The sequence below is a fragment of the Mastigoproctus giganteus genome, chromosome 2 (genome assembly GCF_048544385.1).
Source record: "Mastigoproctus giganteus isolate SK-2022 chromosome 2, ASM4854438v1, whole genome shotgun sequence".
NCBI lineage: Eukaryota > Metazoa > Arthropoda > Arachnida > Uropygi > Thelyphonidae > Mastigoproctus > Mastigoproctus giganteus.
The window spans coordinates 220,032,450-220,172,898 of NC_143576.1; the positions used below are offsets into that span (position 1 = coordinate 220,032,450).

The 140,449-nt window shown below is 34.9% G+C and overlaps 1 protein-coding gene across 2 annotated transcripts; it reads left to right on the plus strand.

Annotated features, from left to right (window-relative positions):
- The first annotated feature begins 15,547 nt into the window (after positions 1 to 15,547).
- Positions 15,548 to 120,735, plus strand: LOC150090147 (uncharacterized). 2 transcript variants are annotated; one of them, XM_090368970.1, is made up of 10 exons: positions 15,548 to 15,754; positions 27,038 to 27,167; positions 42,393 to 42,471; positions 45,068 to 45,238; positions 56,570 to 56,663; positions 63,017 to 63,057; positions 73,009 to 73,532; positions 93,287 to 93,445; positions 106,079 to 106,320; positions 120,289 to 120,735. In XM_090368970.1, exons 2-10 carry the CDS (start codon positions 27,164 to 27,166, stop codon positions 120,427 to 120,429), a joined length of 1,455 nt encoding a protein of 484 aa, XP_090225096.1. In that variant the 5' UTR covers positions 15,548 to 15,754; positions 27,038 to 27,163; the 3' UTR covers positions 120,430 to 120,735. The 2 variants fall into 2 exon arrangements, with proteins under 2 accessions (XP_090225096.1, XP_090225095.1); XM_090368969.1 differs by lacking the exon at positions 27,038 to 27,167.
- The last annotated feature ends 19,714 nt before the right edge of the window (positions 120,736 to 140,449 follow it).

Here is a 140,449-nt window from a genome sequence, read left to right on the forward strand (position 1 = left end):
ACAGTATCAATTTATTTCTCACCCCCCCCCCCGAGGCGATGCGGAGATATATATATTTGAAGGGGAAAAAGAAAGGGGGAAACAGAGAGGCACACACACACACGGAGAGTTAACTTTGCGCGAGACGGACTGAAGGAAAGAGTAGCGATAGTTTTGGCCGATTTTTGTCATTATGTGAAGAAGAGGTAAATTAATAATTACTAGGAAAAGATGAGAAAAGAACCAAGTTGATGTCTGATACAGATTTATCCCCCCCCTCGAGGCGGTGCAGAATATTTTCGGGTAAGTCACCCCTATTGTTTAATAACAAACGGTATTAAATTGCACAAAAGCAGAACCTACAAGTTGCATACGTTTTAATGCATTTATATTTATAAGACATCTGTCCTCATATATATAAATATACCCCGACAATTGTATTATTTTCTTAGTATTCAGTTTTAATGGAAAATGCGACTTATTAATTTAATGGTCGAATATTAATTACACTATTAAGTTAATATAATTACCTGTTCTAGTTTTTTCCTGTTAATATAATTCCCTGTTCTAGAATTTTGTACTTGATAGAGAATTAGTGTAAAAGTCACATGAAGAACATTACAAAATTATAATATTGCTAAAGCAAGATACTGCTTGTATCCAGTTAGTTTACTTAACAATTACATACCAGTTAATCTAACTTATGTACCAATTATATTGTACTTATTTGTATACATATATGTTAAATAAACCTTTTTTGTTTGTTATAATTATGTCGTGATCATTCTTTGTCAATACATGCAAATCACTAACAATCATTTTTTTTAAAGAATCAATAATGGCGGCATTTCGAGTAGCCCTTGGTTAAGAGGTGTCTCGGGATGAAAAACACAATGCAATTCTGTCGCTGCGAGTACGCTCACTGTGACATGTTGAGTGAGACTTGAGGGCGCAGGATTTTGTCCTAATTTGAACCACTAGATTGATCATTCGAAACCCAGGCTTTTCTGGAATTCACATTTCAGCAATACAAATAACATAGTCCTCAAGTACATACATAGTAGTAACATTAGCAACTAGAAGCATTTAGTAGTAGTTAATTGATTTGTCAAAACAAATAATAATAATAAATTACAAAAAAAAAATTCTAGTTGCTATATGTTAGAAACTCATTTTGTTTTTAGCATTGCTCAGTACTAACTGTTTAGTTCTGTTTCAGCTACGTAAAGGTAAGTACACTATTTTGGAGGGACCTTTCCACCCCGAATTTTACTCAAATATTAATAGAGTCACCTAATTTAACATAGACACTTATAAATCCAACATGGAAGAACAAATCCCACAAACTTCAACCGACCTTTCTGCTGCATTGTTTGATACGCAACAAACGCAAGCCCATGCCGAATCAGGCAGACCGCATGTGGCTAATATCGCAGGTTACCTAAGTTTGGTGCCTACTTTTTTTGGTACGGATGAAGGCCCATCGGTCCAATATTTTTTTGAAACTTTAGAAAGCGTAGGGAAATTAGCGGCTTGGCAGAGCTCAGAAATGATCGCCATTTCAAGATCTAAATTTCGTTCTTTGGCATCAGAATTTCTAGCACAATCCACTGAATTGCGTAAGGAAGAAAATTATAACATGTTCAAAAATGCTTTCTTAGCTCACTTTGAAAAAACGGAACCCATGGTCACTTGTTTAAGCGAATTCGCTAATACTGTGCAAAAGCCTGATGAAAATGTCGCCAACTTTGGAGCCCGAATTCAAAACCTGGCAAGAAAGGCATTTAAGATACAGAATGAAACCCCTGAAGCAAAGTCGATTTTAGATCAGGCAATGTTAGCCCAATTTCTTAGGGGTGTTTCAAATAAAATTAAAAGGATAGTCTTGTCACAAAACCCCCTCACTTTCCATCAAGCAATTGTTATTTCGAAACGAGAGGAAACAAATGAACTTATTACAGAAACAAAACATAAACCAGTTAATGCCATATATTGTCAATCTAATAATGAAGTCGATAGCCAGCAGGAAAATTATTTCGAAAAATTTATTAAACCTTTACAAGATCAAATACTAGATTTACAACAATCGTTTAAAGCCTTAGCTGTAAGTAACGCGACTTGTAATAATTTACAAACGCCAATTTACGAAACGGAACGATGTCAAAATTTTGATACTGCAGCTTATCCATTTTTTCCTTCCTACAATAACAGAGCGCCCAGTTTTACGTATTCGCAGTCTGAAGAGCGAAGAGACGCTATGCCCTTAGGCGTCAGTAGCAATGAACTCGCCCGGAGAGAGAGACGCGATTTTACGACGTGCTATGCTGGGAAGCATATATACTGTAACCCTACGTACGAAGCAAGACAGGCAGTAAGACGCTATGCCGCTTGCCGTCGTCCGAGCAGCTCCCGACCGACGCCAACTTATTCTAACCGTCCGTGCCCGAGTCGCGGAGCGCGTGAATACACTGCGTTACCAAAATATCGGCCGCCTTATGTTAATACACAAAGTTGCAATTTTAATGGAAATGGGGTGAAAAATGCAAACCAAATGTATTATAATAATCGAAATAGGACAGATATGAACTCTTACACAGGGGCAACAAAAGAAATACCTAGAAATAAGTTTAATCAGGTACAAACTCACCCTAAAGCGATTTTTGGTAGGCAAATTAACCAGGTAGATAATGTAAGTTACAGACAAGGTAGAGATAGGTATTTCTGACATAAACGGATGTCTGAAGGAAATAGAAGGGACTATCAGCGTCATAGAAATGTGTTACCAGGTCAAAATTATTATAGAGGAGCTAAATCGTATGCCAACCACAAAAATGTGCAACATGGAGTTTATATTTTAGATAACGATTCTCAATTGCCGTTGATCATGGGATCAGTTCAAAATGTTCCAGCTAAATTTTTAGTTGATACAGGAGCAAGTGTCTCCCTTTTAAGTACTGATTTATTTAATAAAATCAAACATGATAAATCTCTAAATCCAAGAACTCCAAACTTGAAGGTAACGGGTGTTTCAGGTTATGTAGTACCGATCCATACTGAAATTACAGTAAACATTAAGCTGGATAATGCATGTTTTCAAGATAATGTTTTGGTAGCTAATGGAAATTTCACCGGACAATATAATGTTATATTAGGATTGAATGTTTTGAGACGTTTTTCGTTCATAATTGACTTAGGTAAAAAAATGGTTCGCTCAATCCCATTGAACATTTGTTTAAGAGAAGTAGGTGTTAGGGAACAAATTATGAGTTCTAAACCCGTGGTAGCTAAACTCACATGTAAACATGTACTACCAGGATCGTCCGAAAGGGTTTTGACAGCCTATTGTAACCAGCTTGCTGTTTCCACAGAACAACTGGTGTTAACAGAGCCTAATTATAACCTTGGTCGTGAGGACTTAGCTGTCCGTTGTTCAGTGGACAAAGTACAGGCCGATGGATTAGTATCAGTCCTGGTGGCAAATTTGTCAACTGAGCCTTTATATCTTCCAAAGGGGATGGGTATTGCTAGTTTGGAAAGGGTTGAAATTAATCCAGTTACTTTTGCAGGTAAGGAAGTAGAAGACAATAAGACATCTCCTGTGACTTTAAGTGATTTTAATCTTGATCATTTGACTGGTGATCAGAAACATGAACTATCAGACTTGTTGTATGAATATAGAGACATTTTTGCCAAGTGTCCAGCTCAGCTAGGAAATTCAAAGGTATATAAACATAGAATTAAATTGACGGACAGTATACCGGTTAAGCAGTCAGCTTATAGAGTTCCTTTCTTGTTGAAAGATGAAGTTCGAAGGCAGGTGAATGAACTTTTGGAGGCAAACATCATTCAACCCAGCAACTCCCCATATTCAGCGCCAATTGTTTTGGTGCGCAAAAAGGACCAATCATATAGGCTTTGTATTGATTTTCGGAGATTGAATGCGAAAACGGTTTCAGATGCATATCCTGTCCCAGATTTAAATGAAATTCTCCAACTTTTAGGGAAAGCGCGCTACTTCTCTTCACTTGATTTGCGAAGTGGATTCCATCAAATTGAGGTGCACCCAGCTGATCGACACAAAACCGCCTTCACTACTGGAGAAGCCTTATTTGAGTTTTCTCGAATGCCACATGGATTAAAGAATGGATTTTCGTCATTCTTGAAAGCCTTATCATTAGTGCTTCATGGTCTCGGGGAAGAATCGATTTTCGCTTACCTTGAATATATAATTATTGCATCGCCCAACCTTGATTTACATCTCTTGAGGTTGCGTAAGGTTTTCCAGCGTCTGAGAGAATACGACCTTAAGCTAAAACCTAAGAAATGTGAGTTCCTGAGAGAACAGTTAAAATACCTTGGGCATTTAGTCAGTTCTGAAGGCATTCGTCCTGATCCTGAAAACTTAGTCGCCGTTCGAGACTGTAAACCGCCCAGAACGATCAAACAAGTCCGATCATTTCTTGGTATGGCAGGATTCTACAGGAAATTCATTCCCAATTATGCAGAGATAGCGAGACCCCTTACTTCGCTAACAAAGAAAGAAACACCTTTTGTTTGGGACTGTTCCACGCAGCGAGCTTTTGATCAACTGAAAACTGCCTTGACAACTGAACCTCTGTTAGTTTTTCCTGACTTTACAAAACCATTTCTCTTATCAACTGATGCCTCAGCATACTGCGTAGGGGCCTGTCTGGAGCCTCAGGTAGATGAAGATACAAGACAGCCAGTTGCCTATGCTTCTAGGCTATTAAAGAAGTCAGAATTGAATTATAGTACAACGGAGAAAGAAGCTTTGGCTATTGTTTTTGCAGTAACAAAGTTCAGACCTTTTTTAGTGTCCAATCATTTCACCCTGATAACAGATCACCAACCCTTGAGTTATTTGCTCAATCTGAAGAATCCTTCCCCCCGCTTAGCGAGATGGAGTATGCTTTTACAAGAATACGACTTCCAAATTCAGTACCGTCCTGGTAAAGTACATTCAAACGCAGACTTTCTTTCAAGGCCAGTGTTAGAAGAGGATGAAAAGAAAAAAAGGCTAAGAAAGGCTAAAACAACTGAGTTAGTAGCTCCCATATCAGCTGATTTAACCATGGAGTCATTGGTGATGCCCCAGCAACAAACCAGAACTTTAATTAAAACCCTGCAAAGAGAAGATCCAATTTTGCAAAACTTAATTGAACAATTGGAAGGAATACCCCAGGCATCAGCAAAAATCCCAGATACCTTTTATTTATCTGAAGAGGGAATACTATATCATTACACTTTATCTGACCCTGGAGCGACAAGAGAAGAGCCAACAGAACAATTAGTGGTCCCCGTTGGCCTAAAGACAGAAGTATTGAAAGCATCCCACGAGAACGCTCTTTCTGGCGGCCATCTTGGGCTACAGAAGACATTGGAGAAACTCAGAAAGAATTTTTTCTGGATTGGGATTTACAGCGACATTAAGAATTATATTGAGTCATGTCCATCGTGTTTGGAACGAAAAGGATACAATCCAAAAGCTAAAGCAGCTCTGATGAGAGTTCCCAGTGAAAATTCACCTTGGGTGCGAGTATCATTAGATATCCTAGGACCACTTCCGATGTCCTTGAGAGGACACAAATATTTATTGTTAGCAGTGGATAATTTCACGCGTTATGTTGAAGCAATTCCACTCAAAACTCAGAAGGCAGATGAAGTAGCCACAGCATTTATAAACAATGTGATAGCGAGACATGGGATTCCTAAATACATACTCACAGATCAAGGTACTAATTTCATGTCCTCATTATTGCGACAAGTATGTGAAAAATTGAACATTCACCAAATTCATACCTCTCCGTTTCATGCGCAGTGCAATGCCAAGGTGGAACGGTTAAATCGTACCTTAGCGAACATATTATCTCATGTCATAAATCAGACCCAGTCAGATTGGGATGAGATGGTACCATTGGCTGTAGCTGTATATCATGCTGCAACTCACAGTTCTACTCAAGAAACACCCAACTTTTTAATCTATGGCAGAGATTTAGTGTTACCTTCAGATTTATGGCATGCAAAAGTAAGGCCAAGTTACGCATCCTTAGAGAACTATTCAGAAGAAATGTGTGCACGACTCCGTAGAGCTTATGAAATAGTCTCTGAACATTTGGAGGAAGCAGTGCAGAAACAAGAACAACGTAGAGCAGCAGTGGCTGTGGATAAGAATATTCGAGTAGGAAGTCTTGTTTACCTTTTCACTCCTAAGGTGAAAGCCGGTACCACGAAGAAACTGGCTCGATTGAGTACAGGACCTTACCGTGTGATCAATCAGACCTCTCCAGTCAATTTTGAAATACAGAATATAAATAAACCTAAGGACAAGCAGTTAGTGCATGTTGACAGATTGACAAAGGTGGTAAATAGAAAAGTGCTTCCTGAACTTAGAGTAGAAGAGTCAGAAGAATCAGAAGATGGTGAAATACAAGATCAACCTGGTACAGAGACAGTGCCAAAAGAAACATGGATCTTTGATGACCCCATAATAGAAGAATGTGATTTAATCCCACCCATAGACCCCCAACCTGTGTATTTGCAGCCAACCAGAACTGCACCTATTTCAGAACCTTTGACGACATCTTCAAATGAGAACCAAAATAGGCCGTCAGTGATAAAACAGTCTGAAGAGACAGTTGAATCTACCCATAGGCCAGCACAGACACATGACTATAATTTGCGCAGTCGTAGTCGTGTAACTCACACACCATATGTGGTAACCCTCAATCCACCGTCACAAAATGAAGTGAGAATTCCCGAATCAGCTTCTGACAGTAGAGTAGGAACAGAACATGGAAGCTCCTCTCATGAAACAGAGATGCAGAGAGGCGAACCTTCAGATCAAAATACTGAAGAACATGGAAGTGCTGATCACGCTGATCAACCCAGTGGATTAGATAGGACTATTCAGTGGATGCTAGGTCCACTTGCTTCGAGACTGGATTCACAAAATAGTGATAAGGGTTTTGATTTTGCAGGTCTTATCAGAGATGCGTGGAGAGATTAAAAGTAAAAAGAAGCAAAATTGAAATTAGTGAGAAAGAGAAAACAGTATGAGGAAAACTTGTTATTATGTTTCCTCCGTCTTTAAAGTAAAGAAGTCAGTTCTTGGAAAGGGAAAGTTATACAAGAATGATGATTCCAGTATTATGCTAAAGTGATGCATAGTGTCATGAGATGAATATTGCCTTCGGTTGAAGATGATTTGATTATAAGCTAAGAGATACATTAAATGAAGTTTCTGATTAATTAGAGTATCAGACCCATGAAGTTTTTACTTATAAAGGGAACAGAAAGGTTAGTTCTCATCAAACTCTATCATTGTGTTATCAGCAGTTTTGTTATGGATGATACAGTGAGCAAAGAGAATTAAAGGATACAGGTAGAGAACATGGAAAGAGAATCTGGAATTCAAATAAAAACAAGAGTTATTTTCAGGAGTTGTTTCACGCCAAAAAAAAAAAGAGAAGGTAAAAGAAGATAAATACTAGAACTCTTATTCAAATTTGACCATTGAGGAAAATATTTTCTTATGGAACCTATATTATCACCCTCTTCCCACAAAACATATTGCAATTATAGGCCAATAGAGAGGAAGGTTGCAGTTGGGACTAGGGCCTTATGTGTGCACACCCTGGTTTCTTTTGTTTTCTCTCTCTCTCATTGCATGAAAAAAAAATTGCAGTCCAAGTGAAATGATCCTGAGAAAAATATATATATATATTTTTTTTTGTTTGTTGGTGTTTTCTTTTGAAGATCTGATGAAATGAGTGGCCTGTGGACGGCTGGTTCCGCCCAGTCACTGCTTGTTTTGTCGTTCCTCCGAAGAGAAGAGTAGAGTGTATTAAATAGTAACACCTGTATTTCTAGATGAAGATAAGAGGATCTTTCCTGGTACCATTCTTAAAAGAATACTCAGCCTCATTCTGAGTTAAAGTTTTGAAACAATATAAATCAGAGTTCTAGTTCCACCAATATTTTTTTTTGTGGAAAGAAATTTATCCACCAATTGGAACTTTATCACGTATGACATTAGAAAGGTTAATGATATTGTAATAATGTAAAGAGAGTTTGGATGGTATGCATATTTAGACAATATCAACTGCAATAATGAAAAGAAAACAGAAATCAAACTGTTGAAGTATCGATCTTGTGCTCTTGCCTTTGATAATCCAAACAGCTGATAATTAAAACAGTGTGCTGAAAATTTTCATTTAGAGGATGGTTTCCAATTCCTTTTTATGGGAATTTTGTTTATCTGTCATGAGTGACTTGTGTGTTTCTGTTTTGGAAAATAAAGAGAAAAATCCATTTTTTGAAAAGAAGTGAAAGGAAATAAGGAGGTGACAGTTTTGGAATGTGATCAAATACAAGAAAAGTGAGTGGAAAGTGTATAGATGAAGGGTAAAGGGCATGAGACCTCACCCCTCTCCTACAAGTCAAAACAAAATGTAAAAAGATGAATTAAGGTTGTGAACCTAACAGTTAAACGAATTGAACAGAAAGAAGAAAGAAAGTATAAATGAGATCCACTTAACATTTTACCCTCTTCTTGCTCAGTTGCTTAGAGGATATTTTTTTAGGATGTCTCGGTTTTATGTGCAGGATGGTTGTCCTTCCTCTGAAGGCATGCCAAAAGTTCTCCCATTCAGAACTGTAGTGAACATTTAGTCTTTCTCATGCTCTGACATGGTGTTCCAGTTAATAGTGAAGGACTATCTCCATGAAATCACTCAAGGAACATTATGTTGTCCTCACAGCCAACAAGTGTACTCAGGCTTGAACTCTAAGGATTTGTGAAGCCAAGAACTCTCTCTGTCTGGAGAGTTAGTGAGTTATCCACCATCAGAAGGTGCTGAACAGTTAAACTGTGCAATTGGTCAGTTAATATAACTGCCTAAATTTTACAATTGAATCTGTAGTCTTATAACATTGCAAGTATAAGTTGGAACTTGCAGCCATATTTATTCAGTGTATTCTATGATTTTTTGTTCTTATTGCAAATTCTGTATATTAATTGCAAGAATTTAATTATGCAAGAATTTAATTATATATGAGGATTTATATTATATAATCATTTAGTGTTTGATGTTTGCTATGTTTTTCTTTAAAAAAAAAAAAAAGGTAAATAAATAAATAAATAAGATAGAATAAGTAAAATAAATGTTCACCTGTTAGAAAACTTTTTTTTTCTTTGCTGTTTGCTTGATATATTTTTAAATACATTTATTATAAAAGGATGTCATATGTATTGAACATTTGTGTTGTCTCAGTTGCTAACTGTCATAATGAATAGTATATCTAGTGTCATATTATACTAATTATGTTAAAAGGAATAGATACTGATTCTTTGATTTTTTTTGTTGCATGTAATACTATTGTGTGGAGTCAATGCTGATATAAAGGAAATGTGACCAAAGAATTCTTTGAGAAGAAGTTCCAGTATTTTTCCCTGACCAACAATGAACAATCCTATCAGTATTCCAGTGCTTCAAATGTCCAGTTCAGACGTTTGTGTAGAGAACATTCAGTGCAACATACTACAACAATTTGTGTTAATACAAAAATAAACATTGCTACAATATAGACATTGCATATATGATAAACACCTCTTGTGAAAATTTACTTGCTAATATGGGATTTTGTTTAAGGTCTGTGGAGACCAAGTTGCGGATCAACCAAGGTAGGGTTGTTGAATGTGAAAATTTACATAAAATTATCGTTGTTGTTATTAGAGGACTCAGAAGATTTTGAAAATTGTATGTAGACACATTATTTCTTTTTGTTTGGGGTACCATTTATCATAGTGGAGAACAATCCGAATTCTGTAAGAGGAAAGATGTCTGCCACTTCATTTTTTTTTTTTTTACACCGGTAGAATTCATGTTACACGTTTTTTTTTTAAAAAAAAAAAAAAAAGAAACTTGAGAAATTTTGAGCTTGTGAAATTCTCGGCGCTCAGAATTTCTTATCCGTAGGGGGAAGGTGTGTGAAAAATATTTTCATTTTCAGCCCTTTCACTTACTTTCAAGAGGTATTTGGCCTAATAATGCCTGATATATTTTTCACGGCCTATACAACTAAATTATATAACGATAGCGTCACTTGAGCTAAGCTTTTACTTTCGCTTTCAAATCACCCCAGGGATGCGGTCGCCGTAAGGGGACACCACAGTGACGTCACCCGTTCTCCTGAGCGGACAAGAGCGTTGATCGAACGCAAAGGTCCGAAGAACGAAGAACGGTGTAAATTGTTATATGAGTAGAAATTACCAGAACAAGACACAGCAGGTCTTGCATAACAAGACCTTTATAAAGATATTAATTGTCACTACGACGCGGTGCATGGTACAGTATCAATTTATTTCTCACCCCCCCCCCGAGGCGATGCGGAGATATATATATTTGAAGGGGAAAAAGAAAGGGGGAAACAGAGAGGCACACACACACGGAGAGTTAACTTTGCGCGAGACAGACTGAAGGAAAGAGTAGCGATAGTTTTGGCCGATTTTTGTCATTATGTGAAGAAGAGGTAAATTAATAATTACTAGGAAAAGATGAGAAAAGAACCAAGTTGATGTCTGATACAGATTTATCCCCCCCCCCTCGAGGCGGTGCAGAATATTTTCGGGTAAGTCACCCCTATTGTTTAATAACAAACGGTATTAAATTGCACAAAAGCAGAACCTACAAGTTGCATACGTTTTAATGCATTTATATTTATAAGACATCTGTCCTCATATATATAAATATACCCCGACAATTGTATTATTTTCTTAGTATTCAGTTTTAATGGAAAATGCGACTTATTAATTTAATGGTCGAATATTAATTACACTATTAAGTTAATATAATTACCTGTTCTAGTTTTTTCCTGTTAATATAATTCCCTGTTCTAGAATTTTGTACTTGATAGAGAATTAGTGTAAAAGTCACATGAAGAACATTACAAAATTATAATATTGCTAAAGCAAGATACTGCTTGTATCCAGTTAGTTTACTTAACAATTACATACCAGTTAATCTAACTTATGTACCAATTATATTGTACTTATTTGTATACATATATGTTAAATAAACCTTTTTTGTTTGTTATAATTATGTCGTGATCATTCTTTGTCAATACATGCAAATCACTAACAATCATTTTTTTTAAAGAATCAATAATGGCGGCATTTCGAGTAGCCCTTGGTTAAGAGGTGTCTCGGGATGAAAAACACAACGCAATTCTGTCGCTGCGAGTACGCTCACTGTGACATGTTGAGTGAGACTTGAGGGCGCAGGATTTTGTCCTAATTTGAACCACTAGATTGATCATTCGAAACCCAGGCTTTTCTGGAATTCACATGATATTGTGCTGACTTGCTATAGCGAGGATTCATGAGTATATTGATAGGCAAGAGCATAATATGACGGAAAAGCCTGTGGAACATAACCTTTAAAATTTATTTAAAAACAAAAATATAAATTTCGCAATAAAACTTTAATGTTTCTTACTAAAGTACAATGTGTTAGATAAAGAGATTCAAAGAATTGGATATACTGTGATGCGTACGTACGCTGCATTTTGATTCGCCATGAGCTGAACGCTAGAACTAGTTATTCTATGAACCGTGAGTCTGAAGTCTGATTCAGTTACTGTACAGTCGATGTGGCGTTATCATATAATCTTCTGGAGAATGAGCGTTTCGGTACTATTTTTTTAGCAATACACCTCTGCCTCTCAAAGACTCAGCATTAGCATTAGCGTTAGTAGAGGCATTTGATGCAAGAAAGCAAGCTTATGCAGCATCAGCCAAAAAAAAAAAAAAAAAAAAAAAAACCACTTCCACTTCACCCCTCTGTTCGTTCAAAATACCTGTCCAGCTGAGCCTTAAACTTATTTAGGCTATCAACTTCCACGACAAGGGATTGAAGTCTGTTCCACAAACCAACTGCCCGCTGGCTAAAGACAAATTTCCGCACATCTATCCGACATCCGTCCTTCCTCAATTTGAATTTATGCCCTCTCAGGTGATTATTCTGAGCGAGAGCAAGAATCCCATCAGCATTGAGCATGCTCAAACCATTCAATGCTTTATACACCTCTATCAGATCACCTCGCTGGTGCCTTGTCTCCAGACACTGTAATTTGCCAAACTTTAGCCTTTCTTCGTAAGAGCACCCCTTTGTTCCATTCACTAATTTTGTTGCCCTTCTCTGTACTCGTTCCAGCAGCTCTACATCCTTCTTGAAATGAGGCCTCCAGACCTGTATACAGTACTCTAGGTGTGGCCTGACCATTGCCTTATACAAGGGAATAATCACCTCCTTATCCCTGCTAGAAAAATTCCTATATATCATTGACAATACACCATGAGCTACTCTTGCAGCCCGTCTGCACTGCTCAGAGAACTTCATATCTGCCTGCACAACCACCGCCAGGTCCCTTTCATTCTCTACCACTGTCAGTGTAGTACCACAGAGTTGATACGTTGCTCTGGGGTTGCTGTTTCCTATGTGTAGTACTTTACATTTGTCAACATTAAACTTCATTTGCCACCTCTCAGCCCATCTGCTCAACCTTTCCAGATCCTGTTGCAGCAGCATAGTGTCAGTAGTGTCCTTGACAACCCTGCATACCTTTGTATCCTCTGCAAACTTCGACATTAAGCTTGATATACCATCATCAATATCATTTATGAATTCAGAAAACAATAATGGACCCAACACTGAACCCTGAGGGACTCCACTAATAACATTAGTCCACGACGAGCAGTGTCCATTGATTACCACTCTCTGTCTTCTACCCCTCAGCCACCCCTTTATCCACAGCAGCAATTTGCCTCCAATGTCACACTGCTCCAATTTGTGCAGCAGTCTTCCATGTGCAACAGTATCAAAAAGCCTTTCTAAGATCCAAGTATATAATATCAAAGTTATTCCCTGCATCCAGTTCCTTTGTGACTGCATCATAGTATCCAATCAAATCGGTCAGGCAAGACTTCCCCTTAACAAAACCATGCTGTGTCCGAGCTATAACTGAAGTCTTGTCTAAATAATCCTGTAGTGCTTCTTTAACTAGTGCCTCCATTAATTTTCCTGGAACAGAAGTTAAACTCACAGGTCTATAATTGCTTGTGTCAGCCTTTGATCCTCCTTTGTGAATTGGGGTCACATTTGCACATCTCCAGTCTATGGGTACCTCCTCTGAGTCCAAGGAAGCTCTCATAATTATGGCTAAGGGTTTGCTTACTTCCTCTGCTGCCTCCTTTAATATAACTGGATAGATCCCATCGGTTTTACTTCTCTACTGTCATTCTTTTTTCCCTACTTTCTTAATCTACTTGTCTGGAGTTTTGGAGCCTAGCAGGACTTTAAATATATAACAATGTTCTTTATTGGAACAGTGCTTTTTATTTATTGCGTATTGCAGTACTAAGGCAGCTCGCGGTGAAGTACCTCTATAGTGAGATCGATGCACTAAGTAGTTTGCTCATTGCTACGTAGTACATACAGAATGAAGTTATGCTCTTCTTGTTCAGTAAATTATTTTTTTAATTTTTAAAATACATGACACAAAACTATACTTGACAAATGTAAAGTACTACATATGGGAAACAGCAACCCCAGAGCAACGTATCAACTCTGTGGTACTACACTGACAGTGGTAGAGAATGAAAGGGACCTTGGGGGTAATTGTGCAGGCAGATATGAAGTTCTCTGAGCAGTGCAGACGGGCTGCAAGAGTAGCTCATGGTGTATTGTCAATGATATATAGGAATTTTTCTAGCAGGGATAAGTAGGTGATTATTCCCTTGTATAAGCAACGGTCAGGCCACACCTAGAGTACTGTATACAGGCCTGGAGGCCTCATTTCAAGAAGGATGTAGAGCTGCTGGAACGAGTACAGAGAAGGGCAACAAGATTAGTGAATGGAACAAAGGGGTGCTCTTACGAAGAAAGGCTTAAGTTTTGCAAATTACAGTGTCTGGAGACTAGGCACCAGCGAGGTGATCTGACAGAGGTGTATAAAGCTTTGAATGGTTTGAGCATGCTCAATGCTGATGGGATTCTTCCTCTTGCTCAGAATAATCACCTGAGAGGGCATAAATTCAAATTGAGGAAAGACAGATGTAGGATAGACGTGCGGAAATTTGCCTTTAGCCAGCGGGTAGTTGGTTGGTGGAACAGTCTTCCATCCCTTGTCGTGGAAGTTGAGAGCCTAAATAAGGTTAAGGCTCCGCTGGACAGTTATTTCGAACGAACAGAGGGGTGAAGTGGAAGTGGTTATTTTTTATTTATTTATTTATTATATATATATTTTTTTGGCTGATGCTGCATAAGCTTGCTTTCTTGCATCAAATGCCTCTACTAATGCTAATGCTATATACTGATTGTATCTATAGGTGTGATCGCAGAGTCGGATCCCGGTTTTGTGAGACTTAAAGTTTAGACAATTTTTGAGGAAAAAGAAAACTAAATTATGTACAAAAATGAATATTTATTTAGAATGAGAAAAGAAATCACAACAAATTATAAATTTTAAAAACTGACAAATGCCGTAAGCGGCAAGCATCTCAACATCCAATAAAATAATATAATATTTTTTATTAATTAACTACCTGCATAATACTTTTTTTACTACATTTTTTGACTGCATACTCTTCGATCGTCTCTTCATATGATAAAGATTTTTTTATATAATTTTCTATAGAGAGAGAGAGAGAAAGAGAGAGAGAGAGAGAGAGAGAGAGAGAGAACGATAATTCAGTCTTTATTTTAGCATGGTTGATCGAAATTTGTTATTTATTATTGATAGTTTAGAAAAGTTTCTTTTAGCTTCACAACTTGTTATTGGTAATGTCATGTAAATTTTTAGGATTTAGGATTGTTGTCAAATTTGGGAAAACGTTTATCAATTTTCTTTCGTACGAGCAGTAAGGTTTCAGGGCATTTCAAGTTTTCCTGTGCAGTGACTAATCTTAAATTCACTTTGAATTGACGACACTCATTAAATGATTTGTTGTCGATGTCCTCGTTGTAGTGGCATATGAATTTTATTTTATCTTCGTCGATATTAGTATTTCGTGTCAAATGAGTAATCGGAGTGGAAAGAGACAGCGGTCTTAACCGATTGTGGTTTAAATTTCTTACTTTTACAAATTTTACAAAAACATATGACCATGTGAACACATTGCTTTGGCCCCTCGCAGGGCGTGGAAAGGGCCCATGCAAGTGAGGGGGTCCTGAAGCTTAAGCTTCATTTGCTTCACGGTAAATAGGTCTCTGTGTGATCGTTTGTGGAAATGTTTTCTCAGATAAATTTCCGAGAAAATTAGTCAAACTTAAATTTTATTAGTAGTCAAAAATGATGATGAGGGAACATAAAACGCAATTGGATAACCGAGTTAGGTTTCACAATACATGTAGATGCAAAACACTTGTTAATTTTTTAAGCTTCAGAATATCATAATTCCTCAGATGGCGTTAGAGTAGATAAATGACGTATTTCCTCTTTCACCGGTTTCGCCTTCCTGTATCTCAACGCTATTACGAAAGAAGTTGCCATTTGTGGTTGAGGGTAGTTTGGCAGTTATGGAGGAATAGTTTTGTTTTCTCGTTGGTATATGATTGTACCGCCTCATGGTATAAATTGATACAAAAGCAAAACGATAATTAATATATTTGAATTGCACACAAATTGAGTGTGTGCGTGTGTTTTGTATCCACAAGTATGGATATGAACAGAGAAACAATTCTCGATGAATTGAACGGTGAGTTTGTTGTTTATGATATGAAATGTGGAAACTTTGGGATTTTGCGATTGGCGTATTTTAACACGAGGGATAACAGTTGGACGGAAATAATAAAAACAATGTGGCTGATAAAAATCTAAATGCTTTGTTTTTCATATGATGTTGTGTAGTACTGTTGATATTTATTATTTGGTTCATTAAAATATGGTTTATGTGTCAGAAGCTTCATATCGAATATGTATTTTTTTTTCACTGTAAAAGATACAATAATAATACCACATCGTTTGATATCTGGTTGTTTAGATTTTCTGTAACTGTTGGTTTTTTTTCTTTAATATTCATATGGTTAAAATGTTAAGAAATGATAGCCATTATCCCAAGTCTTGTGTGGTTACTTAGTTCTTGTTACCAAACGAAGAACATTAGTTACTGTTGTACCAGTTGATGTGCAGTATGCTTCTGAGAAGATTCAATACAGTATTTGCTGGTGAATTGTATGTAGTATTATTAAAAAAGCCGCTTCTGTGATGAAATTGTTAGCGTCAATAGGTACTGGTGAGAGTACTGTAACAGTAGTACCGAAATAAAAATGTCACCCCAAAACTTAGATTAATTCATTTAATTTCACATAATTCTCTTTTAGTCAAGACTCGTAGTACATCTCTCCCAAGTAACAAACAAGGAGAGCCAAAAGAGGTAGCATAAACATTGCAGAGCAAGAAAACAGTTACATTTGTTATATTTACAGAATATAATCATTTTAAATGCAGAACTGCCCACTGATTGCTCTATTTAAGAAAAATTTGTATTGATCTATGGAGATGTGCGATTGTTACAATAAGTAAGGAATAAATTACGTATACTAGCATATATATATAGTATATATACACACACAGAGCTGAGAGATGTTATACTTAGGAGCCGTGATTTAATTCTTTAAAATGTTTGCAAGTTCTTGAAGTAGTTCATTAAAACTCATTTCTAGAATTCAGCAATGATGAATACAGACCGACTTTAAAGTGCATTATTGCATTAGGCTAATCATGGGAAATATTCTGTTCCACCAGAGTTCAATTAACCTTGTCTTAATCCAGCTTATATCCCCTAGCATCCATTTTTTCATTCAAATAAATATAACAAATAAGTTCAACATAGAAAGCCAAATTCAGTGACGTCAGTGTAGTTAGAATTATTAGAGGCCCATATGGCTTATCACAGTGAGTTACATTCAGTGCCTGTCTACATCATAAAATGCCCAGATGCGAGTCTACTCTAGAAAGAAAACTTTTGTGGACTGTTTGCACACAAAAGTCCATGCCAAGTTACCTTAACCAGGCTCATGGTTTTTCCTTCCAGAAATTGAGACCACAAAACAAAATTATTTTAATAGTTCCAGAGCCTGTCATTTATATTGATGTGGTATATTTTTCTGTAGAATTGTGTGTCCACAGTCTGATTTGCATCTCATAAAACAGACCAGTTAATGCCTTTCTGTTGTGGCTGATGTTCTGTATTAATGTTGTCCTCCGTGACAGTATAGTGATTTTGCCAATTGTCACATATGGAGAGGGCTGATTTAGGATCCTGTCGGAGATGAGAAACTCTTAATGGCTACTTCAGCTAGAGCTGATTTCAGGTGTTAGGAGTAGTATTTTCCATGCTGATTTGTCCATGCAAATCAGCCTGTAAACACACTTGTACAAACATAATATACACCTTAGATGATAATTCACAATAAATAAAACTATAATATTAACCTAGAACAAAAAAGTGCCTAAACACAAGTTGTTGACATAGACTTGTAGGTCTTTTATAAAAGGTTAATATTCTTTTGGCAGAGAATAAATACTGGAGCTTGCATCTGTATTGCATAGAATTTATTGGATTCTTGATGTAATCATTGCCTGGATTTTGGTACCAAACACAATTAATGGTTTCTTGCTGTGTTATTTTACTTTACTGCTTCTTTGCATTAATTTTCTGTCCCATGCTATGCCTGGAGTTTTTATGGCGAGTTTAAATCTAAGCTGATTCCTAGCCACAATAAGAATTAGATATGGGAGCCTACCCCCCTATATCTGATTGAAATTATTTACCTAAAGATAAACCAGCAGCATTTGGTACAAGTTAATCATTAATTCCTTTGAATTTTCTGTCTCCAAACCATCTAGCCCAGTGGAAACTTCACTGTTGATTCAATGTAGTCAGAGTGATATGCTCTACAAGGAACATAGTGGAACATATCCAATCCATCAAATTAAATATAGACTCGCAAGAGAAAATTAGATTCTCACTGCTTATTTGTCCAATTAGCATGTTCTCTAGCCAGTTTAGGTAGTTGTTAATATGGTTTCAGACCATTAATTAGAAATATTTGTTGAACAGTTCTTTCATTTAGCTTTCCATCAATATGTACCGTCCACATCACTTTTAGATCTCTAGAGCTTGTATGACAATCATAGAAGCTTGGATATTTTAAAAGTCTCTGCTGTGCTCATTACTATCTATTTCAGCTTATACCAAATTTTATTATTTTTATATTTACAGTCTCATGTTTCTTGGTAAGATTTCTTGACACAGAGGACTGAATACAGCCTGACTTTTTTGTAAATGTGTTGAACAGAAATTACTTCCTTATCAAGAGCAATAATTGCACTTTCTCCTTCAGAATTAACTATTTGTATGCCATGTTGCTGCTGAATGGAAACTGTTAATTCTAAAAGATGGATTCCTTTAGTTGTAATATTAGTATGTATGTAGAACATCTGCCATAAATAATAATAAAAAACAAACAAACTTACCCATTTTGTTTGTCTATTCCATCTGAACCATTGAATTTGTTCAGTTCTTTAAATTTATTAAAACTATTCATGTCCTCAATACCAGATGGAAGTTTATTCCAACAAACAATTATAAAATATTTGTATTGCAACTATTCACATGAAATGATAGTGCACAGCCTTTCATTAAATTGATGATAGCTAGAGTTTTAGAAATAGAAAAATACCTTTGGTACAGATATCAATAGATTTATTACACATATTTGCAGGTCAATTGATTATTTTGTGTATTGTGTATAATTTTATGTTGTCTATATATTAAGACTACCTATAATTATTATTGAATTTTGATATATTTTTCTGCCATTTAGGAGTGGGCAATTATAAATCCTCCTTTCTATGTATTTTATAATGCTGATTCAGCTATCATTTACAATAGCTGAATACATATATTTGGTCATGTAAGCAATAATAGCAGATTTAATTGCAAATAAACTTCAGTCAGTAAGTGCATACCATATGCACTACTATACTGAAGCCCCAATTACTTTCTGGCTGAGGGAAAATTTCTGCACAATTTTCCCTCAGCCAGGGAAAATCCTATGACCTTTCTTTTCCAATTTAAAATTATATTCCCTTGTGTATATTATCCAAGACATAGGTGAGATGCCATCAGCATTTAGTTACTGAATCCATTTAAAGTTTTAAATGTTTCAACAAGGTTTCTTTGCAGATGCTCAGTTTCCAAACATTGTGGTTTATAGAGCTCAAATCTTTTTTTTTTTTTAGGTAAGACTTTTGCATCCTTATGCAAAAGATAAATGTAAAAAATGCACCCGTCATAGGCTGTAAGTGAGAAGCATTCATTTTGATGCAGTTGCAGGAAAATGAAATCACTTTCAAGTGACATAATTTCATTACAGGAAGATATCAATGAAATAGCAAACTTCAAGGGGATAATACAGTTCTTATAGCCACTCCAGTGTGTTTTAAATGTATAATTGTGCATGTAGGGCATAGTCTCATTATGAGGCTATGTACCTCTTTCTTAGCATGCAAAGTCTTTGCCTTAAATTTGCCAAATTGTTTTAAAGAATTATTCTGTCATTAAATATGTACTGCAAGAAACCTTTATACACACTGAGTGCTGCTTATGCCTTAAACAATCACTTATAAGGTATGGCAACATACACCAAGTGGCCAGTTTATTAAGTACGAGGGATAATAATTTAATTTGCAGACTGGTGCAGATTTTACTTTTACCATGCAAACTTTCCATAACTGCAGTTAGAGGTGCTCTCCCTGATCACTACTAAGCAGACTTGTGTGTGCATGCCAGTACTTGTCGAGTTAGTGTTGCGTGAAGAGGGTTTTTTTTTTTTTTTAGCTACATGTCACTGACAATTGTTTTGAAAAAGTATCATATCAGACACACAGATTGACTAGCAATATATGATTTATTATTGTGTCAGACGGGGTTTAAATGCATCAGAAACAGTTAAAGAAATGAATGAGGGGTATCGTAATGAGTGTCTTGGTAGGATGGCCATATTCCAGTGTGAAGTGGTTTCTCTGTCAAGACAATGCCAGGCCCCATATGGCTAATATTGTGCAGGCAGTGATCGCTGCCATAGGTGCCAAGGCCATGCCACATCCCCCTTTTTATCAGACTTAGCCCCGTGTGATTTCTCCTGTTTCCATGTCTGAAGAAAGTTCTGAAAGGCAAACATTTTGCATCAGACACAACGATACTCACAGAGCCACAATGGAAGCACTTTGCAGTCCTTTTAAAAATGGCTTCGCAAGAACCATTTAATGCATGGGTTACAATAATGGCGAAAGTGTGTGAAGTTCAAGAGAGAGTATTTCGAGATGGAGAAATCCACAGAAGATTAAGATGATGACAATTAAAATAAGACTTTATACCAGCCCGTGAATTAAATGATCACTCCTCGTACATTGACCGAATAGTGAGTAGCATCTCCTTTAGCCTTTGGAATGGCATTAGGTTGTCATGATACTGTGGAGTGCTTCTACTGGCCTATTTTTCCTTTATTTCCTACATGCTTGAAACACGTTCTGTATATGTTCTATATTTCCTGTAACTTTAAAATTTTTATCATAACTGGTGCAGTATAATATTAAATTAGAATAGCAACATAAAGCATCTGCCTGTTGGGCAACTCTTTTTTTTATGTTCATTTGGCCTATGTACATTATGTCCTGTATTTCCTGTAACTTTCTGTATTTTGTATTCTGGCATTTTCTGTATTTGTGGATATAGGAAATTTAAAAACAGTTTGTTCTGCTTTGAATCTAAAGCTGGTTTTAAAAACAGTTTAACCTGTTTTTAATCTAAGGCTGGTAGAAACAAATGGAAACCATTAGGCGCTGAAAGTGTTCCATAAAAATGCTGAAATAGCAAACTTTATAAGGATGTGCCATAGTGCCACATCCTTCCTGTGAATTGGTTGTTCCACCTTATACCACAGATGCACAGTCAGGTTTAGAGCCAGTGACTGAGCAGGCCAATGAATTATGGTAAATCCACCCTCATGTTTCTGAAACCATTTGAATCAGTCTGTGCCTGGATGGATGGTACATTATTCTACAGGAAGTAACTGTTACTTGGTGAATGAACTGTGAGCATGAAGGGATATACCTGGTCAGTAGTAATGTTAAAGTAGGCTGTAGCATTCAGGTATTTACTGGTATCTAGAGGGACCTAACTTTCCACAAAAACACTTGCACATCCACTACCAACCTGCATTGTTGACATCTGGCATAATGGTTCCATTGATTCATGCATCTATCTCCATACTTGATACTTTAGTCAGCACAACACAACTGGAACCAGAATTCATCAAACCAGGTGCCTTTTTTCTCTCCGGTGACCAGTGTCAATGTTTTCTGTTTGTCAATGTTTTTACTCATAGTGGCATGTTTTTTGCTGACAAAACAAACCTGCTGATTTGTTTACTACTGTACTCCATTCAACACATTATCATGATCTGGGCTCTAAATGGAAAGTTTTATGAAAGAGAATGTCCAGCCAGGACTCAAAATTGTAAATTAAAGGTAATAGGATTGAAGGTAGTTAATGTATCTACATTACAATACTAATGCATATGACAAAGAGGAATGCAATTCCCATCCATTTCAAGCCCTGTATGGGCTTGAAATGGATCAAGAATATAAAAATAGATTCAGAGTATAAAAATAAATATGTACATCTCAAAACACGTTTCAAATGCAGCAATATTTTCATAATATTAACAAAAATTGTAGTTATATACTACAATTATAGCACAGAAACATGATATAATTCTATTCATTTTTATTTCATTTAACTTTGACAGTTAAAAACTGTTTATTTTTTTGTCAGAAAATCTTTTATATGTTATCATAAACTATCCTTGATCGTATATTTGTTTATGATGTTGGCCTCAAGTTTTACATCTACAAAGATATATTAATTTGAAAAATCTCAACCAGGAATTGAGTTTTATGGTATTAACCAGAATTTAACAAGGTAATTTTTAAATATGAAATTAAGTAATTGATACATTTGCACAAATGGCTAACTGACATTGTAAATTAAGATATTATAAACACATCAGTAATGTTTGAACAAAAGAGTCTTGTTTTTATTACTTTGGGTATATGTATTCAAATACACAGTACTAACTTGTACACAGGCATTTTTTTTTTTTTTTTCCTATTAATTAATTCTTTTGAGAGAAAAACTGAATAAAGTAAAGGATGGAAATTTAGTAATTAAATAAACTGACCACTAGAATCTTATTTTTGACCATTATAACCAATCTCCTTGGCATTCTGCAATCTGGCATACCTCAGGGTAAAGTAAAATTACTGCTTTGTATGTGTGTTATAAAACTATACTAACTGTATAATCACAGTGCCAACTTGTACACTAACAGGCATTCTGAAATATCTTTGAATACAGTCAACTTTTCAAAACATTTATTACCAAATTAAATTGTCGCATAGTAATACTTTAAATCTTATTTGCAATATGCCAGGTAAACTTGTATTAATACGTTATTATTGTCATCACCATAGAAATCTTCCACTATCTGATAACTGTAGCACAATCAAATATCAAGTAATTTTTTTTTTTTTTTTGCAAGTAATTAGCTATGATTTCCACTTCAGACTTTAATGTTAGGTTAAGTTTACTGCAAAAGTTTTTTTTTCTTCAACAGAATCTAAAAAAGTGACTTTATTTCAATATATTTTTCTTCCTCTTGAACATATTAACATGAATTTGTAACCACAGTACAAACCTTGGCAGAAAGCATATGAAAGTTATTGTGTAGTGACATGAACAATTGCAATTAAAGAAAAATTAAAATTGAAAGTGACATGAAAATTGAAATCCATTCAAAGTGTATGATTAATTTCTGTCTTTGTGGGAATTGGGAGGTATTAATTGCATTAATGTAATATGCAGAGTGGTATGAAATTAATGCCTCCTATATATATATATATATATTTTTTTTTTTTTTTTTTTTCTCAGAAAATTTAATTCCTTTTACATCAATTAATCCTCTATCATTAATAAATACACTTATTTTTCCACAAAGTCAGCATCACTTTCTATGCACTTCTGCCATCTCTGAGTCAGATGCTGTATTCCAATCCTGTAAAAGTCCTTACTCTTGCTCCTGAGGGCTTTGCGAACGCTGTTCTTGAACTGATCGTTGTCCGCAAAATGGGTTCCATGGAGTGAATCCTTCAGGCCAAAGAGGTGATAATCGGAAGGTGCAAAATCCAGGCTATGAGAGGAGTGAGGAAGAACAGTGCACCCCAGTTTTGCAGTGGCCTCCATTGTGCACAGACTGGTGTGGTGTTGTGTGTTGTCATGGAGAAGAACCACCTCGTTAAGGTTTTTGTCTGGTCCAACTCTACGGATGCAGGCTTTCAACTTTTTCATTTCCACATATTGATCTGAGTTGATTGTGGTGCCATGCTCCAAGAAGTCCACAAGCAAGACCCCACTTTGTCCCAAAACACTGTTACCATGACTTTACTGACAGAAGGCTGTCTTTTGAAGTTTTTCTTGTGCAGTGAATTTTGATGGTCCATCAACTCTCTCTTCGTTACTGACCAACCGCTTTGGGGCTTGTCAACAATGTCACTTTCCGCACTCTTAAAGTGTCATACCCAATGTCTAACTGTACTAACATCTACAGTATTGTCACCATAAACATTTTTGGATTTCAATAGGCGTCACTTCTTCCTTGGTAAGAAATTCAGTTGCCACTCTTTGCTTGATACGTATATCTGTAACGTCCACCATTTTGAACAATCTGTGTGCTGCATTCACGAGACTGACCACAACGCCACTCAGTATGGTGAAACTAAGAGACCTTTAGTGACACACAAAATGATCTGTGGTGCCACATTTGAAAGCAGAAAATCAGGAAGCATTACTTTTGTATTGGTCCTTGAAATTAACAGAATGGTTTACTATATTTTTGCCAAGTCAGAGCAATATTACTGATGCATTTGACAAAATTAGAATTTCTGGTGCACTCCATTCCATCAAGCCCAGTTCTGATTACTCCTTTGCACACCATTATTCTGTTGTGCTGTCATTTGACTGATTGTGACCTGTTTGTTACATTGCTTGATTCGTTTCACCCTACATCAGCCTCTAATATCAATAAGCTGTCTCTGGTCAGAAGACTTTTTATGTGAACACTCCAGCGTGGTGACAGGTTATACCGTGCTCACAATCACTTAGCTTGTGCTGTTGGCCCATTCTGTTGCAGAACTGCATTTGCACACACACACACATTAGCCCCCTAAACTCACTATGTGCTTTATATAGTCTAATATGGATATGTGACACTGTCTCTGATGGAAAAGATTGCTTCCTTGGATGAAGTGGATCTATGAGGTGAATTTGCCACTCAGAGTATTTTAATATACAGGAACTCTCGGTTTACAAACATTCGCTATAACGAACATCACAATTCATTCAAAATTTCTAAAGTCGCCAATAGATAGTTCCTTATAAAACAAAATGCAAAGTGTATAGTGAACATAATTGCAAGATTTAAATAAATAAACTTTTAGAAAATGTATTTATTACAATAATTATCAGAAAATTATTATATGATAATTTTCTGATAAAAATTTATAATGCATTGCAAAACATTATTGGCACCTGGGGGATATGAAGGAAACAAACTTAAGTAGTGTGTGGAAAAACTTGTGTCTCAGTTTGTGAATAATTTAAGTGATTTTGAGGACCCCATGACTGAAGAAATTTTTGAACTGGGCAATAAAATGGACCTCGACTTTGATGTGACTGATGTTAGAGAGTTTTTGGAGTCGCATTTTAAGGAATTAACAACCGATTAAATAATTGAAATAGAGACACATCTAAATTCTGAAATAACAGAAGAACCTGATATTCCACAGCCTCTCAGAACATTCACAAGGCAGAAAATGGCTGCAGCTTTTAAATCGATTTCTGAGGGGTTGGCAGTCTTTGAAGAAGTCGATGCAAATATGGAAAGAATTGCAAAAGTGAAAAGAGGCGTTTATGATGGTCTAGCATGCTACAATAAGATTTTTGAAGGGGGAAAACTAACTAACTGTGCAATCTTCTATAAAAACATTTTTAAAAAAGTGGAAAACCCAGCTGTTTCTTCATTATCAGATGCCCTTTCATCTACTTCATCTGCACCTAGTGTCACTTATATGGAAAATATTGAACTCTGAAGATATTGACCAGTAAAAGTTGAATACATATGTATGTACAGTACATATATTATGTTAGTACTAATTTTTTTTATTTCTATTTTGTAACTGTTTTTAATTAAAATTAACAAGTACGATATATATTTTTTCTTATTTTATTTTATGTTACATATCGTGTACGAAAAACCATAACGCATATATTATAATAAAATGTATTGTATAGACCATTCAATGTTTAGTACATGGCTTTACTGCTTTAAAATGGCTGCTAACGTACACAATACGCATTGTAAAAGCTCAGGAGTGCAAGATATACATAACGAACGTCTTGGAATGGAATTCGTTGGTAAATCGAGAGTTGCCTGTATTATATATTTCAATGAAAATGCAGGTTTATACTATATAGACTAGTGAGTGACAAACACAAAGTTTATGAAAGAAAATAAACAAAGAAAGACACAGTTAATCTCTTTATATTGTTGAGTTATTATAACAAATCACCTGAGAGTGCATTGAGCACCCTCTAAAAGAAATTTAATGCCATTTTTGTGAGTAATAAGTACACTACTCTGCATTAAATGAACATAATTTAGGCATATAGTTGTATTAATATGTATATGGTTAGTGATTAAAATAAATACACTACTATATTTGTTAAATGCATAGCAGTGTATTTCTCATATTAATAGTTTCTGAATCCACAGCCATGTCCTTCAGGTCACATGTAAATTAATGTAATGCTTCCACTTCCCCTTTCAGTGATTGTTAACCTTAACATTGGGTGGGTGGGGGGTTATTCAACGTGAGCTATGTATTGTTATTTATTTTATTAAATCAAAAGTTATATATATATATAATACGATACTATGTCTTGGATGCATAGTTTTACATCCAATTAGCGTTGTAGTGTTGTCGTTTGTACTTGGTTCATTCATGAAAAAAAAAATTTTTTATATATTATCTCATCTACTCAAGTGCTACCTGCTTGATCATCTCCAGAATTTAAATAAATCCTACTTCCTTTCCTTATGCTGCTTAGCCTTTACGTTTGAAGATATGCTGGTCATGCAGACTAGTATGTGTGGAATGTTTAAGCTATGTTGCACAGTGTTTTCATTTATTTTATTTATAAAGCATGCATCCCAGAGAAAGCCATCTCCCTAATAAATGCATAGGTCAAGTAATTAATGAAACTTTAAATCATTAGTTATTGACATTATTGTAAATAAACATATTAAACGGTGACGTAAGATGAATACAAGAACTGACAGATATCATTTAATAATAATATGTAAAGTGTAATGCTGATTAAAAAATTTATGAAAAAAGGTGATAATTTTCACCTTTTTTTAGTATTTAAACTTTGTAATCAGATGACCTTTATCTGCTGTAGGCAGATAAAGGTTGGGAAAGTGATGGTACTCAGTGTGTATAAAACACGAATTTATTAATACCAAAATAAAAAATTCTCTGAGCTTCGAATTAGTGGTTGGCCTTGCCATTTGCAGTTGTCTTCATGAATGTAACCTCACACAAACAGTGAGATTCTGGTGTATGTTGTACTTAGCTGTGTACAAGGCCTTTAGTGCCACACGCGCACACAGCCATTTAGTACCATAGCACAGTTTAAGTTAAAGATTGGATTACTTTAGAAACCCAGTCGGACTAATGCTACTCCATGGCAGTTAGATATTGTCAGCCGATTTACATATACCCAACAGTTTTGAGTATTTAGGCAGGCAGGTACATAGTGGAATTTAAGTAAATTATTATTTTTTATTATTAGCCAAATGGTGCAAGAAAGCCTGAGGCTTATGCTGCACCAGCCAAAAAAAAATTCCCGAGTTACCCTGAGAGAGACAGCAAGAGTCAGAATTAAAAAGGAATCGCCAAGAAAGAGAAGAATGATGTGATGTGTAAGTAAAACATTATTTCTATGATGCTCGATTTTGTGAAATTTGATTCGATCATGGCCTCCATGCTTCCCCGTGAAGTAAATCGCATGACAGTGAATAAAAATATTTCCCTTATTCATATATCATTTCAGATTTTTGGTCCACATTTAAGCATAAGTGTGTAAAATTGAATTATTTTATACATAATAAAAGCCCAGTTGTCTGGCATGAATTATGAGAGAACTGGGTAGCAATTACATGACATTGGCCTTTTATACAAGCCCAAATTTTGCAGTACACTATATTAAACTTTTGAAATTTTTGGCAGAATGACTGTGAACTGATGGTCAAACAATTGACCATCAGTTCATGTAGTAGTTCCTCAGTTGTTTAGACCAGCAGCATGCAAACTACATCTGCATCCCCCCCCTCCTGTCTACAGACAAGTCCATGGAGATATGTAAGAAGGTAGACTGCTAATTATGCACACCACAAATGCCAAAAAAAAAGAAGCAAAACAGCAATTAAATAGATATAAAAAAAGGATGTAGGCTGACTTTTCACACTGATACATAGACTGCATATGGCTGGACAGCCAGATAGATTTTAAATCTTCATACTTTGAAACATATCAGATTTTGACAGACACCAGAATGCTTGACTACCATTTGGACAAAAAGCAAGTTTTCTACTATTAATTTGTTCAAAATTAAGTTTTAATTGAGTAATAACTGTTTTACAATTGTTGCAAACTTTAGTGTAGCCAGAAAATGAAGCTGATGATTTGGATGTAAGCCAATAGTGATATGCAACATTCTTGTCCTAAACAGCCTTATCATGTTTATTGAAAAAACAAAGATTTAAATATAGCAGCATTTCCCAAACTTTTTTAGTCATGGAGCACTTTTCATCTCGCAACATATTCACGGAACACTTACGAAATACAAGTTTAGCAAGAGTCAAAGAAGTGTTGCTAATATTTTATTACATATGGCATGCTGTGCATAAGGAGCATCTTTATTTCCATCACATGTAAAGCTGAAATTCAAATAACTATCATATACTTTCGTTTTGGTCTTTTATTAGTTGGTTCCTGGTTTTTCACTTTGGATTTATGGGGAACAAAAGGCTTCAATTGTTCATTCTCACTTTCAAGTGTAACAGTATTGTGTTCGTTTTCATCGACCACAGTTGCACTATCAGAAGTACTTTGCTTCTCGTTTTAAAGTCCCTTTTTTCAACCACCAATCCACAATCATATATTTTAATAATAATATTTCGAAATACTAATAATTATAAAAAAAAAAATTATACAAGGAACACAGTTTGAGAAATGCTGAAATATAGGATGATATTTTAAGGTGGAATAAAGGATAAGGTGGAAGATTGAGACCTGAAGATTATAAATAGTAATCTAACTAAGAAAAAAAATTAATCTCTCATCTCATTCAATTTTTCATTCTTGTAATGCTAAATGACAAGGCTGAGAATGGCCATTGGAGAAGACACCATCACCAAGTTTTTATTTGACCATATCATTGACCATATACTTTGAAGGGTTGTTGGTTAAGAAAATATTGGAGTGTAGGTGTGTTATTGGTATTATCTGCTATTCTGGTATGTAAATGAACAAGCTGAGTGATGTCATAAGTAATTGTAAAAGCCTCACATCTCAATCATATGAGGCTGTGTAACTTGAAAATTGAAGCTAACTGTAGTTGTGAATGTTAAATTACTAAGGAAAACCTCTAAATTTCAAAGAAAGAAGTGAGAGTTCTGTGTGATTAGTGGAGTTTGAGAACGATAGAAGCAGATGGATATGACAGAACGGGCAGAGGATTTTAAGCCGAAGGAGATTCGAAATTAGGAAGTCTCTGACAAGGGATATCAGAGCATCGCATGCACAAATATCACCTTGGAAGCAAAAGGAATCATATAGAGAATAATTATGGAAACTCAGATGACTACTGATCTAAACAATCAATAATTAGTAAATCGATAAGTGTCAGTTAGACTGTAGTCATTGGTCAATTGTAAGTCATCAAATTGTTGGTGGAATTGGACATCATTGAGATTGGAACTGATACTGTGTATATTTGTGAAATGAATGAGGAAGTTTTTGGGAGGTTTAGATCTTTTTACAGATAAGTTTGTTCTGTTGATCCAAGTATTCATGATACATTAAGTAAATAAAATAAAAGTGGAGGAGATGTAGCAGCTAACTTGCAAATACTGTTTAGTTGTTCTCTCAAAAATGTAAGGAATAATGGATTTTTCCATGATGCCCATCATAACCTTAACCCCTTCATGGATTATCCCGAGATATCTTGTTTTTAGTTTTAAAAGTTTTATATGGAACTACATGAGATATTTTGAGATAAAAGCAAACAATAATACTTCCAAATTTAGGACTGAAACTTATTTTCTCAGGCATTTATCTGGCTAATTTTGCATTAGCCAGATAAATCCCGAGATTTCTCCGGATTTTCTTACACCTGGCAGTAGACGACTGGCTTTCATTTTACTTATATTGTACAGCAATGTCAGATTGTAGTTAGTTCACGAGTATTGCTTGTGGCAGGAGGTTACTGCTTGTGTGTTCCACTTAACTTTTTCAATTTATTTATATTATGATTAGCGAAGAAGAGATTTGTGATGATTCATATTGTGAATTGGAAACGTCTGATGAATCTGTTTCAGGTTTTGATTCAGATGAAGAAAATGGCGATGTCAGCGTTTTAGATGCTGGACAGTGGTTCAAAATTGACTGCACTAAAGACTTCCTCTCTGCCACCTCCAAGATTTCTGTTTGCTGCACAGCCAGATTTGCGCATTGAAAGCAATACAGATGCTATGACTCTCATAGACTTTTTTGCTTTATTTTTTAAAGAATTAATCTATCTAGTGTGCTCTGAGACTAATAAATTTGCAGAACAAAGTGGTGGTCATGATTCTAGTTGGACTCCAGTGATGCATGCTGAATTGAGAGTATTTTTTGCTCTGAAAATGCTGCAAGGTATTGTGAAAAAGACTGAAGAATATATGTAGTGGTCAAAAAAAGCCGTTACTTGAGGCACCAGTGTGTGGAACTACGATGGCTCTTAGGCATTTCTCAGATAATGAGTCATATGATGCAAATACGCACACAAATCCAAAACTAAACAAGATTTATGATGTCTATTGCATCTTATAAAATAAATTTAGAAGTCTCTATGTTCCTAAAAGAGACATAACAATAGATGAAAGCTTGATGCTGTACAAAGGAAGACTTGGTTGGGTGTAGTACATGCCATTGAAGCGCTCAAGGTTTGGCATAAAGTATTATATGCTGTGTGAATCTGAAAGTGGCTATGTTTGGATCTTCATAATATATGTAGGAAAAGGTACAGAAATGGATCCAGATTTTATTGGTCTTCCAATGTCTGTGCAATTGGTTTTGACTCTCATAAAGCCTCTGTTTGGAAAAGGATATTGCCTCACAGTTAACAATTATTATACCAGTACCCAATTAACTGATATTCCCATCATAAAGAAAACTGATGTTTTATGGTACAGTGAGACTAAACAGAAAGGAAATGCCCAAAATGCTGAAGAAGGAAAAGCTGAAAAGGCAAGTTGCTGCTTTTCAAAGAGGGAAAGTCATGGCCTTGTGTTGGAAAGATAAAAAAGATGTAGTGTTGTTATCTACGGCCCATAATCCTTCTCAGGAAGAAATAGAAACTCGAACAGGAGTAGTGAAGAGACCCAAAGTAGTTTGTGACTGTAACTTTTCCATGGAAGGTGTAGTTAAGTTGACCAGCATTTGGTGAACTATCCCCTGTCCAGGAAACGGATTAAAAAATACTACAGGAAGGTTTTCTTTCACCTAATGAACCTAGCTGTGTGGAATTCATTTTCACTGTATAAAGCCACGATTTTAGATTGCCAAAAAGCTCTTTCACCCTTGAATTTCAAATTGGACCTAATTGATAAACTTATCAAGAAATATCATGTGCAAATTCCACCAGTTAGAAAGGGAAGACCGTCCTCAACATCCCACCCAATTCACTATTCACCAGGCCATTACACCATTGATATTCCACCGAGAAGAAGAACTTTCCAACTAGAACTTGTCGGGCATGCTGCAAAAAGCGGAACAGAAATGACAAGAAAATTCAAAAGGAGACACGCTACATGTGTGAAACATGTGAAATTGGCCTTTGCATCACTCCTTGCTTCAAGACCTACGACACCAAGTAAAATTACTGTTTGTTTTTCATGAAATGTCATTTTTTTTTATGGAATTAAATTTGTCTTTCAAGGAATAAAGTAAGTTTGCATTTTTTTTTGTGTTTTTCTGTTCCTTTCTTTTAGCTCAAACGCTAATTTATTAAAAAAAATCTGTATAATCTCACACTTTTTGGCATACACGAGATAACTCGGGATAGCACAAATGAGGTAATTACTCCCCATGTATTTTCTACTGAAAAATTTATAAAAAACACAAAAACTATCAATGAGTATTCACATGATGCATACTTTTAATCTGTAAAATAAAAAGTCTGGCACATTTTCAGGAAAAAAATGTACCAGGAAGGGGTTAAAAGACATCACTCATACTGTGCAGTATGTGCACGATGGCAGAGATGGGTGTTGTTTACAGTGTATTCTCTTCCTAGGTAGGGGAAAATAAATTGGGGGCAGTTTGGGGATTATGAATTTGGAAAGCAAAGGTTTATGACTTTGTTAATAATTCTCTTTGGGTATTTGCTGTTGATGATATTTTTGTTTACATGTGTGTTTGAGAGAATGGGGGTATATGCTCAGGTCCCTCAGGGTTATGCTATTTATGATTCCCTTTTTACAGGCAGGAGGATAATTAAAGTTTAAGTTGTTGGTATCTTCTTTAACATTGAGAAAGTGATGGGTTGGTTGTTGTCAGTTTCATTAGAGAATTTTATGCTCTAATGAATACTATTTATGTGGTCACAGAAGGAAGAAATCTCCCATACCACAAAAAAGTCATCCAGACATCTGAGCCATAATTTGGGGGGGGGGAAGGAAGAAGTTACTGCTATCTGTTTTAATTTGCATGTACATTGCCAGAATTAGGGAGAGTGGTTCCCCCTTGCTGAGGCCTCTTTTGTCTGAAGAATTCACTAAATTTTTGAAATAGGCTTGGCATGTGGAAAGTTCCAAGAATTCTCTAAGGTCATTATTGTTTAGGTTAAGGAGCATTTCTTAAGATAGAAGTATTAATTTTATTGAGGAAGGTTTTAGTCACTTTGAAAAGAGGGATGTTGTTAGCATTAGTAGAGGCATATGATGCAAGAAAGCAAGCTTATGCAGCATCAGCCAAAAAAAAAAAAAAAAAAAAAAAAACCACTTCCACTTCACCCCTCTGTTCGTTCAAAATACCTGTCCAGCTGAGCCTTAAATTTATTTAGGCTATCAACTTCCACGACAAGGGATGGAAGTCTGTTCCACCAACAAACTACCCGCTGGCTAAAGGAAAATTTCCACACGTCTATCCTACGTCTGTCTTTCCTCAATTTGAATTTATTCCCTCTCAGATAATTATTCTGAGCAAGAGGAAGAATCCCATCAGCATTGAGCATGCTCAAACCATTCAAGGCTTTATACATCTCTATCAGATCACCCCGCTGGTGCCTAGTCTCCAGACACTGTAATTTGCAAAACTTAATCCTTTCTTCGTAAGAGTACCCCTTTGTTCCATTCACTAATCTTGTTGCCCTTCTCTGTACTCGTTCCAGCAGCTCTACATCCTTCTTGAAATGAGGCCTCCAGACCTGTATACAGTACACAAGGTGTGGCCTGACCATTGCCTTATACAAGAGAATAATCACCTCCTTATCCCTGCTAGAAAAATTCCTATATATCATTGACAAGACACCATGAGCTACTCTTGCAGCCCGTCTGCACTGCTCAGAGAACTTCATATCTGCCTGCACAATTACCCCCAGGTCCTTTTCGTTCTCTACCACTGTCAGTGTAGTACCACAGAGTTGATACGTTGCTCTGGGGTTGCTGTTTCCCATATGTAGTACTTTACATTTGTCAATGTTAAACTTCATTTGCCACCTCTCAGCCCATCTGCTCAACCTTTCCAGATCCTGTTGCAGCAGCATAGTGTCAATAGTGTCCTTGACAACCCTGCATACCTTTGTATCCTCTGCAAACTTGGACATTAAGCTTGATACACCATCATCAATATCATTTATAAATACAGAAAACAATAATGGACCCAACACTGAACCCTGAGGGACTCCACTAATAACATTAGTCCACGATGAGCAGTGTCCATTGATTACCACTCTCTGTCTTCTCCCCCTCAGCCACCCCTTTATCCACAGCAGCAATTTTCCTCCAATGTCACACTGCTCCAATTTGTGCAGCAGTCTTCCATGTGCAACAGTATCAAAGCCTTTCTAAGATCCAAGTATATAATATCAAAGTTATTCCCTGCATCCAGTTCCTTTGTGACTGCATCATAGTATCCAATCAAATTGGTCAGGCAAGACTTCCCCTTAACAAAACCATGCTGTGTCCGAGCTATAACTGAAGTCTTGTCTAAATGATCCTGCAGTACTTCTTTAACTAGTGCCTCCATTAATTTTCCTGGAACAGAAGTTAAACTCACAGGTCTATAATTACTTGTTTTGGCCTTTGATCCTCCTTTGTGAATTGGGGTCACATTTGCACATCTCCAGTCTGTGGGTACCTCCCCTGAGTCCTAGGAAGCTCTCATAATTATGGCTCAGGGTTTGTTTACTTCCTTTGCTACCTCCTTTAATATAACTGGATAGATCTCATCCAACCCAGGTGCCTTTCTTGTGTTTATCTTCAACAATTTCTCCTCCAATTTACTCTCAGTTATTACAAGATGCTGTAGCTTCCTGCCAGAGTTGAATACACTTCTGGCATTCCCCTCAATGAATAACTCCTCATGTGTGAATGTCGATGCAAAATATTCATTTAGTTTGTTAGCTACCTGAGCAGGATCATCAACAGTTGATCCATCGATATCAAGTGGACCAATCTGATTCATCCCCTTCCTTCTAGAGTTTACATAAGTAAAGAACTCTTTGCTGTTTTTCTTTGCATCCCTTGCCAAAGATTTCTCGTAATCTGCCTTCACCTGCCTAACCTCCTTTGTAACTTGGTTACAGATCAACTTGTATCTATCATTGGCTTCTGTGTCACGTGTTAATTTATATGTATCCCATGCATTTTTCTTCTCTGTCATATGTCTCATTAATTCATCTGACATCCATTTAGGCCTAATTCTTGAACAATATCTTAGTTGGTATATAAAGCCTAGTAGCTTCCAAGATAAGTTCTTTGAATGCTTCCCATTTTGAATTTGCTGTTGGTAACATCTTCAGTTAGTCCCACTGTATAGAATTTAAATACTGTCTCACACCATCGTAGTCGCCTTTACGAAGCAATAACCCTTCCCTTTACCCCTGATGGTAGTTACCTCTTTGAGTAAATACCACTTCAGCACACTGTGATCACTGCCACCTAGTGGTTCCTTTATCCGCAGATTCTTAATGCATGAAGAATCACTACTGATAATCAAATCAAGAGTGTTACTCCCTCTAGTTGCCTCCCGAACATGCTGGTGTAGAAAACGATCATCCAATAAATCCACAAAAGCCTTGCTAGTGTGTGAGTGACCAACCCACAAATTCTGGTCAGTATCTGGGAAATTAAAATCCCCCATTATAAGACTCTCTGATGTACTGGCCCACTCTATTTCCCTGTACAGTTTCTTATTATACTCATCAGAGTCATTAGGCCTATAGCACACTCCTACTCTCAATTTTGATCTCCCAATGCTTATGCACCAAATTGACTCGACACTGCACTCTCCAGCGATGTCTACTGACTTCACTTCATCATTGAAGTCCACATATCTGTCTTCTTGAAAGAGAGTTGCCAGATTTTATTGGTGATATCCTGTGTGTTTATGGTGGCAGGGTTGGTTGTGCTGGGGGGGAGGGGTATCTGGAGTTAGGAGACTGACTAACCACTTAGTTATACTTGTCTCAGGTGCCTTTTACTGTATAATAGGCCTGATAATAGAGGTCAGCTTTGTAGGCCTTGATGTTTACAGATCAGGGAGGAGGTTATGAATTATTGGGATTTAGTCTTTTGAAGGGAGACTGGTCAGTCTTCTTCACAAATAGTCTCTTTATAGGAAGTGTTTTACAAAGGTTTGGTGGAATCTTTTTTAAGTAGTAAATATGTGTTGGTATTAGGTTTACTAAATGTATATTATTATCATTAATAAGGTTATTAAGTGCTTTCCTTTCTGGGGTTGTTTATCTACTGATACAGTGGCTTTATCATAATGTCTCTGTATTTTGAGTGCTTGGACTAAGTCAGTGGTGACTTCTAGTCCTAAAGCCTTCTATGTTTTTATATATGATAGCATCTCTAAGATTGGATTTTTTTTTAATTGATTAGTGCATATTGTGCTCTTTTACAAAGAACCTTAGTTTTATCATCTCTTAGCACTCTGTTACTATAGCTGCAAATCAGGAATTTTATTAGTGATGTTAGTTGAAACCATGAGGGTTTGAGGTGGAATTACATTGCGGTTCTACTAAATCGATATTACATTTAAACTAGTCATGTTTTTTAATGTTAGCTGTTGATAAAGAGAGTGAATTGATACAGCAAGAGCAAATTATAAAAAAAGTGTATAAATAGTGTAGGTGTGTTAATACATATAATAATATGTGGTGGCTATCTTTCTATAATAATGAATATGTATATTTATATAGAAATGCTATATACAGGGTGTATCATTTAATGTTCGACCCACTTCGGGGATGGATTTAAGACTTAATAAAACAATTTCATGTAAACATAGGTCTGATTTCACCTTCTTTCCAAGTTACAACCATTTTTGTGTTCTAGAAACTGTCTGCTTACATTTATAGGAAATGCCCAAATCATTTTGGGCATTTCCACCTTGTTCCTGAATAAAGCCCACAAATGCTTCATCATAGACTCCTACCCTCACCTACCCAAAAGTTCTGGTGCTCATGGGTCCACCACCGCCTGAAACTCATTTCCTAAATGAACCAGTTTTTGCAAGGTGTTCATATTCTCTGAAAAGTCTTATTTGGTACATGACGATTAGGGAAGCTTTCTGCATATGTCTTGCCACGTGTGCATAGCATCTAGCAAGTCCGTACATGAGATGCATGTCTACCTTTTCTTGATTTGAATACGCCCCCATTATTACAGCAATTGCACAGTATCAAACTGTTAATAACAAGCTCCAAATGTAGGTAGAACTAACCAAAATCACTCAAAGAACACTATAGGATCTTGTTTACATAACTATCAGCAAGGCCCTCTTTGAGTTAAATGGAGTCAGCTATGCTGTTTGTGGAAAGAATTGCTGGAACATAATGGCTGTAACTTGGAAACAAGGTGAAATCAGACCTATGTTCACATGAACTTTTTTTTTTTTTTTTTTTTATTGTTTTTTGGTCCTAAATCCATCCCTGAAGTGGGTCCCACATGTTATGATATACCCCAGAAAATTTATATATATTAATGTAACATGTGTGAGAAAACTTTAAAGTGTATAGTGGCTGCCTGATAGCAAGAAAAAAGAAACAGTATGTTCATCTTGTTTTATCACATTTCTTTGGTGAACAGCAAGTGTCTATTTTGAATCTTACAGTGATGTATTATGCAAATTGTGAAGTAAAAATGTCTCTTAAGAACAGTAGTTATTAATATTTTGCTGCCAAACAGAGCAATATATGTATACTCCAATATTGGAATAAATATAGGTCTGTGTTCATTTGGTAGTTGTAGGAAAAAAAAAATAGAATATCTTGCTGGAAACAACCCTACAATATGTATTTCACTCTACTTTCTCCATTCTACTTAAAATATTTTATTATTTTAACATGTTTGCTTTATTGACATGAATACACATTCAGCACTAATCCAAGTGCTGTGCTGTAACGCAAATGAGTGTTACAGCACAGCATCTAATGTATCATAAAGTGTATAGGTGATCGTTCTTAAGCAGTCAGTATATGAGTGTTGTAAAAGTAAAGGCACATGAAATGAACTGGTTTTACTATTGGCTATTAGCATTAGTTGTGTTTTTTCGTTTATAGCTTGGTACACATTTTTATTTGTCTTTTGCTCGTCTTGAGGTTAGTTGATGTACTTAGAATAAACTTTCAATAAAATTTTTGAGTTTTATTTTGATTTATACTGCTTAGCCCAAAAATAAGTGTTCACTTTTAGCTATAAATTTTTACTTTTACTTTGCAACCATTATTTACAAATTTTCAGAATGTTATTTTTCAATGTTCCCAAAATATTGACACACTGAATGGGCTCTCTCAATTATAGGTGTCAGCAAATGTATTAATAAAAATTCAGTCATGACCTTTTCCAGTGGATTTGGGTGTCGCATTCATTATTCTTTTTTATTCAGGAGAAAATTCCAGTGACACTGCAAGAAAAATCAGTAATTTGAATTTGATTTTAGTGGAACTAAAATCAGACTCTAGTTCCATTAACATGTAATGAGTGCTGTAACACTTCCAGTTACAGCACTCATTACGTGCATCTCCACCCATTTTCCCACATTATTAAATATTTCAGCAGAAAAATTGCATGAACTCTGTGGCAAGGATCACTAATTAGAAATGAAGTTCAGCCAAATGAGGACTCATTTGAAAGTTTATTCACAGCACAACTTTTGGCATAGTGTAGGGACTGGCTTTAAATGTATACAGAAACTGTATAGGGAATTTATAGGTAATTTAATGTATTTCACTCAATAGTTAATTAATAGTTAATTCAATAGGAGCAGCACAGAACTTTACAGGCCTACCTTAAAATTATCTGATGCACATTTATTGTCAGTTTGATATTAGCATCCCTTCCTCTGCCTAGCTTCCTAAATATAGGTAACTCCCATATAACATGGTACTTCTGCAACACGGTTTTGCTCTAACACAATTGATAAAGTGCGGCAATCCTTGCACAACACAGTACTTATATAACATGGTTAGAGAATTGTGGCAACCTTGCATAACACAGTATTTTTTAGCTTTTGTGTTATTATGTTAGATATTATCTAACATAATAACACAAAAACTGCTATTATGTTAGATATAATTTTTCAACATTTCCATTCTTTTTTTGTGAATCCCCACTTTTGGATCACTAATTGTTATAAAAAAAAATTATTGGGAAATCCCCATGTTAGATTCTTTGCTATTGAACTAATGCTTGTTGAACTTGTGGAAAAATCTAGATTTTAAAGTTTTATTACTATTGGATAACGTGCCAGTCCATCCAAAAGATTTAAGTCATCCAAACGTTGAAATAATGTTCCTACCATCTAGTACAACTTCTTTAATTGGATCAAGGCATTATATCTACCTTTTGAAACTCATTACATCAGAAAATCGTTACAATGGATTTTGGAAAAAATTTATTCCGAATTGAATTGATTGAAAATTGAAGTGATGGAAGCATGGAAACATTTTTCAATTGTGGACTCTGTGGACAATTGTGGAATCGTAGCTTTATTGCACAAAGAAGTAACACTGTCAACATTAAATGCGTATTGGAAAAATGTATGGCCAGAGTCAGTTCATTCAGGAAATATGGCCAAACTGACAGAAAACGGAATCCGAGCGATAGTAGAACTTGCTAAATCAGTAGGAGGGGGACGGTTTTGATGATATGACTACTGAGGCTCTCATGGGTAGCACTGTTGAGAGGATTGGAATCATCTCCACACTGCATGGAAAAGACCTAAGTTTGAATCCTGCTGATGACTGGAGGAATTTTTATGGGTCTTTTTCACAACATGTCTGAGTTAGTCTCAGATGAGGGTAGCATGGTTTTTTCTCCTGGAAGCTCTGGTTTTTTTATCCAGAAAAATGGAAAATCGGCCTCAGAACACATGCAATTTGAATACACAGAGCAACATAGTCGTTGCCGATGCTCCTAAAAAAAAAAAAAAAGAGATATGATTACTGAAGACGTTCAAGAATTACTGGTAGAAAAAGAGGCTGGCAAAGCCAATTTGGTGGAAATGGAGGCAAATCAAATAAATTCAGAGGATGATAGTGCAGATAAATTCTGAAATTCCAAATTTTACACTAAAAAGTATACGGAAAAGCATAAAGTTAGCCGAGCAATTAGAATTTTATTTTTTGAATTCAGATTCTTCAACTGAAGGGAGCCCAAAGTTCAAAAGGTAGCTTCAAAAATGTTTAGTTCCATACGATGAAATTACAAAGATCTATCAAGCAAAAGCAAACAAACTCAGATTAATGATTTTTAAAAGAGAGCAGAAGATGCACAAAATCTAACCCCCCCCCTTTTTGTGCTGGTTCTTAGTCCCATATAACACTGTTTCGCACTGCAAGAGATTTTATAGGAACCTAACTACCGTGTTATAAGAGGGTTACCTGTATATACAAAGTTTTACTTTTGTACTCATATATATACAAAAGTTTTTTAGTTTTTTGAAGTGATGTTGCTTATGCAGTTATTGGCAAAAATAGCAATAGATTGCACGCATAATTGGAATTTTCAATTTTAACAGTTTTATGAACTTGAACATGGAGATGATTTATAGTTTTGTATTTATATTTTATTTTTGTGTTTTCTTTACCAACAAAAAATTTACAACAAACAATAGATATTTTTGATTTATTTTGAAAATAAGCCTTAAGAACACAATTTTTAAATTTTAATTTTTTCATTAAAAATAAATAATTACATTCAATAAGAGTTTCAATTCATTGGAAAAAGTCAAGCATTGGTATACTGCAAAAAGGATTTTTTAAAAAAAGTAGGTATGTCGGTCTTGCCCTGTACCGCTACATGCATTGCAATTTGGAGATGCCGATGCATGGTTAGCCAGAAGCCCTAGTTGCATGCCATTTCAGATCACTGACTGTCATCCAGTAGAATGTACCTAAATTCTCAATTTTATTGCCAAACTGGAGCACTTCAGAAGCTGATTTTATTATACTATACATTCTGCAGAATAGTTCAAGATTTTAGGGTGCCTCTGTAGCCAGGTGGGCAGGAGCAGCAGTGTGTAGCACACGCTTCTTGATTAGAAAGGTCAGGGACTGGCCACCGCATATCCCAAGAGCAATATGGCCTTAGTTGCTAATGCTCCTAAAAACAAAAAAAAAAAAAAAAAAAAATCAAGATTTTAGGTTACACTGCAGTTTTATTTTAAATGTGGTTTTGAAATCAACATTGATGTTATATCTTTTTTTGTAATAAATTAGACAGCTGTACATCCATAAAATCACATCCAGTCTAGATTTATGAATTTTGGAATTCCCAAATCTATGGTTTCTTTTTCTGATATTATGGGGCGAGTTGTTCCCTAATTTATCATCAATGTAAGTGGGAAAATTCATTATGTGAGACTATGTAAAGAAATTAAGATATGTATACTAGAAGTCCAAATCACAAAAGGGTGTTTCAGATGTTTGTTCATTTATTGGTTGAACAGGGTGAAGATTTCAGCTCCAAGTACACAGTAAAGTACAATAAAGTTGTGATTTAAACTTTATAAATCTGTTTTGGACAGTTGTAATTGATTTATAGCATGGAGAAGAGGTTTTCAGATCATGGAATTGTTGTTAATAACCAAGACCACTGATTCTTTGATAATTAGCTTTCCCAGCCTGGTGCTCCTTACACAAAGCGATAAGCTGACCCAATGCATATATAGCATAGTGACAAGTATCAACATATCTACTCTCTGCCAGATGATGCACCTCAGATCAGGCTCAAAAACAGAATAGTCAAGTACATACTGCTCTGTGTGCACATGCTTATTAAAATAGCCAATAAAAACTGATTAGTTTTATTGGGAGATTCCATCACCAGTGAAGTGGGGGGTTACATTTTTTGTAACCCCCCACAAGTTTGATGATGACCAAACCAAAGAGGAAATGTCATTAAAGCAATTTCATTTCTGTGTTATTACACCTTGATAGTTCCATATTGGATCCTGCATTTTGAAAGTGATTTTTTTAGAATGTGTTTTGAATTTTATCATTAGACATGGTTTTATTTTTTTCTTATAAATGTGGCATAATTTGGATTTCAGATTTCCATATTATTTCTCATTATCAGCTTATAACATTACAGTATCGTACTACATACTATAGCTGTGCAGGCTTGATTCATAGAATTAATTTATAAAGCTACTTTAATTAATATTCTAGTATTGGGCTGTATTGATGTAAATAATTCTGATTTATTTTCTTTGTAATAATTAATGTTATTAATTATTACAAAGCATCTTTCAAATTATATATTTTATGTAATTGAACTTTAATTCCTATGTGACTAGCCGGCATTTATAAGAAGGCCCTTGTGCTAGCAAACAAGTTGATTTGTATTAATTATATTTACATTTTGTATTACTCATATTTTTGTTTCTTTGCACTTTAAGAAGGATATGGATATGTTGAAATGGGTGTGGAGAAGGGCAATGAGATTGGTGAGGCAAGCAAAGGGTGTTCTTACTAAGAAAGGCTTCAGTTCTGCTAATTGTGGGATCTGGAGACTAGGCACCCGTAAGGTGATCTGTTTGGGGGTGTTTAAGGCTTTGAATGGATTGAGCAAGCTGAAGTTTATGGCATTCTTCCCTTTGCTCAAACTGCACATATGAGGGGAGCATAAATTGAGAATAGCTGCAGGATAGATGTGTGGAGGTTTACCTTCAGCCAGCGAGTGGTTGCTTGTTAGAACAAACTTCCATCTGTTTTTGTTGGAAGTAGGTAGTTTAAATAAATTCAAGAAAGGGGAAGAACATTGTGATCTGGGATTTTTTTTTTTTTTTTTTTCCCCTGACGCCGCTGCATAAGCTTATTTCCTTGTATTATTTGCTACTTACTAATACTTTTACAGAACTGGATATTGTGTTTTTGCCTCAGTTGTTGGTTCATGTTCATATCTGTTTTTAGGTAGCTATTACATATCTATCAAATTATATATTTTATGTAATTGAACTTTAATTCCTATATGACTAGCTGGCATTTATAAGAAGGCCCTTGTGCTAGCAAACAAGTTGATTTGTATTAATTATATTTACATTTTGTATTACCCATATTTTGTATTACCCATATGCTGCAATTAATAACTATATTTTTATTATTAATATTAGTTAACAGATGCACACTTTAAATATTTTCCTTTTCACAGATTTTGAAAAGAGTTCCAGTCAGATATCACCAATTTTAGAAGATTATCTTTCAAGAATTGCAAAGACTGGTGATACAATGTGAGTATACCTATTGGCTTGATTTCAATTTCACTAAGAAAATGACCCATTCTGCTGGAAACTAAATTCTGGTTTAGCAAATGTGTGGACAGTGACACCATGTCTCCTGTATCTCTACAATGTCCACATTTGATGACTTCACCAGTACCTCAAATTCATCAAATTTGTTTACTATGCTCCTAGCATTGGTGTACATGCAAGTATATTAACCCCGGGGGCTCACATCTGGTGAGTATGGGCTTGGCACACCCAGGGTCCTGAGCTGGATATCATCATTCTTCATTTTCTTGGTGATTCTCTTCTACTTTTCTCTCTCTCTCTCTCTCTCTCTCTCTCTCTCTCTCTCTCTCTCTCAGGGTAACATGGGAATTTTTTTTTTTCCTGGTGCAGCATAAGCCTCAGGCTTCCTTGCACCATATGGCTATTAATAATAATAATAATATATGTGCCTATTTTTGCATTTAGTAACCCTAATTTGCTTGTCTCATGACGACCTCTAGCAGGCCTTGTAATCTCTGTTGTTGTTTCACTCCTTTATATTACAGCAGTCTAATTATGTCACTCAGAAGTACTTTATTCAGTGCATACTCTTATTGAATCCACATACTTTCTAATCAGAACTATAACCCTTTAAGAGGATTCACATTCCTTAAAATGTAGCAAAGTATTTTAAGACTTAAACACTTAGATAAACCTTCTGCTAGAGTTTAAGGCATGGTCTGCACATGGTATATTTATTTTTGAATGTTCCAAAATGTTATAACTTTATAAATATAACAGACTTATGATCTGTCTCACAGTTGTGTTTTACTGGTTTAAGATATTTAATAATGTAAAAGTTAGTGCAAATGCATCATATTAGTACACAGCCAATTCTAGATTAGCAAATTATTTGCAAAAGCAGCATCGTTTTAGTCATATCTCATATTGTGAACACCTTCACAGTGAGTTGCCATGACATTGCACTACTTCGAATAAGTAACGCTTCACCTAAAGGAGAAGACTATTGTTACTTATTCTTAGTGGATACACCCAGATGGCACCGTTTTGAAATATGGTATGGGATAAAGTTCTCGGTTACCCTCATACTATCCCTATTAGACTTAGAAAAGAGATAAAGATGTAGGAAGGTGATAGTAGGAGAGATAGAGGAAGGAAATGCCGTAGAAGGAAGAAAGGGACAGTTGCTCCTTCGACTCACACTCAAACTCATATATTCCTTGAATAGGCAATGCTTCCCCAGTAGAGAAGATTGTTGTTACCTATTCGAGGAAACTCAGCGGCCATCAGGCCCCTCCTCAGATGGCACCGTTTCAGGACTATTTGGCCCTTCTTCGTGAGTGATGTAATGATAGCAAAACAGTTATGAAGTATAACTCCACAATATGAGAGATGCCTGAATTGGTGTATAAGATGAATTAAGACTAATGCATTAGGGCTTATGCCTCAGGCTGCGAGAAAGTTAGACTATGTACAAGTTAGTACAAATGCATTATATTAGTGCACAGCCAATTCTAGATTAGCAAATTATTTGCAAAAGTGGCATTGTTTAAGTCATATCTCATATTGTGAATACCTTCACAACGAGTTGCCACGACATTACACTACTTCGAATAAGTAACGCTTCACCTAAAGCAGAAGACTATTGTTACTTATTCTCTGAAACGGTGCCATCTGGGTGGTGATATCCACTGAGAATAAGTAACAATAGTCTTCTCCTTTAGGTGAAGCGTTACTTATTCGAAGTAGTGCAATGTCATGGCAACTCGTTGTGAAGGTATTCACAATATGAGATATGACTTAAATGATGTCGCTTTTGCAAATAATTTGCTAATCTAGAATTGACTGTGTACTAATATGATGCATTTGCACTAACTTGTACTTAGTCTAACTTTCTCGCAGCCTGAGGCATAAGCCCTAATGCATTATAGATATTTAATAAATAATATTTATTTAAGATATCCATTTTGAAATGTTCCTTTTTAAAGTTGTCTTGGCAAAATGAGTTTTGATAAATGTAAAGACAACATATTTTTCCATTTTGCTATTAAAACTAAATATTTAACATAGCAGTATGGTCTACGAAGTAAATTTGTAATACAAAAGACTATTCTGTCTTTTTAGGTATTTAAAGTTTTGTTTCTGGCCAAATACTTAGAAAGAAATGGGTTTTCAGTGTTACTGATTCATTCCATTATTGTTATAAAGCTGAGTAGTATTAAAAAATATGGGAAGGCAACAAGTTTTGTATAACTCAACTGGCCAGCAGAGGAAAGTGATGTCAGGGAATTTTGAAGATATGCTTCAAGCAAAAGTTGTTATAGTAAACTTGCAAGCAGATTGTAGTGAGAACTTATCATTAGTTGTGTAGTTCTTTCAAATTACCAATATAAGAAATGTTCCAAAGTAAAGTAAAGTAAAACATTAAATGTTTCACTTCACTTTGGAAGCTATACCACAGAGTGATGCTTAACACTTTGTAAAACTTAAAAGAGTAATAGAGCAATTAAAATGTGAGACTTAAATGTACCCATATAATCTAATTATTCATAAACTCTGAAAAAGTTTATAAACATTTTTGTTATCTATTTTATAGGTTTCCATGGTCTAAACTGAAGCCTTTGATTCGAAGGAAACTAGAACTTGTTTTGAATGATTTTAATGAAAATTGCCCAACAGACAACCTTCCTCCTCTTCCTAATGTGGAAACATTTAAATTTGAAGTCATGAGGACCAAAATACTAGAAGCATTGGATTCTTTCCAAAGGTATTCAGTCTAAAGTGAAAATAATCAATTAACTTGAAAAATTCATATGTTAAGCATATTACTTAGCATGTAAAAGTGCCTTTGCAGTTTGGTTGATCAGAGTGGTATTCTTTATAGGTGTTGTGAACCATTTTTGTGATATTATTAATGTAGCAAACTTTGTGGGGGGATCCCAGTGCAAAATGATTTTAGGATCCTAGATTCACGACTTTTTTTTTTTTAGGCTGCAAAAGTAAACTCTTACACCTCTCTTGGCCATTATGTTAAGGAGCTGGGTATATCTGGCTCTCTGGACATTATAATTTAAAGTATCATCAGTTCATACAATTATGTTCTCCCTTAACTTTTATTTGAATCACTTCAATGTATTGTGAATAGTCAAACTAACAGATCAAATTTATCTGTAAAAAGAATTAAATTTCCTGAACTTTCCTAATTCATTTCACAAATATATGTGGTTCCAGCTCTGATCTTTGTGATGTCTGTACCATCTAAAATCTGCCCCTATTTATTTATTTATTTTATTTTATTTTTTTGAATCTGAGTTATCAGCAGCCTAAACTCCTATAATTTTTTCCTAACATTCACTTTGCACTTCCTTTCACTTTAAAGTGGAAGGAACAGACAAATCAAGCAAAGGTATGATGTCTAACTCAATATGTAAGAAATGTTTCTAAGTGCTATTCCAGCAGAAAGATGGATTTTGTATTAAAATTTTTTCTACATTCTCAACAAACTTCCTACTCTCTGATGTGCAGCACTAACAACCAAATTGGTGACATCTGCAAACAGGACTATTTTTTCCATTAGGCACTTTAGTTACTGTGCCTGGAACCTATGAAAAAAACAAGGATCCAGAAAACATATAATTCAAATACTATTTAATGATTTTATTCCAGCAATAAAATTCTAAAGCCTAAATTTTAAACACATATTTCTAAGATAAATTCTTTCTTTGGTTTTGTCTGTTAGCAAAATCATTAACAATGTCATCAAAGTTTGATTGTGAGTAAGTTAGTGCTAGAATAAGTATTTTGGAAATAACTTCAAAACCGATTTTATAGAAATGCTTTCAGATTTCTTTAAAAACAAAAAATTAGCTCTACCACAATTTAATATGTTTGATATAATGCAGTGAGCCCTCAGAATGAAGGGTACCTAGGTCCTATGAACACCAGAAGATTGCCCTAGCTGTAAACTGATGTATTCTTGTTAGAAGCCATAGCATGTGAGCTTTTATAAAGCAGCACTGGTTGATTTCATCTAAATAAATGATAATAAATACATTAACTAGATATATTTTTCCGATAGTATTAAGACAGGCTTTACTTTTGTAATTTTCCCCTTTTCTTGTACTATGGACAAGTTTGGAAATGCAGTTCTTGATACATGGTCAGCTTTTATAAAGAAGCAGCACTGGTTGATTTCATCTTTTTTTTTTTTTTTTTTTTATGTAAACCCTAAACACGAGAGGTGTTAGAGCCTATAGTACTTAGTACCGTGCTTGGATTGGAGGTTGAGAAGACGAAAGAAGATATTTGTTGACATTGGACTTGAACTTCTGTAGATTGTAATTTTCAGGAAATACATATGAAGGAAGGTTGTTCCAGAAAACGGCAGTTGAATGAATAAATGAGGAAGATGAAAAGTTGGTTCTGTGGGTTTGAAGTTGGACAGTAAATGGATGTTGGCTGGTGGCGGCACGTGTTCGGACTGTTTTGAAAGAGAGAGCGGGAATTATAGAAGCCAATTCAGAAGAACAGTGCCCATGGAAGTATCTGTAAAAGAGGCATGCAGCAGAAACAGTGCATCTATGAGAAAGCGAGTGGAGAGACTCTGTTAGAGATGAGTCATTAATTAACCTAACTGCCCTCTTTTGAATGGAATCAAGAAGCCTGAGAGAGGTTTTGGGGGCACCACCCAAGATGTGGGAACAATATTCCATGGCAGGGCGGATTTGCGATTTATACAGAGTAAGCAGCTGTTTGGAAGAAAAGTAACGCCGAGAGCGAAAGAGAAAACCAAGTTTTTTAGATGCAGAGGAAGCAATATTTGTAATGTGCTTGTGCCAAGAGAGATTAGAAGTCAGGGTAATCCCCAAAAGAGATATATCATTTTGCCTAGAAATCGGAGTGTCACTAAAGATAAGCATAGGAGCAGAAGAATCCTTTTTGCGAGATATAAGAGAAGACTGAGTTTTAGAAGGGTTGAAATCAACTAAGTTGTCTTTGCCCCACTGGAGAATTACCTGAAGATCGGCATTTAAGGAATTGGTAGCAGATTTTTGAGAAGTTGAAGCTGATTGAGCAGGACAAGGTTTCTCAAAATGGAAAGTGGAATGCAATGTGCTATCATCGGCAAAACTATGGATAGGATTTCCAGTCAATGGAAGAAGGTCATTAATATACAAGAGGAAAAGAGTGGAGGGAAGAACTGAACCTTGGGGGACACCGGCATTAGTGGAGAAGTTAGAAGACAAAGAGCCATCTACCATCACCCTCAGTGAGCGATCAGAGAGAAAACTGGATAACCAATTACTAAAAACAGTTGGTAAACCATAAGATGGAAGCTTATTTAGAAGACCTTTATGCTAAACACGATCGAAAGCCTTTGAGATGTCAAGAGCAACTACTTGTGTTTCACCGAACCTTTCCATGAATTGAATTAGTCCATAAATGGGTAACATAAGCCAGAATATCACCAGTGGATCGACACTGATGGAATCCATACTGGCGATCGTTGATCAGACGGAAGGTTTCTAGGTAGTTTAAAATTTGGCGGTTAATCGATTTCTCCATTATTTTAGAAAGAGTAGAAGTAATTGCAATGGGATGATAATTGGATGGAAGGGATCTGTCACCCTTTTTAGGAACTGGCTGGATATGAGCAAATTTCCAAGCAGAAGGAAAAACACCTTCTGGCCTTGAATGGGTTGAGCACGCTGAATTCTGATGGGATCCTTCCACTTGTTCAGATTATGAACCTAAGTGGGCATAAATTCAAATTAAGAAAAGACAGATTTAGAATAGATGTGCGGAAATTTGCCTTTAGCCAGCGGGTGCTTAATTGCTGGAACAAACTTCCATCTGTCGTTGTGGAAGTTGATAGGTTGAATAAATTTAAGGAGGAACTGGACAGGCATTTGGAGGGAATGGTGTGATTTTTTTTTTTTTTTTTTTTTTTTGGCTGATGCTGCATAAGCTCATACACATGCTTTCTTGCATCACATGCCACTACTACTACTACTACCTTTGGAATAAGAAAGTAAAAAAAGGCGTCAAAGAATAGGAGTAAGTTCAGAAGCACAGGTTTTGAGAACAAGTGGAGAAATACCATCAGGACCTGGAGCTTTCTTAGCATCAAGATTCGTAAAAATCCTTCTGACATCCTTTTGACGGAAGACCACAGGAGGCATTGAATGCAGCATGTTGGGAATAGTGGGAGGTGTTTTACCAAGATCGTTAATGTATGAGTTGAAAGAAAAATGGGATGCTAGCAGGTCAGCTTTATCCTTGGCTGAAGTGACAACAGAACCATCCGGTTTGGACAGAGGTGGGAGCAGAGATGGGCAAAAGTTGCGGCCAATAGCTTTGGCAAGAGACCAGAATGCTCGGCTACCATTAGGGCAAGAAGCAAGTTTTCTACTCTTAGCCTGTTCAAACTCTAGTTTGGACTGGATAATAACTGCTTTACAATTGTTGCGAGCTTTGGTGTAGGCAGAAAATGAAACTGAAGAATTAGAAACAAGCCAATTACGATATGCAACATTCTTCTCTTGAACAGCCTTAGCACATTTATTGGAAAACCAAGGTTTAGATAAAGGACGAGATTTTAAAGTGGAGTGTGGGATAAAGGATTCCATTCCTGCAAGAATAATTTCACTGACGCGATCTGAGCAAACGTTAACATCAGAACTTTTGAAACAGTAATCTGATCAAGGAAAAGAAGAAAAGAAGTCTCGCAGGTCATCCCATTTTGCATTCTTGTAATGCCAAACAACACGAGGTTGGGAATAGCCATGAGATAAAGGTTCCATTGGAGAAGAGACAATCACCAAGTTGTGATCTGAAGTGCCTAAAGGACCTCTCACTTCGACCGTGTACTTAGAAGGGTTGTTTGTGAGAAAAAGATCAAGCGTATTGGCTGTATTATTATTATTAGCCATATGGTGCAAGGAAGCCTGAGGCTTATGCTGCACTAGCCGAAACAAAATTTCCGAGTTACCCTGAGAGAGAGAGAGAGAGAGAGAGAGAGAGAGAGAGAGAGAGAGAGAGAGAATAAAAAAAGTCAGAAGTAGAAAGGAATCACCAAGAAAGAGAAGAATGATGATATCCAGCTGAGGACCCTGGGTGTGCCAAGCTCATACTCACCAGATGTGAGCCCCTGGGGTAGATGATTAGGATTGTCCTGTATTCTTGTAGGTAAATGAACAATCTGTGCAAGATCATTAGTAATTGCAAAAGCCTCAGCATCTTGACCAGCTGGGTCGGTGTGACTAGAAAACGGAAACCAGCTGGAGTTGTGAACATTAAAATCACCAAGGAAAATTACCTCACTGTTAGGAAAGTTGGACTGGAGAAAGTCAAGTTGCAAAGAGAGGAAGTCAAAGAGCTCCAAGTGATTAGTGGAGTTGGGAGAATGGTAGAGACAACAAATGAATTTGACACAATGAGGTAGAGAGATTTTAAGCCAGAGAAGATCAAAGAGAGGATCTAAATAAAGATCAAAGAAAATCTAAATAAATGATAATAAATACATTAACTAGATATATTTTTTAAACTTTAATTTACACTGCGTAGGGATTATTTTGTCCGATAGTATTAAGACAGACTTTACTTTTGTAATTTTCCCCTTTTTTTTTGTACTATGGACAAGTTTGGAAATGCAGTTCCTGATACATAGTCAGAAGTAGTCTCCTGATGAAATGCCTGGCCATGTATCAATTTTTTTCTTTTTAACTGTCTTCAGATTTTGCATATTTGCCATCCCTGTATTTGACCTTCTTTCTAAAATTATCCACTCATATCTGAATACAGTTATACACCTTTGTAATTTTATTTATTTTCTTTTTCCACAGTCCCATTTCTTTCTATTGGCTTGTTAATTATGCCATTAATTTTCTTAATTCGTAATCGTACTAGGATTTTAACATTCTTTCACCTTTTTCGTTACTACTTCATTTCTTTTTTTTGCTATCCTTTACACCCTTTTAGTTCAGGCAGTATGTGTACTTTTCATATCCATCTTTGCAGACCCTCATTAATGTTTCTTGCTTAAATTTTAAATTCATACGTTAAATAACTAGGAATATAACATCAAATTGAATTTAGTTTGTCTTTTTTATACTTTGATAGTATAAACTAGAGCTATGATGTTCAATATGCTCTATGTTGATATCAATGTTTGTAAAAGAATAAGAGAAGGTTACCTCAATATGATGTAGAACACTTCTGTATGATATTCTCCAGAAATTAAAATGAATAAAACAGAATAGTTTAGGGCTAGAACATCTGGTTACGTAGGGAGTTAACTGGTGTACAAGTTAGTGCAATTGCATCATTTCTGTACATAGCCAACTACTTAAGTAGTTATAAATTGGCATCATTAAGTATATATCATATTGTGAATACATTCACGAGTTGCCAGGATATTGCACTACCTCGAATAAGTAACACTTCACCGTAGAAGACTATTGTTACTTATTTTGTGGAGTTATACTTTGCAACTGGATTGTCATCATTGCAACACCAGGGTACCTACCCACCCACTGATGAGGAGCCAATAAGCTCTGAAACGGTGCCATATGGGTGATGGTATTCACAGAGAATAAGTAACAGTAGTCTTCTCCTACAGTGAAGCGTTACTTATTCGAGGTAGTGCAATATCATGGCAACTCGTTGTGAAGGTATTCACGATATGAGATATACTTAATAATGCCAATTTATAACTACTTCAGTAGTTGGCTACATACAGAAATGATGCGATTGCACTAACTTGTACGTCAACAAATCAAATATTAATGCAAAATGATTACGGTAAAAAAAATAAATTGAAAACAATTAAAAAATCAATTTTTTTTTAGTATTTTTTAACATAAATATTAAATATTTTTTTAATATTTATGTTAAACTTTTTAAAATTAATTTTAATTATTTTTTGTGTTCAGTTGATTTTTTAATTGTTTTCAATTTATTTATTTTTTACTGTAATCATTTTCCATTAATGTTTTATTCGTTTTAATTTCTGAAGAGTATCATATGGAAGTGTTCTACATATCATATTGAGGTAAACTTCTCTTATTCTTTTACAAAGTTTTTTTTTATATAACAGAAAATTCTACAGATCTTGTTAGTTGCAATAATAAAAAGGTCATCACATAAGACTCAAATAGTTTAGAGAGATAACACTGATAAAATGAGAAACAATAGAAATAAAAGGTTCTCTGAGAAAAAAATTTTGAGGATAGCTAACAGGTATAATCAGTTCTGAGGCTTATCACAAGCATTCCTCCAAGTATGATAGGCTAGGACTTGCTACCTAAGAGTCTAAAACACTGATGGAACTGATATTCGTATCTCATTTGCAAGTCGGGTGGACTGAAGTGTGGTGATTCTGCAACAATGAAATCCTCAACTTGCACCTTGGCACTGTTAGTAATCCTGGATATATTCCCTATGTGCAAGGTGTGAAATACTGCACCTAGTATACTGGACATGCATAGCAGGGGGTCAAGGTATGGCATCTACATCACAAGAAATGCTACCTTCTCTGTCACCTGGCAATACTTAGTGGCAGATGACTCTAAGTGCTACCTTCTCTGTCACCTGGCAATACTTAGTGGCAGATGACTCTCATCATCTAGTGCAACAAAACCACTTTGCTTATTGGAGGTTTAGAGCTATTAGTATTTTTCAGTTTTTTTTTTTAAAAAAAAGCCTGGAATTAGCTATTAATGGTAAGTCCCTTTTTCTTTAGAAGAACAATTGCTATTGTTCTTTTATATGCAAACTTATATGAGCTTTTCAGGTTTGACTTTGGACACTACAGTCACTACTATACTCATATATTCATAAACGGGAAGTTATTTCTGTTGAGTATATTTAATAATATACTTATTATTTGTGTAGTATAGGCGAACAGATCTAGTACTAGGAATCAAAGCGTGATGTCACATTGACTGCTGGAAGGCACTCGGATTGGCGTAGTGTAAATAAACAATTTTTTTGTTAGAATTAATTTTTATTATAAAATGTATATATTAATTTTTTTTTATTTGCATTTTCCATGCGACACTTGAAGCATACTCACGGCACACTAATGTGCTCCAGTACACAGGTTGGGAAACCCTGGTCTAGGGTGCTGGGTACATGTACCAGCATTCAAAGCATTGTGGGCCTATGCATGGCTTCTGCTGTGAAATAAAGTGCTCAATTGATGTATTCATTGAGGTTTATAAGGCCATGAGAGGAGTGGTAAAATGAATCAAGGTGAAATTTTCTGTTATAAATTATACTTGAACTATATATTCAAATTGCTAGGAACTAAGTATAGACTGGATTATAGGAAACTTTCTTTTAGCCAATTAGTTGTAGTAAATCACTGGAATAAGTTACTTCCGTGTGTAGTTGAGGCCGACAGCTTGAAATTCAAAGGTCAGATGTTTTATTATATAATTATTAAATAAGTTTTAAATAATTGCTTATTTAAAACTTATAAGTCATTCATTAATTTTAGAACCCATTTTGTGTGAAGATGAGATCCCAAAATTGCCTGTCCTAGTTTAAATTCTGTGTACAACTTCTGATGCGTTACCAATAAACTAAATTAAAATTGAATCACATGGAAAGTGTCATTCTTTAATTCATACTTAAGAAACCTGTATAATGTTCTTCTTCAAACAAATGGTATATTAAAAAATTGTAAATAATTAAAAACAATCCTCAATTACCTTTGAGAATAATTGTTTTTAGGATTAACATTAATTCACTAGTTATAGCAGCTTACAAGTTACTGGCACTTTGATTTGAAATGCTTATTTCTTAGTTTTATTCCTTCACCCTCCTCAGTTATAGTGTGTCAAATGTTTAGTGGAATAACCATTAAGCACCTGGGATTGCTACTGCAAAGTCACCTCTCTGAAGCTTGCTTCATGATATTGATACATGATACTTAATAGTAATAAACTGCATTATGAATAAGCCAACTTTTAAAATGTTATACAATAAATTTTGATTTTTGAAGATTAAGCAGTTAATTGAAACAGCTTTCTCATTGTGAATAATTTAAATAATTGCTTATTTAAAACTTTTCAGATCATAAACTGTAATGATAAACTGGATTGTCAGCTTTGGACCAGGCCAACGTACTTCAGTTTTAAGATGATACAATAAATCAACCAAAACTCTTTTTAGTATCAGCCATATAGTGCAGTGGTCTCTAAACTTTTTTTGGTCATGCACCCTTATTTTACTTAAAAGGACCAGCGTGCACCCCATAATAAAAAATTAAATATATAAATTTATTTATTTTTTTATTTACAAATAATTTACATGGAAGGCATTATATCTAAAATCACATTTATAAAATCACATATAATTTTAAAAGATCACAAATAAAAAAAAATACAAAATCAAATTGAAGTTCAGTTACAAAATGCATATACTTGAATGTGCATGATTGATGGCATGATCAAACAAAGCCGCATATTGAAGTATTAAAAAAACATTTATTTATAATTTTTATTTTCAATTACATTTCTAAAAACTAGTTTTCATAATTAATAAATATTGATTTATTGTGGATTATCCTGTGCTCACCCAACTTTGGAGACCACTGATATAATGCAAGGAAGCTACAGGCTTTTGTTGCACTGGCCAAAAAAAAAAAAAAAAAAAAAAAGTAGTAGATAAAAAAAAATTTTTATCTTTTTGCAAATTATTTTTTTGCAAAAAAATGCAAATTATGCACTTCCCTCTTCACAATTTTCTGTTTTAAAATTGAAGTGATTATAGTGTGGCTGCTTTTGAATATTTCTCACTTTTATTTTCTGGTGTTCATTTCTTCCATAGACATTCTACTGATAGGATATCACATGCATAACTTCATTAGTTAAAAAAAAAAAAACAGTTAAGCCTTCAAACACTATTTATACTCATTGATTTTCATTTTTTTTTCTTTTTTTTTTTTCATATCACTGTTAAAAATACATTTCAGAAAAGTTACCTTTTAATTAGCTTAACTTTCATAACATAAATGTACTTTTTTTCTCAGATTCACAATTCTTATTAATAATGCAGTTGCATATGATGATTCTGTGATTATTTTTCTTGTTGGTTACGCTATAAATTCTAAATCTAAAAGATAATTTGTGTATTGTTATAAATAAGATGTATTGTTATAAATAAATAATTTAAAAAAAACTCACCTGAGTAAATTTTATACTACAACATTTAGAAGCATCTAACACAGAACAATGTTTTGTGGATTTAAATATTTTTTATAGCTAGTGATAGAACAAGCACTATGAAAATAAGATATATTCATAATGGGTATACAGTAGAGCATTGAAAATCCGAACGTCAATAATCTGAACGAGCCAGCATTTATTTATTTTTTATGCTGATGTCATAAAATAATTACAGTGAGTGCCGGTTATTGTGATCATGTTTGTGAATTGAATTTTGTTTTCTATTAAACGGCAATTATAATAAGTGAAAATCGGAGGAATATTATCCACAAGTCATAAAATGAAGATATTAAGTGCAAATTTATACTTTTATTTTACCTTATCATTTAACAAAAGTAAACAATATATGAAAATCAGAAGAATGTTAACCACAGGTTAGCAAAATAAAAATAAATTTACACTTATGTATATAGCTTAATTAATGTACGTACAGTACTAACTAAACATAACACTTTGTAATCTGTTATTCAACACACTTTGTAATCTGATATTTCTGTTTGCTGACTTTTTTATATTTTACAATCAAAAAAAAAAAAAACGTGTCAATCAATAACAAAGAACAGCATGCAGAAATTGCAACTAACACAATTTGCGCAAGTGAGATATGGGGTAAAAAGTTTACAAAGTTCAAATATAGAAATGAAGAGATTCTGAACATTTACAGAGTTTTCTTTTAGTTATGGTCTTCCTCTTCATCTTTTAAAAGGAAGAAATTTTTAACAGTTAAATCGAAGATTGAGATTTTAAATAGCCTTTCAAAGGATCTTTGTTAGCAAGGTTTTTTGAGGTTGGAAAGTCAATCATAACAGAAATTAAAAACAAGGAAAAAATTTTAAAGTTCGCATCAAAACTTGATCCAGATGGTGGTGCAAAAAAAAAAAAAACTTTGAGAACAGCTAATGACCTATCCCTCGAATATACTGTTTGTTGCTGTTGTTGTAGTTGGGTTCTGGGAGCATCAGTGACTAAGGCCATATTGCTCCATGGATACTGTCTGTAAATTGCATGTTCTGTGGTCGATTTTCTGCTTGCTGGGTGAAAAACCCAAGTTCCAGGAGAATGACCAACTAACTGAGCCATATTGTGAAAGACCCATAAAAATTCCTCCCATCGTCAACAGGACTCAAACTCGGGTCTTTTATGCTCAGGATGGGGAAGATGGTGATTCTACCAGTTGTGCTTACCCATGAGGGCTAGGTATGAGCAACAAATTAAATGCTGTCCAACTCAACTACTCTTGCTGAAAAGAGTGAGCGATCTGGCAGCAAAGAAACAATGTTCGAAAATGCTACAGCAAACAAAATTATTTCTGTTAAAGGCCTACACATATGTGTTATTGTTTCTGGAAGTTCCATTTGTTTTGTTACCTGTGAATAAATATACATAAGTACAACTTAGTGTTTATTTCTAAACTTACTAAACCTGTTTTTGTAGTCTCCAAAACAGTATTTTTGATAAGTTTGAAAATCCGAACAAATCGGAAGTCCTAACTACTCCCGGTCCCAATTAATTTGGATTATCAATGCTATTGTAGTTATTTCTGTTAAAACAAAAATAACCACAATTTACTAACCTGAAATGTAATGCAGTGTGTACATTACCAGACGTTGTTAGGTAATGTACACACTGCTTTTGAAAAAGCAACTGTGACTTGTTTCTGTTTGAAAATTAATGATATGAATTTTAAAGTTCACTTTAATAAAATTCAGTATGTGTTTCCATTAGAATACTTAATTGAATACATTATTTGAAAGTATTTTCAAGTTGTGAACTTATTCTGTACAAATTAAAAATTAAACATTTTCTTTCTTTTACTCTTCTAGTAGAAAATTGAATATAATGTAATACTTTGTTTTCTTTTATAGTGCACCTTTTACAATACAAAGATTGTGCGAATTAGTTCTCAATCCAAGGCAGCACTATAAACGTACAGATAAATTTATGAGAGGTTTAGAAAAGGTTTGTAAAATTTTAGTAAATGCTATCTGAATTGCCTATAATCATGTTTAATGTTAAATTTCTTCATAGTTATTTTATCTTTGAACCATATTGATCTCAATTCTGTCCTGGAAGAAGAGTAGTAGAGTGGAATCTCATTGTCCTTTCTGTGTGTGTTATGAATTAAATTGCTTCTAGTTTAAAGGTTAGTTTGCCTCTATTGAAGATTAAAAATTTGGAGGTGCTGTGGCTTCCTGCCCACTTCTTTCAAATGTGAAGGTGGAAGGTATGAAACAATTTGAAAAAGCTTAAAAATTCCTTTCATTGTGATGAGGTTAAAATGTAGATCTTTCCAAGTGGCTCACTCTGAACATGTTTATGGTTATTTAGCAGATAAATATAAAGTAATTTTTTTAAATATTTTGTTAACATTATTCATGGTAATTAAATCTGTGAAAAATTTCTCCACCTAGCATTGCATATTATAAATAGCAAATTATGGATTTCTTCAAATTCTAGTTTGATGAAGGGAGTAGAAGAAAACAATTCGTACATAAATGCCTTGGAAGAAGGGTAACTTTTTTTAAAAGGACTTTTAAAGTTAAAGGGCATTACTCATCTGTAACTTTTATAAATTTGTAAAATTTGGGAAAAAGTCTGTCTACATTTTTGTAAGAAACTGGGTTTTTTTTTTTTTTTTTTTTTTTTTTATGAATTTCAGTCAAGTTTAAGCTATTTTTCAAATATAAATTTCTGCTAAGTTTTCATTGTACAGCCATTACCATATAATGGATACATAATCAGTATAAATATGTTTATAAATAACACTCACAATAAATAAATTTTGATGTAGGTAATAAATTAGATATTTCATTTCATATGTTTTTAAATGGCAAAGAAGTTTGAGGGAAACTTACTATATCACAGAAACATAATTAAACATGAGTAAAAACTGTGCAAAGCATTATATTACAAGCACAAATTTTGGTTGAAGAAAACTCAACTGCATGTGTTTGGCATGCATGATTACTTGTTTGATTGGTTTTGGTTTGCTCTCGTTCCCTGTGAATAAATAAGTCCTTTAGAATATGGAGGAAGGGTGTTCTAATTTTTCTATTTCATACTTGTAGAGGTTCAGAAACTTTACAAAGTTCTGTTGTTGGATAATATTTCTGACATTATCACTATAGAAAATAATGTTGATGCAAAATGGGGTAGATTAGTCAGTGTTTGTGGAGTGGATGGAATTATGAAGTAAGGTAGGCTGTTTCTCTCTCTCTCTCTGTGTGTGTGTGTGTGTGCGCGAACACACACACACATAATACTATTTTAACTAATTACTTAGTGATCCCTCCAAATGTGCAGGGATCACTAAGTACGCATGATTGTTTCCAATCTCAGTGAGTTAATTTCTTTCTACAATTTGCCATTCAGGTACATTCAGTTATATTCAAACACACCTAATTTGTTTTTATTAGTTTTTACATATAATGGCATAGACTGTTCACTCACTGCTCCATTATATACACTCATTATATAATTAATGTAGTTTTATCTTTTTGTTATCTTTTTTAATTTTTCTTATCTTTTTTTACTGTTTTAAATATAATTTTACAATTTAAAAAAAAAAAAAAAAAGAAAATGTCAATGAACAGAAAAAAAATCAATCAAACTTCATATCTTGTCAAGGTAAAATTCTATATATACTGTAATATTTATTTATTAGAAATTTAAGATGCATAAGTATAGTTCAAAAGCATCAATAATACATAGCCAAATCTGAATTAACAGAATGTTAGCAAAAGGGCATTGTTTTAAGTTATATCTCATATTGTGAATACCTTCACAACTGGTTGTGAAGGTATTCACAATATGAGATATAACTTAAACTTTCACTTCAAGTTGCCATGATATTGCACTACTTCGAATAAGTAACGCTTCACCTGAGGAGAAGACTAATGTTACTTATTCTCACATGGATACCACCACCCAGATGGCACCGTTTCAGAGTTATTTTGTATATGTGTGGGATAATAACTCGACTATCCACTTGTCCCTATTAGACTTAGAAAAGCAAAAAGGTAGAGGGAAAGTAATAGTAGGAGTGGAAGAGGAAAAGAAACGATGTAGAAGAATGAAAGGGACAGTAACTCCTTCAACTCACACCACTCATCAACTCCTCGAATAGGCAACGCTTCCCCAGTGGAGAAGGCTGTTGTTACCTATTCTTGGAAACTCCGGACATCATCAGGCTCCTCCTGGTGCTGTTTCAGGGCTATTTGGCCCTTCTTCGGTGGGTGGGTAGGTACCCAAGTGATGCAATGATGGCAAAACAATTATGAAGTATAACTCCACAATATGAGAGATGCCTGATGGTGTATGATGTGTTTAGACTGTAAAGTGTTTAGGGCTGAAGCCTCAAGCTATGGAAAAGTCTAGACTATGTATAAATATAGTGCAAAAGCATCAATAATACATAGCCAAATCTGAATTAACAGAATGTTAGCAAATTAACAGAATGTTACTTATTCAAGGTAGTGCAATATCATGGCAACTCGTTGTTAAGGTATTCACAATATGAGATATAACTTAAAACGATGCCCTTTTGCTAACATTCTGTTAATTCAGATTTGGCTATGTATTATTGATGCTTTTGCACTATATTTATACATAGTCTAGACTTTTCCATAGCTTGAGGCTTCAGCCCTAAATGCCTTATAGTCTAAATTTAAGATCTTTAAACCTGTGTTAGCAATTTTTTTAGTGTTTTACTTACCAGACTACTTTTTTTTTTTTTTTTTGAGTGCTCTGCCCTATTCCTGTTTTTCCCATAAGCCCTATTATTTTTAATGCATGACATACCATAATGCGGAGATTTTTAGGAACACATGTACTGCATTATAGCAGAACTGACCGTACACTCAATCTATACCTTGGTTTCTTTGTATCTACCACGTGCCTATATTTCATGTTTGAAACAGAGACCTTACTTCTTGCTGCATTTCCCTTGGTTTTGACGGCTGACCCTTGAAGAAGATGATGTTAAAATCAAATTTGCAGCATCAGGTACATTTAATGTGTTTTTTTTTTTTTTTTTTTTTTTTTAATCTTTATTTTACAGGTACCTTTGTTTTATTCCATGATTTTGACTTCTGGTTTTATTAGACTACCTGCTCTCCCTTTGCCACATTCATTACCTACTTATCTACATTTTTTTTTATGGTCTTTGGGTTTATTCTACTGTATATAGTAGTACCCCAGGTCTATAATGCTTCATGAATATCTATTCTAAATATGTCTGTATTTAGAATAGATATGTCTATTACTATTATACCATATATATAATATAATAGACAAATAGATTAGATAAGTGTATGAGTAGGGGTGCTGACCTGTCAGGTGTAGTCACAGTGGAAAAAATTAAAAAGTGCCTGAAAAATAAAAGCAGATTACATAAAATTAAACAAAATATATAAATGGTACTTAATGCTATAGATCCTAAGATTTTAACTATGTCATCAAGGGCCAGCAACCAAAACCAAAGGAAATACAGCAAGAAGTAAGGCCTCTGTTTCTGTTATGATATATATGTAACACAGAAAAAGTGAGCAGACATATGCATCATAGCCAACCTGACAGAGACCAAAAAGAAAAGGAATAAAAAACTAAACAAGTAATAATAAATAAAAGTAAAATGCAAAATTAAGCAGAAATTAATACCAATTAAAGAAAAATTGAATGAATAACAAAACATCCTTACTTCAATTTTAACAAAGAAAGTGTAATTTAAAGACAAAAGGATATAGTCAGAATATGACAACTTACTGTCAAGTCTGGCACCTGCCATCACCTCTTGCACCTCACTGTCTCCTGCCAGGCTCATCAATAAGTTGTCATATTCAGAGTATATCCTTTTGTCTTTAAATTACACTTTCTTTGTTAAAATTGAAGTAGGGCTGTTTTGCTATTCATTCAGTCTTTCTTTAATTGGTATTAATTTCTGCTTAATTTTGCATTTTACTTTTATTTATTATTATTTGTTTAGTCTTTTATTCCTTTTCTTTTTGGTCTCTGTCGGGTTGGCTATGATGTACACGTCTCACTTTTTCTGTCTGCTACGTGTACATCATAACAGAAATAGAGGCCTTACTTCTTGTTGTACAGTCAGTCCTCATATAACACATGTTTACACTACATGAATTCGATCATACACTATTTATAAATAGGGGAACGATATTGTATATAACACGAACTGAATTCGCTTATGCACAATTCGCCTTTTTTTTTAAAAGAAAAAGAAATGACAGTCGAATGCGGAATTGCCCCAACTGAACGCAACATGAGAAGATTTTGAAAATGTATTTGTTTTTTATATCCGTGAAGGGGAAACACATTTCACCAAAATAACGTAAAAACCCGCACAATTCCAGCTATCGGTATCATCGCAAATGCAATTAGATCAAGTTTAGTACTCGTTTGTAATAGATTCCACTAGCAGAAATGCAACTGGAAATTGTTTTTATTATTTTATGGATAGACAGAGGTGGACTGGGTCAAATATTCTTACCAGGTAAAATTTGTTGCGGCCTCATACTAGCATTTATGGCCAAAATCACACTGGCCTCCGGCCCACCGGGGTTTCCCCCGTAAGGCTTATGGCCAGTCCGCCTCTGTCGATAGAGAAAAAATATGAAATTGTGAAATACTTTGAGCGAAATGAAAGTCCATGTGATATTGCACGTGCTACAGGCCTAAATGAAATCAACTTTCATAGCAGGAACAACTCAAAGTGTAATAAAAATCCATTAGACCAAGGCACAAAGAATTCAAAGAGATGGAATGGCTGTCATCTGTTTGGATAGAAAATCAAACAAAGAACAAATTTGCTTATGATAGAAGCAAAAGCATTAGCAATATTTTATTACGTAATAGTTATAATAAAATACGTATTTTATTACGATTATTTATTGTGTTTGGTAATGTTTTGGTTACAAATGTGTGTTCAGTCTTGGGTGGTCGGCACATAACCCTGTTTTTTCCATAGGGCCTGTTGTTTATACTGCACGATTTTGCATTGCACGAGGGTTTCTAGGAACACAACTATTGTGCTATATGAGGACTGACTGTATTTCCTTTGATTTGGCTGCCGACCCCTGATGACGTAGTTAAAATCTTAGGATCTATAGCATTAAGTACCATTTATATATTTTGTTTAATTTTATGTAATCTGCTTTTATTTTTCAGGCACTTAATTTTTTACATTGTAACTACACCTGAGAGGTCAGTGCACCTACTCACACTCTTATCTAATCTATTTGTCTATATTTCATTATGGTTGCTGGATATTTCTGCTGTTACTAGCAGGGATCCAGATCCATAAACTAGTGCAATATATTTTTTCTTTATTTTTTTAGCCATTCTGATTTTTCACTACAAGTTGTTGTTATTGTTACATATATATGCAGATAACCCTCGTATAACGTGGTAGTTAGGTTCCTATAAATTGTTGTGTTGTGCAAAACTGTGTTATACTATGGGAATAAGAAAAACTACAAAAAGGGGATTACATTCCAAAAGCTAACAAACATACACCATTCTAGATTTCGTGTATCTTCTATGCTCTTTAAAAAATCAATCAGTAATCTGGGCTTGTTTGCTTTGGCTTGATAAACATTTGTGAATTTCATTGTATGGAACTAAGCATTTTTTGAAGCTCCCTTTTCAACTTTGGGTTCCTTTCATTCAAGAATCTGCATTCAAAAAATAAGATTCTAATTGCTTGGCTAACTTTATGCCTGAGCATAAAGTTAGAAAAACGAAAACCCGAGATTCCAGGAGGGGAAAACCATGCTACTCTCGCCTGAGCCCGACTAATTCAGCCACGTTGTGAAAAAGACCCATAAATATTTCCTCCCGTCATCGATGGGTTTCGAACTCAGGTCTTTTCCACCCAGTGTTGGGAGGAGAGCAATTCTATCAACTGTGCTATCCATGAGGGCTTCAGTAGTCATATCATCAAAACCTTCCCCTCCTACCGATGTAGTAAGCTCTGCTATTGCACCGATTCTCTTTTATGCTGGTTCGACCATATTTTCTGAATGAACTGACTCTGGCTATTCATTAGGAATATATTCTTCAATCCCTGAATAGCTATTCATGGCTATTCTGGGATTGAAGGTTGAGTAGATGAAAGAGATACATACTTGTTGACATCATTTGCTGCCAGTGAATTTGCTTATAGGTGCTTTTATAATGATAATTATTTCATATTCTGTGAAATATGAAATATAATTTTGGTTGATTTAATTAGTATTTTACTTAAGTTTTTAAATAAAGCATTATGCAAAGTTGTAACCTTGCTATTAATTTTTCAGAATATTCTAGTTGTCAGTACGGTAGAACCAAGATCACCATCGTAAGTATTAGTAACATATGATTGTTTTTCTCTCTTATTCAGAAAATTGATTTTCTCCCATATTGCCTCTGGTAATTTCTGTATATTAAGGTTTGTCTGAAGTTAGAGCTGCCCAAGGTTTCCATTCCAGTTACTTACAATAATAAAACACACACACACACACACAAAAGGTGTGGCAGTAGTTCCTGGATTGGTACCATAAAAGAACACGAAGTGAAGGATTTCAAAAATTGCTATATTTTTATTCAAAGTAATCACCACCTGATCGAATGAGTCTATTACACCATTCTAAAAGTTTCTGAAAAGAGTTGGCAAAGGTGCCCCCAACAAGATGATGTTTAGTTTGGCAGTTGTATTTTTTTTTTATATCCTTGACATTCTGAAATATTTTATTTTGAGGGCAGTGATAAAGTAGGGCTGGTGCTAGATCAGGAGAGTATGGTAGATAGTTGATTTTACAATGCCATGTTTCATAAAAATATCTTCACAACAAGTGCAGAATGGGCGGGGGGGGGGCGCATTGGACATACAACAAAAACCAGCTGCCTTTCTCTCAAAGTTGTGACCTCACCCAGGAAATTTTCTTGACAAGCCTGGATGAAGTCATGATGACACTCTTCATTGCTTCTCATCTGTGAGGCTGTGCAGCACAAAGTTTGCACAAACCTTCCTTTTCCATAAATCTTCATTCAGAATTTGACAAATCATCTCGTATTCATATCCAACTCATCAGCTATCATTCTGAGAGTCAAACGACGATCTCTTGCTACAGTTTTCTGAACTTTTGCAACTCTGTTCTTGTTTCAAAAGAGATTGACAGATGCCCTTTTTTGGGTCATCTTGACATCCTCATGCCTGTCTTTGAACTGCTTATACGATTCAACACACTGGTACAACATAATATCCATCAACAAAATAGTTTTTAATATTATTAACGTTCATCAACAAAATCATAAGGGATATTAACACCACTAATTGAAACTGGTTGTTACTTGCAACCTGGTAGCCCCTACCAGACAATTTCTGTACAACCATCTGTTGCAGGAAGTTTGAACTACAGGCATACCACTTCTGTTTTTTTCAAACTCATTGAACGTGACTGCAGCCGCACCAGTCCAGGAATTTTATTGTATCACCTTGTATATATAGTAATCATCTTTCTTTTAAGTAACTGACTTTTGCAATCTGCATACTAAATTTCCAGGGGAAATTTAGTATGCAAAAAATTAAAGGGGAAAGAAATTAAAAAATTCAGGAATCATTAAAAATACTTTTCTACATTGAAACTTAAATATGTGGATTGTACAAGTGAGCTACTCAAAATAAAGAATCTATATATCATTTCTTAATAGAGGATTACATAAATTAATTTAAGAATTAATTCTTCTCAGGACATACGTGCAATTTCTGATAAGCTTTTTAACTTCTCAAGTAGTAAAACTAAATATTTTGTTTTAACTTTAAATTTACTTTTCCCCTTACATTTTGAGCTAGAATAGCTGTATAAAAAATGATATGAAATTACAGATCAGAATAGATAATTTCTGAAACATTGAATAATTTGTAAGTTATTTCAGTTATTTACTGAATGCAATAATGAGTGTAGTATTTGCATAGGTTTTTAAAGTAAATCGATGTGCACATCAGGAAATAGCTGTGCCATCTAAGCAGTCTCTGATATATTAAATGTTTATTATACAGGACTGCAGTCATGTTGTCTATATTTGCAGTTTACAACTTATATCATTAATAAAAGACCAGTTCATCAAGTGATGTGGTCATTGTATCAGTGGCACACACTTGTGGATATACAGCCAAAACATTAAGGTAACAGTTGTAGTACTGACCACTTAATAGAACCTCATGTAATAATGAACTTTGCCTGGATATCAATCAATGTAGCAGAGCTCTATATTACATTTCAAATATTAAAGCTAAATTCAACTATACATTTTTATCGTCTTCATGACAGTATGGTGGTTTCACCACTTGTCACTTGTTCAGCACTACAAAATATGCATATGGATAACATGTTTTTTATGAGAAAAAAAACAAAGTTGAAATTTTTTGGCCAGTAGAAATTTAGTAAAAAGAAAATTTCTAAATGCAAAATTTAAAAATCCTTTCCATAATCAGGTTGGAAAGTGAGTATGTGCCCATTTCACTATGACCCTGTCCATAATGTAACACCGTTAATCCAAATAAGATTATTTATTAATTTTTTTAACATACCTACTTAATTGAATTCTATGCTTTTCCACGAGCATGAATTAGTTGAGGGTTGGGAAGCTAAAAGAAAATTGCGGGTACAGAAACTAGGTGAAAGGAATAGAAATGAAGATCAGGTAGCATTTTGGTTAGGATCCACGTTATGTAGAAAATCACGTGGTTTGAATCTCATCACAAAGGAGGAATTTTTATGGGTGGGTGCTTGATTCTCTTCCCCCACCTGATAACTTTTTTTTTTTTTTTTTTTGAATCGAATAAGGCTAACAGACAGTGCAATAAATGCAAGTACACAGTTGTTTTGAAGAAAACTGAAAATTGAATGATTAAATCATCTATATTTTCTTTTAAAATGAAATTACTACAAGAAAAGATCCTGATTAGGTGATTGAGATAACCCCCACCTTTCTTCTTCAAACAAAAGTTCAGATCTGAGAACCCTACATTATGAATTGAGATGATTCTAAACATTAAAATATGTCATTAAGTTAAGCTATATGCATTTATAAATGTTCAAGAAGGTACTGCAGTACTTGTAGAAAATTTTACAAAAGCTATTTCTGAATGGAAATACTTGCTGTATGGATATGATCCCATGGTGATACAGTTGCCAGATAGTAACTTCTGGAAAGTCTGAGGTTATATGAGATGGATTTTATATATAATATGGTATTAGTAGTAGAAATGATGCAAGAAAGCAAGTTTATACAGCATCAGCAAAAAAAAAAAAAAAATACACTTCAACTGTCCATCTGCTCCAACAGTTTGTCTAGTTCTTCCTAATAACATTAGTCCCCGAAGAGCAGCATTCATTGGTTACCACTCTGTCTTCTTCCACTCAACCATCCCTTTATCCATAGTAGTAACTTGTCCCTAATGCCATACTACTCCAATTTGTACAGTAGTCTTTTATGTGTAACAGTATCCAACACTTTCTGAAATCCAAGTATGTGATGTTGGTTATTTTTTGCATCCAGGCCCCTTGTTACTTTGTGATAGTTTTCAATCAGATTGGTCATACAAGATCACCCCCCTCGCAGATCCCTGCTGTGATTACAGTATAACTGCATTCCTGTCTAGACAGTTCTGCATTACTTCTTTAACCAGACTTTATTTTCCCTGGAAAAGAAGTTAATCTAACAGGTCTGTAATTACCCATATCTACCTTTGATCTGTCTTTGTGAATTGGGGTTACATTTGCACTTCTACTATTCTGTAGGGACATCCTCTGAATCCAGGGATGCTCTTATAATCATGACGAAAGGTTTGCTTATCTCTTTTGCTGCTTCCTTTAATATAATTAGAGACCACATCTACCCAGATGCCTTTACAGTTTCTCTTCCACTCTCCTCTCAGTTATTACAAAATTATTTAACTCTTTTGATACACTTCTGGCATCTCTATATAATTGGGTTCAATATTATGTCAGATTAATTGTGAAACTTGATTATATTAATGCTTTTTTTAATGATGGTTTCCTAAGGTGAAGGACAATTTAGATATAACAGCATAAGGGCTTCAGGATTATTGACCAGAATTAAAGTTAAACAAGGAAATGCTAAAAAATTAACATATTTACACAGTGAATCACTGATAAGTTAATACAATAAAAACTGAATTGGTAGGTTATGCAATTTTCAATATGTTAACCTATTAGGTGATCCTTTTTTTAAATTTAATTATATTATCTTATTAATGTTGTCTTTATTTAAATTTAGTTCTATCCATTGGGTTCGAAGCCCTTATGCCAGCCTACCTAACTTGTTCTCTACTCTAGTGGTTGATATTATATGTAACTAGTATTAGAATGGTTAAATGATGCAAGGAAGCAAAATTATTTTCTGTATCTTCCAGAACAAGGTCACTCATACTTTTCTTTCCTCCTTGCTAGAAAATGACCATTTGATTTAATTTTGAATGTAATCAAACTTGCCTTTGATAGATAATTTATTCCCATGATCTGCATGCTGCCCACATACTTCATTTGATCCACCCTTCCTCTGGCTTTGGCCATCTTGAATAAGTGAAAATATATTTAGAATTATTTCTGCTCCCTGTAAGATTTTATATTTTTGTCTCCCCTGCTAAGCTCCTCACTTCTTACCAAAACAAATATACAAAGGGTACTAGGAAAGTTTTTCAGTACAGCTTTGTTTATTTAATTTTTTCAAAGTAATTTCCTCTACATTCAATACACCTCTCCATCCTCCGAAACCAATCTTTAAACCAGTTCTGCCAAGTTTCACTAGGGAGTAAAGCACACCAAGCCCGTAGAAGGTCCTCATCACTGGAAAACCGCCTCCCTTTTAGCTTAATTTTCACATGCGGGAACAGTGCAAAGTCGCAGGGAGCAAGGTCTGGACTGTAGGGAGGGTGCTCGAAAAGTTTCAGTCCTGTCTTGGTCAAATATTCGGTGCAGGCTTTGGCGCGGTGAGCTGGAGCATTTTCGTGATGGAGGTACCAGGTGTCCATTCTTGACTTTGGCCGCAGGTTCTTCATAGATCCAATGACTTTAGGCAGGCATTGTTCAGTATACCACTTAGCTGTGACTGTCTTCTGCGTGTCCAAAACGACACGTTCCACAATTCCACTCGATTTGAAAAATACAGCTATCATTTTCTTCTTTACAGATCGGGATTTTCTGACAATTACGGGTGTGTCGTCATCATCAAAGACCCAAACTTTGTTTTGAGCCTTGGTCGGCAGATCGTAATAGTACAGCCAAGTCTCGTCACCTGTCACGATGTTGTTCACATACCGAGATTGTCCCTTATCAAACTTTTTTAACGTCTCCCGGCACCAAGTCACACGTTGTGTCATCTGCTCTTCAGTCAGTTGATGCGGCACCCAGAGAGAACAAAGTTTCTTCACGTGCAAATGATCTTGCAGAATCGAACGAATTGCTGGTGCATTTAGGCCCAAAGTATCCTCTATCTGTTGGTAGGTCACTCGCCTGTTTTCGTCAAGCATTTTCCTCACAGCAGTAACGTTTTCCTCCGTAACTGACGTTTGTGGCCTTCCCGGCCTCTGAATCCTCCAGAGTGAAATTTCCCCTTTGGAATTCTCTATACCACCTGAATATCGTTGTACGATGTGGACAATCATCATCTAGTGCAAGAGTCATTTCATCTAAGCACTGGTCTATGGTTAAACCATGCACGAAATTATACCGCAGAACTGTCCTTATCTCATTTCGTGACCACGATGCCATCGCAAGCACTTTACACTCTCACTACTAATGAATAACTGAGCCCATCGACTTGGCGCGGCGGCTACTATGCACATATGAACATGTCTCAACATGCAGCAACAAGCAGCTTCCTGTGATTCATTGTTGCATCATATTGCAAAACTTTCCTAGTACCCTTTGTACAGTGGCAGACAAAAAAACTGCATCACTTGTGAATTTTGCAAATAATGTGTTGTGGGTTGCAGAAATGTTCGAAATGCATTTCTTAGATAGGATATATATCTCTGTGAATGAAATCCAATAAAAAACTCCACCTGATATACCTAACTGTCATAAATATCTTACCAAAGGGTAAAATGTGTAATTAATGGAAATATGAGAAATCATGCAAATGGCAGTCATGACAACCAAACATACATTTGCATTTACGTGTACAAACTGAAATGACAAGTTAACGTAATAGTATTATGTACTGTAAATCAGCAAAATAAGTCCAATATTTTGTTGTTCCTCCTTGAACTACAATTACAGCCTTGCAATGATCTGGCATAGAGTTGATCAACTTCTGAATATATATGCAGTTGCCCAATTTCATGGTATCCCACCCTTACAATGCTCTCCTGCAGCTGAATCTTACTTGTTGGCTTCTTCTGAGCAATTTTAGACGATATTATGTACCAGCAATTTTCAATAGGGTTCAAATCTGAACTGTTGCTCAGCCAGTCCAACACTGTAACCAGCATTTTTGAGGTATGACTGCACCTTAAGGGAGAAAAATGAGGGAAAACATGGTGTAAGTATGTTTTAAGCCTTGAGACAAGATGACAAACTCATCATTAAATCTAAATAGTATAAAACTTTCCAATTTTACTGTGTGGCAAGGTGCTGAGTCCTGTTAAAAATTGTAGTTTTGGATGTCTGTGTGGTGATCTCTAATAACGGGTTTCAGGATAGCAGTGTAGGTTTCTGCATTCACCATTCCGTTAATATACTTAATTTGCCCCACCCCTTTGTTTGTTATATATCCCCAAACCATCTGATCAGCGGGGAACTTTACAGTCGGTGTTATGCAGTCAGGATGGTATGCCTCCGATTTTCACCTCCTGACATATCACTTCCCATCCAAACCATGAAGGTTTCTGATGAATTTTGCTTCATCAGAAAAGATGATGGTGTCCGATTGCTCTTCTGCCCATGGAATGTGTTTTAGCCCAAGCAAGTCGCTTCTTCCTCATTTGTTGGGTCAACAAAGGCTTCCTCTTGTGCCTATATGCATGCCGACCACATTCTGAAAGCCATCTTTGGATAGTTCGTGCACTTGTTTCAACACCAGAGGTGATCTCAAAGTCCAATTTTAGATCAGGAATGCTATCATGGTGATTACGATGGCATGGCCATTTCAAATATCAATCTTGTGAAGGCATAGTTACTCTCTTACGGCCTGATCCAGGTCTTCTCTTCACATCACTGGTTTCACACTTTCAGCACCCTGGATACTGTTGACTCTTGGCAGACTATTTTATCAACGATAGCACTCGTAGAAAGCCCTTCCTGGGACAGCAACAATTGCACTTTTTTTTTCTTGGTGTCAACTGAACATATGGAGCCATGCTTACACTTTCGCAAAACAGGATGCTAATGAGCGTGTGTACCCTTCCAATGCTGTATTTATAGAAACAGCTGATGCAATACTTTGCAATTACTGTCTGATGCAATAGAAGCATTATCTGACATAATACCTTTGCTTTGCGATAAACAAAATGACTATAATCAAACAATATCTTATACATTTCACTGCAAATGTTACTTTTTTTAAGTTGATGTAGTTTTTTGGTCTGCCACTCTATCTCCATTCATTTTACTAAGTCCTTCAGGGGCTTATACCCCTCAGCACCCTCCACCCCACATGATGTTTGGTTGCTGGGCTTTGCAATCTGAAACTTCTAAGCCATTCTTTATTCATATGGACACTGATTAATACCACTCACCAATCTGCTCATCCCCCTTCCTTCAAACAGGCCTCTGAGGTTGGGTATATTCATATTGTAGATTTAAATGTTTTTCACCAACCTTGTGTAGAAATAAAACACAACGAAAACGAAAACTGAGATCTTGATAACTATGTGTATTTATAATAAATTATAATTGCCTGTATTTACAATAAATATATTTAACTTTACAACTCAAATATGTGAAATATACATTAAAATTTACTGGGTTAACAACAATAAAATACATTAAAATATACTAAATTAAAAGCGGTAAAACCATAGCTTTCGAAGGCTCCTGCCTTCTTCTTCAGCGGTATTTTCTTTGCTCTGCTGTGCGTCTTTAAATACCAGCAGGTTCACGGTACTCATCATGTGTTTCATTCCCACGTGTTCCGTTCTCTTGTGTTATGGAACAGGAAGTGGCTCGAGAGGGGGGTCATACGGAACCGTTCATCCCTTCTGAGGATAGTGGCCTCAAAGAGGGGATGGATCCGCGTTCCTCTATCTCTATTAATGTTCACTGTGGAACAGATCCGCAAACTATGTGTATTTATTATAAATACACATAGTTATCAAGATCTCAGTTTTCGTTGTGTTTTATTTCTACACAAGGTTGGTGAAAAACATTTAAATCTACAATATGCTCATCCCCCTTCTTTGAGTTCTCTCTGGAAGGTCTGTCTTCTTTTATGTATGGCCTTCACACCTGAATACAGTATTCCAACTGCTTTTTTAACCATTGTCTTATATAGAGGAAGAATGACATTCTTCTTCCTATTTCTAAAGGTCCCATAAAGCATGGAGATAATGCCATGAGCCTTCCTAACCATCTATTTAAACTGAATGATGAATTTCATATCTGATTGTATCATATCCCTGTCTTTTTTTTTTTTTTTTTTTTTTCCTAAACCAATTTAATCCTTTCCCCTATTTTATAAGTAATGCCTGGATTTTTGTTCCCAATTGAAAAATGTTATATTTAGAGGCATTAAACTGAAGTTGGCATTTTTCAGACCATATTTGTAACTGATCCAAGTCATCATGAAGCAACATGACCTAGTTTTGATTGTTATCTATTCTTCTTGCCTTCAAATTATGAATAAACTTTGAGTTTTCTTACTCTCTCATCAGTGTCATTAAGAAAGATTAATAACAAGAGATACCCCAAGGCTCTTCACTTGCTGCACTGGTTCACCCTGAAGAATGTCTATTTATGAGTACTTTCTCTTGTCTTTTATCTAAACCTTGATACAACAAAGGATCTTACTAGTCAGTTTACTCAAGTTTATATAATACTCTTTAGTCATTGCTTTTTAGATGCTCATCACCTCTTTTGCATGTTCTTTGTGGACTGGAGTGACTTTAGAGTTCCAGTCCAAGATGGTCATCCCAGAATCTAATGATGATTCATTAAAATTCTCAACAGGTTCATACATTCATTTGCAGCACTAAAATTTTTAGTATAGTAGAATATATACTCTCCACCTCTGGAGTCTTACCTTCCTTCAGCTTCAGTAACTCATGTAATACTCTTCTATGAAATCATCATATGATTTATTTTACAGCGATCTCCTTATTTCTGTGGTTTAAACAGTCTTCCTACTCCAATGCATGAACGCAGTGTTCATGCATTGGAGTAGGAAGACTGTTAATAATAGCCAGGCCAAGTTTATTCACCAGGTAACTATGCCTAGTGGGACTCAGTTCTTTTTTTTAGGGGGAGGGGACTCATTATTACTGATATCCAGCCTACTTATATCAACTTGCATTATTGTTGTTAAAAGTATTACTTTTAACAATGATAAATACTTGAGAAAGTAGATAAAATATTAAATTTTTGTTTTCTAATGTATTAAATACAGTATTCTTATAAAATGTTTTATTTTATTTAGAAAGTGAAATTGGTATTGACAGTTAAATGGCATTCTGTTAATTGTGTTGTACAATAATGCATTCTGCTAGTGTTAGGAATTTTCTGGGTTGGTAGCATCGGGAAATACTCCAACTACTGTATTCTCTTGAATAAGTCCTAACTTTGATCTCTTTCCATGATAAAAGAATCTTGGGACAACTAGAAAACTCATGTCCCAGAAGAATTATGAGCATCTTATAAACCATAGAAAAGTGATGTCACTCGCATATATTCAGAAACACTGGTCTCTGGTCTGCATCTCCGTATCCGGGAACATTCATTTATTTGTATATTAAAGGAACATAATTTTAATTCTTTCCTGATATCACTTTTTTCCACAGCCCTTATACAAGGTGTGACCTGTCTCCAGAATGTCAGCAGATTAGTGTATGAAGTATACAAAAGTATTTAGAAGTTGGTGGAGTATCAGTATGAATGTGTAATATAAAAATAACTCTAGTGATGTTTGCAAATTTCTTATGTCTCCAGACATGCAAATTTATGAAATAGATTTCATGTGCAATTCTTTTAATACTGTCATCGAAAATGTAAATTTTTATTTCTTATAAGTTAATTGTTTTGCTTACTCAGATCTTCAGTATTACTTTTAACAAGAATTTTTTTTCTTACAGGCAAAATGAAGTAAATAACAACAATACTGCTATGATGGTAAATGGTTTAATTACCTCAAATACTTCAGATGGTAATATTCTTGGTGATGATAGCAACAACAATACAAATCACATTGAAACAAATGGCATTAAATCTTCAGCAATTAATGGTGACCCACCATTAGATAATTTTGCTAGTGTTTTCTCTACTGTTACACATACTGTTCATACATCATCATCATCTTCCTCCTCTTCTTCATCATCATCCTCTTCATCATCATCAGAACTAGAAATTTCAAATGTGTCACAAGATCAGGCATTTGAAAATCCAGATTCTCCAGAAACAGTTTCATCACATTCTGAAAATGAAAGCTCCAAAGCTAATGACGAACATCATACAAAATCTGTGAGTAGCAGTGATGGACACCCAACGGAAAGTGCCATGGACACATCTCCAGATCCGCCAGATGGTAGTGAAGAAGTAGATGTAGATCACGAAGCTCAAAAGACAGAAGAAGCAACCTCTGTGGATACATCTGTGCCAGGTATTTTATATATTTTCTCTTTTTTTTATGACAGTGTTTTGTACTTATCAAAACTTGCAGAAATAGCTGTAGTAGTAATAAATTTAGTAAATACAGTAGACTCTCAATTTTCCAGGATAGATGGTAAAAATAAAATCCCGGATAATCAATTTTCCAGTTAATCCAAAAAATCAAAAAATATTCAGCAGTGTACCTAAAAAATATGGCGATAAGATAAAAAACGAAAAACTTACCACGCACTACTCCATGTCCAATACAATGCACACATAGGTATAAAAACATACCTGTAGGTAATAATGTATGCTTGCTTCAGCCGCCAAGGGGGGTGCACAATAATTTTTACAATACTTTTTCCAAGTTTTGTTTTAACTTAAAAAGTCTATGATATCTTTAAAACATTTTATTTTAAACATAATATTTTATACTTTAATTTTACTAAGAAAAATATGAATGTATAGAAGTTTTTTTTTTTGTCCTTTGCAACTTTTGAAGAAAGGTGCTTCGAATATTTCTTAAAACCATTTTTTCCGACAGAACACTATCATCTTGCTGCTCCAAGTAGTCAAGAAGTGCTTCTGCTTGGTTTAAAGCAATACTGTGGCTAATTTTTTGTGACAATATCAGCTCTTCTTCAGATTCACCATCATTATTTAGTAGCATGATATAAAATTTCTTCATTTTGTACTTCATGGCCAGCTAAATCTTTATTAGAATTCAGCTAATCATGAATTTATTGCTCATCGACATCCCCACACCCCAAATTTGTTGCAAATTTCATAACATTTCTGGTACCAGATCTTTGCAGTTTTCTTCAAATACTAGGAACCCTTTGTCCTTTCCCGGTAAAATTTTACACCAAGACCCCTTTAAGGTTATGCTTTTATTGATTTCCATGCTGCTGAAACTTCGTAAATTGCATCCAATACAGTCAGGTTTTTTTAAAATGTCAATAGTTAGACATTTCCAATACAATCTTGTTTCTTCGGTATTGTAAACTTGCTGTGGCACAAGTTCATTGGTTTCAATAAATTTTCAAAACTCACTGGTGAATTCTTGGGCAGCCAGTGCATCACTACTTAGTTTTTCATCTTGAATGGCAATCTGATGAATGGCATGCCTCTGTTTAAACCGTGCCAACCACCCAGAAAATGTTTTAAAATTACTCTGCAGTTTTAATTTGTCAAAAAAAAATATTTTGCCTTAGTGGTTCTACTGTTTGTTGGCTTAACCACAGCACCCATTGCCTTGTCAAGGTCCTCGTGTGTAGGCTGTTTCATTGTTTTTTCTGATAGTCATGCCTTTAATGCTATCAGATGTGACCCAAAATCTAATAGCTTTCCTTTATTATTTTTTACGATTTCGCATATGGTTTGGTCACCAACATTAAAGATTTAACAGATGCACTGTTTTCAGACTTGAATAATTTCAAGTTTTTGTTCAATTGAAAGCGCAACTCTTTTGTGTTTACCCATCATTTTTGCAATTTCTAAACCAAAAAAATATTTATGATTAGAAAGATTTCAACAGTCTGACATAAATAACGAAACAAAATTTGTGTTTTTGCAGCTCAATAGAACACAACAATCCATGGGACGTACTGAAACAAACTAAACATTTGTTCTCTTTCCACTGTTGTTTTTTTTTTTTTTTTTTGAGCGGTGGGTGTGAAGGATTATAGGTAACCTCTGACATATCAAGTTATTGTGATGAGACTGATTACATGAACATGATGTGACTGATCATATCTATCACTCACATACTTATTCAGCCAACTTACATGAATACAATTATTATTTATTCATTCATATATATATATAATTGATTCTTCTTCTTCCTGTCCAGTTAACATTAACAGATCGTAACAGTCCTGTTAGATGGAGAGAGACTGTAACAGGCCTAGTGGCCTGTTACAGTCTCTCTCCATCTTTGCAGGTGTCTGCCTCTGTGGGAGCAATATGGCCTTAGTTGCTAATGCTCCTAAAAACCAAACAACAACATCTGCCTCTGTCTTCTTTCCTAAGGTTTGCAGTTTAGTATCTCTTTCGGATGGCATCCGTCCTCCATTCTCTACATTCTGGATCCATCTGTTTCTGTATGAGTCGATATAATTCAGTACTTAGATTGTCTGCAGTTCTGACAGGATGTCTTGATTTCTTTTCCTGTCAAGTCTGGTATAACCTGCAGTCCTGCACCTGAAACATTTCTGCACCAGTCAACCTCCTATCCTCTTTGCTCATTGTCCATGCCTCAAAGTCATAGGTTAGGATAGGTCTGGCAAGGGCGTTATGTATCTTTGGCCTTGTTTTCTTAATATAATTGCTTGAATATATTCATATCCTCGTTATTTCATAATTTAATTATTTGATAAATCGTTTCGGGTAAGATCTGGTGAACTGCTGAAGCACATTTATCATTGTGCCTCAAAAGTGTAAAAATCATCCCAACAAAGTCTGCTATATGTGCAGCTCTTTCCTAACTAAATCACAGTGGTGTAAAGTCATGATGGATATTTGAAAAATTTACTAGTTATACTTTTGCTGCCCTCTGGATGACCAGAATAAGGCATGTGCACCTCATGTTATTTGTATCTTGTTCAAATGGATTATGTGACTGGTGGAACAAAAGGAAAAAGAACATGCTGTTTTCCATGCCCATGATATGGAGGGAGTTAAAAGAATAAGCACAAGACTATTTACCACACCTGGACTCTGCAATGAGACCAATCCCTCACAATAACAGTATGCCAATTCTGGTACCTCCACATTATGGACTAGATTCTTTAGAAGACGAAATGGAATGCAATGAAGGGGCAATTGGCAGAGACTTTAACTTCAGCTGATCCTGAGTACAACATGATGAAGAGACATTGGAGGAGCTGTTTATCCAAGATGAATTGAATGATCTCATTAGAGATATAGTCTTCTCAAATGATAAAGCCAAACTTCTCACTGTGAGACTAAAGCAGAAACACTAAGTTATGAAAGACGTCAGAAACTTGCTATTGAAAAAGAAACCACGTTTTGGTGACATTCTTTACAGTTAACGCTCTGCTCCTGCCATGATATCAGTGGAATTTTTTGGATTATTTTCATAAATAAACATTGTCTGAATGGCATCTCCTCATTGACCCCTCAGAGTGAAGTTTTAAAACCATTCTCTTGCGTAATGGAACTTAAAGCCGTCCATTCCCACTTTGTTCAACTAAAGGAGAAACTATATTATTATATTATAACATGAAGACACTTCTTGAAGCAATTCAATACAGTACTCATTAGTGGAAAATCTGCGGCAACCTCAAAATCATTGTTGTCTTAATGAGCGAGCAATTGTTTGTGTGCATTATGCTTCATTAGTGGATTCCATGAAAAATTTCCTTCCATCTTTCCACATTAAGCTTTGCCTAATGAAGAATTTCATGAAAGCAGTGGGTAAGATGAATTTGAGAGGATTTTGTTTACATCAATAAACACCTTTCATCAGTGCTGTCATGGTATGGTGGGCATCCAGGCAAATGCCTAGGGTGCCATTTTGGTAGGGGCCCTTTGCAGTCATGCAGATTATTTAAAATGGTGGCAAATGCGTGATTTGCCTAGGACACAAAAATATCTCATGACGACACTGCCTTTCACGTTTGAGGTTTTAATTTAAAAAAATAAAAATAAATAAAATAAAAGATATATTTAAAGTTCAGAAACTGCTCAATGTTTATAAAGAAATGGGATGTTATATGCCTCAAACTTCATTTCTTGCACTGCGAGAAATGAAGTGACATGGTTAGTGATGAGTAGGGAGTGATATGGTAAGTGATGAGCAGGGAGTGACAGAAACCTTGACATGGTAAGCGATGAGTAGGGGGGGTGACAATTCCAGCAAGAATAAGTCAAAGGAAAATTGCTACCAAGGTTTCTGAAACGAATGTTTTCTGGTGAACTAATGTCAAACTGTGATATTCCAGACAGTTTACAAAGAAAATAATCTGCACAACATTTTTAAATTGTGCAAATCTCTTTTATAGTAGTGTGCTGTATTATTTTAACTGTGTATAAAGTGTATTGGGTTTATACTGTAAAAGTGATAAAAATATAATTGAGTCTCATACGTTGTAAAGAAATTATCTTAACTTCAGGTAAGGTTAAGGTAATGAAATTAACTTAACTTGTACTGACATTATCAGCAGCTGTATTACAAAAACTACAAAACTAATAGTAAAAAACAGAATATATTTGAAACTAGCTTAGAAAACTGTATTTATATCTTTGATGAAAAAAATAGTTTAATTTTGTTGACCAGTGTTAATGTTCTTCTTGGTGTCCATCAGACTATAGTTTATTTCGCAATTATTTCAACAAATTTTTGAAAAGTAACAAGTTTTCATATCTGTGTATGTATTTAAATGGTTGCTTTGGACTTAAGACTACATTTAGCTTATAAATATAAGCTATGTTATGAAAAGTAGGGACTTTCTGAAATCTGGTATAAAATCAGGTTTGTGAACTTGGAGAATTTCAGCTGCATAGTAAATGCTTTGGTCTTAATGCTCAGAATGTGACTACAAGGATTTTTATGCAGGAAAGCATTTAGGATGAAGAGTATTTGCTTGAGTTTTCTATGTAGTTTGTGTAAATAACAAAAGCAAGCCAAATATTAGTTTTTTTCTGAGTCACTTGTGCATAAGAGTTGAAGGAATTACTTCAGTATATCTACAAGAATTACTTCGGTATTCCTTATTAGGGAATTACTTTGGTATTCCTTATTAGGGAATTACTTTGGTATTCCTTATTAGGGAATTTTACTTTGGTATTCCTTATTAAGGAATTACTTCAGTATATCATTGAAAGTATATTTACTTCAAGAAGAAAGTATACAAAATTTATATGAAAAAAGGATTAAAGACGAAATAAGTAAAACATCGGAGAGAGAACGAATAGAAGAAGAATGGAATAATATACGAAATATAATTCAAAAGATAGCAAAAGAGACACTAGGACAATTCAGAAAAAACTATTAGAAGAGGGGGTAAAGATATGGAATGAAGAAATAGCTAAAGCAGTACAAGGTAAACAAGATAAATATCTTAAATATATACAAAATAAGACAAGTGAGAATGAAGAAATATATAAACAAGAATTCAGTAAAACTATAGATATAATAAGGAAGGCTAAAGCAGAGTCAAAGCATCTCTGTGCTTATAAATCTTATAGATTTATAAGCACAATAGAACGTGATGTTCATGGAAGACAAAATATGGCATATAAAATGATGAAACACTTGAATAGCACAGAGAAAGAAATTTCAAGAATAAATATAATAAAGGAAGAACAATGGAAAAAACATTATGAAGAATTGTGGAAAGACCCAACATATCAAACAGAAGAGATACAGTTAGACCCAGTTAATGACATAGATCCGATAACGAAGGAAGAATTGGAAAAGGCATTGAAAGCTACAAAAAATAGGAAAGCAGTATGAATGGATGGTATAAATGCAGAACTGATCAAGTATGGAGGAAGTTTTTTAAAAGACAGGATACTAAATTTATTTAATAAATGTTGGGAACAATATAAAATACCAGAAGAATGGAAGATGGCAAAAATTATTTCAATATTTAAAAAAGGAAATAGAAACGATACAAAGAATTATAGAAGGATTAGCATACTAAATACAGTATATAAAATGTATAGCAAAGTAATAAATAATAGAATTAAAATTATCTCTGATGAAATATTAATAGAAGAACAGGCAGGATTCAGAAAAGGAAGATCATGTACAGATAATATATTTATATTAAAACAAATAATAGAAAAACGAAAAGAGTTTTTAATTTAGAAATGCATTTAGCATTTATAGATTATGAAAAAGCATTTGATCGAGTAAACAGACGAAAACTATGGAACGTATTGAGTAATAAAGGATACCCAAAGCATCTTACAAAAATAGTTTACAAGGAACAAAAATAGTAATAGATACAGGTAATAAATTAACAGAAGAAAGTATAATAAATCAAGGAGTTAGACAAGGATGTAGCTTGTCACCAACGCTGTTTAGCGTATATATCGAGGATATGATATGTAAATGGAAAGAAGAAATTAATACAGGTATATATTTAAATACAAAGAATAGGATTAATACACTTATTTGCAGATGATCAAGTAATCATTCAAGATAGTGAACTATCTTGAATAATTTACTGAATAATTTTGAATAATTTAGAATTTATATGAAAATAAAATTAGAATAATTTATAATTTTGATTAATTTACTGAATATTAATGAAATTAATTTACTGAATTAATTTAGAATAATTTTGAATAATTTACTGAACTATCTTGAATAATTTAGATAATTTACAAAGAGCAGTATTTAAATTAAACCAAATAACAGAAGAATATAAAGTTAAAATATCAACGATGAAAACTAGAACAATGGCTTTTAAAGGGAAAAATACGGTGAGAACAAAAATAGTTATAGACAATAAAATATTAGAACAAGTAAAACATTTTAAGTATCTAGGATGTGATATAACATATGATGTTGAAGAAGATATGAACCAGAAATGGCGAAATTTCAAAAGATATGTGGAACAATAAAAAGAACTCTGGCTAAGAAAACAAGGAAAGAAACACAATTGAAATTTTACAAAGTAATGGCAATACCAACACTTCTTTATGGTTCTGAAACATGGATACCGAAACAAAAAGACATTAATAGAATATAAGCTGCAGAAATGAAATTTTTAAAATATGTTAAAGGATGTACAAAATTAGATGAAATACCAAACGTAAATATTAGAAAGGAATTAAAGATTTACTCAGTTAATAGAAAAATTATAGAATATAGACAAAGATGGAAAGAACATGTAGAAAGGATGGAAGATAATAGATTCCCTAAATTAGCTTATGTATAGAGCAAAAGGAAAAAGAGACAGAGGAAGACCAAAGAAAAGATGGGCAGACCTCTTCGAGATCGGAACAGGTGGATCGCCTAATCCATGAAGGAAGATAAGATAAAATAGTAAATGCTTTGGTCTTAATGCTCAGAATGTGACCATAAGAATGTTTATGCAGGAAAGCATTTAGGATGAAGAGTATTTGCTTGAGTTTTCTGTGTAGTTTATGTAAATAACAAAAGCAAGCCAAATATTAGTTTTTCCTGGGTCACTTGTGCAAAAGAGTTTAAGGAATTACTTCAGTGAAAACTGTGAATTTCAAATAGGCTAAGCAAACATGAATGATTATCATGAGTTCTGCTGTAATATTTCAAATAAATAAATAGCAAATAGAATTACTGGTATAATCTGTTGGCACTGTGTAATTTTCTTCAGTATTTATCACAACACATGGCTGAATAAATCTGGCTTTATGAAAACAGTTTTTGATTGTTTGTTCAGAAATTAAATCCCAAGCACTAACCATCATATGCATTGCATCTAATAATTTATTCATTTTGCTATGTCCTTAGCTTGGGTATTGTCATTTTCTTCACTTTCTGCAATAATTTTCAGTGCATTGCACTCCCGTAAAATGTTTTGAAAACCTTCATGATTTCTTGATCCAGAAGTTGCGCTATAGATGTTGTATTCACTGAAAGAAATGAATTTTATGTTGTTCAGCTGCATATTCGGACAAACTGTACAGTTACCCAAGGTAAGTGCAGTTTTTTTACTGACTTGCAATAATTCTCTGTCCCATTCCTCCAGAAAGTCATTGAAAATTTGAGACATTATCCATTCATTTGTGTTGCTCTTATAGGTAGGTTTTTTTATCCATTTGAAGACACGTGGATGCATACTTTTCCCAATTACAAAAAGCTTCTTTCTTTTCTTTTTTTCTTTTTATTGTGCCTGTCATATTGTATGTAAGAAGTAAGTACAATCACTCTTTCTTTCTTTCTGGTTTTTTCAGAAGTTGAATGTTCACTTCTAAATAATAAAGTGCGATCAAGCATTGATCAAAAATAAACAGCAGTTTGATCAATGTGAAAAATACAGTCAGGACTAAATTCTTTCAATAAATTATGTAAGACATTTACCCCCCCCCCCCCCCCTAATCTGTGTGCACAACGTTGTGTCTCTCCTATCTGCTTAGCCATCTGTAGGCTTAAAATCATTTACACAGAGTTCATTTTCAAATTCCTTTGCATTTTCACATAGAATATTTCTACTGATAGGGGCATTTTTTAATCTTGTATTTGTGAACCATCTCAGAAGCACTTCTTCCACGAGTTCATTCTTTTCACATGTTTTTCTTTTCCTGTTCAGATTGTCATTCTCAGTCACTCTTACATTGTGATTTTATATTCTTTAAAAGTTTATACAAAAGAGGCTGTGAAACAGTTTTAATACAGCTTTTCTCTCACTATGCTTAGGGTAAGGCATCATGAGCACTTAGAATTTTGATCCTTTCTTCAAACTTAAATGCCTACATTTCTGTGACACTTCTATTCTAAAAAAAAATAGTTTGCAGTTCAATTGCAAACTAAACTCAAGTCTATTCATGGAAAGCTACAGTGAATACAGCACTGCACATATGCACTCTGTGAGGTAATGTGATCACTTGTGGGAAAACTTCAAATGTTTGAACAGTGTAACTAAACACCAATAACCTGTCATACATGGTTGTAAAACTTTACAATAGTTAAGTTAGATTGATCCTTTCCCCAACTATATAGCCTGATAGCAAAAGCATAATTTTCTTGATTGTTCACTTGCTCTAGTTTACAGGCACTGGCCTGCTTTTCCTAAATGCTACAGAAATATGGTAGGAATTTGAGGTTGAAAGGTACCACTCACACGACAGGGGGAAAGGTCATAAACATTCGGCATGGTCAGAGTTGTAAATAATAAATGCCGCTTTATATGATCATACTGGCATTATGATCATATAAAGCAGCAGAATTTACATACCATTATAATATAAATGGTTTTGGATTTTCATTTTTGATTATAATATAAGTTGCTCATAACAATAACCAAAAATAAAATTAACTAGCATTTACTGTATATATTAAATAATCCAGAGAAAGAAGATATTTAGTGTGACAGATGGTGTTACCATGTTAAGAAAACACATGTCATCAAGCATTTGTTACCCATGAGGCAGTGTAGAACATAGATGGTACAAGTTCATTTGACCTTCAAGGTCAGGGTGTGAGAGGCAGACAGATAGATTTGTAACATTAACTGAAGACTCCAATGCAACTAAATTTTGAGGATTTGCAATCAGTTTGAGGCTGATGGTACTGTGGAAGACATGCACAAATAGCATTCTGGGATATCTCATACATGAAGATGTGAAGACAGTGCTGCTTGTTACAAACATTTGCAGGACCAAATTCTGAAACTGAAAAGTAGAAAGTGTATATGCAGTAATAATCTCAATTGCTAGGTTGAATTCTGTGTGATGAGGACACACATTTTGTATGTGTTTAGCAAGGCCTTGCCTCAAAACTTGCTGGTTCTGTGAACCAGCACACTGTGTATACTAATCCCCTGAGAATCCAAATATTCACATGAACGTAGTAATGAATCTGGCAGGACTAATGGCATGGCGTGTCATGTCCTCAGGGATATTGTGAAAATGTTTTTCTTTGAATTTACCATTACTAGTGCCAAGTAACTGAAAATGCTGGAATCAATCATTGCGCCTGCCATTTATTTACTGTATGTACAGAAATGAGGAGATGCATATTCTCACATATATTCGTTGCAATTCAGTGACTACCCCAATTGACTTTCCTGGAAGGCGGATTGAACAAGGAGAAAATGTGTAGTTATTACTTGCCTAGGACTGTTTTCTTGGTTTAACATCATGTGACTTGCCTGTACTAAAATAAAGGATACAGTGTATTAAAAAATATCTCTCCACAGACTCAAAAAATATATGACTTGTCATGCTAATTATTCAAAAGAAAGGGATTTAATATAGATTTCAACTTGCACATCAAAATTCAGAAACTACGAATTTGTTAAAAATTTAACATTTTCCTAGAAAGTGGTTACAGGTTTTGTTAGCAGTATTTCTTTGGATTGTAGAAGTGTCACTGTGTTGCCAGTATATAAAGGTGGTTCTGAGAGTGAAGTAACTACAGGTTGCTTAGCATGACTTCAGTGGTAGTGAAAATCATGGAGACAGTGATCAAGAGTGCAATACAGGGACGTTTAGATAGAAATGGAATTCTAAAGGATATACAACATTTCTGTTAAGAGGTCATGTTTTACTAATCTGGTTTGCTATCTTAACAGTCACTCATGAGCTGCATGTAAGAAATAATTTTGGCATTATTTATTTGTCTTTTAGAAAAGCATTCAACTTGATACTAACAAGAGGTATTACTGTATAAGTTGGAACATTGGGATCATGGGTACAATTGGAGCAGAAATAATCTATACACTTGGTGGATTGAAACAATAGAGAAATAAAGGGATTGGGCATTAAGATATAGGTGGACATGAAATTCTCCAAGAAGTGTAGATAGTTGGCAAAGGGCTCCATGGTGCCCTATCAGTGATTTATTTCATATTAGAGGGATGAGGTCATATCCCACTATATGTGGGTTATGGAGCTTGGCAACCAGGCACTTTAGAGAAGACCTGTTTGAAGTCAGTAAGAAGCTGAGCAGAAATAGTTACTAAATGAAGGCAAAATTTTTAACTGTTATAAATTATTAATTATTAACTAGCGGCCATAAATTCAAATTACTGGGAAAGAGATTTAGATGCAACCGTAGGAAATTTTCTTTTAGCCAGGAATTAATTACTAAAATAAGTTACCTCTGTAAATAGTTGAGCTTGGTGCCGACCGGGCTAGCCAGGTGGGTAAAGTGCCTGCCTGCCAACCCAAAGGTCGCGGGTTCAAATCCCGCCTCGGGTTTGGATCAAAGTACTGCAGAAACCTTGGGAGGTGCATTATGGCCACAGAAGCCGATGCGGCAACAACTAGCAAAAAAAAAAAAAAAAAAAAAGTTGAGCTTGGTAAATTCAAAGGTCAGCTGGATAGTTACTTACGTGAGGAGAGAAACATGTAGGTAGTTTATTTATTTATTTATTATAAAAATAGCTTAAACTTACCATATATGAAATTTGGGTCATTACATTGTCTAAGTGCAAATAAGTAATTCTTGAATGGAATTTTGATTTTTGTTTCCTGTGTGAAACAAAACAAATCAAATATGTGCACAGTTGTCAAATTTCATGATAACTTACATAATTCAGAGAAATGAGATATTGGTAATGAAGCATAAAAGGTAATTAAGTCTTCCTGTTTGAAACTGCTATGCAAAATTGAGTTGTACTGCATTTTCAGGCAATTCATTTCAGTTTTTCTGCAGCATCATAAAATTAATTAAACCTCATTTTAAAATTCTCAGCCTAAGAGTCAATTGCTTCTACATCATGGACACTTGGAAAGGAAGCACTTATTGCTCCATCCTTATGAAGCAAATCACAAGAAGGAAAATGACAGATTAACATTTTCCAGCCCTTTCTGAAATAGTTCCAGCAGATGACACTGATCGGCATTCTCACTTTGAATTTGCTGTGTTAATATGTCTAAAGATAGAGGATGACTATTTAAGTAGAATTGTATTTTCTGATAAAATAAGATGTTAGTACACCTTCCATCAATAAAGTGAACTGTACATTTCAGTAACATTGTGGCAATTATTGAATACCTAGTTAAGAGTGAATAGGTATAAGTACCTTTCTGTGCTTGAAAGCTGATTTCTGTAGCTGATTTTTGCCTACATGTTCATCATGTAGGCAAAATAGTTGTTTTCGTTCTCAAATAAAAACAACTTATGATTATTTTAAAAGTACACTGGTTTGGTAATGTTTTTATAAAAACATTACTATTTTTATGCACAATTTTAATATCAGATTCAAAAAATTTGTTATAAATGTAACAAAAAAGGTTTAGATTACAAATCTCTTAAAAAATAAACAGGATTATACACTGAATTGCTCAGATACTCAAAATTGCACGCTATATAATATTTTACCAGGGTTGTTATTCTGTTAATTAGGAATATGTGAAAAATTTTAATTTAGTCTTTCATAGAAGAATAATACTTGTTTTGGATTTATCCAAATAAATAAGGATTTTCAAATTTTAAAATAATATGAATCACTTTGTTCTCTCTCTCTCTCTCTCTATATATATATATATATATATGACATTGCTGGTTTCTGTCATGGCAGGAATTCCTGCCAGTTATATATTTTTATTTATAATCAGCACATATTGACAGTAAGGTTGACTAATTAAAATAAATTTTCAAAATGAGTTATTAAAAATTTTTGAACAGAATATTACACTGCACAAATTCTGTAAGCATTAGCTACAGTATTTTAACAAATTTCTATAGCTAAAATTCTTAATCAACACATGTGGCAGTAAGGTTGACTAATTAAAATAAATTATTATCAAAATAAGAGTTATTCTATTAAAATTTTTTGAACAGGATATTACATTACACAAAATTCTATAAGCTTCCATAAAATCTGTAAACATTAGCTATACTATTTTAACAAAATTCTATAGTCTGTTCCAAAACTCTGTTTCAGTCAACACCAAAATACCTGCTTTGATGGTTAAAGATGCCAAATATATCACTGTTATTTTTGAGTGAATGGCAGAAAATCTTGTCAAGTGAGACTCCTTTGCAGTATTAAGTAGACTTTGTATAATCTGTATGTTTAAACTAATCCACAATTACACAAAAAAATGATTATGCAGTTGGTTATGGAAATCTTATTTCAATGCTTATAATGCCAATATTTATTAACATTTCACATTAATTTTTTCCTCTTATAATACTACCTCCTTTGTAATACAAATATCATATTTATAATGATGGTAATCAAAAAATAACTGTCTGTTGTATTCAATGAGCATGAAAACATTGTGCTCACTAAACTAACAGCCAATATTTGTTTTCACATGCTTAGCTGACATATATTTGAATTCATTGTTTCTGCTGTTGATTGTTTCTATTACAGTGAAACCAGTTTACAATAATATTTCTAAGAATTTTGTCAATGGGACTTCTAAGAACTTTGTATGCATTTCAGGACTTCTAAGAACTTTGTATGCATTTCAGGACTTCTAAGAACTTTGTACACAGTGCACTTTACTGTAATTTTAAATAAAATCAGTTAGAAACGAAACCCTTCCTTTGGAAACATGTCTGCTAACAAAAAGTCTCTATTTGCGAAAAAGTCGAAATAATTCGTGAATTAGAATATGTTGCAAAAAATATTGAAGTGTGTAAACAGTTTCTTTGTCCTCTTCAACAGATATCAGATACCAGATATCATCTTTTAAGGGCACAAAAGGTGATATTGTTGTACACGTTGGAACTAATGACATTAAGAGTAAGAGATCTGCAGATTTACTCAACAAGTACAGGTCAATGTTGAAAAAAAGTCACGAGTTAGGGTTGAATGTGAAAGTGTCTGCAATTCTGCCCAGACACGATAGAGGGAGTATATAGTGAGAGCCTTGTCGATCAGTTAGACTCTGGAGAGATTGTGCAAGGCTCAAGGGATAGAATTTTTTTTCAACTTGGTCTGTGCTTGTTGACAGGAGACACTGCTTCTACAGGGATGGGATACACTTAAAGTGCAAGTGCTGGCAGTTTCCCGACACTGCCAGCACTTGCACTTTCCATTGGTCCCTTTCCCTTCATCATTGTAATACATAAATAGGAATGAAGAGAAGTTTCTGAAAATTTGTTTTTTATATGGTCGAAGATTTTGGTGAAGGGGAACACATTTCACCGTAATATCATAACGTAAAAACCCACAAAATTCCAGTTATCAGGATTATCGCAAATGCAATAAGATCAAGTTTACTACCTGTTTATAATTAGATGCACTAACAGAAAAGCCCAATAAACCAGAAAGTGCAAATTGTTTTTATTGTTTTATGGTCGTGACCTCCAGAAACATGCTTTAGAAAAATATCACAAAGGTGTTCAAAATTGATTCTTATAACAGGAACATATGATAATGATGAAAGGGTAGTGCAATTTCCATTATAAATATGACCTTTTAGAGAGATAAATAGCTTAGTAATATAGCGAAATTTTCAACTTCCAAAGACTTGGAATGAATTACAAAAAAACAAAACAAAAAAAACGTGTTATTGGGTTTACGTTACAATATTTTCACGATACCTCCATATATTCCTACAGGATGCAAAATATGTTTTCATGATTTTTTTAAGTTTGCACCGCCCGGCAAAAACTTATGTAAAGTCGAATTTCTGTAAGTTGAGTATTACGTAAGCCAAGGAGTTCCTGTACAGAGTCCAGTCACAATATTATGAACACCCCCCCCTCCAATACGGACATCATCACAACCCTAACGAATCATACAACACACATGTCAAGTTCACACACCGCAACCATATAAGGCTTGATGTTCGGCATCCGTGAACACCGTAAGAGCCTCTGTCATGGGCAAAGCATGCAACCTATCAGACCTGGGAAAAGGCATGATCGTCAGCTATCGGACAAGGGGTTCCAACATTTCCGAAACAGCAGACTGTGAAATGCTCACGTGCTGCAGTGGTAAAAGTGTATCAATACTGGACGAATGGGACAGTTTTTACCACCCGACGTGGCAGTTGTAGAGCTCTCTGCACCATTGATCCCAGAAGTGAACGTTGGCTGAAACGGTTGGTCAGGACCAATCAGCATGCTACTGTTGCTCAACTGGCTGTCCAAATGAACTGTGGGGCCACCAGAAAGGTCTCCAACATGACAGTGCAGCTAACCCTGTTGTGTATTGCACTCTGGAGTAGACGCTTGGTGACAGCCCCTTGCTGATGGCCATTCATTGCAAACAGCGCGTCAGTTTGCACAGCAATACTGACACTGAACCCCGGCCGAGTGTGTAACGGGTGGCCTTCTCTGATAAATCAGTTTCTGCTTCACAGAGTGGATGGATGGATGGTGGCATATTAGACATGAAACCTCCGAGAACAGACATCCAGACATGATTGTTGGCAGAAGGCAGGCTGGTGGGGGTGGCGTTATGGTCTGGGAGATGTTTTCATGGCATGGCATAGCTTAGGTCCATTGATACCTCTGGAGGGCACCCTGAACGCAAATGGTTACCTATCGATCGTCGCCGATCACTTACACCCATACATGTTGACCATGTTCCCTGGGGGCGATGGTATCTATCAGCATGACAATGCGCCATGCCATGTCGCCAGAATTGTCCGTGGGTGGTTTGAGGAGCACAACAAAGACGTCAAGCTACTTCCTTGGCCACCGAATTCCTCGGATCATAACCCAATTGAAAATTTATGGGACCACCTTGATCGACACATCAGATGGATGGATCCTCCACCAAGGAACCTACAGGAACTCCGGGGTGCACTGCAGTTTGCATGGTCACAGATACCCATAGCAACCCTCCGCAGACTTATTGAGTCCCTCCCACGGTGGCTGGCTGCGGTGCATGCTGCGAAAGGTGCATATTCTGGATACTAGATAGGTGGTGATAATAATGTGACTGGACCCTGTATTTGTTTGTATCCTCTGCTCTATATCCTTTACTATATTGATATAGTTAGTTAGTTAGTTATCAGTAACACTTATATATCCTTAAGATATATAAAACAAATTATTGTTTTTAATTAGATTTTCTGATAACCTATTTTGTAGTACTTCGTGCATCATTCATGTTTGTGTTCCCATTGTAAATATTCCTATATAGAATAAATTCGTATCGTACATATCATATTATGAAACTAGGAATCAAAAGGAAAAGTAGCATTAATTTTTTATGCTAAAAGGAGAAGACTGAAATATTTCATAAAGTAACTAGGATTGTGCCCATATATGCATGCTAAATTTTAATTAGTATGGTTATAAAAATAATTGTGATGCCTGGTTGATTAGTAATTCTGAATACATTGTTTCATCGAGTTCTAGCATCACTGACCTTAGCTTTACTCACAATAACAGCCACATTTCGCATTTCTTCACTATAGTACAAAAAACATATTTTATTATTATTGCTATTCTCTGTTGAGCTCTCTTTCTTTCCTGGTTAATTGATTTGTTTGTTGAATAAAACAACTTTCAGAAAAATAGGCAGTTTTTACATGTACAGTGTTGTAGTTAGTAAATATGGTAATTACAGAATACAGTTTATCTTAGTTAGTTATTTGACAGCGTTTAGTAAACTGTCAAAAAAGTACTTCAGGCTGATTTTGATGACTTGTTTTTTAAATACACTGAAATTATTTTTTAACCTTAGTTTAAGCTGTCTGAATATTTTCCTTTTGTTTTGTACAGATAGCCATTGTTATGTTTATATTTCAGTAATATAATGTTTAGGTACTCGTTGAAGGTCTTGGAGAGGATTTTCAACGAGTATCTAAATATGCATGCCCTATTAATCTATGTATTAGAATAACGTGTTGGCCATCATTCACAAGAAAAATCACTGAATGCTGTTATGCAAGAGTGCCATGGTTTTATAAGTAATAATTTACAAGTGTGTACATGTTATGTATACCCATTTACTGTACTATACCCATGGTTACTGTTCATCTGTTAGTTGCTCCACAATACATCGTCATAATCTGTGATTTATATAACTACATGGCTGAACAAAGGAGCAGTAGGAAGGCTGAAAAGAGGAGACTTGGAATCCTCAAAAGCTGTATGTAGACTTCAGTGTTTTTTTTTTTTTTTTTTTTTTATCAGCTTTTATGTTTGTATTTTATCTGGTTATTTTATCTAGTCATGAACGACTTATTTTTACTACTTTTATTTTAGTCCATTTTTTATTTTTATTGCAAAAATAATTGCATACTGAACTGCATTGGGATGTTTTAATTATAATTATTAATGTTTCTAATTTATTATTACAATTACCCAAATATTTTGGAGAACTGTGTATCTTCTTCATCAATGATAAAAAACAGAATAATTATCAGAAAATGACTTGCATGTTATCTGATGAATCAACAGAAACAAATTGATAATTATCTTAATGTTTCCCACTGATGAGAGAGACAGTGTTTTCTGAAATGTTTGGCCAATTGTTTAAATAATATGGACATTTTTAATTATAATTAAATATCCAATGTTTTATAATGTTCCAATGCAGTGAAGTGTGTAGTTATTTCACAGTGATTGTACTTTGGTTTGTATAGTTTCTTAAGGCTATTATTATCAGTTACATTTTTATCTTATCATGCACTTCATTAGTGAATGCAAGAATGAGTATGTATCAGCATTTCACTATTTAGTGATTCTTTTATAATTTTGGTAATTGGATATATGTAGAATGATAGTCAGTTCATTCTTACTATCATACTTTTTTCTGGATGAGGCTGCTTTTTACAATTAATCTTAAGAAATATGAATTCTATTAATTTCTTAAGAATTAATCTTAAGAAAGCTATAGAAATGTGAATAAATAATATATGCACTGGCTGTAAAAAATCCAAGATGGATAGGACAGACAATATACTACTTGAATTGTTGGCCTACACTTTTTAATGGACGATAACTGGTGATTTTTTTTTTTTTTTTTTTTTTTTTTAGAAATGTCTTCCTGGATTGCAAAACATGCCACTATATCTTATTGGTGGGCATGGGCATGCCTCAATGATCACTTGGGGTCCCCTTCCCTATTGTCACCATACTTCTGTCTTTCCCATCCCAGTCTTCAGCCTCCCCTTCCCTACTCTGTCAGTACACTAAATGTACTCCCCACACATTGATTAAAAAAAAAAAAAAAAAGAGGGGGGAAACAATCAAATGGGTCCAAATTCTAAATTTCAAACGTTTACGCACACAAATCCCTCTTGGCCCAACTTACCTCAGCGATCATGCCCACTTTTTTTTTTTTTTTTTTAGGCCCTAGCCATTTGAAATCTCAGGGAACTAGGTGGCAGGGCCTGCCAGGGTATAAATTTCAATCTACTGGATACCTGGTCTGCCTCCATGGGGCAAAGTGTGGGCAACATTGGACCTTAATAGGGGTCCAGCAGCTAAATGGCTAGAAGAACAACAATACATGACACTACACTTACAAAATCCATACACTTTTAAGTCTCTGGCCTTCCCGGCAAAATGGTACACCTACAATGAAAGCAATGTGGAGATGGGGGGAACCCTTGGTGTCGTTTGACATGAATACACTCTACACTTATATCTCATTGGTTGTGCAGTTGGGGAGAGTGCAGCTTGACAATCAACACTATAGCCTATATCTTATTGGAATTGCATCGTTCCAACAAGGTGGAGATCACCATATTTTGCTCACAATGCTCTAAGTACTATGATTGGCATTTCCTGATAAGTGGACTAGGTAAGGAGGGTCTTGCTTCTTAGTGACCACACCCTTGGCTTCTTCAGTACAGTTTTATTAAAATTGAGTCAGGTCAGCAATTCCATGACCAGCAGCTGTCATTTACATCATGGAAAATGCTGGCTGGTGACTATAGAAATGATCATCTTACTCCATCTTGTGAGAGGATCAGCAAATGCTTAGAAGAAGTTAACAGTGGATGGACATTGATTTTATTATATTGGGTAAATAAGTTTTACTTCAGTTTGTAATATTAAATAAATTTTTTTATGCTGATTTATTAGCTTCGATTTTGAGTTATTTGATGAGAGCTTTCAGAATATATGATTGCTTACTGTTTGTGCCATTTTAAATTTTGAGGAACTTTATATATTTGAGCTCTTTATACCTCATCTGATGGGAACTGAAAGTTGCTGCAGCTTTTAAAGTTCAATTATGCCCAGGAATCTCGTAAGAACAGTGCCAGTGTATCCTATTAATTTTAAGGGGAACTCTCCTCTGTAAATTTCTGTAATTAGGCAGTACATGTAATTTACATGTAAATGTAAAAATAATAAACAGTACAGCTGTTGCTGATAGTATTATCAGCAACAGCTGTACTGTTTTATATTTTAAAGTAATGGTAAAATAAGTTTTTCATTTTTAAAGAATGATTTTTGTAAATACCTGATTGGTTGACTAAAATCATAGGAATCATTTAGGGAAGGGATCTACTAATAGGTGAAGCATTGAAAAATTTTCACTCAAATCATATCAGATACCAGCAGAAATGCAATGAAAAAGAAATGTTCTCATGAGATTTAAGCAAATTTTACTTTTGAGGCAAAGAATTTTATCTTGAAATTCTTTGAAGATTTTTTCAAGAATTTTATCTTGAAAAAATACAGATAAATCTGTATTTTTTCCCCTTGATCAGCCAAAGGTAAATAACCCTTATTATTGTTATATCTTACTGTATGATGTAGTAGGATTTGTTTTCAACAAATTCAGTATACCAGTTACATTTATGCAACTTCTTTCAAATTTCTGTGCACTTGATTTCCCACTTTTTTATATATGCCTGAATGAGTGTAGTGCACTTATGCTGTATACAAAGGATGAACATAGAAATTTATAGAAATTCAAATTTACATTAACTGGTTTATTGGTTTTTATAGCTTTTGAACAAGTATTTTTGTATGAATTCATCCAGGAATTTTTCCTGTAGGGAGAAAAAAGTTCAATAATTATTGACTTTTACTTATAAATCTCTCCATCTGAATATTTGGCTTTTTAAATACAAATAGGAAAATTTGTCTTTAAACAAAATATGCACCCATTTGTGTAACTGATTTGGTCACAGTTTCAGTATACATATAATTTATCCTTTGTGGTTGAAATTGACACAAATTTAAGGCAGTTTTTCTTTAAATGTCAGAAACTTCACATAGTACATCTCCTGAGCCATCAGTTGAAGAGCCATCATCGTCCGACCACACATCAGTAGATACATCTGTAGATACATCAGTAGATTCATTGACAGAAGTTGAGGTTTCTTCTGAAGATGTGACCACCATTGTACACAGTCAAGCTGCTGGTAAATATTAAGTTTGTTTATTTCTGAAAATTGTAGTTGGAGAGTCCACCTTACAAATTACATAACCAGCATACACATGCATAGTAAAAAGGTTTTATGAAACCAGTTGACAGAAAAATAATTAACTTTGTTCAAAATATCACTATTATATCACAAATATATCTTCCTTTTTCTCTCCTCTCTAAAAAATACCACTAAAATAGATCATAATTAACTTTAAGTAGATAGGATAGCTGTTGCCAAATATGCTGTGATTTACCTAAAAACAAGAGAAACAGACCACAAAATTTGAATTGGTTTTCTTATTTTCTGTGTTGTTTATTTGGTTAAACACAATTTTATACTCAAATGCCACAATAAGTCTGATAGCATTTCCATTTAGGATAAGAAAGGAAATATTGCCTGCATTAAAAAAAAAATACAAAATGTAATATAACTTGTTTATAATGGAGACTGTGTGAAATTTCTTTTTGGTATCATTCCAATACTAACAGTGTAATCCAGTATTTGTGGCATTATGGAATTTTAGTGCTGACAGAAAACAAGTTTCCAAAGTAATGAATTTTTTATGCATGGTAGTGAAATACTATTTTATATTTCAATACTTTTGATTTGAATATTTATTTTTGATATTCAGTAAATAACCCTTTTTATGTTTTAAAAATATTTTTTAATATTTTAAAACAAGATTTTGTGATGATATTGTTAGTTATTATTTGATATTTGAAAACTAATAAAAAAAGCTTGTCCTCAGATTTAAAAATACAGCAATACCTTGCTTAGCCATGCTTCAAATAGCACAGGTTTCACTATAACACAGTTTTCAATTAAGTTTAAATCAAAAATTTATTGTACACATTAAAACTCATTCAATAGCCTAGACATGTACTCTACATATAAGCTGCATTGTAGTAGCCTAGGTACACATACATATATGCTGTGGTGCCAACTCTATTGTCTCACATGCACCAATAGAGGCAAATTGCCCACCCTCAGGCAGTCAGCAGCAGTGTTAAGTATTCTTAATTCCATCCTGACAAGACGACGTGATAGCTTTTCAAACTTTTCATTTCACAATTTATTTGTTACCCCTTTAAAATAAGATTGAAAATATATTTGCATCTTGGCTAGAAGTCACTGCCAACAATATGTGTTCTGTTTGGAAGCATATTTTGCCCCATTTGGCTAATGATTTCACAGGTTTTGAATCACAGATTTAGACAATTGCCGAAGACATTGTGAAGATTGGAAAAGACTTAGGATTCAAAACTTTGGACGCTACCAATGTACATGACTGCATTGACTCACATGCAAATGACTTAGAGGTTGCAACTCTCCTTGAGTCAGGGAATGACCACCGCATATCCCGGAGCAATATGGCCTTAGTTGCTAATGCTCCTAAAAACCAAATAACATAACAACATAACAGCAACTCTCCTTGAAATTGACTAGCAAACTGCATATGAAGAAGAGGAAAACAATTCTGAAGTGGATAACACTGAAGTGGCACCAAAAGAATTTTCAACAGAAGAATTGGAGAAAGATTTTCGGAAGGTTAACATGGCCTGCTAGGCAATTATGAATGGAAATCCAGATGTTGAACATAGCATCAAGATACAGCAAATTTTACAAGATGGGATTCAATTCTAAAAAGACTTGTATGCCGAGAAAAAGAAGACTACTTCACCAGACCTTATTATTGAAATACCCAAACGAACAATAAAACTTCTTCCTCATCTCTCATGATGTTACCTTTTCATTAATAAAATTTTTGCAATATTTTTTTTATTTCAAATCCTTTTAATTGGCTAACAAGGTGCAAATTGCTTATAGATTTATTATAATTTGTTTATAGACTGTTTCTCTGCTACACATTTAATTAAAACCCTTTATAATTATACCTCAATCAGCATGGTTTCACATAACACGGAACTGTTTCAGTACTAATTATCAGTGTTATGTGGTGGAGTATTGCTGTATATGCATTTCTGCATTCAATTTCTGTCTTAGGGGTGCTTTGGTGATGCTATGTGTATAAAACAGTATTGGCAATTTAAATTGACCTGTGGATAATGGTGTCATCTCTTATATAAGAGATGTTCACTGTTGAAAAAAAAGCCGTGAATTAGGGTTGAATTTGAAGTGTCTGCAATTCTGCCCAGACACGATAGGTGGGAGTATATGATGAGAGCCCTGTCGATCAATTCGGCCCTGGAAGGATTGTGCAAGGCTCAAGGGGTAGAATTTTTTTCAGCCTGGTCTGTACTTGTTAACAGGAGAGACTGCTTCTACAGGGATGGGATACACTTAAATAGAAAGGGTGCAAGAATGTTTGCTGATGCTATCGAGGCAGTGTTAGGTGGGTCGGAAAACTGCTAGCTAGGGGGGATACGAGGACTAATAGATTAACAGTAGCCACTGGCAGAGGTGAAAGTGATTCTTGCACTGCTTCTATTGGAATGAGCCGCAGCCTGGAAAATAACATGCAGGATAGTTCAGAGACTGCTGGGAATCATTGGGGTACAAATAAACACATAGGTTGTGTTAGGGTAGCTAAGAAAAAGAACAGGTGCAGGTATACTTGCGTGTACACCAATGCTAGGAGTTTAGTAAATAAATTTGATGAATTTGAGGTATTGCTCAAAACATCAAAGGCAGATATTGTGGGGATTTCAGAGACATGGTGTCACACAGATATAAGGAATGCAGAACTGGAATTCGGGGAGTACAATGTCTACAGAAAGGATAGACAGGGTAGGAAGGGAGGAGGGGTTATGCTATTAGTTAAGAAATACATAAAATCCAAGGAAGTGAAGCCAGTCGACATTGCTGGACAGTGCAGTGTCGAGTCAGTTTGGTGTGACATAAGCATTGGGAGATCAAAATTGAGAGTAGGAGTGTGCTGTAGGCCTGATGACTCTGATGAGTATAATAAGAAACTGTACAGGGAAATAGAGTGGGCCAGTAAATCAGAGAGTCTTATAATGGGGGATTTTAATTTCCCAGATATTAACTGGAATTTGGGGGCTGGTCACTCACACACTAGCAAGGCTTTTGTGGATTTATTGGATGATTGTTTTCTACATCAGCATGTTCAGGAGGCAACTGGAGGGAGTAATACTCTTGATTTGATTATCAGTAGTGATTCTTCATGCATTAAGAATCTGCAGGTAAATGAACCACTAGGTAGCAGTGATCACAGTGTGCTGAAGTGGGATTTACTCAAAGAGGTAACTACCATTAGGGGTAAAGGGAAGGGTTATTGCTTTCGTAAAGGTGACTACGATGGACTGAGACAGTATTTAAATTCTATACAGTGGGACCAACTGATGATGTTACCAAAAGCAAATTCAAAATGGGAAGCATTCAAAGAACTTATCTTGGAAGCTACTAGGCTTTACATACCAACTAAGAAATATTGTTCAAGGTTTAGGCCTAAGTGGATGTCAGATGAACTAATGAGACATATGGCAGAGAAGAAAAATGCATGGGATACATACAAATTAACACGTGACACAGAAGCCTATGATAGATACAAGTTGATCTGTAACCAAGTTACAAAGGAGGTTAGGCAGGTGAAGGCAGATTACGAGAAATCTTTGGCAAGGGATGCAAAGAAAAACAGCAAAGAGTTCTTTACTTATGTAAACTCTAGAAGGAAGGGGATGAATCAGATTGGTCCACTTGATATCGATGGGTCAACTGTTGATGATCCTGCTCAGGTAGCTAACAAACTGAATGAATATTTTGCATCGGCATTCACACATAAGGAGTTATTCAGCGAGGGGAATGCCAGAAGTGTATTCAACTCTGGCAGTGAGCTAGAGAATCTTGTAATAACTGAGAGTAAAGTGGAGGAGAAATTGTTGAAGATAAATACAAGAAAGGCACCTGGGGTGGATGGGATCTATCCAGTTATATTAAAGGAGGCAGCAAAGGAAGTAAGCAAACCCTTAGCCATAATTATGAGAGCTTCCTTGGACTCAGGGGAAGTACCCATGGACTGGAGATGTGCAAATGTGACCTCAGTTCACAAATGAGGATCAAAGGGCGACACAAATAATTATAGACCTGTTAGTTTAACTTCTGTTCCTGGAAAATTAATGGAGGCACTGGTTAAAGAAGCACTGCAGGATCATCTAGACAAGACTTCAGTCATAGCTCAGACACAGCATGGTTTTGTTAAGGGGAAGTCTTGCCTGACCAATTTGATTGGATACTATGATGCAGTCACAAAAGAACTGGATGCAGGGAATAACTTTGATATTATATACTTGGATCTTAGAAAGGCTTTTGATACTGTTGCACATGGAAGACTGCTGCACAAATTGGAGCAGTGTGGCATTGGGGGCAAATTGCTGCTATGGATAAAGGGGTGGTTGAGGGGGAGAAGACAGAGAGTGGTAATCAATGGACACTGCTCATCGTGGACTAAAGTTATTAGTGGAGTCCCTCAGAGTTCAGTATTGGGTCCATTATTGTTTTCTGTATTTATAAATGATATTGATGATGGTATATCAAGCTTAATGTCCAAGTTTGCAGACGATACGAAGGTTGGCAGGGTTGTCAAGGACACTATTGACACTATGCTACTGCAACAGGATCTGGAAAGGTTGAGAAGATGGGCTGAGAGGTGGCAAATGAAGTTTAACATTGACAAATGTAAAGTACTACATATGGGAAACAGCAACCCCAGAGCAACATATCAACTTTGTGGTAGAGAATGAAAGTGACCTGGCGGTTGTTGTGCAGGCAGATATGAAGTTTTCTGAGCAGTGCAGACGGGCTGCAAGAGTAGCTCATGGTGTATTGTCGATGATATATATAAATTTTTCTAGCAGGGATAAGGAGGTGATTATTCCCTTGTATAAGGCAATGGTCAGACCACACCTAGAGTACTGTATACAGGTCTGGAGGCCTCATTTCAAGAAGGATGTAGAGATGCTGGAATGAGTACAGAGAAGGGCAACAAGATTAGTGAATGGAACAAAGGGGTGCTCTTACGAAGAAAGGCTTAAGTTTTGCAAATTACAGTGTCTGGAGACTAGGCACCGGCGAGGTGATCTGATAGATCCCCTCGCCGGTGCCTAGAGGTGTATAAAGCCTTGAATGGTTTGAGCATGCTCAATGCTGATGGGATTCCTCTTGCTCAGAATAATCACCTGAGAGGGCATAAATTCAAATTGAGAAAAGACAGATGTAGGATAGACGTGAGGAAATTTGCCTTTAGCCAGCGGGTGGTTGGTTGGTGGAATAGACTTCCATCCGTTGTCGTCGAAGTTGATAGCCTAAATAAGTTTAAGGCTCAGCTGGACAGGTATTTCGAATGAACAGAGGGGTGAAGTGGAAGTGGTTATTTTTTATTTATTTATTTATTTATTTTATTATTTTTTTTTTTTTGGCTGATGCTGCATGAGCTTGCTTTCTTGCATCAAATGCCTCTACTAATACTAATACTAAAATAATAAGTGCAATCCAAAGCCATGACCAAAAGTCGTTCTGTCACTGGAGAGACTAAATTGCCCACCCTCAAGACAAATCTGTACAATTCTTAAATTGTTTCAATGCTGCATTGAAATATAACTTTTCAGCCTTTGCTACTTTGCTGTCCTTGGGTAGTTAAAAAAAAAAAAAAAAAAAAAACTTGATCATACGGCTTTGTTTTAATTATCAAATGTGAATTTCATATTTGAATATACTAGTATTTTATGTTAATCAGTTAATCATGAAAATTGAAAATATGTCCCTGCCTTATAATTATGTGAACTCACTAATATGGCAGTAATGATGACCTGTTTTAAAACGGCTACAAATTATTATGGCATTGGTTAAATTATAATTTGCTGTTTGAAAACTAGTAGTAATAACAAAAAAAAGTCCCTTGAATTTTTAAAAGAAAAAAAAAAACAACATAAAAATTAACAATAGCTATTTGTTATAAAATATAAATTCAGATTTGAATATATTAGTGTTTTGTAAGAATTCTCAAAATACTTGATTCAAAAATTAGATGGAAAGATATAAATTTTAGTGATAAGTTAAATCATGAAAAGTGGAAAGGCAGTTCATTGTTTAAGAAATGTTTGACTAATATGACAATTTGCAGTTTTACAGAATTCATTGACTCCAAAAAACAAAACAAATTTCGTTAATAATTAACAAGCTATTATTATTTATAAATGCATGCATGTGTGCACACTTTGCAAACTTAACTTAGCCTTATATCATTTTACATGCAAATAGCCAAAAGATTTAGGATGCTTTTTATCATCACAACTTAGTGAACTATTAAAATTCAAAGTTCAGTTGACTACAGAGTTAGTAATTAGACATTGAATACAAATTAAATACAATTTTTTACACATTTCATTATCTTTACATAGAAAGTTAAATTCATAGCTTGATTTTACATTTCAGATAACCTTTAGAAGTTATAAAAAAGGTGAGAATTGAGATGTGTGATTTTAAATTCTAAAGTTAAAACATAAAATAATCTTAGTATTTAAAAATCACACATAACAGTACAATTTTTTTTTTACAAAAACAAATATCTATTTTTAAGTTGTATGCAAAATTAAATTTTTGAGCCTTAACTGCCCTAATATCCAAATATGTCTTTCAACAGTTTCATTTCATATAAAATGTGTGTTTTTGTTCTGTCATTTCCTTAAAATGTGAATAAAATGACTTTATTATGTTTATATTTCAACTTTCTGTATAAACTAATCTTAAAGAGAATCACTTTCAGTTATAAATTTTCTCTATATTGATTACTCATTAAAATTAAAGAAAAACAGAAAATCACCTTAAACTAAAAATGATTCCATTTGCTTCCACTTTTTTGATCTTGAGGTCTAGATAAAAATTTCACAAGAATTTGATAATTTTGACTCTTAGTTGTCCACTGAAATTGTTTGTACAAAGAGAGATGGATCATAATCCTAAAAACATTTTTTTACAAACATATGCTAAAAATCAATCCAGTATAATATTAAACACTATTCTGCCATCCTTTAATCCTTTAAATAGTTTTTTATGTGACCAGACTTAACAGTGTAGTATTTCAACCTGTACTAATGGTGTCATTAGTTTAAAAAATGTTTGTGAAATGGGGGAGAAAAAAAAAAAAATATATATATATATATATTTTTTTAATATAGCCTTAGTAAAATAGGTACATGCTATTTAATTGGATATTATGTTAGTTATATTGGTAGAGGCCGAAAATGTAAAAAACCGAATCTACTCATGTATAAATATACGACTATATGTAATTTAGCATGTTGACCAAAATACCTGTAGATGAAATCACCAAAGTAACTCTATAATAGCCAAATCTAGTAAATAATACTAATTAGCAATACAATGTAATTATAAAATAATACCAATTGTTAATTATAGGTAATAGGATACATTGAAAGGGACTTTATCGAGGGCTAACCCTCTCAATATATCCCACTCATAATCAACTGAGCTATCTGTTTCTGTTATCATCAGCCTGTTTAACATGGTCAAATATATAATATTAAAAATCACATATAAAAACGCATATGTTAACATGTATGATTAATGCCCGTATTTTAAATAGTTTATACCTATGTATGCCACGTGCAGGTTTACTTGGTTAATACTGATTGAAGAATTATACTAGGATGGTCATTTAACTATTAATATGAGCTATTACACTACTACTAATAATAAGATACTACATCGGTTGCATAGGATAAATTGTACCACGGATACCACTGGGGCTCAGGGTGATCCGATAAGTAACCTTACTAGCCTTACAGCATCTAATGCTCTAGGCCCACTGGAGGACCGCAGTGTTAATGATATTGCATCTACGGATATATCTATCTATACTAATACTTTAAACAGTTTAGCACCCTATGGCATGCAACCAGCCACTAATGCAGCAACCAGTATAACACCCAATGTTACTGAGCATGCCACATATGAAAAACATAATAATAATTACTTAAAATTCAATACTTGTAATAACCTACGTTGTCAAACCTACCCATCTATGAACACTAAACATTACACTGATAACGTTGACGCACCAGTCTTTTGCCATGCTAGTGGTATTGTATACCTTATTACTTGTAATGAATGCGAGGCCAAATATATCGGTCAAACGGGGGGGGGGGGGGAACTGCACATTAGAATAAATGTACACAGATCACATATAAAAAACTTTGTCAACTTAAAAGACATAGAACTGCAACACCTTCAGGTGCACAGATTCAATAATATCACTCACTATTTTAGAAATAGAGTATAATAATAGCACCAGGTTAGAAATAGAAAAAATTAGCATATTAAAATATAAAACACACTATCCATATGGACTCAATAGCAAATTCAATGGACATTGTTATACTAATAATATAACAGACACATACATCTATAACCTTTTTCACGTGGTTAAAAGACCTATACCTAAAAGTAAAAAAATGTACCTCTAAAATAGCTATAAGTACCTTTTAAAATAACCCACACTAATAATACTTTAGGTAGATTTACGGATTTGTTAAAATCATGGGATGAACCTATTATATGAGTAAAACATATTCATGATATTATCTTTGGATTAAAACTTAGTAAACTTAGAGCTTTAGCCAAAATCAACTTAACATATAGCCATAAAAACATGCACTTAAACCACCTACTTAAGGATATTTTTAAATATAAATTAAGTAATAAAACTATAGTTTTGAACGAATATATTAATATCAAATTCAGCAATATAGTATTGGATCATATATTTATAAACAAATTATCAATAAATACAAACATGAATTACCTATTAACAATTTGAATATTTATACCAGATTCAGCTACAATAAACCTATAGTCTGCGATTATAAACAAGCTGCCTGTAACTTAGATAAGAGTGATGTTGAGGCAAAATGTTTTTGCCATTTGCCTCAATATCAAACTTATGTGGATAAACATCATAAACATATTATTACAGGGGACCTTAGTATTATCACTGACCCTGAATTATGCAAACTATCCTATGGATTTAAATATAGACCTAACACTATCAGTAATACTAATAAGATTAATAAACAAATACATTTAGACCTTATGCAATTTTTCTTAAAACTAGCCTATAAACACAACATACCGTTAGAAGCATTCCACAAGTGGATTACTCTTACATACCTAGCTATTTATAAACAGATACATATTATACATAAAACAAAACTACCTACTAAGATCTTTGATTTGTTCAAAATTAAGCAACAATTAAAAAAGTTGCATACAAAGTTTATTATAACTACTATAGACAAAGCTGCTAACAACTACAGCCTTATATGTAAAAAAATTTATACATCAACATTACTAAAAGAACTGAATAACAGTACAACTTACAGATTGGTAGACATTAACCGTAACACGATTATAAAGAAACTACTGGCTATGCAAAAAAGTTAAAATTAATAAATCCTAACACTAATTTTCCATATATATATATTGCATATCAAAATTCCACAAATCACCTATAAGTTTTAGATTTATCACTTCCTGTAGGAATAGCTACTCTAAGATTCCACATCAAAAACTGGTAGACTTACTAAGCATTATTTTTAACAAAATAGACAATTCTAGAATTATTCTCAACAATAGCCCTATATTAGAATATTTAAATGCCAATAATCATACCATAGAGCATATTAACATGTAAGGCTTTAAAAATCTGTTTACCAGCATTCCACACAAAAGTTTAAAAAATGTGTTTAGTAACTATTACACAGACTATAAAAATATATTACCTTGCCTACAGCATTACTGGGACAACTTAATAAATCTATGTATTTTCAACAGCTACATTTATAATGGTAGCAATATATATAAGCAACACATAGGTATTGCCATGGGAGCGTGCAGTTCTTGCCTGGTTGCTAACCTTTATCTTCATCACTTTGAAAAAAACTTTAATAATGACCTAATTATGTATAGATACATTGATGGTTTAATTGTGTTTAATAATCCTAACTTTCTCACCGAAGTGGTTAACCATTACCCTCCAGAATTAGAAATAGAGGGTACTAATAAACATAATACCAAAATAGCAACATATTTGTACATAGACTTTTTTTTTTTTTTTTTTTGGTTTGGTAGTTGTTGGCGCATCGGCTTCTGTGGCCATAGTGCACCTCCCAAGGTTTTTGCAGTACTTTGATCCAAGCCCGAGGCGGGAATCGAACCCGCGACCTTTGGGTTGCCAGGCAGGCACTTTACCCACCTGGCTAGCCCGGTCGGCTATTGTACATAGACATACAAGTACAAGATAACATATTATATACAAAAGTTTACGACAAACGTAACGAATTCGGATTTAAATCCATAGACCTAACAAGCTGGTATTCAAATATCTCCAAACGTATTCACAAAAATATAATAGTTTCACAATGTATTAGAAGGATTAAGATATGTAACAATGCTGATATTATAATAAACACAGTCATTTAATTCAGATACAAGTTGATAGACAACGGATTCCCAGATTGTTTTATAACCAGAAACCTACATATAGCTCTTTTGATAGCAATTAATAAATGTCATAATTATCTTAACCCGCATTACATTATAGCTAAAGTTTTGCAGGATTAATAACATAGACCACGCACTCTTTATAGGTATTCCTGTAACGACTGTATTATTGACATTTAGCAGCCTTTACAGAGCCTGTACATATGTACATAGTAGGCACTACCCTAGAAGCAAGACTGATATAGCTTACACTCATTGAAAAAGTGGTACCTATATTTGCTTCTAGGGTAGGAATTAATTTCTTGTCTTCTTCCTTTTGCTCCTGAGAACCTTATATCTGTCTTCTTTTTCTACGGTACACCTCTAAATATAATACATACTATTTGATAGTTCTACACTCTTAAACATAATTCTAGAAGGCGCTCCTTCTATTTGGATTATTTTGGTAACTTAATTTATATGTCAGGTTGCTGGCATCAACTATCATCAGAGATATAGTAACATGTGCACTACCATGCGGTCTTTCTAATATTTCTTTTATTTGTGGTAAGATTTTTGCTATCTCCTAATCATTATCTATTTGGTGTTTTAAACAGATTTATTGAATATAATGGGCCTTTATACCATTATTTATAACTTGTAGGAATTAGCCATTCCCCTGTTCGCTATTTTTCAATGTTATGCCATACATTATCCTATATTTCAGTAACATACTTATGATATACCTGGATCCCTTACTATAAGGGAAGGGAAGTTACGCTCCCGGTATTATTCTACGTACATTTACATTAGTACTTTTTACTATTGACTATCGAATCCTATTTTTCTTACCTCATGATCTATTAGAGCAATTTGAGGGGGATTGAGGTACTATACTTAAACCTTACTTCCATTCTCCTTATTTTAGCGATAGCTTCTTTTGTACCAATTTATATGAAAATTATAGATGGATATTTGTTTCTCTTTTTCTCTTCTTTCTAGATATTTTGCTTCTTCAAGTTTTCTATATTTATGTGTTGTAGCTATCTGTCAGGCTAAATATGTCATCCAGCCTGTTAACTACTAAATTACTACTTAACCACTATATTTTTAATATTATATATTTGACCATGTTAAACAGGCTGATGATAACAGAAACAGATAGCCCAGTTGATTATGAGTGGGATATATTGAGAGGGTTAGCCCTCGATAAAGTCCCTTTCAATGTATCCTATTACCTATAATTAACAATTGGTATTATTTTATAATTACACTGTATTGCTAATTAGTATTCTTTACTAGGTTTGGCCACGGGGGCCTGTATTGGCTATTATAGAGTTACTTGGGTGATTTGATCTACAGGTATTTTGGTCAACATGCTAAATTACATATAGTCGTATATTTATACATGAGTAGATTCGGTTTTTTACATTTTCGGCCTCTACCAATATAACTAACATAATATCCGATTAAATAGCATGTACCTATTTTACTAAGGCCATATTAAAACATATTACGACAGATGTAATGTACAATCGTATATAGATGGCATTAATCTGATCTGGATTATATTACATTATATAAAATATTTTTAAGCTGTTTTACAAATATATATATATATATATATATATATGTATATATATTTGTAAAACAGCTTTTAATTAAAGAATAAACCATTTTTGTTATGTCAAGTTGTCAAGAGTATATTTTAAAATAAACCATTCTTAGTGGATCAAAGATCACATCAAGATACAAATGATGTAATAGAACTAGGACCAGCTGTTGAAAGATAGCTGGTCCTAGTTCCTTTTCAACAAATTTTACTGATAAGGAAATTAAATTTTTTTTATATATGATGTATCAGTATAACATTGGTGCCAGAATGATTAAGAAACACATCAAGCTTCTTTTGTATGCAGAAATAATATAATTGCTGCCAACATCAGTGAAAATAAAATTTATTATTGAACGGCAAGACAGTTAAACAGACGTCTCCATTAAAATCCTTGAAAAGGTAAGCTATTTAGAGCATGCCAAAACAGAATGGTGCACTCTATTCTTTTTTCTTTCATTTTTTTTCTTGTTATTAGATATTAAAAAGAAGTAATGCAGCGAACAAGTTCTAAACTAAATGTCACTTTTATTTTGCAGGTAATATTTGCCAGAAAGAAGACAGTAATGAACTTCCAGAAAGTAACATATCAGAGGCTGTACACACATCCAAAGTTGAGGAAGAGGAAGAGGTTCATCACATGGTTACCAGTAGTCAACCAGATGAGACTTCACCGTCAAACAGCATTCCACCTCAAGTAGAAGAACAGCCTTCTGAAGACCAGGTATCCCAAAGCCACCTTGAAAATATTGATAACAATAAATCTCCCGAACAAGACCAGGTATTTGTAGTAGTGTTTGCTTTATTTATAGTTCATAGGATTCACTGTGAGCTTTATAACTTATCTTTATCCAAATGACATAATTTATATTTAGTGCATATAAGTAGATTATTAACCATTTTCTGAAGAGCTGAAAGAGAAGTGGCAGTCTGTTTTTTTCATGTTCACAACAAAGAGGTTAGTTTCCATATGTGAAGGTTCATAACAAATAAGGCAGATGTTGGTAAACGTGTGTGTGTGTGAATAACAGATTATATATGTGTATACATATGTAGAATATGTAAATTAGGAAATAGTAGTCAGCAGAAAGGCAAGCCAAGGAAGAAGTGAATAATTAGCATTATCAACAAACAAAAAGGGGAGATGAATAACTAAATTAAGACTAGGGAGTTGTAGAAGGAATATGTTCTGAAATAATTCATCTATTTAAATTTCCAGTTAGAACAAACTTGGAACTGCCTCCTCCTGATGGCATCATTTACAGTGATATAAGAAATATCACTATGAATAAATGGAAATCCAAAACCAGCTACAACAGACCATTAGTGTGAAACGAAATAAATTAAAGCAGCCAGCCATTGATGGAACTCATTGAGTCCCATCTCATCGGAATGCCACAAGGCTAACAGTGGCCATGGAATGACTTTATTTCAATTATCAAGCAAATCAATGCATTCATTACCTACCTAACAGATAAACTAAGCAGTCTGCCAGTGCAACAGATTTGAGTAACATTGGCCCTTATGTGCTGATAAATTACAGCATAATAGATCAGAGCACCTACAAAATAATACCAACCTACCGATGGAGAAAGCTTAAATAAGGGTATGAAAAAAATCATCAGGGCCACTGCTAAATTTATTATAATTGGTAATTTATTTAAATTAAATTATTATGGAACATGTTACTTCTACAACCTACTGCTCTTAATTTAGTTATTTCTCTTTCTCCCTCCCTTCCTTTTGATTGCTCCTGTTGTTAATGCTGATTATTTTGTATTCACTTATTTGCCTCTCTATTGAATGCTATTTCCTAATTTGCATATCTTACTAGTGGGATTTAATAGCATGTAGTATGTATTGCTTCATGGCCACCGATGTATGCCTTACTATTATTATGTTTTCTTTTTCTTTCATTGTTCTTTCATTTCTTTCTTTCATTACTTTATTTAATTAAAATTTGCCTAACACATATTTTCTCTCACTTTGCCTCACTAACTCTCTTTGACTGATTACTTTATTAGGACCATGGAAGTTTAGGCAATATGAAAATCAAAGAAGTCAGTTGTTACATGCAGGAAAGTGCTTTAAAGCTGTGTGATCTGTAAAGGATCTCACACACTACTGTCAAAACAGTATAATTGTCAGTCTATGTTTAGCAAGTACTATAGCAGCAAAGATAGTTGCACTACTCAGGTATTCAAAAACTAGTGCCACTTGTCTTTAACAAATGGTAAAACACCCAGAAAACATTCACGAACAGGTGCACTGTGGCCAAAAATGTGAGGTAATGACGAAGGTGCTCAACATCTGGAGTGGATTATCGAGTAATTGTTGCCAAACAGCACAACAGTTAACCTCTGCATTTAAATGCTGGAACATTATCTGGCATCAGTACCCACATCTGCCCTCACTTGCTCATTCTCCAAATCTCAATCCTACTGAGCATCTGTGGGATGAACTAGAAAGGTGCGTTCATCTGTGCAGTCCCCCAATCACGTCACTCCAGATATTGAGAACAGTTTTGTTACCATAAATGGTCCAATAATATGGAGTACACACACACACACACACACACACATATATATATGTCCACACAGGGTGTTTCAAAAGTGATGGTCAATAATTTAAAAGTGAAAAGTAAATAAGCAAAAAAGTCCCAGTGAACATCGGTTAAGATCCACCACTGACTATGGGAGCACTAGTTTAGCCAAAAAGCTGTGAATCCTTTGCTTAGGGTGGTTTTATTAAACATAAGATAATACATTTTTAATTTTTGGTTTCAACGTCACAGGATTTTACAGATGTTACAGGATGTTACAAAAGGTGTTCAAAATGCTGTCCTTGCATTCATATGCAGCTTTGTAGTCTTCTCTGCATTGAGTTACGAATCCTCTCGGGCATTCCTGGGTCATTTCTGATTTGCTGAAAGGCTCCTTCAACCCGGTGCTGCAGTTCCGAGCTTTTTACATGACTCCAGATACAAAAATCCATGGGATTTAAGTCTGGTGATCTGAGAGGCCACATTACAGGCCCACCTCTACCTATCCACTGTTGACTATACCTTCTAGTTGGATACCGAGTCAGAACTTGAGCAAAATGTGCCAGTACACCATCATGCATAAACCACATGTTCTGGCATTGCTGAAGTGGAACATTATCGTCATCAAGGAGGTCTGGAAGAACATTCTGCAGGAATTGAAGGTACAGCTCTCCTGTTAGCCTGTTTGGCAGAAAGTGTGGTCCAATTAGACGGTCTCCTAGTAGAACTGCCCAGACATTCAACGAGAAACGTTGCTATTGTCGTGACTTGTGAATTGCATTAGGATTTTCATTGGCACAAACGTGACAGTTACGAAAATTAAAAATACCATTACAAGTAAACCCAGCTTCATCGGTGAACAAAATGTTGTTTAAAAATTGGGGGTTCAGAACACGCTGTTGTTGCATCCATTGGCAGAAGTTCACTCTGGGAGGGTAGTCTGTATTGCTGAGGCCTTGTACACTCTGAATATGGTAGGGGTACAGTAACTGGCGATGTAAAATTCGGCACATACTGCTGTGACTCAGTACACGTTCTTGCAGAGCAACCCTGCTTGCCGAAATTCCTGGATTTTGTTCTATTCTTTCTAACACCCTTTCCTCAACATCAGGTGTTATGCTTCTGGGCCTACTTGCTCATACTCCATGTGCGAAGCCATGTTCTCTAAGGCGTTGATGTACCCTGATGAAGGTGCGCCTGTTGGGCTGCCTTCGGTGAGGAAATGCATCTTGGTACAAGTGTGCAGCCTTGAGTGCACTGCCATTGGCTTTACCATACATGAAGTGCATGTTTGCTTATTCTTCGTTGCTGTAACCTTTTTTCATGTTGACTATCCTTTGAAAGTACTAGTATGCCTGCTACATCTCAGAGCATTAAGAGAGAGGGGAAAGGGAGAGAACAAACAAGTCGGTGGTGGATCCCAACTAGAAATGTTAAATATCTCGAAAACGATTCACTTAAGGACCCATGTTTACTAGGCTTTTTTTTGCATATTGTAGTCTATACAGTTCACCTTTAAATTATTGACCATCACTTTTGAAACAGTGTATATATATAAATACCCATTTATATATACACTGGTGTTCAAATAAAGTGCATCACCTAGGAATTTAACATTTCTAACCCTTTTTTGCAATGATAGGTTACATTAATAACTAGCATCACAAATAGAAATATAAACAAAAGATATTTATTAATAGTTAAGGCAAAGCTAAGTAATATTTGACTAGTGCTCCCAAAATATTCCAAAATGAGCATTTGCAACCTTTATACAACAGTTTTGGTAAACATGACAATTATGGCTGAATTTCTCAGCATGACAATGACAATTATGGCTGAAGCTCTCAATTTGCTTCAGTTTATCATTTTAAATGGAAAACAAAATGAAAACTTCACTAGGTGCAAACTAATATTTAGTTGAACCACCTCTGGCCCTGATGACAGCAGCACACCGTCAAGGCAAGATCAATTTCTGAAGATAATCAACTGATGGTTCGTGGTTCCAAACACAAATTATGGCTTCCTGAAGTTCACAAATGGTCTTTGGTTTCTTTCTGGCAACTGCAGATTATAATTACTTTTTTTAGGTGTAAAGTCACATTAAGATAACACTTCGTAGTAACACTAGTCCATTCATCAACCGTTATGGAAAATTTGACATTATTGTTAATTAACTTTATGAATTCATCTTTCTGTTTCACTTTTACCTCCTTACAAAATGAAACGATTAACTTTCTTACTGTTGCTCAACTCTGTGGCATTTCATAGCTCCTTTTCATGATAAATTCGTGAACATCTCTAGAATTAGTTATTGCACTAATTGAAAAATTATCTTTCAGACAATAGTTCGCCTAAATGTTCACGTTTTATATATGTCAATTTAGAACTGCTTTCAATTTTTTGTTTCTTTGCCGAGTCAGGAGTAGCATTGTCATCTTTGAATGTAATGTTGTGTTTGCGTAGATGATTTCGCAGTCCTGTTGTGGAACCTCCTTTGGACTGTATAGTGACAGAACATTGAGAACAGTGAGCAGAATGCTGATCAGTTTTTTTTTAAATAATTCCATACTTCTGATTTCTTTGAATTCATCTTGAAAAGCCCCTAAAATAATTTTAAATAAATTAATATAATAAAATATGACTGATATAAATTGAAACTCTGTTCCAAAAAATTTTAACAGAAAATAATCAAGGACTAATAAATGATCTCATTGTGATTTGCAAACAAATTCACTGCAGTCAAAATATCTAATGAATTTATTACATACTTGATAAAAAAAACAGCACCACTGTCATATAATAAAAACAAATCACATCATATATCATTATAAATATAAAACAAAGAAACTATTTTTGTGTATAAATATTTGCTGTCATTCAATTACTTATTTTTTATTTGTTATCTCTTAAAAGATATTGAAACACAACAGCGATGCTTGCAGCATTGAACGACAGTACAGGTGACCCCCGCTTAATGCTGATAATTCATTCCGGAAAAACAGAGCGCTAAGTGAGCGCCGCATTCCCATAAGGTAACATATGTTTTGTGAGTTGCGGTCGGTGCCATAGGATATTTCCTAATCAATAATAAATGGTAGTGAAAAGATGCACAAATGTCGGTCAAAATATTTAATATTCAAATATTTGTACATATAAAATATTCTGAATTACATACGTATATAATTATGTGGTAACTACTTACGTATCAAAATTAAGCTTAAAATTCCAATTAAAATCATGAATTTAATTGATTTAATTTAATTGATGAATTTAATCATGAAAAATGTGTCGATTTTGGGTTGAACTTTGGCCCTCTTCCAAATAAACTAAAAGGGGTATTAATTTTAAATCCCCCACAGATTAATTACCACCCAACAATAAAGTCAACCGATCCTTCGCCACTTTGAAACCTGGCATGTGTTTTTCTTCTTTCAATATGAAACTTCTTTTAGGCATTCGTTTCCACAAAAGTCCTGCTTCATCTATGTTAAAAACTTGTTGAAAAGTACAGTTTAACACATGATATCCCTCTTCAATAATTTTAACAAGTTCTTTTTTGAAAGTTTCGGCTCCTTCTGCACTTGCGGCTTCTACCTGGATTTTAAATCTATTCAACCAGCCCTTACTAGTTTTAAATGGTTCCACTTTTTTTTCTTTTTTTTTTTTTTCAGGTGAGTTTTCTTCAGATCATCATATTGGCTAATCTCTCTCTCTCTCTTTTTTTTAATAATATATAACTTAACTGAATTCTGCATTGGATATTATGTTCAATAAAATTAGTTAGTCTTTCCATTTCAATCCTAATAAGCCGGCCTAGCCCTAGTTTCTTGCATTGGAACAGCTATCTTTCCTGCTGCTAAAATTAATTCTTTATTTTTTTTTATAATTTTTCTTACAGTTAAACTTGCAAGTCCTAAATTATGGCACACATCCACTTGTCTTTGACCGGAATCAATTCGCTTCAAAACGTCTAATTTAATTTTCAAATTCAGTCTTTTTCTTACATTTATAGTCTTCATACTGCGCTCAGACGTTGCTTTTTCATTCTTATCGGCCATTATTAACTCTTCGAAAATGTAACTGCGTTAGTTGCATTAATTAAAAGATACAATGTTCAAGTAAACTGTCCGTTACGCACGATGTCTAATACTGTACTGAATGATGACTAGACTTCAGATAAATGCATATAACGCAAATATTACAAGCAATATACTTGATCATCTTTTAAAATGTTGATCTCGGAATACATAACAAGTCACTGTACTGCAATTAAATTAGCATATGAGAAAATTTCAATGAGCGTGGGAAAATTTCTCAAGTCGGTGTGGGAAACGTTTTAATGCTGTTTTGCTATTCATTTTCAAGCTATCGGCTCCATCAAATGAAACGATTTCGTTAAATATGCCAAAAATGCAATCTGAAAAAAAAAGAGCATTATAGTGATCTGTGGCAGCATTATAGTCAGATATGGGTTATAATGTAAGAACAGCGTTATAGCGAATCAGCTTAAAGCTAACCATGTTATAACGGGCCTGCTGTATAACATAAAATATGCACTCTTTCAAAAAATTATGTTATCAGAAACTACTCTTTTCAATTATGCAGTAGAGTACCATTCAAATTTTATAATGCACCAAAAAAAGGAAATAATCGGTTACTGGTCATTAATAACCGTTTATCGAATGGTTATAAATCTGCTCAAATAACAGGTTTTATATCCCTAGTCTGGATGTTATTCTTCACCCTGTCTACGGCGAATCATTTGTCTCCCATCAGAGCCATGCAGGTTGAATTTCTTCTCATCCGAGAAAATAACTGACTTCCACTGCTCAGGGGTCCATTTGACATGCTCCTTACATCAAATCAAATTAATTGGGCCTTTTTCATTTTTTGTGAGGAGGGGCTTCTTAGAACGACGGGCTACAAGTCCATTTTTGAAGAGGTGTCTTCTGACTGTTACTGCACTTGCTATCACTCCTGTATGTTTTCCCATTCTCTTTTAAGCTCAGATGAAGAAGCTTTACTGTTTTTAAGGCATAAGCGCTTCAAAATACAGTCCTGTTTTGGCGTAGAGACTCGTTTGTGTATGGTTCCTTTTTTCCTATCAGCAGAACCAGTATTCTTGAGTTTGGACGAAATCTACTCACTGTTGACTGATTACAAGACACTCTATAAGCAATATGATAGGAAGAACATCCTTCCTCATGTAAAGCAACAATAGCACTCTTTCTTTGTTGCCTCAACTGCACGTAACTCGCCATCCTGACACAAGCAAGGAATGACTGCAACTCTTGCAGAGTGTGCTTATTAGCTGAAAGTAACAGCTGATGTAATACTACGTTATCACCTATGTGTGTGTCAATCTTATCTGATGGGGTGATACACTTTCTTTGATACCCTGAACATGATAGTAACCTGTAGTCCCATGTAATTATTGAGGAGACAGAAGATATTTGTTGATTTTGGACTTAAATTTTGGTAGTTTGTAATTTCAGGAAATACACAAAAAAGAGTTTGTGATAAATGAGGAAAAGTTAGTTCAGTGAGTTTGCAGCTGAACTGTGAATCGATGTCGGATAGCTAAGGCACTGATTCAGAGCAATAGTGCCCATGGAAATATCTGTAGAAAAGCTATATATCAGAAACTGAACCTCTGTGTGATCCAGATTCAACTGAGGAATCATTAAGTAATCTGACTGCACTCCTGTGCAGTCAGATTACTTAATGATTCCTCAGTTTCGGTAACATTGCTCTAAATACAATTTAAGAGCTTGACATATATTCGAGGCACCATCCCAGATGTGGAAGAGTATTTCGTGGTATTGCAGATTTGAGATTTGTACAGAGTGAGCCTAGAAGAAAAATAATGCAAGTGAAAAAGAAAACCCAATTTTTTTTTTATGCAGAGTAAGCGGTACAGGATCAAGAGCTGTTTAGAAGTAAAATAATGCTGAAAATGAAAGTCTAGTTCTTTTGCTGGGCTCCATATATGCTGATGCTGTTAATACCAAGAAAGATTAGAAATTGCAGTTATCTCCAGTAAATTTATGTGATCTTGTCTAGAAATCTGATGGATCCAATATCTCTCTATTACAGAAGATTTAGGAGAAGTCCGGTTGGCCTGCCTCCCTAAAATCCACTCATGCACACCTTCTCGATGGTAAGCCCTGTTACGTCACTTAGGTGGCAACGAACGTGTAGAGTGGTTCTCTTCAAGACGCCTGGTCAGCATGAAGAGGAAAAGACCAAACCCTCCAGCAATGAGAACACAACAATACAAATGGCCCTCAGTCCCCAGCAGCTTTCACTCTCCCTCTTACGGCAGCGAGAGGATCAGAGTGGAAGCAGAGGGTGCTAAGAATCTCTGGGTACGACCAGGCTGCCATGCACGGAAATTGAACTTGGCCTGTTATAACGTACGATCACTCATCGGTGAAGACAGGATATTAGAGCTGGAAAAGGAATTAGAAAATGTGAATTGGAATATCATCGGTTTGGCTGAAACAAGAAGAAGAAATGAATCACTTATAAGTTTATCAAGTGGAAATCTGCTGTACACCAATGGAAACAGTGAAAAGAGTGAAGGTGGAGTTGGGTTTCTGGTCCATAAAGATATAAAAAACAACATTTTGGAATTCAAAAGTACATCACCAAGGGTGTCAAGACTAATACTCAAGATTTCGAAGAGGTACAAGCTAAAGATTATAATGATTTATGCACCAACATCGAGCCATGATGATGAAGAGGTTGAAGAAATGTACACTGAAATTGAGAGTCTTCTAGATGAGCAGAAAACCCACTACACTATTATTATGGGGGACTTCAACGCTAAGGTTGGAAAAAGGCAAAACAGCGCAGAAAGAGGAACTATAGGAAATTTTGGAATTGGTGAAAGAAATAAAAGAGGTGAAAGACTTGTGGAATTTGCAGAATCTCAAGGAATGTCAGTAATGAACACTTTTTTCAAGAAAAGGGTGAACAGAAAGTGGACATGGAAGAGTCCAAATGGATTAACAACTAATGAAATCGACTTCATCCTCACTAACAGAAGATATATTGTGAATGATGTTACCGTCCTGAATAAGGTAAATGTTGGAAGTGATCACAGAATGTTAAGATGTACACTTGATATAGATGTAGGAAAGGAAAGGAAAAAACTGACTCGAGTAAATAATACAAAGGTCTTTGAAATAACAGAGGAGGAGAAAAAGCAGTATGTACTGGAACTTAAGAACAAGTTTGAGCTTCTGCAGACTTCTCAGGACCAAGATATCGACGAGGAATATTACAACTCTCTGAAAGTGATAAAGCCCAAGAAACCTATAGGGAAACAGAAATCCAAAGAAGAAAAAATTAGTCAAGAAACACTTGTCATGATGAACCAAAGACGACAAATGAAGAGCAAGAAAAACACTGACAGGGAGAAAATTGAGTATACTGAGTTATGCAAAGCCATTAGAAAGAGACTCAGAGAGGACATAAGAAGATTTAACACAAGAAAAGTAGAACAAGCATTAAGGGAAAACAAAGGATTTAAATCAGCAGCCATGAGCAGTAATACAGAAAAACAAATGATACTGAAACTGAGGAATAGTGATGGTGTACTTATAAACAGCAGAGAAGGCATAATTCAAATAGCAGAAGACTACTATAGAGAATTATACAAGGAGCGAGGGAATGATACCAGCAGTGGGGAAGGTGAATTGCAAAGTAGCAACACATACGACATACCCAATATTCTTCCTGATGAGGTAGAACATGCATTGAAGAAAATGAAGAATCGGAAAGCCCCTGGGGAAGATGAAGTTACTGTAGAGTTGTTAAAATTGGGAGGAAGAGACATAACACAAAAACTGGCAAGGCTCTTCACAAAGTGCATTAGAAAAGGTGTGATGCCTAAGCAGTGGAATAATGCAATCATAGTTTTGCTGCATAAGAAAGGAGATAAATCAGAAATTGGAAATTATAGACCAATTAGCTTGTTATCCCATATCTACAAGTTGTTCACAAGGGTCATTACTAACAGATTAGAAAGAATACTTGATGAGAATCAACCGAAAGAGCAAGCTGGCTTTAGGACAGGATTCTCAACTATGGATCACCTTCACGTAATATCACAGCTAATGGAGAAAGCAAATGAATATAAAACACCATTATGCCTGTCATTTGTGGATTATGAAAAGGCATTTGACTCCATACAGCAAAAGGCAATGTTTCGGGCACTGGAAAGACAAGGCATAGATACTCCATGTATTATGATTTTGAAGAAAATATATGAGAGTGCTACATCCTTTATTAGACTAGACAAAGACAGTAGCAAATTTAAAATCGAGAAAGGAGTTCGACAAGGAGACACAATATCTCCGAAGCTGTTTACTGCTGCCCTTGAGGAAGCTTTCAGAAGATTAGACTGGTCGCAGAAAGGAGTCAACGTGAACGGAGAGTACCTAAACCATTTACGATTTGACATTGATGACATTGTGGTCATAAGCCACGATCCCAAAGAATTAGAGGAAAATCTTAATCAGTTATGCACAGTTAGTAAGGATTTTGGACTAAAGATGAATATGGCTAAAACAAAGGTAATGATGAACAAGTATGCCACGGAAAGGGAAATAATGATTGAAGGAGCAGTAATTGAAAAGGTGGAGTCATATACTTATCTGGGACAAGTTATTAGCTGTAATAATGATAAATGGCTGGAAGTCAAGAGAAGAATAAATTTTGGATGGATAGCATTCAGGAAATATAGTCACATACTGAAGAGCAATATCCCAGTTTGTCTGAAACGTAAAATAATGAATCAATGTATACTCCCCACCATGACTTATGGAAGTGAAACTTGGGCACTCACCAAAAGAATGGAAGAGAAGCTAAGAACTACACAGCGAAGAATGGAACGAATCATATTGGGAATCAGACTGTTAGATAAGAAGAGAAACACATGGATTAGGCAGCAAACTCAAGTAAAGGACATTCTTATCAAAACTAAAGAACTAAAATGGTCTTGGGCAGGACACATAGCTCGAAGACATGATGACAGATGGACTAAGAAAATAACAGAATGGTACCCAAGAGGAGCTAGAAGAAAACCTGGAAGACAAAGGCGGAGATGGATAGATGAAATTCACGAGTTTTTGAGTAGTAAATGGATGGCCAGTGCTCAAAACAGAAGGAACTGGAAAGTTGCTGGAGAGGCCTTCATCCTGCAGTGGATTGAAAATGGCTGATGATGATGATGATGTCTAGAAATCTGAGTACAACTGAAGATAAGCATGGGTGCAGCAGCCTTTTTTAAGACCATAGAGGTTTGGGTTTGAGAATGATTGACATTAGCTAACATTTCTACTCTACTGGAGAACTACTACCCAGAGATTAGGATTTAAGAAACTAGTGGTTAATATATTCAGCTGACATCTCTTTGTGCACAGCAGAGTTCATTGAAACTGGAATGTCGTGTGTGTGTGTGTTATCAGGGCTATTATGGATAGGATTTACAGTTGGTGGAGGAGTTTGTTAATATACAGGAGGAAAAGAGTAATGGAAATGAAAGAACTTAACGTTAGGGAGCTCTAGTATTAGCTCAGAAATTGAAAAAGGAAAACCATCTATCATCTCACACACACACACACACACACACACAGTGAACTGATAGAGAAAAATAACTACCCAATTGCAAATATTGGAAGGTAGACCACAAGATAGATGCTTGTCTAGATCTTTATGCCAGATATGATCAAAAGCTTTTAGTATATTGAAAGCTTTTGATTACGTTGAAACATGTATTGAAAGCAAGTGCTTTAGTTTCTCCATACTTTCTATTGGATTTGTCAGTGAAAATATCACCAACAGACTTGCCAACAGGTTATTCAAATCTCACTTCCTGTCATTTCAACAGTGTGATATTTGAAAGCATGGGATTTTTCACCATAAGGAATTGACTGGATATGAGCAATAGAACTGTTCAAGATGAAAGTCTGCATTTGCAGAAGTTGTTCCATTAAGCCATTTCAAAATCAAGTATTTATTAATAAGTTGTTTACAATTGTTTTGAGTTTTAGAGTACCAGGGAGGTTGAAAAGTTTCTAGCCTCTCATAGAAGGAATGCACGAAAGTTATGGAAATTCATTTATTTTTCAAATCCATTTGTAACCTACTCAAATAAAATTCAGAAGATTTTGATTCATACCAGTTAACTTCATCCATTACATCATTGTCACTGTTGAATTTCTCTCCTTTCAAGTCCTCTTTGGGATTTGGAAATAGACAATAGTGCTGTTGCCAAATCTGATGAGTAGAGTGGATGCTGTAATAACTCAAACCCACAGTCGTGCAGTGGGTTTGAGTTTCCTGAGTGTGCTGGTGCATTGTCTTGATGCAAGACGACTCCTTGGGCCAATTTTCCACACCTCTCGGGCTTCACTTTCTTGTGGAAACGTCTTAGTAGGTTAGAATAAATTCAGCATCGATAGCAGCACCTCCTTCCAGGAAATCATCCATGATCACTCCTTTTGCATCCCAGAAAATAATGCCATGACTTTCCCAGCAGACTTCTGCACTTGAAGTGCCTCCGTAGCAAGGTGGGAAGGAACAGCAGTGTGTAGCACACTCTTCTTGATTAGACCGGGGTTCGAGCCTGTCACCACCAAATACAGAGGATGCGGAAAAATCAGGGAATGACCACCGCATATCCTGGAGCAATATGGCCTTAGTTGCTAATGCTCCTAAAAACTAAATAACAAACTGCACTTGAAGCATTTTAGGAGGGGGAGAAGAGGGATGCTTCCATTGTTTTGATGGTTGTTTTCTTTCAGGGTCAAAGTGGTGCACCCATGTTTTGTCCTTAGTGACATACTGCTGCCAAAACTGAGCTTCATTAGCTTCAAAATGTGCAATGTCATGACAAGCTCACTCTTTCCTGTTTCTATCTACATTGAGTGCTTTAGGGACCCACCTTGAAGAAACCTTCTCCATTCTTAAATCATTCACTACAATATCACGAGCTCATTTGTGGGAGATGTTGAATGTTAGCTTCAATGTTATTCCATAGCCTTGCATGATCAGATCATGAATGGCATCCACGTTTTCAGGTTTCAACATGATAACAAGCCTTCCACTGCAGGGCATGTTTTCAACGCTGTCTTGTCCATGCTTAAATTCTGCAACCCAGTTTTTGACCATGGCATATGAAGGACAAGATTCCCTTAATGTTTGTTTCATGAATTTCTTTTGGTGACATTCCCTTTAAACAAAGGTACTCAGTGACTGCACAGTGCTTGATTCTCCCTGGAAGGTGAATGAAGATGGCAACAACCATCTTCATTCACCTTCCAGCTTCAATGCCCTCTGTAAAGGAGAAGAATAAGTTACAAACCAAACCTGAAATTTTCTGTGAACACACAAGAGCCACTGCATAGATTGAAAGTTTTCATGAAAGACAATATTACCAATCTATATTGAGATAAAAACTTTTCAAACCTCCCTCTTAAACAGCATAATTAGTGTGGATGTACATTTAAGACTCCAAATTCATAAACTGTCAAATTTGAGAACTTCACCTATAAGATTTACTTTTCAAATGTGCCTGTGTGAGATTACAGTAGTGTGTGTTTGTTGTGCATGTGTCCGTCATTAGTATTTTATTAAACTGTAATAATATTAATCAATTTCTTGACATATGGATTTAATTTTATCACCCTTAAATATTTCAGTTAAGTAGCAGCAATTAAATTATCTGTATTTTCAGTCATTTTTAAATTTCTCTATGATCAGGTCATATTCATTCACCTAGTATAATTAATTAAAACTGATAATTATGCCTAACTTACCCTAAAGCATATATTGCAGTACCCTTTGTTAAAATATGCATTTTGTAAAACTTTTCACACTTTCCAGTTTCTAATTTCGTAAAGTTGGCAAGTATGAATACATTTTACAGTTGTGTGACTACGCGCGCAGTAAAAATAAAATAAAAAAAAGAAAGAGAAATTGTTTGTAGTTAGTGAATTTTTGGCAAGTCTACATCGCACTATTTTTATTCTGATTTAAAATGTTTTTTGGTGTGCTTTTTATTCATCTACTGATAAAATTTAATCAAATTAAAATATTATTTAATGTCTGATTTTTTGGTTCATGACAAACATTTTGATGCCTCTCTATACAAAACCTAATATATACTACCTTTAACTAAAGGATTGTTATTTTTAGGAAAGTACTTTGGTAAGTGGTCAAGAAGTGATGGATGTTGATCCTCCATCCACCAGTGTTCAGAAAACAGAAGATAATGAAGATAGCTCAAGCATAGAATGTATAGAAAGTAGTGAAGCTGAAGCAATGGAACAAGATTAAATTATTTTAAGGTGCTAACTAATAATTGAAGTGAAACATAGGCTTGTATGGCTGCCACCTGAAGGTTAGTCTTCATTTATCCAAAATCAGGAAAACAAAGAAATGAATGAACCACCGGTATTGCAGTTGGCTGTTTGTATATTTGTTTCGGATAAAATTTGTGCAAATGAAATTTCCTACTTTTTATCCCCTAGATTTTTAATACAATATATTTTAAAAATAAGTGTTACACTTTTCTGTGTAATTTGAGGGAGCAGTGCTCTCTCTCTCTCTCTCTCTCTCTCTCTCTCTCTCTCTCTCTCCCTCCCTCCCTCCCTCCCCCTCTCCCTCTCCCCCCTTTAAAAAGTTTAATGGCTCTGCTTGCTGAGGTATACCCTTCAGCATTACAGTGTAATGTGTTCATTAGGTTGTGATAATTCAAGAATATATTGTTTGTCACTGTTTCATTGCTGGTGGCAAAAGAATTTGTATAATTTATTTTTTCTCACTTGTAGATGAGAAAATGACAATTCTTTTCTCCTGCCTTCTCTCCCCCCCCCCATTGGTTTTCCCAGGATGGTACTTTTATAAGTAGAAACTGTATGCTTTTGAATTCATGTGGCTATTGTATATTTTACTGTTACAAAAGAAGGAATTACAAGAAATTCCAGAAGTTCTTGTATTTGGTTATTTTCAGTGATAGCTACATGACTGTTGAAATTGGCATCTTGTTTTCTAAGTGTATGAAGTTTCTTGAAAATATCTGTAATTGAATTATAGTTCTAGCAGGTAAATGTGTTTACTTGTTAAGAGAGGCATTTTATTACTGTAACTATGATTGTCAAATTATTGTGTTGTATGTATGGTACCAATTTGATACTTGAATTAGGAATTTTGCTGTGAATATTTAACTTTCGTATTTCATTCCATGCAATTAATTTATACATTAAAATGATAGCAACAATGTATATTAAGCTGAAGAAAGATTTCCAGAGTTATGAATAAGAAACAGGTGATCAATTTTTGATGTTATCCATAATGTAAAAAAAGGGAAAAAAAATCAAGGAAACTTACATTATATATGATTTTCATTTTAACAATATGCAGACAGGATATAATGTTTGCTTATTTAATAAATGTACAAAATAAAATGCTGTTTCATTGTAGGTTTTTTTTTTTTTTTTTTTGTGTATAGGATATGTGATCATTTATATAACTTGAATGAGTGAGATCCAGTTATTGTAAAAGTACAGAATATAAATACATTTTGAGATTAATAGCTCTCAGTATTTTAAGTAGTAAATAAATTGTTTTTGTACATTTACACAAAATAGCACTGTGTAGTTTTTTCTTCTGTGAAGTGATACACCCTTTTTCAAAATTTAACTTAAATATTAAAGATCACTTTATTTTTTTAAGTACTACAATTTTAGTTTAATTGGATGTCATGATTCAGCATTTTCAGTTTTGTGGGTAGTACTTTTTACACGTTAAATTCCAAGAATTCGTCATCAGTATAAGTTGTTAGTGATTTTGCACATAATTTTGAAATCTTTTCATCTAATGAATTTTGGTCTTTTTACCTAATAAATTCTACAATTTTTTCCAAAGAAATTAGGTTTGCTTCCAAGTTCTACAAATCAAGATATTGGTATAACTGGTTTTGATCTTTCACGTGAATACGGTTAATTTCTGAAAGTTGAGATCGAAAAGATCTCTAAGTATATTTATTAATTTTATCAATATAGTATCAGATATGCAAACATATCTGATACTATATTGATATCAGTATCAGATTAGTATCAGATATGCAAACATAAATTAACATTGGCAAACATAAATTAACATTGCATTCAAATATTAGCATTTAATAATAAAAATACCAAATAAAATAGCATGAACTGTCCATATGCAGCCTTTGGATATTTTAGCCTCACATATTCATTGTGTCTTATGATTTGTTGATTATAAAATGAGGGATTGGTTAAGTTAACTATTCTTTAGAATGAAGCATGTAAAATCCAAAATAACAAATTGGGTACCAGTAATCTTAGGTTAAAATACTAGCTGGAGGAACAATACACTTAAGATAGTTGATGGCACCTCCATAGCCAGGTGGGCAGGAGCAGCAGTGCGTAGCACACGCTTCCTGATTAGACCGGGGTTCGAGCCTGTGACCACCAAATACGGAGCATGCAGAAAGGTCAGGGAATGACCACCACATATTCCCGGTGCAATATGGCCTTAGTTGCTAATGCTCCTAAAAACCAAATAACAAACAAACAAGATAGTTGATAATGAAAAACACAGAAATATTTCACACCTCTGAAATGAAGTTTTCATTACGAAGTTCTCTTTGCAGTGCAGACTGACAGCTCTTTGCTCTCCAGACTAAACATGCATTTCACCACTTCAATCTTCCAATAAGCAAAGTGGTGGTATTGCACTGGTTGATGAGTCATCTGCCACCTAGTAATTGTTCAGTATAAAACAATTATTAGGCTATTGTGAATATTGCATAACAGTAGAGAAACTATATTTTAGGAAGGGTATGGACTGCTTTAAAGACGAGCAATGAGATTACTGTGGGCACAAAGCATAACCAGGGGCTCACTCTGGTGAGTATGGGCTTGACACACCCAGGGTCCTGAGCTGGATATCATCATTCTTTTCTTTCTTGGTGATTCCCTTCTACCTTTGACTCTTGCTCTCGCTTCTCTCTCTCTCTCTCTCTCTCTCTCTCTCTCTCTCTCTCTCTCTCTCTCTCTCTCTCTCTCTCTCTCTCTCTCTCAGGATAATTCAGAATTTTTTTTTTTTTTTGGCTGGTGCAGCATAAACTTCAGGCTTCCTTGCACCATATAGCTAATAATAATTCTTAAAGCAGAACTCCAATTCTGGAAGTTGCAGTGCTTAGAAGCATGGCATCTGTCTAGTGACATGATTAAGGTGTTTAAGACTTCAAATCATCCTCAGCATTTTATTTATTTATTGCTTTATCAGGAAGCATATCTAAGAAGACATGATTTCAATTAAGCAAAGATAATTGTGAGAAAATTTACTTTTAACCAGATTATTGCACACCATCAGGCATCTCTCATTGTGAAGTTATACTTCATAATTGGGTTGTCACTATTGCAACACCAGAGTGCCTGCCCACCCACCGAAGAGAGGCCTAAAAGCCTTGAAACAGTCTATGTATAAAAATGATGCAATTGCACTAACCCATATGTCAGTAAACTCCTTTGTAGTCTAAGCTCTAGGCAAAAAGATGTCTTTTAGGTTACAGGTTTGTAATTGCCCATTCCATTTGATCTGCTTTGATATTTCTCATATGCCTTATTCACATTTAGCCTGAGCAGCCTCTCTTCTGCCTTCCTCTCACTTATCACAAAACAATTTTGCACCCTGTTAGAATTTGGCATCACCATTCCTAAAAAAAATTTCTTGTATGTGAATGTAGATGCAAAATATTTATTCGGTTTGTCAGCAATCTTGAACAGGTTCTTTAATATTTATACCATTCATATCTGGCAGACCAATGTAATTCATCCCTTTCCTTCTAGTGTGTGTGTGCATAAGTAAACCAGTATAAGTGTTCAAGTCCTATAGTGTTCTAAGTCTTTTCTACTTTTTTCATTCTTTGCCAGAGACTTCTCATAATCTGCCTTAGCTTGCTTATTCTCCTTTAAGACTTGATTGCAGATTAGTTTGTTTCTACTGTAAGTTTCCATATCTAATGATAATTTATATACTTGCCTTATATTTTTATTTCTTGCCATTAGTCTAATCAGTTAATGACATCCATTTAAGTCTAACCCTCAAACAGTATCTCCTAATTGGTATTCAGAGATATAGCAGCTTCTTCAATGCTTCGCATTTAGAATTTGCTGATGGTAACTTCATCACATAGTGCCCCTGTACAGAATTTAAAAACTGCCTGAGACTGTATTCACCTTTGCAAAAGTGCTTCCCTTTGTCCTTGATAGTAGATAACATCTTTAAGTAAATTCTACATCAATACGCTATGATCACTGCCAACTAGTGGGACTTTTATCTGCAGATTCTTAAGGCATGAAAGGTTTCTGCTGATAATCAGATCAGGAGTATTTATTTCTTTCATTGCATCTGCTACATGTTGGTATAGAAAAGTTATCTGATAAATCCAGAAAAGTTTTGCTGCTCTGTGAGTGCCCAAACCACAAGTTCCAGTCAGCATCTGAAAAATTGAAATACTGTACCACATTTTAATACGTTCTGATTTATTGACCTACTCTATTTGTACAGTTATACTCATCACAATCGTTAGGCCTATAACAAACTCCTCTCATTTTTGTTTTCCTGATGCTTATATCTCACCAAACTGATTCAGCATAGCACACTGGCCACCCACGTCAACTGGGTGCACTACCTTAGATTCTGTGCTTTTTAACTAAGAGCCTAACTCTTCCCCTTCCCTCCCGCCTTGTCATTATCTTTTCTTCCATTCTCTTCCCCAAGGAGGCACCTCCGTAGCCAGGTGGGCAGGAGCAGCAGTGCGTAGCACACTTCTTGATTAGACTGGAGTTTGAGCCTGTGACCACCAAATATGGAGGATGCAGAAAGGTCAGGGAATGACCACCACATATTCCCGGAGCAATATGGCCTTAGTTGCTAATGCTCCTAAAAAAAAAAAAAAAAAACCAACCGATGTCCCCAACAATATTACAAGACTAGCTGGAGATCTTCATTACTTTCCAGGCTGATACACATCCCAATTGAAGCAGTGCAAGAATCACTTAACAGCTCTGCCTGCAGTTGCTATTAATTTTAGTCTATATCCCCCTCACCACAAGTTAGCAGTTTCTTAACCTGCCCAACACTGCTTTGATGATAACATCAGCAAATTATTCTTCCACCTAGTGATTATTCATAATTATGAACACAGTTATGAATAATCCTTTTTGTATTTAAAGTGTATATTTTTAATTATATATATTTTTAAATAAAATCTCCTGTGCCATGCTTTAAGCATTTTTTTTCCCCCTCACAGTGTTATTTTACTGCCTGTGAGCAAAACTTGAATGAAACTAAAATTGAATAGAGCCTTTCACTGTGGTGAGTGGATACCACCGAGAGGTCTAAAAGCATCAGAAGCAAAGTGAGTATTTCTGTTGGAAGGTGCATAGATCAAATGTAACAGTAGCACACTTCGGTAATTGGATGGGGAAGATGGGTAAATTTAAATTCTTGTTTTTCAATTGCTAAATTAATATGCATGAATAAACTAAAGAAAACACTTGTTTTTATTATTATTATTTTTTTATGGCTAAACTTCTTCCTGATTAACAAATCAAATTAAAATACAATAATTGAGGAATTCATAAGTTGGTATTGATATCGCTCATATAGGTTTTGTTTAAATTAGGGGAAAAAAAAAAAAAAAGGCTCTGGCATACTTTATTCCAAGGTTCACCCATCAGAGAGTGAAAATTCTATATATATTTTTTTTTAAAATAAAATTTTGTTGTATTGAAAATTCAGTTGCATTTTAACTGGGAAAAACCCCATCATATAACTAACTAAAGTTTTATTTCTGTACATATGCTTCTTTTTCTTTTTTATGTGGTGACCTTTATTTTTTGATGTGGTAGTTTCAGTTCTGTTGTTAAAAATACTGCTTTCTTACAAATGCTTTTAAACTTATATAAATTTACCAGTGCATATTTATTCTTTGATTCATTCATGTTCATCTTCATAATTTTGTTATGTTAAAAATAATGAATCAAGATAGCTTGGGCCAGTCATAATGGAAAAAGAAGTAATTATTGATGTTAAAGGAAATGAAGGTAAAGAAGGCAGTGTATATCACTAATTTCAGTGGAGTTTATAAGGTTACTAAGGAAAGTGGATTTAAGGAACTTAACAGAATTATGGAGACTAATGTGTGAGCAAGGGGAATGGCCAGAAGATTTTAAGGCTACAGTAATGATACCAATAGAGAAGAAAGGCATTCAGTGAAATGTAAAGATTTTAGAACTATAAGTTTGATACCACATGTAATGAAGATAATTCCAAGGAGGATGGGGATTACATGGGAGAAGGGAAGTTTGGTTTTGGGAAAGGAACAAGGGGTGTAATAGTTGTAATGAGAATGTTGACAAGCATGTCTGGAAGTGAACAAGATTTATATGTATGTTATGTAGATTTGGAGAAAGATTTTGACTGGTTAAATTGCTGAATATACTGGAAAGGGATAGTAGAATGATTAGTAAATTATATTGAGGACAAAGTAAAAGGTAGGACAAGGTAACACTGAAAGTAGATACATGAAGAAGTGTGAGACAGGGATATCATCTGTCCCCAATTTTAATATATATGTAGAAATGATTAAGTAGGTATTTGATGAAGGAAATATAGAAAGAAAATTGTATGGGCAGAAATGTAATGTCATACCATCTGCAAATCAAATGCTCAAGTGTTAATTTGCAGATGATTTGATGATATAGCATTTGTGTCAAATTCTGAGGAAAGATTGCATAAATTGATTAATAGGTTAAAGGAAAGTTGTGATAGGTTTATGATGAGAGTACTGAGAATATAAAGATTATGAGAGAGGGAAGAGAAATATGCAAGTTAAATATTGAAATAGGAGGTGGAGGGGATGAATGAGAGAGAATAGAACAGGTGAGTATAGGTATTTGAGAAGCCAAAGTGTACCAGAGAAATAAGAATAGTAATGGGTACAAAAAGGCTTTTTAGAAGTGAAGAAGAATATTTGGAAGCTTAGGAATTTGTTTAAAGAAAAGATTGGTACAATATCTGTTATAGAGTCTGGTACTTTACAGAAGAAGGATGGAAAGAATAAAATGGGTTGATAAAGTGAGAAATGAGGGGATTTGAGAAGAGTGGGTAAGAAGGGATGTTTGACAAAAATAATCGGAAGATGGAAAAGAAATTGGATTAGACACGAGTTTCAAGGAGAAGGATATAATCAGGGAAAAACTGAGGACAGGAGATCCAGAGGGAAACTACGATAGATGAATTGAGAGGGAATGGTGGATAAGGGGAGATGAACAGGAGAGCTGAAGATAAGGAGATAGAAGTGGTTGTTGAGATGTACCTTTAGGCTTAACCTAGCAGAATACACAGTGATGGTTCATTCTCCTAATTTGAATGCCATTCTTTTGTTTTAATTATGATTTAGTTTGTTTGTTTTTTTTATTTCCAAATTTTTTTAATAGTTTATAAGAGAACTATATTATAAATATCCATTATTATTCAGTAAGAAATTCTCTTGGCTGTTGAATGTTGTTCCATAGAATGATTTCTATTATCAAGGAATTTCTTAGTAAATGTTTGATAAAGTTAAACCAGTGAGAGATAAAAAGTCTTGATTCCTCAAAACAGTTTTAAAAAGTTGCTGAAGTAGCTTGGTTTCAAATAAAATTTTTAATTAAACTTTCTGGTTTTCTCCTGTCAGTGACATTTAATTTAAAGTTTTGCCCCAGGCAGTTGCTCACTTTGACAAGTTCAGATTTTTCGTTGCCTCTTCTCCAATGAGTATCTTACATATTTAATGTTTTCTAATATTGTGTTTTTATTTTGAATAACCACCATAATGAGTAAGAGGGGGAAAGATTTAGAAAGTAGAACTCTTGATAACAGCTGCTGCCAAATCTTTCTTTATCCAAGTGAAAAACATAGGTGTTTATCTGTTTTAAAAGAAAGTGTGGCTACCTTCCAAGGAATACATTAGTACTTCACCAAATATGAAAATTTCAGTAATCTGAGTGAAGGCTGAAGAAAAAAGTCCAAGAGCTCTGTTTTGTGTTGGACTACAACAGATCACTTAGAGTGAACAAAATATTAGAGAAGTGGCAGCAAAAGTCTGCTATACAAGGCCTGATCAAAAAAAGTTCCAAGAATATTTATTACAAAAGAAACAGGTGGGGTCAGAGGGGGAAGGAGTCGCCATGTTACTGGTTTGAGCCACTTCCTACTATGCCAAACCAGTAATCAGAGGCTGCCATAGCCTAGTGGTCAGGTGTGCGGGTGCATAAGTACACGTGCCTTGAGTGACCGGGGTTCAAGCCCTTGACTGCTGAATACGGTGCTGTTTCTTGTATTCTGGCTATCTTGTGAACTCCTCTGACCGTTCGGTCGTCCCGGAGTATAAACAGAAAATTTATTTATTTTTATTTTAATGAGCAGATCATGTTGAAATCCAGATATGTCTTAGTTTTCTGTTGCAGTCTTGATGAATACCAAAGGAGATTCTGCACCCAAATTTTCATGCATGCATGCATGAAAATTTGGGCGCAGAATATTAAGTTTCTGCTCAAAAAAAAACAGGAAAAAAATCAATAAAAAAGCAGGGAAAGGAGAGAAGAAAGATGTAATAGATTTAAACAAAGATTCAGATTCAAAGAATCTGACAGTAATGCAGACTTATCAGAAACTGACAGCAGGACCAGCCACAAGCATGTTCAACCAGTTCTGTCGAACAGGGCCTCCCATGCTCAAATTGTCTAAATAATAATATCATCTGTATCTTTTCCACATTTCTATCAACAAGCCTACTGCTCTCTTAACCACATTATTGTCACTCCAAGAGTGCTTGCTTGCTTGAGTCAACTTGAAAATTGCTAGAAGTAGAGCGTATACTTCATTCTCAATGTGTTTTGTCTGATATGGAACATAGGATGTTAATTAAAAATGTAATTTTTATGTTATACTCACTTTCAATAATATCCATATTGTGTGTGTGATTATTGGTCCCTATTATTATTTATTCAAGTTCCTATTTTTATGAGATGATGACAACTGTTAAACAATACAGTAGTTCTGCTATAACACAATACATGTGTTCCAAAAAATCTCTGTGTTATGGCATTTTGTGCATTAAAAACAACAGAACTTATGGGAAAAATAGGGATAGGGGCAGAGCACTCAAAAAAAAAAATGCCCAGTCTGGTAAGTAAAACACTAAAAAAAGTTAGAAACCCAGTAAAATTGCCAACAGGTTTAAACATCTTAACTTTCTAATAAATATTACAGTAAACATATAGCACTTTACCTTGACAAGATATGAAGTTTGTTTGATATTTTTCTGTTCATTAACATTTTTTTTTTTTTCTTTTTAGATTGTAAAATTTAAAATGGTAAAAAAGATAAGCAATCAATAACGACAAACACAGGATGCACAAATTGCATAGATGAGACAAGTTTATGAAGCTTGAAAAATAGGAAAGAAGATTCTGAAAATTTATTTTTATATGATTAAAGATTTCATGGAAGGGGAAACATTTCACCATAATAACATAAAAACCTACACAATTTCAGCTATCGGTATTATTGCAAATGCAGTAAGATTTAAGTTTACTACCCATTTATAATTAGATTGCACTAACTGAAAAGTCCATTAAACCAGGAACTGAATTGTTTTATGGTAGTGACCTTCAGAAATGTGTTCCTCTGCTCATGTCTCACGAAATTTCTCTTCAAACAGAAAAATGTGAGCTCCAGAAAACATGTCGGCCTAAAATATGTGTTATCTTGTGAATACAGCGAATGATAACAGTGTGTCTCCGACCAATAACTACAGTAAATGGGAAATATAGTTCACACAAATTCAATATTTGACATTTTTTTAAGCTTCGTAAACTTGTATTGTTGTGCAGGTCACTGCATTCAGCTTGGTGCCGGGTTTTGCATTCACCTAGTGTTAGTCACATTGGAGCAAATCCATGCTACAAAAATGCACGTTATAGCAGAACTGACTGTATTGTTACTTAATGTATTAAATATTATTTGTACTTTAAAATTTTTGTTCAATATGATATAAAATTATTTCTTAGTTACTGTAAAATTTGAAAAAATAAAGAATTAAAAAAATCACTGTTACAAATATACCCCATATAAGTTTTGCACAGGACTCCAGGGCCCACAAGTAATTCTTGAACAAATTTTGGGGCTGGCCCTGACTGACAGCAATAACTGTGAAGAGTGTAGGGGGAATTATTTTACTACCAAAAACAAAGCTGACTGGATTAAATGTTTAAAATGGCTCCATGAAACATATACACTTTATGTGTATGCAATTCATGGAGAAGAGACATTTTAAAAGAAAAATGATTGATATGGTATGCATCCTCCTAAAGGTGTGGCAACTCTCCAGGGAGAAGCACCCATTCATATATGTTTATCTTTGAATTTGTGACTGTTAATGTATATTTTTTGTTTCATTATTATTTTTGATAATAATATAAATTGATTATACTACTATATATTAGAATAATGATAAATAATACACAATAAATTTAAAATAATACTAAATAATATACAAACTTGCCAAAAATATATGAACCTTTATTCAGTATCAAATCAGGCTGCCTTTGTTTTGAATTGTGGCAAGTGTGTGGCAGCGTGGATTTTATGTGTTTTGGTACATTTTGGTCTAATTGTAACCACTCTTCCTGCAAAATATCATGTAGCTGCAACAAAGTCGAAGTAAGCGGACTTCATTGATGAATACCTCTCTTGCTAGGATTGAAATCAGGTGAATGTGAGTGCCGGGAAAGATGTTAAAGTCTGTGTCATGTTCTCTGAACCATTCTTGCATGATTGTGGCATGTTGCACTGTCATCTACAAACTGGTCATCACCTTTGGGATAAAAGTGTAATTGTCATTGCTGGGTGCAGTAGATCTGATACAGAATTCAGGTACTCTTTGGATGGCATTCAGCCTTCCATGAGTACCAATGGGACCAGTCCATGCCAACAAAGCATTTCCCATACCTTGATACCACCTCCAGATGCTTGGATTGTCTTAACAAGGCAAGCAGGGTCTATCACTTTGTGAGCTTCTGGCTATACTCTCTGCCTACCATCAGTGCAAAACAAAGTGTGACGTGATTCATCTGACTACATTACTGTGTTCCACTGCCCAATCACGATGTTCTCGGCACCACTACAAGTGGATTTTTCTGCTTTTCTCTCTCTCTCTCTCTCTCTCAAAAAAAAAAAAAAAAAAAAAGCTTCCGAATATGCAGACAACTGTCAATACCCAATTTATTCAGTTCCCCTGCACGTGATATGGTTATAAATAATAATAATTCAGATATTATTTGCTGCACTCTGGATGTTCTGTTTTTCCATATACATTCCCCCTAAGATAGTATGAACCAGAGCTGTAATGCTCAATATTTGTAAAATAATTAGAGAAGTTTACCTGAATATAGTACGTAGAACACTTCCGTATGATACTCTCCAGAAATTAAAACGAAAAAATCGCAAATCTTACATTACAGTAAAAAATAAAAAATAATTAAAACTCAATTGAACACATAATTAAAAAACAATTGAACACAATTAAAAATCAATCTGATGCAATTAAATTAATTAAAAGAAATTTAACGAAAAAATTGCAAAAACAATTTTCCTTCCTGAAGCTGACAGCACTTTTCAACCATATGTCATGATCACAGGAATGAAAATTACCAAATAGGGGTGAGCGTGAAACTTAAATAGGGATTATTTGTCTTCACACATCTGCGTAAAAGCCCATGAATCGGAGATTAGAAATGGCCGGCGAACATTGACAGAATTCTCATGTCATTTAATTTCAACAGTTTCTGCAATTAATAGTCTAGTATAATTATGTTGGACGCTAAGTATTTTAGCCTCATTAAATAAAAAAAAGTATGTTTTTCGTTAACGGCATGAAAGGCTAATCCTCACACTGCTGAACAAGAAGCATGAACTGGCCACGTGTTGATTTACACGAAAATTCAGAGGAAAACGCGTAGAACCTTGGCACAACGAGTTGCAATCCCTGCAAGAAATGTACACAAGGTCATTTATTTGTGTTGCAAACGAGGAAAGGACTGAGCGATTTTTCAGTATAGTGTGTAGTTTCCGTATTGGCCTGGACACAATTTTAAATTCGGTATCTTTAAAGAATCGGTTAAGCTGTTTGTGCCGCTGTTCAACATATGGGACAGAAATAGAGTATTTTTTAATATTACGATTGTTGGTTATAGTAGTATTTTTTATCCTATCCCTAGCTTGTACCCTAATTCGGTTTATTGTAGCAAGGGGATAACCCCTGTTTAAGAATCTGCTGGTTAATATTTGTATTTCTGAGCCCAAACAATGACAGATTCCGTCGTTGAATATTTATAGGCATTTAGAAATTGATTAAAGATAATAGATCTCTTGTAGGAGAATGGGTGATAGCTGTTATAATGCTGAAGCATACCGGTGTTTGTAGGTTTTCAGTAGATGTTAAATCGGATTTTATTTGAGTCCCGAGTAAGCATGAAATTTAGAAAATTTAATGTCTTTGTATCCTTACCCTCCCTTTCCAATGTAAGTTTGAGTTTAGAGTGAATATTATTAAACAAATGTAAAATGTCTTGGATAGTACTACTATCAGTAATAACTAGAACATCGTCTAAATACCCCCATTGTATGTGATACAGGGTAGAAAAGGTGTCAAATGTATACTCTCAATCGTTGAGAGATAGATCTCCGATATTAAGCTGCTCAAGCTCAATCCCATCGGCAAACCAAAAATTTGTCATATTACACCTTGGAGATGTGGAAGAACCACTTGCTTTTGAGTCATTAAAAATCTTTGAGATGGATACTTTTAAGAAACCAGTTATGTTTTTCGTTTCTTGTATCCTGCTAAATATGCACCCATGATAAGATCTTTTTCCAAGTCTGAAAGATCATGCATTTTCTCCATTCTGGCTTCAGATTACTGCAGGCAAATAGCCTGTGCAGTCTTCATGCTCAACGAGGCAACATGTCATCACCCCACATCACAGTTTTGCATGCTGTCTGACTGTCAGTACAAAAGTTTGTATTTTTTAGGCAGCATATTTATAATATAATATTAAATTTAATTAAAAAGTGCAGCAGCTCTCCCACATTTACCCTACGTTGTAATCCAAGTTTGAAACCTGCCTAGTTTTTCTGCTGACTGACTAATCAACATTGACCACATTCTCTGGCTGATCATTCGTAATAAAAGCTGAGTAGTACTGATAATATAATCTACCCATGTCCCATTCTTAAATAGGAAGGAAGGCATTATTACTTTAATATGCTGACTGCCCACATTATTAAGAACAATGAAGACTTTTTCATGGAGTGTATTTATGTAAATCGAGGCAACTGAACACAATCACATGATGTGGGATGTAAGAAACAATCATTCAACTATTTTTGTCAATAGAAAATGGAAATCTGCAGCTGGCAAATTATGATAGCAATCCAAGGTGATACCTCTCACACACAATGGTAAAGCCCTTAGGCTTCTTTACATATTTATCTTTTATTTCAATGTGCAGGGCTGGTGGAGAATTTAGAACAAAGTATCTGGCTTTCCCACCATAGAGCAAGTGTGGTTTCTTTCTGTGCTGACAGTGTATTTAGGTGCATTAAGTGAATACCACAAATGCTATATACAATCAAATGACCTCTAGAATCCACTCAGCACACGGCAGAATCTGTGAACAGTCAATATGTGTGAAATATATTAACACATACTCATGTTGATATTCATCATCATCAGCCATTTTCAATCCACTGCAGGATAAAGGCCTCTCCAGCAACTTTCCAGTTTCTTCTGTTTTGTGCAATGGCCATCCATTTACTACCCACAAACTCATGAATTTCATCTGTCCATCTCTGTTGTTGTGTTCCAGGTTTTCTCTTAGCTCCTCTTGGGTACTGTTATTTTCTTAGTCCATCTTTCATCATGTCTTTGAGCTGATGTCCTGCCCAAGACCATTTTAGTTCTTTAGTTTTGATAAGAATGTCCTTTAGAGTTTGCTGCCTAATCCATGTGTTTCTCTTCTTATCTAACAGTGATTCCCAATATAATTTGTTCCATTCTTTGCTTTGTATCCCATCAGAGTTCTCAGCTTCTCTTCCATTCTTTTGGTGAGTGCCCAAGTTTCACTTCCATAAGTGGGGAGTATACATTGGTTCATTATTTTATGTTTTGGACAAATTGGGATATTTCTCCTCAGTATGTGATTATATTTCCTGAATGCTCTCCATCCAAAATTTATTCTTCTCTTGACTTCCAGCCATTTATCATTATTACAGCTAATAACTTGTCCCAGATAAGTATATGACTTCACCTTTTCAATTACTGCTCCTTCAATTATATCCCTTTCTGTGGCATACTTGTTCATCATTACTTTTGTTTTAGCCATATTCAGCTTTAGTCCAAAGTCCTTACTAACTCTGCATAACTGATTCAGATTTTCCTCCAATTCTTTGGGATCTTGGCTTATGACCACAATGTCATCTGCAAATTGTAAATGGTTTAGGTACTCTCCATTCACATTGATTCCTCTCTGCGACCAGTCTAATCTTCTGAAAGCTTCCTCAAGGGCAGCAGTAAACAACTTCGGAGATATTGTCTCTCCTTGTTGAACTCCTTTCTCAATTTTAAATTTACTATTGTCTTTGTCTAGTCTAATAAAGGAGGTAGCATTCTCATATATTTTCTAAAAATCATAATATATGGGGTATCTATGCCTTGTCTTTCCAGTGCCCGAAACATTGCCTTATGCTGTATGGAGTCAAATGCCTTTTTCATAATCCACAAATGCCAGACATAATGGTGTTTTATATTCATTTGCTTTCTCCATTAGCTGTGACATTACGTGAAGGTGATCCATAGTTGAGAATCCTGTCCTAAAGCCAGCTTGCTCTTTCGGTTGATTCTCATCAAGTATTTTTTCTAATCTGTTAGTAATGACCCTTGTGAACAACTGGTAGATGTGGGATAACAAGCTAATTGATCTATAATTTCCAATTTCTGATTTATCTCCTTTCTTATGCAGCAAAACTATGATTGCATTATTCCACTTCTTAGGAAGTGGAATAATGCAATCATAGTTTTTGTGAAGAGTCTTGCCAGTTTTTGTGTCATGTCTCTTCCTTCAGATTTTAACAACTATACAGTAACCTCATCTTCCCCTGGGGCTTTCTGATTCTTCATTTTCTTCAATGGATGTTCTAAACTCATCAGAAAGGATATCAGGTATGTTGTATGTGTTACTAATTTGCGATCCATCATTCCCTTGTTCCTTGTATAACTCTTTATAGTAGTCTTCTGCTATTTGAATTATGCCTTCTCTGCTATTTATAAGTATACCATTGCTATTCTTCAGTTTCAGTATCATTTGTCTTTCTGTATTACTGCTCATGGCTGCTGATTTAAATCCTTTGTTTTCCGTTAATGCTTGTTCTACTTTTCTTGTGTTAAATTTTCTTATGTCCTCTCTGAGTCACTTTCTAATGGCTTTGCATAATTCGGCGTACTCAATTTTCTCCCTGTCAGTGTTTTTCTTGCTCTTCATTTGTTGTCTTCGGTTCATCATGACAAGTGTTTCATGACTAATTTTTTCTTCTTTAGATGTCTTTTTACCTATAGGTTTCTTGGGCTTTATCACTTTCAGAAAGTTGTAATATTCTTCGTCGATATCTTGGTCCTGAGCAGTCTGCAGAAGCTCAAACTTGTTCTTAAGTTCCAGTACATACTGCTTTTTCTCCTCTTCTGTTATTTCAAAGACCTTTGTATTATTTACTCGAATCAGTTTTTTTCCTTTCTTTTCTTACATCTATATCAAGTGTGCATCTTACCATTCTGTGATCACTTCCAACATTTACCTTGTTCAGGACAGTAACATCATTCACAATATGTCTTCTGTTAGTGAGGATGAAGTTGATTTCATTAATTGTTAATCCATTTTGACTCTTCCATGTGCACTTTCTGTTCACTCTTTTCTTGAAAAAAAGTGTTCATTACTGACATTCCTCGAGATTCTGCAAATTCCACAAGTCTTTCATTTCTTTCACCAATTCCAAAATTTGCTATAGTTCTCCTTTCTGCACTGTTTTGTCCCTTTCCAACCTTAGCATTGAAGTCCCCCATAATGATAGTATAGTGAGTTTTAGACTCTCAATTTTGGTGTGCATTTCTTCATCATCATGGCTCAATGTTGGTGCATAAATCATTATAACCTTTAGCTTATATCTCTTAGAAATCCTGAGTAGTAGTCTTGACACCTTTTTGAATTCCAAAATGTTGTTTTTTAAATCTTTATGGACCAGAAAGCCAACTCCACCATCACTCCTTTCACTGTTTCCATTGGTGTACAGCAGATTTTCACTTGATAAATTTATAAGTGATTCATTTCTTCTTGTTTCAGCCAAACCAATGATATTCCATTTCACATTTTCTAATTCCTTTTCCAGTTCTAATATCCTGTCTTCACTGATGAGTGATCTTACATTGTAAAAGACCAAGTTCAGTTTCTGTGCATTGGCAGCCTGGTCATACCCAGAGATTCTTAGCGCCCTCTGCTTCCACTCTGATCCTCTCGCTGCCGTAAGTCTCGCTGCCGTAAGAGGGGGAGTGAAAGCCTCTGCGGACTGAGGGCCATTTGTTTCATCTTACTGTCATGTGCTGGAGGGTTTGGTCTTTTCCTCTTCACGCTGACCAGGCGTCTTGAAGAGAACCACTCTACACGTTCATTGCCATCTAAGTGACGTAACAGGGTTTACCATCCAGAAAGTGTGCATGAGTAGATTTTAGGGAGGCAGGCCAACCGGACTTCTCCTAAATCTTCTGAAATAGAAAGATATTGGATCCATCAGTGTTTTAGACTGAGTAGTAGTAGTAGTAGTGGCATGTGATGCAAGAAAGCAAATGTATGAGCTTATGCAGCATCAGCCAAAAAAAAAAAAAAAAAAATCACACCATTCCCTCCAAATGCCTGTCCAGTTCCTCCTTAAATTTATTCAACCTATCAACTTCCACAACGACAGATGGAAGTTTGTTCCAGCAATTAACCACCCGCTGGCTAAAGGAAAATTTCCGCACATCTATTCTACATCTGTCCTTTCTTAATTTGAATTTATGCCCCCTTAGGTTCGTAATCTGAACAAGTGGAAGGATCCCATCAGAATTCAGCGTGCTCAACCCATTCAAGGCCTTTTATACCTCAATCAGATCACCGTGCAGGTGCCTAGTCCTCAGCCACTGCAATTTGCAGAACTTAAGCCTCTCTTGGTAAGAGGATCCCTTCATTCCCCTCACCAATCTTGTTGCCCTTCTCTGTACACGCTCAAGTAAATCTACATCCTTCCTAAAATGAGGCCTCCAGACCTGTACGCAGTACTCAAGCCGTGGCCTGACCATTGCCTTATACAGAGGGATAATCACCTCCTTTTCCCTGCTAGCAAAATTCCTATATATCATTGACAAAACCCCATGACCTGCCCTGGAAGCCTGTCTGCATTGCTCAGAAACTTCATATCTGCCTGCACAATTACTCCCAGGTCTTTTTCATTTTCTACCACCTTAAGTGTAGTACCACACAGTTGGTACGTTTCTCTGGGATTACTTCTACCCATATGTAGTACTTTGCATTTGTCAAGGTTAAACTTCAGTTGCCACTTCTTAGCCCATCTGCCCAAATTATCTAGATCCTGTTGCAGTAGCACACTGCCATTACTGTCATTAACAACCCTGCCAACCTTTGTATCATCTGCAAACTTCGACATTAAGCCTGATATACCTTCATCAATATCATTGATAAATATACAAAACAACAGTGGACCTAACACCGAACCCTGTGGGACTCCACTAATAACATTAGTCCAAGAAGAGCAGCACCCATTGATTACCACCCTCGGTCTTCTAGCACTTAACCATCCTTTTATCCATTGTAGCAACTTACCCTTAATACCATTCTGCTCCAATTTGTACAATAGTCTTCCATGCGCAACAGTGTCAAGAAATCCTTGCTGTTTTTCTTAGCATCTTTTGCCAAGGATTTCTCGTAATCTGCCTTCGCCTGCCGAACCTCCTTTGTGTCTGATAACACACAAAATGCCTGGTTCCCTTTAAGCTCCCATGCTGATATTGAATAGTCCTAAATAACTTGCTTCAGCAATATTACTATAAAACAGAATGCTATTCTTTTTGTGATCCATTTTGGGATTTTTTTCTGACAGTCACCTGTTGTAGCATTTTGTATCTCATTGTGTCACTTCCATACAATTTTTTTTTTTAGAAACAATTTATCCTTACAGCTTTTTCTCCCCACACCCTACAAATGGAAGCAAAAAGTTTCCCCTGTATACTGTACTAAATATTAACCTTATGCAGAGGGAACTTTTATGGTTATTTTTTCACAGTATGACTGGGTTACATGGCTCTTTGAAGCTCAGGATTTTTTTATAACAAAACAAGTAAACTAACTAGAAAATACCCAATTTACAGACAATATGTTGGTGATATGTCACCTTAGTTGTCTCAACACAAAATCATAAAAAAAAAAAAAAAAACTTACAAAATCTATTTCAGTATTCAGTATTACAAATATTACAAATCTGGTACTAGTACACCATGTAAAAAAAAAAAAAAAGTGTTTATTTAACTATTTCTTATATGCATTTTGTGTTATGCTAAATAAAACTGTCATTATTTTTTCCCATAGTTTCAATATTAGGATTGCAGTTGAACGTGTTCTGTTTTTGTGACCTTTGTACATCTTACATAAGTGTGTACCAATACTGTAGTAGTAGTAAAATATGTGATGCAAGAAAGCAAGCATATGAGCTTATGCAGCGTCAGCCAAAAAAAAAAAAATTAAAAAACAATCCCCTCTAAATATTTGTCTAGGTCTCCTTAAATTTATTGAACCAATCAACTTCCACAACGACAGATGGAAGTTTGTTCCAGCAATTAACCACCCGCTGGCTAAAGGCAAATTTCCGCACATCTATTGTACATCTGTCCTTCCTCAATTTCAATTTATGCCCCCTTAGATTCGTAATCTTAACAAGTGGAAGAATCCCATCAGAATTCAGCATGCTCAACCCATTCAAGGCCTTATATACCTCAATCAGATCACTTCGCAGGTGCCTAGTCTCCAGCTGCTGCAATTTTCAGAACTTAAGCCTATCCTGGTAAGAGGATACCTTTTAATTCCCCTCACCAATCTTGTTGCCCTTCTCTGTACATGCTCGAGCAAATTTACAACCTTCCTAAAATGAGGCCTCCAGACCTGCATGCAGTACTCAAGGCGTGGACTGAGCATTGCCTTATACAGAGGGACAATCACCTCCTTTTCCCTGCTAACAAAATTCCTGTATATCATTGACAACACCCCATGACCTGCCCTGGCAGCCTGTCTGCATTTCTCAGAAAACTTCATATCTGACTGCACAATTACTCCCAGGTCTTTTTCATTTTCTACCTCAAGTGTAGTACCACACAGTTGGTATGTTTCTCTGGGGTTACTTCTACCCATATGCAGTACTTTGCATTTTTCAATGTTAAACTTCAGTTGCCACTTCTCAGCCCATCTGCCCAAATTTTCTAGATCCTGTTGCAGTAGCACACTGCCATTACTGTCATTAACAACCCTACCAACCTTTGTATCGTCTGCAAACTTCGACACTAGGCCTTGATATACCTTCATCAGTATCATTGATAAATATACAAAACAACAGTGGACCCAACACCGAACTCTGTGAGACTCTACTAATAACATTAGTCCACAAAGAGCAGCATCCATTGATTACCACCCTCTGTCTTCTCCCACTCAACCATCCTTTTATCCATTGTAGCAACTTACCCTTAATACAATTTTGCTCCAATTTGTACAGTAGTCTTCCATGCGCAACAGTGTCAAAAGCTCTCCTGAAATCCAAGTATATGATATCAAAATTATTTTTTGCATCCAGTTCCTTTATAACCACATCATAATAACCAATCAAATTTGTCAGACAAGACTTTCCCTTAACTGTGTCTGAATGCTGTCTTATTGCTGCAGTCTTGTTTAGATGATCCTGCAATGCATCTTTAACCAGTGACTCCTTTATTTTACCCGGAACAGAAGTTAAACTAACTGGTCTGTAATTACTCGTGTCACCCTTCAATCCCCCTTTGTGAATTAGGGACACATTTGCACATCTCCAGTCTGTGGGGACCTCTCCTGAGTCCAAGGATGCTCTCATAATT

Excerpts from the sequence above, each read along its gene's own strand:
- LOC150090147 (XM_090368969.1), top strand. The coding sequence starts at position 15,715 with ATGGATATGAACAGAGAAACAATTCTCGATGAATTGAACG. Across the intron at positions 45,239-56,569 it reads GCATTGGATTCTTTCCAAAG|TGCACCTTTTACAATACAAA; the intron begins GTATTCAGTCTA and ends TTTCTTTTATAG. Across the intron at positions 73,533-93,286 it reads TGTGGATACATCTGTGCCAG|AAACTTCACATAGTACATCT; the intron begins GTATTTTATATA and ends TTTAAATGTCAG.